The sequence below is a fragment of the Saimiri boliviensis genome, chromosome 5, assembly GCF_048565385.1.
Source record: "Saimiri boliviensis isolate mSaiBol1 chromosome 5, mSaiBol1.pri, whole genome shotgun sequence".
Classification (NCBI taxonomy): domain Eukaryota; kingdom Metazoa; phylum Chordata; class Mammalia; order Primates; family Cebidae; genus Saimiri; species Saimiri boliviensis.
In genome coordinates, this window is record NC_133453.1 from 62519595 (window position 1) to 62663773 (window position 144179).

General features: G+C 41.0%; 3 protein-coding genes and 2 long non-coding RNA genes across 11 annotated transcripts in view; 4 read left to right on the forward strand and 1 right to left on the reverse strand.

Moving 5' to 3' along the window:
• The first annotated feature begins 6091 nt into the window (after positions 1-6091).
• Positions 6092-44462, forward strand: LOC141584581 (uncharacterized). Its single transcript, XR_012517703.1, has 3 exons — positions 6092-6215; positions 18312-18587; positions 44174-44462. It is a non-coding gene; the product is annotated as an uncharacterized LOC141584581 (long non-coding RNA).
• LOC101031005 (putative uncharacterized protein FLJ44553) lies at positions 40874-43138 on the forward strand. The gene is given in 3 exon segments (XM_074399427.1): positions 40874-41949; positions 41952-42121; positions 42165-43138. Coding segments are annotated over 3 exon segments (516 nt in total). The 5' UTR covers positions 40874-41696; the 3' UTR covers positions 42258-43138.
• A 17446-nt stretch (positions 44463-61908) lies between the features above and the next one.
• NFE2L2 (NFE2 like bZIP transcription factor 2) lies at positions 61909-97386 on the forward strand. 2 transcript variants are annotated; one of them, XM_003921833.4, is made up of 5 exons: positions 61909-62137; positions 93261-93527; positions 94152-94241; positions 94917-95108; positions 95701-97386. In XM_003921833.4, exons 1-5 carry the CDS (start codon positions 62093-62095, stop codon positions 96925-96927), a joined length of 1821 nt encoding a protein of 606 aa, XP_003921882.1. In that variant the 5' UTR covers positions 61909-62092; the 3' UTR covers positions 96928-97386. The 2 variants fall into 2 exon arrangements, with proteins under 2 accessions (XP_003921882.1, XP_010350021.1); XM_010351719.3 differs by lacking the exon at positions 61909-62137 and adding an exon at positions 62536-63261.
• Positions 97387-101893: 4507 nt separating this feature from the next.
• Positions 101894-114178, reverse strand: HNRNPA3 (heterogeneous nuclear ribonucleoprotein A3). 4 transcript variants are annotated; one of them, XM_039470163.2, is made up of 11 exons: positions 114031-114178; positions 111589-111711; positions 111356-111502; positions 111064-111274; positions 110661-110750; positions 110483-110578; positions 110317-110394; positions 109465-109605; positions 108489-108611; positions 108278-108345; positions 101894-108185 (listed from the first exon to the last, which is right to left on the reverse strand). In XM_039470163.2, the coding sequence occupies exons 1-10, from the start codon at positions 114100-114102 to the stop codon at positions 108293-108295; spliced, it is 1134 nt and encodes a 377-aa protein (XP_039326097.1). In that variant the 5' UTR covers positions 114103-114178; the 3' UTR covers positions 101894-108185; positions 108278-108292. The 4 variants fall into 4 exon arrangements, with proteins under 4 accessions (XP_039326097.1, XP_039326096.1, XP_003921883.1 ...); XM_039470162.2 differs by having other exon boundaries at positions 101894-105457; positions 109462-109605; XM_003921834.4 differs by having other exon boundaries at positions 109462-109605.
• Positions 114179-114403: 225 nt separating this feature from the next.
• LOC141584582 (uncharacterized) overlaps positions 114404-144179 on the forward strand; it is a 58122-nt gene continuing 28346 nt past the window's right edge. For all 3 annotated transcript variants that reach the window (XR_012517707.1, XR_012517706.1, XR_012517705.1), the window contains exon 1: positions 114404-114792. This is a non-coding gene — a long non-coding RNA (uncharacterized LOC141584582). The remainder of the gene's footprint in view (positions 114793-144179) is intronic.

Here is a 144179-nt window from a genome sequence, read left to right on the forward strand (position 1 = left end):
CACAGTGAAGGAAAGAGAGGCAGCTGTTAGATCATCTGACTTGACCCATGGTGCTCATCCATTTGCGCCTTGGCAAGCCCTCTACTACATCTGAATCTCAAAATGGGGGACGAGCTCTTGGAAGAGTCTATGCTAGGACCCTTCTAGTAGTAAACAATCTGCAAACAAATCTTGAAGACTTATTTGCTTGATATCAGTTTGAGAGGTGGGAGGTTCCGTTTCTAAATTTAGAGTCAGGAAAGAGCATTGATCTAGGCTTGAGAAGCCTCCATTTCTTCACTCAAAGCTCTGATTAGGTTGTTGGTTGAGTGACACAAAGCAATCATCTCACTTTTCTTTTCCTGAGCTTCTCCTGCTATAGAATGTAGGCAGGAGTGTGGAGGGGGAGAATTTATTTCATTTCCTGTTTTCCAAACTTACTAAACTGTGGAAACTTTCTTTTGCAGCATTGGGCAAAACTAATGTTCTAAGGAACACTCTTTAGGAAAGGTTAGCCAGCTCAGTAGTTCTCAACAGGCGTGTGGTACACACTTAGTAATATCTGGAGATGTGTTTGATTGTCACAGCTGGGGATCCAGGGATGCTGCTAAGCATCCTGCAAAGCCTAGGATAGCCCTCCACAGCAGAGAATCATCCAACTCAAAATACCAATCAGTCTAAGGAGTTGAAAACCTCTGGACTGGATGAACTATCTCAATTCTCTTTCAACACTAACATTTAAATGTGGTGTTTCTTGTTTTTTAAACATACAAAATTTTATTTCTCTTGTCAGCTGTGAGTCTGGATGAATCTGCAGATAGTTTTCTTCCACATGTTGGCTCCATAATTCAGCTGCTTTGATTTTTTTGACATCTTCCTATTAATATGTGCTTCTATGATTTCCTTGGCAGAGAAACAGAAACCAGAGAGAATCATATTCTGAATCTTAATTGCTTCTATCTGTATGTAATAAATGTCTCTTCTGCTTTTTTTTTTAAATAAGAAGCTTTACTGAGATATAATCCATGTATCATATAACTTACTCATTTAAAGCTTAAAAGTTGGCTGGGTGTGGTGGCTCACACCTGTAATCCCAGCACTTTGGGCGGTTGAGGTGGGTCGATCTCTTGAGCCTAGGAGTTTAAGACTGGATTGGGCAACACGGCAAAACCCCATCTCTACAAAAAATACAAAACTTAGCCAGGCATGGTGGCAGCATCTGTAATCCCAGTTATTTGGGAGGCTAAGGTGGGTGGGAGTATTGCTTAAGCGTGGGAGGCAGAGGTTGCAGTGAGCCAAGATTTTGTCACTACACTCCAGCCTGGGTGACAGAGTGAGACTCTGTCTTAAAAAAAAAAAAAAAAAAAAAATTCAGTTAAAATAAGATGTAAAACTCTGTAGTTTTTAGTGTATCTACAAAATGTGTGCAATCATCTCTATACTCAGTTTTAGCACATTTGAATTACCCCCAGAAGAAACCCTGTACCTGTTAGCAGTCATTACCAATTTTCTCTCAACACCGCCACCTCAGCCCTAGGCAACCACTAACCTATTTTCTATCTCTATAGGTTGACCTATTCTGGATATTACATATAGATAGAATCATGTCCTTTGTAACTGTCTCCTTTCACTTTGCATAATGTTTTCAAGGTTCATTCATGTTGCAGCATTCTCAATATTTCCTTTCTATTGCTGAATAATATTCCACTGTATGAATATAGCACATTTTATTTATCCGTTTATCACTTGATGGACATTTGAGCCATTTCTACTTTTTAGATGTTATTAATAATACTGCTATGAACATTTTCCTGCAAGTTTTTACATGGATGTATGTCTTCATTTCTCTTGGATTATATACCTAAGAAAGGACTTGCTGGATTATATGATAACTTTATGCTTAGACTTTTGAGAAACTACCAGACTGCTTTCCAAAACAACTGTGCCATTTTACATTCCCACAAGCAACGTATAAAGTTTCTAATTTTTCCACACCCTCACCAACACCTAAATTATCTGTCTTTTTGATTCTAGCAATCCTAGTGTATGTGAAGTCGTTTCTCACTGTGATTTGGACTTGTATCTTCTTGAAGGCTAATGATAGAGAGCATCTTTTCGTGTGCTTATTTTCTCTTCTTTATATAAATATCTATTCAGTTCCTTGGCACATTTTTAAATTGGGCTATTTGTCTTTTCATTATTGAGTTGTAAGAGTTATTTTTATTTATTCTAGATACAAATCCCATGTTAGATAGGTGATTTGCAACCTATCTAATTTCCTATTCTAACCTATTTCCTCCCATTCTGTAAATTTCTTGCTGGTGTCCTTTGAAGCATAAAAGTTTTCTGTTTTGATGAAGTCAAATGTGTATGTTTTCTTTTGTTGCTTGTGCTTTTGATGTCATATCAAAAAACAATTGCACAACCCAAGGTCACAAAGAGTTATGTCTATGTTTTCTAGACTTTTATCATTTTAGCACTTACATTTAGGTCTTTGGTCGTGTGTGTGTGTGTGTGTGTGTGTGTGTGTTTTAATATTTGGTGTGAGGTAAAGGTCCAATTTCATTCTTTTGCATGTGATATCCAATTATTCAGAACCACTTATTGAAAAGGCTAGTTCTTCTTCATTGGATTATCTTGGCACCCTTGTCAAAAATAAGTTGACTGCAAATGTGAAGGAATGTTGAGTTGTTAAAATACCTCCTCTGTGATATCTATAATTTTTTTCTAAAATGATAAATTATGTCACTTCTCAAATTACAATAACTCTTTTAAATCAAAAGTTCAACATAGAAGCACTTTCACAATTTTTCGTTCCCCCAGAGCCACTTAATAAACTCTATTTGCAGATAAAAGAATGCTTTCCCTTCAAAGGTATTGCACCAACACTGGAAACCCAAATCTAAATAAGCTGGGAAACTGAGGAAACACAGAAAGTCTCCTTAATCTCTGGGCATTTGCTCTCTCTAATTTCTCCTTTTTATGCTCAGTTTTTCCCTCTTATCCAGAAATGTAACATTACCTTTTTATAAAATTCCTAGAGATTGAACATCTCTCTAATGTTTGGGTCTAGAATGTATTTCTTGGCTAAAAAGATCTCTTTACCCCACTTCCACATGTGGAAAGAAAGAAAACATGGGACTCTAATCTCACAAATGAGGCACGGGGTTGTTTGCTCAAATGAGACAAGAACTTTTGACAAGAACCTGTTTGGGCTTGAGATGATTTTTGTAAACCCAAATGATTCTAGTTCTAGTCTGTCTTTATCGCTTATTATATTTTGTTTTCGTTCCTACTGATGAATAATAGACTTGATGGTGTTCCATCATTTATGTCATTAATGTTTTTATGTTTGAGTGCTGTGCAGTTCTCCTTGAAACTTGTATGGGGATTGAACTTGGTGGTGATTTAAAGTAATTAATTCATATGTCAGTCGTTAGCAAGGTCTAGTAATTAAAATCTACTTTAGAGTAAGTTATTAACTCTCCGATTAAAAAAACACTTTATCAACTTTTAGCTATTTATTCTACTTGACAAAATGAGATATTGACTGTACATAATACCTATGTACTTTCACCACTGAATGCTAGGGTCAAATTGAAGTCTAGGTTATTAAAGTTCATAGTTTAAATCTAGAATAAACCAGTTCAGGTTGATGGGGATAGGGAGACAGTGCCCTTGGGTCTTGCTACCTTTGCAATATTGTCTCCTTAAACTTTGCAAAGTTAATTTTTGCTGTCTTCGAAATCCTCAAACTTCTAAACTAAAAACACCCTAGACCAAGGATTTCATATTGAGATCTGAGATTCAAAGTGCTTTATTATAATTTATTTTGTAGTGCTTTTTTAAAAATACAAACTTTAGATGCTATGATTTCCTTGTGAACAGGCTGGAGGAAAGAAAACAAGTTACATGTAATGCATGAGACACAAGTGCAGGCCCTTTATTAGCAGGCCTAAACTAGTCACAAGTTTCTATCTTATGATAGCAACTTTTCTTTTATTCTGCTTTGTTTCTTGTCTTGACATCTGGTTACATTTATTTAGTTTAAGGGCGTCTTATAATGGGCCCTTTGCTTCCCTCCTGTTGGCTTGTGATGAACTACTACCAAGGTCAGTACATGTGGTCAGTGTGGCTGGGGTAATGTTTCCCGAGCCAAGCTTCTCATCAGAATGACCTGAAGTGGTTTGTAAATAACTTCTAAGGCCTTATTCCAAGCCTACTTAATCTGGATCTCTGGTGTAAAGCCTGTGAATCTGTATGTTTGAAACCTTCCCAGGGGATTCTGATGTCCAGCCATGTTTGGGTCATAGTCCAGAATGCAGTCATGCATTGCTTAATGACAGGGATATGTTCTGGAAAATGTGTTGTTAGGTACTTCTTCATTGTAGGAAGATTACAGTGTGTGATGTCACAAACCTGGATGGTATAGCCTACTGTTCCCAGGCTACAAACCTGTGTAGTATGTTGCTGTACTGAACACGGTAAGTAATTGTAATACAATAGTAAGCATGTGTGTATCTAAATGTATCTAAACATAGGAAAGGTACAGTAAAAATACAGTATTCGAATCTCATGGGACCACCACTGTATAAGTGGTCTGTAGTTGAACTAAGATGTCATTTTATGGCCCATGACTTTACTTGGATTCCAGGACTTTGCAGATGCTTGGAAGTCTTATGGGTTTGACCATAGAACATTGCTGCTGAGAAACTGCCATCTGCTTGCCAGAGATTCTGAAAAAACCAGAGTTGCCTGTTTACAATCTGTCCTTCAAAACTATCTACTATGTTGACAAAAAGGCCTAGGTTTCTTCTCTGTCCACTCTCAATCCCTCGGTCTGTCCCTGTGACTTATTTGCTCCTTCAAGCTGCCCAGAAGTGGTGCTGGTGAAAATAAAATAGACTTTGGTCATATGGACCTGTCATGGACTCTCAGCTCGGCCTCTTCTATGTGTGCTGTTTGCCTCAGCTGTAAACGTAGTTAATATTGTCCTCTCAAAGACGTTAGGAAAACCAGAAGAATATATTTATGTAACACCTAGAACAAGTCTACCCTGCATTATGCATTATTTGTTTGGTTTTACCTGTCCACCTCAATGAACATGCTGGGTTAATGAAGTTTGTTCATTGATTTTCCCTAATCATAGCCATTTAGATTGCTCTGGGCAGTGTTTGTCACAGTAGGAGACACAAACAGCCCGCCTGTGGTTGGTGGCAGAGAGGACGGAAACCTGCTCTTATGTACTCTAACCTTCTGCACTTCTCAACTTTTTGTTGAAATATACATATAGAAAAGTGTATTTATTTAAGTGAACAGCTCAGTGGCTTTTCCTAAACTGAACACACCAGCACACAGATCAAGAAACATTACCAGCACCCCCAAAGCCTCCTCTGCAGGCACACTTCAAGAACCACTTGTCTAGGAAGAACCCAGCTGGAGCACTGTCCTAACCTGCTGTCCCGCCTTTCCCTAGCAGGCCAAATCTGCATGCAGTGTCAGCTATCCCCAATCTGAGAGGCTGGGCATGTAGCCTCACATACACCCTTCATAGTGATGTGACTTCATTTATAAAAGGGGTCACAAAGGGTGTTTCCATCATTTATATTCCTAGCATACACCCTAAACTGCTTAAAGCAAATGAATTCAGGTCCCAGCCAAAAAGGAGTGGAGACCAGTCATTGCCTGAAAGCATCCGCTTATTACAACACTCTAGCATTTTCTCACGGAAGGGTAAATGAGGTGGATTCTAGTGTAATTACCTTTATGTAATTGAAAACTAAATCACCGATGGCTGCAGAGTTTAAATATCCATTTAAATACTTTCAATTTATTGCACTTATTTTTGCAGGACATGCTACTACCAAATAGGCTATTAATTTTTCTAGTGGATTAAAATCTGAATGGGTACATTAAAAACTAGCACAGCTCAAATAGATGTCCTCTTTTTCCAAAGGTTATTAAAGAGAGTTTTCTTTTTCTTTAACCCAGCTATTCAAATACTCGATTAGACCAGAACCTGTAATAATACAGGCCTTGTCCAAAAGGGATCAGGTTTCTATGTAATATAATTAGGCAAGACTTAAATAGTAAAACATGCACCTGTGGTGCTTTTGTCTCTAGCTCCACAAATTTCAACATGCAAACAAATCAAGGAGGGGTGGGGGTGTTATCATGCAGATTCTGCTTCCATGGATGTTGGAGCCTGGGATTCTGCCTTTCTAACAAGCTCCCAGGTAAGTGCTGATGCTGCTGGTTTGAGGGCCACACACCTTGAGGAGCAGGAAGAATATTCATACTAGAAGAGTATTCAGCACAGACTGGAAGCCCGATTACGTATCTGAGCTCCGTTTTCTGATGTATATACAGACTTAAAAAAAAAAATTAGTAGAGATGGGGTCTCACCATGTTGGCCAGACTGGTCTCCAATGCCAGGGCTCAAGATATCCTCTCGCCTTGGCCTCCCAAAGTGCTGGGATTACTGGTATGAGCCACTACACCTGACCTATATAGACTATTTCTAAGATCCGTTCTAATTGTGCAATTCCATGATTCAGTCTCTCTTTGGCTATTAACTAATTTTTCTTTAGGCTTCTGATTCTCACTGTTTATAAGCTGCTATATTAGATAATGTTCCGTACTGGAAGGCCAGATAAAGAGTCTTACTTATGACCAGTAAGTTTTATTTTTCAATCTTCTACAAGTCTGCCTCAACCCATGGGAAACCTTGGCTAATAGTAACATGATACTGGGCTTGGACCATAAACTAAACTTGAGTCAGCAATGTAGGGCTTTGGTTAGATAAGCAAGTATGAACTTGGGAATATAACCAAAAGAAAGGGACAATTAATCCTACTAGAATAGGCAGTATTTGCGTGAATATTTTTTCAAATATCCACAACTGGGAAAAGCTGCAGAACACGTAAAGAAAAGTTAAAAGCATGGCATTATTTAGCTAGTGCAGAGAGAACAAAGAATGCCTTAAGAATAATTTTTGAATGGCAACAGAAACCAGCATATTCTCTGAAGTAAACAGCTTTTTAGAACATCAAAATAGATTTAGGTTACCTCTAAAGCAGAACTTTCCCATGATAATAATAATCCTAGGTGGCAGGATTGCCAGTGGTAATTTTCTTTCCCAAAAATTCTTACAAACAGCCATAAACCTACTACCCCGCCTATCAGTTGTGTTATAACTGACACATCGGTTGAGGTTCAGTGCAGACACTTACCTAAGTATTGAATACTAAGAATTATATGCTTGAATTTTTTATGCTCTTACCATTAGAAAGGCTGGAAAACAGCTAAGGGAGAAGCCTTCTTCCAGCCCTTCTAATGGTAAGAGCATTAAGAGGGCTGCTCTTGGGATTACACTTCAGTCCACACAGCTACAGTCTAGAGGCCAGGAAGCTACAGAGTCCACGGCTGACATTACAGTCATTTCTCACAGTGAAGTTAGTGGCAATACAGAGGCACAGAAAGTCTGGTCACTAAAAATCACATTTAATGTTGCATGCACATCAACATCTACCAGTGAAAATTAACAGGCAGCCAGGCATGTTGGTGCATGCCTGGAGTCCCAGACATTAAGGAGGCTGATTGTAGTCCCACACGTTTAGGAGGCTGAGGTGGGAGGATTGATTGAGCCCAGGAGGTCTAAGCTACAGTGAGCTATGATTGCACTACTGCACTCCAGCCTGGATAGAGCAAAATTCTTTCTTGAAATAAATAGAGAGAGAGAAAGAGGGAGGGAAGGAAGAAGGAAAAAAGAGAGAGAGAGGAAGGAAGGGAAAGAAAGGGAAGGAAGGAAGGAGGGAAGGGAGGGAGGGAAGGAGGGAGTGAGGGAAGGAAGACTAACAGATAGGGGAAATAGCCTCTCTCTTCCTTTTACCTTTCAAATTTCATATCATTATATCTGATTGGCACAGTCTAAATTGTGTAACAAATCCTGTTAGCAGCTCAGCCTAGAATTATAGTTATTCAGTTTTGTTTTCAACTCAGTGTAAGTGCACTTTTATTGAAGTATAGCATACAGACAGAAAAATGCACAAATTATAATCAGAGAGCTTGATGAATTTTCATGAACACCCCTACATATAGCTAGCACCTAGTTTGGAAGGCAGAAACTACTACCATGCCAGAAGCTCCCTTTATGATATTTTCTAGGCATTATCCTCCCTCAAATTGACTGTAATCTTGGCTTCTAATATGCTAGACCAATTTGGCCTATTTGTAAACATTAGGCAAAATGGAATAATACTGTGTGTATTATTTTATTACTGACTTTTTATATTCAACATTATATTTGTGAGATTCATTCATGTTGTGTGTGGTAATAGTACCTTCATTTTCATTGCTGTATAGTATTCCATTGTATGAATATAAAACAATTTATGCATTCTAACAAGATGGACATTGGGTTGCTTCCAGTTTGAGATTATTGCAACTAGCGCCACTATGAACATTGGTGAAACACACACACACACACACACACACACACACACACACACATTTCAGTTGGATTTATAAAAGTGGAATTTCTCTGATGCATGGGGTTTATCTTGAGTAGATACTGCCCAACAGTTTTTCATGCCTTCATCAAAACTCGATCTTTTTCATCTTTTAAATTTTAGCCATTCTTTTTAAAGACTAATTCAGTGTATTGAATCTCATTGTTGTTTTCATTTTTCTGATATCAAATAAATTAAACACCTCTTAAATTGTTTATTGGCCATTTGAGTACCCTCTTCTGTGAAATGCCTATTCATGTATTTTGTGTGATTTTCTTTTTTTTTTTTTTTTTTGCTTTCTTCAATTTTGTATTTTTCTCTTTATTTTCTTTTTATTTTATTTTTTTTTATTGTATTTTAGGTTTGGGGGTACATGTGAAGAACATGTTAGATTGTTGCATAGGTACACACATGGCTGTGTGATTTTTCTATGGGCTTGTCTGCCTTTTCTTGTTCTTTGTAATTCTTTATTCTGGATATGAGTCCTTCCTTGGGTGTATGTATTGAGAATATCTTTTGGCACTCTGTGGCTTTTTCCCCACTCTTTTATTAATATCTTTTGATGAAGACATTTGTAATTTTTATTTAGTTCAGTTTATCAGATGTTTTCCTTTATGGTTCATTTATTTTGTGTGTCTCCAGTTTAAGAAATCTTTGTGGGCTCCAAATCATAAGAGTATTCTTCTTTTTTCTTGAGAAACTGTTATTGTTTCACTTATATTTACAATTTATCTAGTATTGACTTTTATGGATGGTGAAAAGTGGGAAATATAGTTTTCAGCCTTCCAGTTTCTGTAATTCTGTAGAGATGGAGTATATAGAGAAGGTAGTAAAAATGTAGGCAAGAAACGATAACTAACAGTTAACTTAGGTGACTGTTTACACTGTAAGCAATTATATGGTTAGGCTTTGTATCCCTACCCAAATCTCATCTTGAATTGTAATCCCCAGGTGTTGAGGGAGAGATCTGGTAGGAGGTGATTGGACTGTGGGGGAGGTTTCCCCCATGCTGTTCTCATGATAGTGAGCAAGTTCTCACAGATCTGATGGTTTTATAAGGGACTCTTCCCCTTTGCTTCTCTCTCACTCTCTCCTGCTGCTTTGTAAAGAAGGTGCCTACTTCCCCTTCACCTTCCACCATGGGTAAGTTTCCTGAGGCCTCTCCAGTCATGTGGAACTGTAAGTCAATTAAATCTCTTTTCTTTATAAAGTATCCATTCTCAGGTCACATGTTTACAGAAGTATAAAACAGACTAAAACAAATGAGTAGCTCTAAATTGTGAGTTTTTCTTAGCTCCTTTTCAAGTGTGATTTTCTGTGATAATGAATTTTCACATTTCACACTTCCCTAATGCCAAAATATTCACCTCCAGCAGCTGTTTTGCCTCTTTCTTATCCTGCTCCTTGGAAGAATGTCATCATCATTGCTGCCAGAGCACTGTGTTCTTTTTCAGAAGTTACAGCAAGAATTGATCTGCTTTCTCTCTCTCTCTCTCTTTTTTTTTTTTTTTTTTGAGGCAGGGTCTCGCTCTGTCACCCAGGCTGTAGTGCAGTGCCTCAGTCTCAGCTCACTGCAACCTCCACCTCCCGGGTTCAAGCAATTCTCCTGCCTCAGACTCCAAGTAGCTGGGACTACAGGTGTGTGCCACCATGCCTGACTAATTTTTGTATTTTTAGTAGAAACGGGTTTCACCATGTTGGCCAGGATAGTCTTCATCTCCTGACCTCGTGATCCACCCACCTTGGCCTCTCGAAGTGCTGGGATTACAGGCGTGAGCCACAGCACCCAGCCAGATATGCTTTCAAATAAATGAAAAGAAGACCAGGGTTACAACTGGTGGGAAAAGGTGAATACTGGAATTCTTTTAAAGAATTGTAGTCTCACCACATAATCTAAGATCATGTGATCAAGTACAGGGCATTTTTCTAAAAGGCTTGAGGAAAAGTTGTTTCTTCTAAGGGGTTAAACAAGCTCATGACCCCACCTTTCCTCACTTGCAGGCACAACCACTCCCTGCATTTTTTTTTTTTCATGTGGAACAATTGATGTTTTCTCAATCTTATATAAGATATTATACAAGGCTGGGCATGGTGGCTCATGCCTATAATCCCAGCACTCTGGGAGACCGAGGTAGGCAGATAACCTGAAGTCAGGAGTTTGAGACCAGCCTGGCCAACATGGTGAAACCTTATCTCTACTAAAATACAAAAAAAAAAAAAAAAAAAAAGAAAGAAAAATTAGCTGGGCATTGTGGCACAAACCTGTGATCCCAGCTGCTCGGGAAGCTGAACCCAGGAAGTGAAGGTTGCAGTGAGCCGAGATAGTGCCACTGCACTCCTGCTTGGGTGACAGAGCAAGACTCTGTCTCAAAAACAAACAAACAAACAAAAAAAAAACAAAGCTGTTATACAAAAGAGGTTTCAAATGAGTACCTTACCTTTCTCAGATTTTCCCCATAGGCTTCTTTAGAAATTATGGCATGGCTATTGGGACAGTAAAATGTATCTAGAGCAAAATTCTTCTCACGCCCCTTGTGCCTTATCCCTACTCTCTCTTTTGACATTTGGATATATCATTTGGTTCCCTAATAATAATAGCTGAAGTGGGTTGTGAAATATGACTTTTTTATTATTCAACCCAATTTCTATTGCATGGCCACATGTCTCTGGGCTGTTGGGAAAAGTCATTTCAGCATATACTTTCAAGTCATACCACACAGTAGCAGGATCTTACACAGTGCCAGTTCTTCCAGAATGGGGCAGGTGTCTTAGCTGGTCCTTAATTAGTTCACAGTGATGCAGCCAAGATTCATAAACAGTGTAGGGTTCCCATGACCCCTTTATGTTTAGGACCTTCTATTGTTTCTGAGTTACCCTGGAGGTCTGCTCATCTGCATAAACGCATCTGCATAGTCATTCCCCTAATTCCGACTTGCCAGACACTCTTCTAATTACTCCATGTGCATTGTCTCATTTAATCCTCATAATAACCCTATATGATAGTTGTTGCTATTATCTACATTTTATAGATGAGGACATTGAGGTTAGGTAATATGCCCAAAGCCTTTATATCTCATTAGTGCTGAAGTTTTGCTGTGGATTGACTATCTTTACTTGTATGAGTGTTCATTAATAATCCGTTGGCACACTCTCAGTGGGCTTCTCAAATCTTAGACAAACCTTGAAGAATTCATCTTTGCAAACGCCGATTACACCAAGGCATGTCAGTCATCTTAGTTAATCGTCTTATTCAATTCATGAAGCAAGTATTTCTAGGGACTGGCCATATGCCCAACACAAGTTCTGATGACCGAAGGGGATGAGGTGCAACAGTAGTACTGGAGTTCCTTTCATACGAATCTTAAAAGTAAATTTTGTCCAAGTTATCAATCTTATTCTAATGGAATTTAACATAATTCGAAAGAAACCTAAATCTTTCAGTCACTAACTCATAGATTTAATAAATGGAACTCAGACATATGAACATCGTTGTTTTTGATGGTCACATTTTCTGGGTCATCTCCCAGAAGTAGCATAAGTTTCTTCTTATGCTGATTTGAGTGCTACTAAACCCAGAAAGGCCCACCTTCACCCACTCCTCACTCGCCATGGTTCATGGTTCAATTCAGTCTCCAGTCTCAATTTTCCAATTACCTAATAAATTGAAGACTTCCACTGGGAGTCGGTGAGGATGAAATCTTAAGGGAATTGAAAGTGCCATTTCAGAGTCAATATAGTTTTAGTAGGTTTTAGGGATAAACCTGGTACCTAACCACTAAATATAAGGCTTTCATAGGAATCTATGTCCATGTCCCTAAAAAAACAATTTGAAACCCAGTCTGGTTATATTCCTTAAGAACTATTTTATATTCCTTATATTTATTGGTATCTTAATTATTAAAAACCTGGCCACTTCAAGGTGGAATTCTTGTATTTTCTCTGCTCTTTACTCTTCTACATGGCAGTAGATGTTTCTGTCCTGATACCAGCTCTCGACTTGAGCAAAGGTGTGCTTCTAGTTACTCAAGGGTGGACAGAGCTCTCTGGAAGGGACCACTGAAGAGTTTATAACAACGTTTTACCAAGTTCAAGTCACCCTTGCTTATCTGGAATCTTTTTAAAATTAATCCCTAATTGGCTGAATGTAAGATAACTTACTGTGGGAGCTAGTTTTACTGAATGAAACATTTTGTCCTAGATTTTTGTGACCATGAGTGTCTCCTTCAGCCCTGGAGAAGGATATCTGTTCTAGGTCATTCTTGCTTCCTAGAGAGGAGAAAAATCAGAACTATTTCCTTTACACTGTCAGGCAGGTCTACTCAAACAGTCAATCATCCCGACAGCAGAATATCAGAGCTTCGTAACAAGAAACATAGAATCCCTAACCCCAGAGAGTAATCAGCTTATCTCACTGCTTCCCCTTCAGATTAAGAGCAACTTTAGTAGAATGAGTTCCCTGGGCACAGCACCTGCAGGTTATGTGAAGGTGCTTTATAAACTCTTTTGTCTGTTTTTGAGACAGAATCTCACCTGGTCACCTAGGCTATAGTGCAGTGGTGTGAACACGGCTCACTGCAGCCTCGACCTCCTGATCTTAAGTGATACTTTCTACTCAGCCTCCTGAATAGCTGGGACTACAGGCGTGCACCAGCACACCTGGCTAATTTTTGTCTTTTTTGTAGAGTCAGAGTTTCGACATGTTGCCTATGCTGGTCTCAAACTCCTGAGCTCAAGTGATCCACCCACCTTGGCTTCCCAAAGTGCTGGGATTACAGGCATGAGACACAGCACCCAGCCTTGCTTTATAAATTTTAAAGCAGCATATACCACTACAGGTTGTTGAAAATTTGTTTTATTTCCTTTGCTTTTTAGCCTAGAAAGTACTCTGACCAGCAAAAATGACCCATTACACATGTTAACACTATTGCTAGATTTCAATGGTGATGGTATGATAGTAGCAATAGTAAGAGAAACAAAAAGAAGAGTGTAAGTGTGGGGTATGTGTATGTCCATGCCCATGTGCTGGCTTTTTGTGCTGGCTTTTCTACATGCTCCAAGAAGATTTCTCAAAGTTATCGAGTGTCCAAATGGGAAGGAGCACAGATCAGACGGGGAATCTGCCCAGGTGTCAGAGAATCCATGTTAATCTTCTGACCAAAATAACTATGCATTCCAAGTTCTTGTTATTATTTTTTGAAAAAATAACAATCATTTTCATAGCTAATATTCTTCAAAGACTTGTAGAGATTTTGCCCACTTTCATAAACTGTTTAAGATTTCTGAAGTTAGCTGTTAAGAACTTACGTTAAGATAGCTCTGTCTTGTGGGCTGGGTGCAGTGGTTCATGCCTGTAATCCCAGTACTTTGGGAGGCTGAGGCAGGCGGATCATGAGGTCAAGAGATCGAGACCATCCTGGCCAACATGGCGAAATCCCGTCTCTACTAAAAAATACAAAAAAAAAAAAAATAAGCTGGGCATGGTGGCATGTGCCTGTAGTCCCAGCTACTCAGGAGGCTGAGGCAGGAGAATTGCTTGAACCCAGAAGGTGGGGATTGCAGTGAGCTGAGATTGCACCACTGCACTCCAGTCTGGTGCCTGGCGACAGAACAAGACTCTGCCTAAAAAAAAAAAAACACCTAGAACAGATGCCCTTCTTCAATTCCACATGAATGGAGACTTTAGGCTGAGTTTCACCTCCTTAAAAAAAAAAAAAAAAAAAAAAAAAAAGCAGGGATGTGTATGGACTCAGTCAAGGGTGGAGAAATAAAACTGGTAGTGACTCACTTCAGTTTTTGGAAGGAGGCAGATTAAGCTTCCACCCCCACAAGCCTGATGCTGGGAACTCCCACTTTGGAAGATGAGGCAGCTCTTGACATGAAAGCATACTGAAGTAGCGTCCCACCCTAGCAAAGAAGTTAAATTCATTGTTAGATTTGAGACTGTGCAACTAAATTGTAAGAAACACAAGTGTCCAGTATACTCAAAAGCCTTAAAAATGTACATTTTGTCCAGTGACCAACTTCAAATTTATAACTCTGTCTTTAGGAAGTTACTAAGCATGTGTGCAAAGATTAAACTACTAGGTAGATCATCCAAACTGTGTTCGTCATACAGAAATAGAAAAGCAACCTCAGTGTCCAAGACTTTAATTACACAAATACATCCATGTATTTTTCGTATTTAAAATAATGTTATAGATACATATTTATTAATGTGATAAGTTGTCTAAAATATATTAAGGACAAACACAGGTGACCAACCAATATGTACTTGATTATCCCCTTTCAGTAAAATAAAAACGTGTGAGTATATGTGTATGGTTTTAAAAGCTTTAAAAGGGTTTCTGTTTCAAGGTGGTGGATTGACTACATGCATTTAACTTCCCCTTGCTCTCTAAATCTCACTAACATGATATAAAAATACACACACATACAGTCACAAAGAACAAAGTTTGTATAAAAGAACAAAAAGAAACTCTGCCTGACTTTACCCCCATCCCAACTCTGGGTCTTGCCTCCATCTCTAGAAATGGGAAGAATGCTGACAAAAGAATGAGGAAAGGAGATTTCGACTTTTTGTTTTTATACTATCTGTACTATTTCATGTTTTTCATTAGTACTGTGTATTTTTGTAACTTTAAAATTATTGAAGGCTAGATTTTAAAGTGGTAATACAGAAGCATCACAGCATTTTGCATTTAGCTTTAATAGGGTTCACCTAAATTTGGGAAGAGTGGAGGGCAAATGAGAAAAAATAAAGGAAAGAGAAAGGGGGAGAGAGAGGAAAAAGGAAAGTGCAAGAGAGTTTTTTTTTTTTTTTTTTTTTTTTTTTTTGGAGACACAGTCTTGCTCTGTTATTGGGTCTGGAAGGTAGTGGCATGATCTCGGCTCACTGCAACCTCTGCCTCCGGGGTTCAAGCAATTCTCCTGCTTCAGCCTCCCAAAAAGCTGGGATTACAGATGTGTGCTACCACACCTGGCTAATTCTTTTGTATTTTTAGTAGAGATGGGGTTTCACCGTATTGGTCAGGTTGGTCTCAAACTCTTGAGTTCAGGTGAACCGCCTGCCTCAGCCTCCCAGAGTGCTGGGATTACAGGCGTGAGCTACCATGCCTGGCCGCAAGAGAGAATATTTTAAATAGTGTTATGATTTCTGCCTGACCTTTCTTCTCTCTCTCCCCCAGCCCCACTTTAAGAGACAGTCTCTCTCTCTGTAACTCAGGCTGAAGTGCAAATGGCATTATCAAGGCTCACTGCAGCCTCAAATTCCTGGGCTCAAGCAATCCTCCTGCCTTAGCCTCCTGAGTAGGTGGGACTACAAGCACATGCCACCACAGCTGGCTAATTTTTTTTTTTTTTTTTTTTTTTTTTTTTTTTTTTGCCGACATAGGGTCTTGCTATGTTGCCCAAGCTGGCCTTGGACTTCTGGTCTCAAGCAATCCTCCCACTTTGGCCTCCCAAGGCAGTGGGATCTGATCTTTTCAATTAGCTTGAACCTAATCTGAAATAAATCTGAAAGAGGTGATGTGAATTTGATCTAGTTCTGGTCCTGTGTGCTCTTCATACATTGAGTATCTTGTTACAGTAAGTGTGATTCTTTTGTTAACAGGTCCTTTTATTTTTATTTATTTATATATGTTTAAATAGCATGGCTTATAAATACAACTACTTCATTAGTTGCTCAACTAACAAAGCTCAGGTCATGCACATGTGTTGGGTTTTCTACATGCTCCAAGGTTCCATTCCAAACTGAATAATTTAAGGTATTTTCAGGGGGTAATCTCATTCCTTAATTCCTTAATTTAGTGGTTAATTCTCAATAAGATGAAAAGTCAGTGCAGAAGTTAGTTAATAATCCGTGATGGAATTCAGGTGTTTTTTGTTTTCTCTCTCTCTCTCTCTTTGGTTGTATTTTCAATTTGGATAATAAGGAAGTATTCCTTTTGTTATAAGAAAACTAGGCTGGGCACAGTGGCTCACACCTGTGATCCCAGCACTTTGGAAGGCCAAGGTGGGCAGATCACGACGTCAGGACTCAGCCTGGCCAACATGGTGAAACCCCATCTCTACTAAAAAGACAAAAATTAGCCTGGTGCAGTGGCAGATGCCTGTAGTCCCAGCTACTCGGGAGGCTGAGGCAGGAGAATTGCTTGAATCTGGGAGGCAGAGGTTGTAGTGAGCTGAGATAGTGCCATTGCACTCCACCTCTGGGTGACAGAGAAAGACTCCGTCTTGGGGGGAAAAAAAAGAAAGCTATACCTGTATCTATCTATCTATCTGTCTGTGTATTTATGTAGGGACATGGTCTCACTCTGTCAGCCTGGAGTGCTGTGGTGTGATCACAGCTTACTGCAGCCTGGAACTCCTGGGCTCAAGCTATCTTCCCACCTCAGCCTCCTGAGTCACTGGGACTACAGGTGTGTACCACCATGCCTGGCTAATTTTTTATTTTTATTTTTGTAGAGACAGGGTCTCACTATGTTGCTCAGGCTGGTCTTGAACTCCTGGCCTCAAGTGATCCTCTCACCTTGGCCTTCCAGTGTTGGGATTACAGGTGTTAGCCATTGCACTGGGCCAGAAAACTATGTATTTTTAAAAATTTTTTGAAATGGTAGCTGTAGCTCTTATTTCATCTTCACCTGGCTGATGGGCATCCATGGACTCTCTTTTCACGACTCAACTCTATTCTCATAGGCATCTCATTTCCTTCTGCTGCCCCAAGCGGAGCGCTCTTCAGTGATAAGAAATCATAGCATCATGATTTTGCCTTACTATCCATCCAGATAGAAAACTCACTCAGTCCCAATCTGTGTCAAATAGTATTTATAACTAGCCCCTCAATTGATTTTCTCTTTTTCCTTGTGTGAAGTGCTTCCTGAAATTATAAGAAACTTGTATTTATATTAATCAGTAAGACCTTTTCTTCATAATTTGAAATATACATAGAAAAATGTTGTTCGTAGCAAAAATATTAAATAGACTACTATTTTATGATATAAATTAAAAGTCAGCCAAGAAACCTCAGGTAGTACAGATGAAGAACTCACATACTGATGATTAATCCATGCTTCTGGCTGCAAAACTGAACAATCGAGGTTGGGCCATCTCCAAAGAGCTGGTTCAAAATCCTGGAGAGACATCAAGCCTTTATTTCAGGCTAATGGGGTAACCAAACCCTCGGGATCCTTTTGAAGTTAAGGAGGTAGGAAGCAGTTGAGGGATTTTTACTCTTTAGGGGGCCAGGTCCTGAGGAAATTTGCCCAACCTGGTAGCCTAATCAGGTTGCAGGGTTAATGGTCCTGATCAGTATAAAGTGAGACTCCAATACTGTGCATTCTCTGTGGAAGATAGACACTTGGATAGATACTTAATCACAAGTTACAGACCTAGTTTTTGTTTGGTTGGTTGGTTTTTGTTTTTGTTTTTGTTTTTGAGATGGAGTCTCCTCTTTCACCCAGGCTGGAGTGCAGTGGCGCCATCTCAGCTAACTGCAACCTCTGCCTCCTGGGTTTAAGCGATTCTCCTGCCTCAGCTTTCTGAGCAGCTGGTATTACAGGCGCCCCGCTAACATGCCCGGCTAGGGACTCACATTTAATACCTTATTATGTGATGCAGAACAATTTCTTTAATCTCACGGACTCTTATTTTTTTTATAGACTTGAAATGATAATGATATTGTTTATTCTGCAAATTAAATGAGAGGCTCCCTATAGGTATACAGTGCTGAGGTCCTAATGGATAAGAACAAGCTTTAAAACATGTATTAAGATAAAAAGGATAAAATACATTCTGTCTATAGTACCACTGTTGGGTCTTTTTTAGTGTGGAAAGTGGTAGACAAGCAGTTCCTGATGAGCCCTGTGGGAAGCCTGAAAACACCTTCGTGTTCTCCTTTAGTATTTTGCAACTTGTTTACTTATTAAACCAACACCCTGGCAACAAGAATACCATTTTTCTTGCATGGAATCCATCTCTGAGAAAACGTACACCTGGAAGCTGTCAACAACAATAAGCCGGCAAGGCAAGAGTGAGTCCATTGACAGAGTTGGCATGGATCAGCTTTAATCCTTCCTCAAGGCCCTGAAGCAAAGGACATAGGTGAGTACTTGTCAGGCGTTCTCACAGGAATCCCATTCTGCCTGGCTATCCAAAGATCACAGCCACCTCCCCTGTCACGTGACATCAGGGCTGCTAAGGATGCTTTACAGAAAGCTCTGCTGAATAAAACTCAGGAGATCTCAAATAATACAAGTGCACATATAAATTCTGAAAATCCCTCTTGAGACAAAAATCTCTTTCCCCAGATCCACCAAGCTGCCTGATAACATGCCAGCCTGCCCTCTTTGTTCATCAGCTCCAAGATCTCAGGCTGGCTACTACACCACTGCAGCAGCCGCCTAACCTGACATCCCACTTATGCCCCCAAACTCAACACAACTTCTGTCCATTGCACCATTTTACCCAAAATTCTTAGGTATACTAAAGTTTTGTTCCAGCTTGGATTATGCACAGTAACTCCAATACTATCCTCACCACTAGTCCCATGCCTCACCCCCACTAAGCCTGCTGGGTTGGGTCTGTCCTGAATCTCCGCACCAACCTCACCCACTTCACCCTTCCTCACCATCTTTGTTGGATCACTGCTCACTTGCAGAAGGCCAAGTGTGAACCCTGCTAGTCATTTCCACTGTTTTTTGGCCTTTAATCACACATGATAGACTTTTAATGTGTCCCTTAGACTCTACGATATTAGATAATACAAGAAGTATTGAAAGCATATTTTCTGCTCCTCCTGCTTTCAGATTCCTCCTTCTGTCCCTACTTCTGAGATGGAGACAAAGTAGGGAGTCACCAAATTGATCTGGAAAAGATGAACTAGATGTGCTCAGAGTATAGAGCCTGGCCTCAGTGGGGAGGAACTAGCATCCTAACCTAGCAGTCCAACTGTCATATCCAATTTTAAACTCTGGCTGGGAACCATGGCTCACACTTGTAATCTCAGCATTTTGGGAGGCCAGGCAGAAGGATGACTTGAAGTCAGAAGTTCAAGACCAGCCTGGGCAACATAGTGAGACCCTGTCTCTACAAAATAAAATTTTTTAATTAACCAAGAATGGCAGGGTATACCTATAGTTCTAGTTCCTTGAGAGGCTGAGGTGAGAGGATTGCTTGAATCCAGGAGTTAAAGGTTACAGTGAGCTGATCATGCCACTGCACTCTAATCTGTGTGACAGAACGAGATCCTGTCTCAAAAAAAGAAGAGAAAAGCAAAGCATGTAGTCTCCCACTTCTTTTCTCCTTCTTCCAGACTTCACCTCCAAAGCCCTAACACTCACTACTTTGCTCCCCTTTCCTCACTCCAGATTTCTTCATACTCTCCCTGCACCAGTGGAAACTTCTTAACTCACTGTTGATCTCATTGTCAGATTATAGGAATTCACAGTAAGACAAGAATCAGGATTAACTCTTCTGAAATGTATTTACATTTTAAAAGAGTTTGTAAAGATCTGCAGAAGTGAGGTAGTGGTGGCCACCGGAAAAGACTACTTCTGCCTGAGGAAGGGAGAGGGAAAAGTGGGAGGGACTTGGTCTTGTGGCTTTGGTGCCAGTTCAGCCACGGTCGAATAGAGCACCAAGTAGATTCCTAATGTTCCAACTCCAAGTCCTCCTGGAGGACTTGTCCAAGTCCATCCCGGCTTTCAGATGGCATTTCTGGATCCGCCTTGGGTTGGGGCAGGGGAAGGATGGAGCTTGCTGCCATGAAGGGAAAGACACAAGCCTGTCTGGATTCTGACTGAAGAGCCTTTGGGTCTTGCGAGAACATTGGCAGTAGCTAAACAGTATTTGCCAAGAGCCTTTAGCAAGACCCAGTGCTGTGCTGGCTTTGGGTCTGACCAGGCATGGTCATGATGGCGGTAGCCACAGTGGTACTTGTGTTACCTTTTCCCCAGCTCTAAGCAGCTCAGCACAGAGTAACTCCATTGTTTGGGAAAAAGTAAGAGAAGAGAACAAGGATCTCTGCCTGGTAATCCAAAGAATTCTCTCAGACCTTACCCAAGATCACCACGGCAGTGTGGGTCTGCTAGAGTCACAGTGGTACCGGGCTTGGGGTGCCCCCTAATGCAGATATGGCTGCAGGGACCAAAGTCTTAGATCACAACACTCGATTCCCTCTGAATGCTTGGAAAACCTTCCCAAAAAAGACAAGCCCCGACTGCAAAGACTATAACAAATACCTAACTCTTCAAAGCTTAGACATCAGCGAACATTCACAAGCCTCAAGACCATCCAGGAAAACGTCACCTCACCAAACAAACAAAATAAGGCACCAGTGACCAATCCTGTAGTGACAGAGATATTCCGATATTTCAGACAGAAAATTCAGAATAGCTGTTTTGAGAAGCTCAACGAAATTCAGGATAACACAGAAGAGGAATTCAGACTCCTATCAGATAAACTTAACAAAGAGATTGAAATAATTTTTAAAAACCAAGCAGAAATTTTGGAGCTGAAAAACTCAATTGATATACTGAAGACTGCATCATGGTCAACAGCAGAATTGATTAAGCAGAAGAAAGAATGAGTGAGCTTGAAGACAGACTATTTTGAAAATACAGAGAGGAGACAAAAGAAAAAAGAATTCAAAAGAATGAAGCCTGCCTGCAACATCTAGAAAATAGTCTCAAACGGGCAAATCTGAGTTATTGGCCTCAAAGAGGAAGTTAAGGGCAGAAAGTTTTTTCAAAGGGATAGTAACAGACCTTTCCAAACCTACAGAAAGATATTCATAGTCAAGTACAAGAAGATTATAAAACGCCAAGCAGATTTAACCCAAAGAAGACTAACTGAAGGCATTTAATAATCAAACTTCCAAAGGTCAAAGATAAAGAAAGGATCATAAAAACAGCAAGAGAAAAGAAATAACATACAATGGAGCTCCAGAATGTCTGGCAGCAGACATCTCAGTGGAAACCTTACAGGCCAGGAGATACTGGCAAGACATATTTAAAATGCTGAAGGAAAAAAAACAAAAAACAAAAAACTTTTATCCTAGAATAATACATCCAGGGAAAATATCTGTCAAATATGAAGGAGAAATGTCCCAACCGAACAAAAGCTGAAGGATTTCCTCAACACCAGACTTCTCCTACAAGAAATGCTAAAGGGAGGTCTTCAATATGAAAGAATATTATGTTAAGGAGCAATAAGAAAGTATCTGAAGGGGCTGGATGCAGTGGCCCATGCCTGTAATTCCAACATTTTGGGAGGCTGAGGCGGGTGGATCACTTGAGGTCAGAAGTTTGAGACCAGCCTGACCAACATGGTGAAACCCTGTCTCTACTAAAAACACAAACAAAAATTATCCCAGCGCGGTGATGTGTGCAGGCTGAGGCAGGAGAATCACTTGAACCTGGGAAGCAGAGGTTGTAGTGAGCCGAAATTGCACCACTGCCCTCCAGCCCAGGCATCAGACTGAGACTGTGTCAAAAAAGAGAAATTATCTGAAGGTATAAAACTCACTGATAATATTAAGCACAGACGAGCACAGAATATCATGACACTATAACAGTGGTGTGTAGGCTGCGCGTGGTGGCTCACGTCTGTAATCCCAGCACTTTGGGAGGCTGAAGTGGGCGGATCACAAGGTCAGGGGAAACCCATGGCCAGCATGGTGAAACCCTGTCTGTACCAAAAATATAAAAAATTATCTGGGCATAGTGGCATGTGCCTGTAGTCCCAGCTGCTCAGGAGGCTGAAGCAGGAGAGTCACTTGAACCCAGGAGGCAGAGGTTGCAGTGAGCTGAGATCACGCCACTGCCCTCCAGCCTGGTGACAAAGCAAGACTCCTTCTCAAAAAAAAAAAATAGTGGTGTGTAAAATACTCACTCATATCTTGAGCAGAAAGTCTAAAAGGTGAATCTATAAAAAATAACAACTACAACAACTTTTCAGAAAGTAGAATAAGACATAAATAGAAACAATAAAATGTTAGAAAGTGGAGGCAATGAACTTAGTGTGGAGTTTTTATTAACGTTCTCTTTGTTTTTGCAATGAGTGTTGTCATCAGTTTTAAATAATGAGTTATAAGATGTTATTTGCAAACCTTGAGATAACTTCAAATAAAAAAAAACCCTACAACAGATATGCAAAAAAATGAAAAGCAAGAAATTAAAACACACTACCATAGAAAATTACCTTCATAAAAAAGAATAAGGAAGCAAGCAAGGGAAGGAAGGAGTGAGGGAGTGAAGGAAGAAGGAAGGAAGGAAGGAAGGGTCATAAAATAACCAGAAAACAAATAACAATATGGCAGCAGTAAGTCCTTACTTATCAATAATATCATTGAATGTAAATGGACTAAATTCTCTAATCAAAAGAAATAGAGTAAATTGATTTAAAAAGAAAGACTCAGCCAGGCCTGGTGGCTCATGCCTGTAATCCCAGTACTTTAGGAGGCCAAGGAAGGCGGATCACTTGGGCCCAGCCTGGGCAACACAGTAAGACTCTGTCTCTATAAAGAAAAAAATGCTTAAAAAAAATTACTTAAAGGCCGGGCGCGGTGGCTCAAGCCTGTAATCCCAGCACTTTGGGAGGCCGAGGCGGGTGGATCACAAGGTCAAGAGATCGAGACCATCCTGGTCAACATGGTGAAACCCCGTCTCTACTAAAAATACAAAACATTAGCTGGGCATGGTGGCGCGTGCCTGTAATCCCAGCTACTTAGGAGGCTGAGGCAGGAGAATTGCCTGAACCCGGGAGGCGGAGGTTTCGGTGAGCCGAGATCGCGCCATTGCACTCCAGCCTGGGTAACAAGAGCAAAACTCTGTCTCAAAAAAAAAAAAAAAAAAATTACTTAAAAAAAAAAGAGAGAAAACAAGACCCAACAATCTGTTGCCCATAAGAAACACTCTTCACCTGTAAATACACACATAGGCCTAAAATAAAGGGATGGGAAAAGATACTCCTCACAAATGGAAACCAAAAAAGAATAGGAGTTGCTATATTTATATCAGACAAAATAGTTTTCAAGATAAAAAATATAAAAACAGACAAAGAAGGCTGTTATATAATGATAAATGGGTCAACTCAGCAAGAGGCTATAACAATTATAATTATATATGCACCCAACACTGGCATACCCAGATTTTAAAAAGCAAATGTTATTAGAGCTAAAGAGAGAGTGATAGACCCCAATACAATAACTGGAGACTTCAACACCATACTTGCCACATTGGGCACATCATCCAGACAGAAAATCAACAAACATACAACTTAGCCTGCACTATAGACCAAATAGACCCAGTAGGTATTTACAGAACATTTCCTCCAACAGCTGCAGAATACACATTCTTCTCCTCAGCGCATGGATTATTCTTGAGGACAGACCGTATGTTAGGGCACAAAACAAGTCTTTAAAAATAATTTTAAAAAATTAAAATCAGGCCAGGCATAGTGGCTCACACCTGTAATCCTAGCACTTTAGGAGGCCACAGTGAGTGGATCACCTGAGGTCAGGAGTTCGAGGCCAGTCTGGCCAACATGGTAAAAGCCTGTCTCTAATAAAAATTAGCTGGGTGTGGTGGCAGACACCTGTAATCCCAGCGGTGGCTCACATCTGTAATCCCAGCACTTTGGGAGGCTGAGGCAAATAGATCACTTGAGGTGAGGAGTTTGAGACCAGCTGACCAACATGGTGAAGCCCCGTCTACTAAAACACAGAAATTAGCTGAGTGGATCACCTGAGGTCAGGAGTTCGAGACCAGCCTGACCAACATGGTGAAACCCAGTGTCTACCAAAAATAAAAAAAATTAGCTGGGTATGGTGGCAGGTGCCTGTAATCCCAGCTACTTGGGAGGCTGAGGCAGGAGAATCACCTGAACCTGGGAGGAGGAGGTTGCAGTGAGTCAAGATCATGCCACTGTACTCCAGCGTAGGCAACAAGAGCAAAAAAAAAAAAAAAAAAAAAAAAAAAAAGTCTTGAAACAAATGAAAATAGAAACACAACATACCAAAACCTAAGGAATACAGTGAAAGCAGTACTAAGAGGGAAGTTTATAACTATCAGTGACCACATCAAAAAAGAGAAAAACTGGCACAGGGGTGTAGCTCAGTGGTAGAGCATTTGACTGCAAAAAAGAGAAAAACTTTAAATAACCTAATAGTGCATCTTAAAGAACTAGAAAAACAAGACCAAACCAAACCCAAATTAGTAGAAAAAATAATAAAGATCAGAGCAGAAGCAAATGACATTGAAATGAAGAAAACAATAAAAAAAAAATCAATGAAACAAAAAGTTGGATTTTTGAAAAGATAAACAAAATGGACAAATCTTTAGGCAGACTAATAATAAAGGAGAGAATACCCAGATAAATAAAATCAGAAACAAAAATGGTGACAACTAATACCACAGAAATTCAAAGGATCATTAGAGACAACTACAAGCAACTATATGCTAATTAATTGGAAAACTTCGAAGAAACAGATACATTACTAGATACATACGACTTACCGAGATTGAACCAGGAAGAAATCCAAGAGTTTATTAACCAAAAGTATTTCATATTTACAGAAAGATTTGTAGAAAAAAAAGAGAATTTTTTTTTTTTTTGAGATGGAGTCTTGCTGAGTCGCCCAGGCTGAAGTGCAACAGGGCGATCTCGGCTTACTGCAACCTCCGCCTTTCAGGCTCAGGCGATTCTCCTGCCTCAGCCTCCTGAGCAGCTGGAATTACAGGTGCACCCCACCATGCCCAACTAATTTTTGTGTTTTTAGTAGAGATGGGGTTTCACCATGTTGGCCAGGCTGGTCTCAAACTCCTGAACTTGTGATCTGCCCACATCAGCCTCCTAAAGTGCTGGGACTACAGGCCTGAGCCACCGTGCCTGGCTGAGAAACTTATTTTTAATGCAGTTTTTTTTTTTAAATTTTAAATCAATACATGCTCTAGTCACCAGACGTATACTCATATTTTCACCTAAAAATATATATAAAAATTGTCCTAGGTACGCTATTTGGAATAATGCTGAACTAGAAACAATCTCAATGTTCAATAGCAGAATGGATAAATTGTCATCTATTTATATAACGGAACACTACCCAACATGGGGAATGAAGGAACTAAAATTTTGCACAACCGCATGTATGAATCTGACAAACATAATGGTGAGAAAAGTAAGCCTGGCACAAATGAGAACATATATGATTCCATTTATATAAAGTTCAAAATCAGACAAAATGAATCAGTGATGTTGGAAGTCAGGATGGTGTTTACCTGTTGGAATGGTGGAGATAATAGTGACTAAGAGGGAGGCACAAGAGCAGCTTTGGGGTGGTAATATTATTCTTTTCCTTGATCATACTTAGAAAGGCTACAGAGGTGTTGATTTTGTGAAAATTCATTGAACTGTAAACGTACCTACCTTTCTGCATGCATGTTATACTTTAAAAGTTTACAAAATTACCTATACATGTTTATGGTAGGAAATTTAGAAAACAGAAACTATATAGTGTTAAAAAACAGTTTTCAAAATAAGGAAATATACAACTATCATATAAATATAAAATGAGCACATCAAAGATTTTAATTATTAATTAATGAGAAAACCAGTAAGGTGTTATAGCTGGTTCAAATGGATTTGATTTACAGAAATCTATATTACCTGCCAGACAAAATTTATTTGCATTGACACGAACAGGGTTCATTTGCATAGTATAACAGGAAACATTTACATTAATGTCAATTTTCTACATGTTAACCCCTTTCTCTACAAAGTCGTAAAATAGTCTAATGAAAGACTAGTCAAAGAGAATGAAAGCAGAAATGAATGGATGCTAATCAAGATACCCACTAAATTTCAAAGCCTTTAAATATTTTTCTTACAATAGAGTAAAATCAAAACAACCTGTAATCCTTCTATTCAGGGATAACCTATATATACACAATTTTTTGCCATATTTTTAAATATTATGTAAGAATTGTCTTATATCTAGGGCAAAATGTACTTAATAAAATTTTTAGAAAACAACTTTTTATACTGAGTACAGAGGTTTTTTTCCCTTTGTTCCAAAAAGCCTCTGTTCACATTTTTGTCTATTTCCTTAACTTTATTTATTTATTTATTTATTTATTTATTTATTTATTTATTTATTTTGAGATGGAGCGGTGGCACGATCTCAGCCCACTGCAACCTCCGCCTCCTGGGTTCAAATTATTCTCCTGTCTCAGCCTCCCCAGTAGCTGGGACTACAGGCACGTACCACCACACCCACCTAATTTTTGTATTTTTAGTAGAGACGGGGTTTCACCATGTTGGCCAGGATTGTCTCGATCTCTTGACTTCGTGATCCACCTGCCTTGGCCTTCCAAAGTGCTGGGATTACAGGCGTGAGCCACTGCGCCCAGCCAACATATTTTCTTAGAAAGAAAATTGTTGGTTCACACAATATGACCATTTTTAAGACTCTTGATACATATTGCCAAGTTTTTATTGTTGTTATTGTTGTTGTTGAGACAGAGTCTCACAGTGGTGCAATCTCAGCTCACTGTAAACCTCTTCCTCCAGGTTTCAAGTGATTCTCCTGCCTCAGCCTCCTGAGTAGCTGGGACTACAGGCATGGACCACCACACCCAGCTAATTTTTTTATTTTAGTAGAGATGGGGTTTTACTATGTTGGCCATGGTCCCGAATTCCTAACCTCAAGTGACCCTCCTGCCTCGGCCTCCCAAAGTGCTGGGATTACAAGCATGAGCCATTGTGTCCAGCCTCATATCACCAAGTGCTATAGGAATATTTTGCACCACATAGGTTGGAGGAAGGAAGCAAAAATCTTTCTAAGCTACTTTCATACTCAAGGAATTACTCCTGTCCGTGAGACTTCCAGGAGTAGAATATATTCATAGTCTTGCAACTACCCACCATCTGCCTTTTTTTCTACCTTTGCTTTTGGACTTTGAGCAAAAACCCAGTGCTTGCCTAAGGAAAAAGTGTGGGTTGGCACAGCAAACCACAAAAATCTCAAGTTGGAACCAAATTTAAGGCTACAAGATCCCCACACTGACGGCTTCATCTGTATTAGGTTATAAATCCCTTGAGGAATTTTCTAGGACATAATTCATGCCCTGCTTCTTGTGTTTACACATATTTTCTGATCTGTTTTGCCAGTCTTAATTTAAAATATTCTATAAGCCACGTATATCTTACCATGAGACCCAATTAATTCAATTATTCTTTCAATTGCCTACTAAGTGCCAGGACCTGTGCTGTACTAAACCTCGGGTAAGTGGTGAGCAAAACAGACTTTTTCCTGCTATAGGAGCAGAAAGGTACGCTTCTTGACCCATCATACAAGTCACAGTTGACACTCCTATAACAAAAGACAGATTAACATGAGAAAGGCATAGCAAATTTATTTAACCAAAGTTTTACATGACATAGGAGCCTTTAGAAACGAATACCCCCACCAAAAAAAGAAATGAATACCCAAAGATGCAAGGAAAACTGTGTTCTTCTGCTGAGGCTGAGGCTCAATGAAGAATGGAGAGCCATGTAGAAATGTGATTGGACAAGAGAGTATGATCTTATTGTAATAGGCTGGGGAGGAAAGCCAGCAAGGCTTGCTTTCTGCTTAGATTCTTCTGGGTCTCTTTATGTAGCATTCCTTCCTCCCAGGTATGGGTAAGACCCCTCTGGAATGAGAGTCTTCAAGGTAAAAGGGAGAGAGTGACCTTTCTAGGTTTTATGTCTTGCTTTGCAGAAGTGTGGTCCTAGTTTCTAGGGCCTGGCGGGGAAGAGGAATTCTGATTTCTGTCACTTGCTTTGGAGGAGAAAAGAGGGTAAGAGACAGGAGAGCAGAAGAAAGTCAGAGAAAACTTGCTTCTGAGGCCTTTCTAGTGTCCTTCAGTTTAAAGTACTCAGCCAAGAGCTGGGCACAGTGGCTCATGCCTGTAATCCCAGCACTGTGGGAGGCTAAGGCGGGCAGATCACTTGAGGTCAGGAGTTCCAGATCAGCTGACCAACATGGTGAAACCCTATCTACTAAAACATAAAAATTAGCCAGGTGTGGTGGCAGATGCCTGTAATCAATCTCAGGTACTTGGGAGGCTGAGGCAGGAGAATCACTTGAATTCAGGAGGTGGAGGTTGCAGTGAGCCAAGATGAAGCCACTGCACTCCTGCCTGGGCGACAGAGCAAGACTCCCTCTTGATAAATAAATACATACATACATACATACATACGTACATAAAGTACTCAGTCAAGTGAGGTGCCCTACTTTGGGGTAACATGTCCTAAGTCCTGACACTGTGCTGAGGATTTAGAAAGTATGATTACTATATACTCTGTATTTTATATAGAAGGAACATTATACATTTTAATGTCAGGATATTTATTATTTTGTTTTATGTCTTTATTTTGTAGAGGCAAGATCTTATTCTGTTGCCCAGGTTGGAGTGCTGTCTATTCATAGGCCCAACCATAGTGCACTGTAGCCTCAAACTCCTGGCCTCAAGGGACCCTCCCAGCCTCATCCTCCTATTTGGTTTGTTTTGTTTAGGCTGTTTATTGTTTTGTTAGAGTGGTAGGTAGGTCTCTTACTAACTGGATAAAATGCTCCTTGAAGTCAGGGACCATGCCTGTACTTCTCTGGTATCCTTCAAAGTGCTGAGCATTTAATAGGCACCCAGTGAAGAGCACCCTAGTTGAAAATATTAGTGCCTTACGTCTGCGTGAACCAAGTTTGCCTTCCAGCTCCTCAAAGAATCTCTGTGGGAATAAGCAACATGATTGGAAAACATGAAATAACTTATTATGTAAGTGATCATTTTTATACTTTATATCATAACCAATAGGGGGGACTATCAATTTTTAAATTATATTTTATATTGTTTGTAGCCCGAAATTCTAAGTATTCATGGTGTTTGTTCAACAGGTGTTTATTGGACTCCATGTATGTAGAAACTGCTCAGCTCACCACTACTAACAGAGTAAAAATGAAAGTATTACAGACATGCTTTATCATACTTTCTTTTGTAATAGTACCCTAAAAAACATTTTATTTTCTCTTTTAGATGTCATCCTCTTTTGAAAAAACCCCACCTAAATCTTGGATAACAACACAAAAACAATGGTTTCACAATTTTGTCTTTGTGTGTTTCTGTGTATTCCAGCCCAGCTTAATATCTTATTGTAAAAGAGGAAGAGGGATGCAAAAATAAATGAAAAGTAAATGTAAAAATCTGGGTTTCAGTGGGGGAAGGGGACCTCTCAGCAGAATTTAATCCAAGTTAACTTTCTAGTTAACACAACTTACCACTCCTCTCTTTCTTTCCTTTTGGAAGATAACAAAATTTGATCCAGGCACAGCAGAATCATTTCAACAGCTTCCAAGGCCGCACAATCCCATCTGGAGATAATAAATGGCCCCATTCCTTTGTGTTTATTTCAAGAGATTCATTCTTTGGAGTGACCTGAGGTTGCAAACTGTGGAACAGTTGCCAGCTAAAGAGGGCTGCAGCTTGAGAGCTACTCAGGAAGTCTCTCTGGACCTGGGAGAACTTCTCTGAGATTTCCTTAGTGTAGAAAGAGGCCCCTGTGCTCTTCCTTCTCTACAGGATGAGGGCAAAAAAGAGACAAAAGAGAAAAAGAGGCTAGAGGGAGCAGTGAGGAAATGGAACTGCAATATTTAGATCAAATACCATGTAATAGTCACTAATTTATCCACGTACTGCTGAGAGAAAAGGAAATTCTGCCCAAATATGTGCCTCTTTTTACTGAATGTTTTTAAAGCACAATGGATGGCATCAGGGAGTTGGGAAGCTGCAAAGAGGGAACATACAAGGGTTTTTTGTCATCCGGGAGTTTCCAATCTAGTAAACGTTAAGTGGTGTTTAGAAGTGTGGGCTCTGGAGGCAGGCTGCTTTATTCATTTGAACCCCAACCCCACCACTTACGCGCACACTTGTGCTCATTCCAGGCAAAGGGAAATATGGATCCACCTTTACACTCCTCCGCAAAAAAGACAAATTCCCTATCCTCCTCTGATGTGTTTAGAAATTCAAACTAAATTTTAAATGAAGTAAAGCAATGAGGCAAAGTTTTTATTTCAAACCATGAGCTATTCTCTCCCTACTAGATGAGAATCTCTGTGATACTTACTTCAATGTGATGAAAGATTGCTCAGGCTCAGACAGGGGCAAGTTATGATTGGAGACAATGACTCTGCAACATAATCAATTTATCTAATTTTGCTATTTCCTTGACAGCCTAAGCCCAGGAACGGGGGTGTGTCCCACTGTTGGATGGTGTGTCCCACTCAGAGTTGCCATTTGCTAATAGGGCAGGGTTGATGAAACCAGCATGCTGGTCAAAGCCTTTGCTAAATATCTCCCCATGGAGCCCAGGCTCAGAAAGGGCTGTCCAGCGTTTTGCACCATTTCCTAGGCTGCCATAAAAATGTGCCACATACCAGGTGGCTTCAAACAACAGAAATGTGTACTCTCACAGTTCTGGAAGCTAGGAGTCCAAGACCACGGTGTTGGCAGGATTGATTTCTTCTGAGATCTCCAAGGGAGAATCTGTTCCATGCCTCTTTGCCAGCTTCTGATGGTGGCTGGCAATCCCTGGTATTCCTTGTCCTGTATGCATCACTCGCATCTCTGGCTGGATCTTCACACGATGTTTTCACTGTTATCTCTGCAACTTCACATGGCCTTCTTCACATGGACATTATCATATTGGATTAAGGGCCCATTCTACTCTAGTATGACCTCATCTTAATTAATTACATCTGCAATGACACTATTTCCCCCAATAAGCTCACATTCTGAGGTACTGAGGGCTAGGACTTCAATGTATCTCACTGAGGGGACAAAATTCCACCTACAACAGGCCTGAGGGCAGGGAAGAGAGCTGGGTGCTGCAGGGGGAAAAGGGGGAACTGAGGACTAGTCAGAGCGGCAGGGGGTGCAAGGTGGAATTCTCAACACTCAGGAATGGTGGAGGTGGCTGTGGTTGCAAATTGGTCTGAGTTTGGGATAACTATATTGCAGATTTAATTGTGCCTCCAGTTTTAAAACTTTTTGGTTTTTGAGATAGGGTCTCGCTTTGTTGTCCAGGCTAGAGTGCAGTGCCGTGATCATAGCTCACTGTAGTGCTAACATCCTGGGCTCAGCCTTCTGGGACTACAGGCACACGGCACTATGCCCAACTTTTAATTTTTATTTTTGTAAAGATAGGGTCTCACTAGGTTTTCCAGGCTGGTCTTTAAACTCCTGGGCTCAAGCAATTCTCCAGCCTTGACCTGCCAAAGTGCTGGGATTACAGGCATGAGCCACTGCACTCAGCCTAGAACACCATTTTTTAACTATCAGGACTTGACTTGGATATGTGTTAAGTGCTTTACTAAAGCTCCAGTGTAGTTGGATTCAATCCTTTGCAGAGGCTTGGGGTGCTAATCTGGATTGAAATGAGAAATGGGGACTTGTCCTAAAGCTGTGCTTTATGGCAAGCTCATCATGTTTACACGGCTTGTTATTACTTAGGGAAACCTGGGATTAGAGGAGCTGATGAAGATGAGGGAAGCCAGACCCCCAATCAACCCTTGGACTTGCATTGGTCTCTAGCTTATCCTTTTATCTTGCTTACCTTTCAAGATCTGTTGTAACCATATAAACTCAAATCTGTTGGTTGGAAATTGGACCAAGACTACACAGTCTCCACGCTCTCAGACTCACTTACTGGCTTATGCTCATCAACAGGGAGAGAGGGAGCAGTGTGCAGTGTATGAGTTAGCTTTTGTAGTAGAGTAGTTCAAGCATTTTAGAGCAGGCTGTAGCCACAGAAGACTTGCATAGTGCAGCAACACAGGTTGTACAACTTACACAAACAAAAAGATGAACATTTAATTTAGTATGGTGAATGGTCACTTCTGGAGAGGGGGAGGAGAATAAGAGGAGAAACAAATAAAATATATGGATGGATAGATGACAGATGATTGATAGATAATCAATAGATAGAGATAAATAGAACAAGAGTGAGGCCATGAAGAGTATTATTAATTCAACCTCTGCATCTAAAGTCTGAAAAGGAAAAGAATAGCCAGAATGTCTGGGTTAAAACTGTGAATCCTCTACCCACTAGGTTTTTGTAAGTTAGCTAATCTCTCTATCCCTCAGCTCATTTAAAACAGAGGTAATATCAGTACCTACCTCATGGGATTGTTGTGAGAATGAAGTGAGTCAGAATGTGTAAAGTGCTTAGAAGAACTCCTGACACGCCGGGTGCCCTGGCTCAAGCCTGTAATCCCAGCACTTTGGGAGGCTGAGGCAGGTGGATCAAAAGGTCAAGAGATCGAGACCATCCTGGTCAACATGGTGAAACCCCGTCTCTACTAAAAATACAAAAAATTAGCTGGGCATGGTGGTACACGCCTGCGATCCCAGCTACTCAGGAGGCTGAGGCAGGAGAATTGCCTGAACCCAGGAGGCGGAGGTTGCGGTGAGCCGAGATCGTGCCATTGCACTCCAGCCTGGGTAACAAGAGCGAAACTCCGTCTCAAAAAAAAAAAAAAAAAAAAAAAAAAAGAACAACTGACATTCAACCAATAAGTATCAGTAATAAACACTCAACCATAGGGTTATGAGAATTAAGTAAAATCATCCATATAAAATGCTTAGTCAGTTAACAGTGCTTGGTCCATTGTGTTCAATAGATGCTAGTTAGCTGGCTGTTGTCATAGTCAACATTGTTGTCATTATCATCATTTCTTTAAATGGCCAACTCCATTCCCTTAGTCACTTACAGAGAGGTAGCTGGACACAGTGTTGCACAGTGGAAAGAGAATGCCTTCGCCTATACTCGTGCTACCTCTGTCTTTTCCTTTTGTGTGGTCTTAGGCAAGGCACCTCTTTCAGCATTGTTTTCTGCAGGTAAGCCTCCTATACCCATTGTCAGCATTAAACCTCACTCTGGGCACATCATTCCTTTGGAGGTCCTAATGATGAAACCCCACACTTAACTCTGTGTTAGCTATTGTAACAGGCAAGCAAAGGCAAGGGTCTAATCCTCGGGGGAGTCACATTGGTCCTCGTGAAATGGCCAGACCCCTTAGGCATACCATGCCCTGTACCTATGCAAGCCTCATCAGTGCAGTCTAAATGCGTAGCCCCAATTTGGACATTTGGAAACATTAGTGTCACATGGAAGCAGGAACCCAAACCAAGATGGGTCAATCTGGGTTATTCCCCATTGTTTCAGGAATTCTACTTGTCTTGTTTTGATTTTTGGTTTTCTGTTTTGTGTCAGAGTTACCCAGGTATTATTTTGTGTCAGGTGTTACACTTTTTCACTTGTATTCTCTCACTTAAACCTTGTAATAACCCTGTGAGGAAACAAGTGCTATTCTCCCCCATTTTATGAATGAGGAAACTGAGGTACAGCATTTTTAGAGTAATTTACCCCAGGTTACACAACTAGTAAGTGGCTAAGCCAGTAGCCAAACCCCAGCAGTCTGGCAGCAGAACCCTTGCTATTATGTAATACCACCTCTTGGAAATTCCCAGGGAGTTTGGCAGTTTGGGCCAAAATGAGAATTGGACATAATCTGTGATCCAGCAACTTCACTTTAATGAATTTATGTAACAGATCTGTTTGACTTGCTGTTTGAATTGCTTATAATGGCAAAAGAAAGAAAGGTAAACATCCACCTATAAGAGACTAGCTAAATAATTTCTGCTATATTGTTGCAATAGGGTGACACAGAGTCATGAAAGAGAATAATGCAGGCTGGGTGCACGGTGCACAGGGGCTCACACCTGTAATCCCAGCACTTTGAGAGGCTGAGGCAGGTGGATCCCCTGAGGTCAGGAGTTTGAGACCAGCCTAGCCAACATGGTGAAACCCGTCTCTACTAAAACTAAAAAAAATTAGCTGGGCATGGTGGTTGTACATGTAGTACCAACTACTTGGGAGGCTGAGGCAGGAGAATCGCTTGAACCAGGGAGGTGGAGGTTGTAGTGAACTGAATTTGTGCCACTGTACTCCAGCCTGGGTGACACAGGAAGACTCTGTCAGAAAGAAAGAAAGAGAGAAAGAGAGAGAGAGAGAAAGAAGGGAGGGAGGGAGGGAGGGAGGGAGGAAAAGAGGGAAGGAGGGAAGGAGGGAAGGAAGGGGAAAGTAATAATGCAGATTTATTTGCATTCATATGAAACTGTCCTCAGGATATATTCTGAAGTGCAAGAAACACTGCAAAACTGTGTATTTTTAATTTTCATTTTTTTAACTTGGCTCACTACTGACAGATCTTTTTTTAAAGATTGCAAAATAGTGTATATAGTGTGCTATCGTTAACACTTTTTAAAAAGAGGAGACAGACAGACACACACACAACACTTGCAGTTGTCATCCACAACAAATATTCCTGGAAACTGGAAGTAGTGATTGTCTCTGATCAGCAGAAGTGGCAGGAATGGAGATCACCTGGGGAAACAAAAGTACTTCTCACTCTCCTGTACAATTACATATATTATATTGCAAATGTTTATCAGCTTTTCAAAAGTTACTTTATTTTTATTTACTTTTCAAAATAAATTTTATGCTGAATATTTGAGGTTTACAACATAATATAGTATACATAGAGATAGTAAGATGCTATTACAGTGAAGCAAATTAACATCTCTCATTTCACATAATTACTTTTACGTGTGTGACAAGAGCAGCTAAAATGTAGTTATTTAACAAAAATCTCCAACACAATAAATTTTAAAAGTAGTCCTCCTGTTGTACATTAGCTCTCTAGACGTGCTCATCTGACATACTTGCTATTTTGTGTCCTTGACCTACATCTCTCCATCTCCCTACCCCTCAGAAATTACTTTAAAAGAGAGAAAGCAGGCTGGGTTCAGTGGCTCACACCTGTGAGTCCAGCCCTTTGGGAGACCAGCCTGGCCAACATGGCAAAACCCCATCCCTACTAAAAATACAAAAACTGGCCAGGGATGGTGGCGCATGCCGGTAATCCCAGCTATTCAGAAGACTGAGGCACAAGAGAGAATCACCTGAACCTGGGAGGCAGAGGTTCCAGTGAGCCAAGATTGTGCTACTTGCAGTCTGGCCTGGGCATCAGAGTGATACGCTGTCTTTTACAAAAAAAGAAAAAAAAAAACAGAGAGACGGAGAGAGAGGAGGGAGGAAGCAAGAAAAAACTCATTGGTGGTATTGAGGTTTTAGACCCTCTTCAAAGGTTCCAGTTCACTTTGGGTTTCTGGGGAAACTGGATTCAGTTTGAGTTCCTGAAGGATGACAACAATGTGTTTGGGTGCTTTTGAAAGTGGTCACTTCTGTGCCTCATTTCACTTAATCCTCACGCTATGTACAAAGTAGTTTTATTATATCTACATTTTACAGATTACTATCAAGTAGATGTGAGCCAAGAGTGCAACCAAAACAGATCATCCAGTGGTAATCAAAGGCTGAAATAGGCCTCCCCTCCTCTGTCCCATCTCCATTCTATTCAGTTTTTAAGGAAGCCAAGGGTTTCCTAGACCAGTGCTTCTCAAAATAAGGCCAGCAGCATCATTATCTGATAGGAACTTGTTAGAAATGCAGATTCTCAGACCCTATTCCAGACCTGCTGAATCACAACCTCTGGGGACTGAGACCAACCATCTGTGGTCTTTTTTGTTTGGTTTCGGTTTTGTTTTTTGAAACACGGTCTTGCTGTGTTGCCCAAACTGGAGTACAGTGGCACCATCATTGCTCACTGCAGCCTTGAACTCCTAGCCTCAAGCGATCCTACCACCTTGGCTTCCCTAGAAGCTAGGATGACAGGCATGTGCCACCACACCTGGCTGATTTTTTAAAAATTTTTGTAGAGATAGGGTCTCACTATGTTGTCCAGGCTGGTCTCTGACTCCTGTCTTCAAGCAATCCTCCTGCCTCAGCCTCCCAAAGTGCTGGGATGACAGGTGTGAGTTATATGCCTGGCCCATCTGTGTTTTAATGAGCCCTTCAAGCAATTCTGATACCTGTTAAAATTTGAGAACCATAGTCCTAGGCTAATGGCTTCACCTGGCAAACATTTAAAAAACACTGACGCCTGAGTCTCACCCCAACCCGAGATTATGATTAAATTGGTTTGGATGTAGCCTGGTCATTAGTTGTTTATTTGTTTGTTTGTTTTGAGATAGAGTCTTGCTCTGCCGCCAGCCTGAAGTACAGTGGTGCAATCTTAGCTTACTGCAACCTCCACCTCCCAGGTTCAGACCATTCTCCTCCCTCCACCTCCTGAATAGCTGGGACTAAAGGCGCGCACCACCACACCCAGCTAATTTTTGTATTCTTAGTAGAGACGGGGTTTCACCATGTTGGTCAGGATGGTCTCAATCTCTTGGCCTCGTGATCCACCAACCTTGGCCTCCCAAAGTGCTGGGATTACAGGCATGAGCCATGGCGCCCAGCTAGGGTCACGGGTTTTGTAAAGCTCCCCAGATAAATGGAGACCACTGCAACTTATAACTTCTAAAACAGCCACTTTCATTGGGAATGGCTAATGGCACACTTATGGCATAAAGTCAAGCTGCAGGGACTACTCATATATGTGAGGACATCACAGCTTTCCAGTTTTAAGTCTTTTCCCTTTCCCAAACCCTACATCTGGACCAAGAGGCATGGGTGAAAAATGCTCCTTGGCTAAGCAGGTGTAAGCTCATTAGTTTGATTACTTAATAATGTTTCTTACCTTAAGCCAATAAATTCAGTCTTTAGTGAGTATTGAAAAGATGCAGGAGAGAAAATATCAAGTTGCCTACAAAATAATTTAGTAGAAGAAATGAGATCTACACAAATAGCATTGTAAAGGCTTAATATTATCAGTTCACTCTTTCTTCCTGGGTTTATATATTTAGTAATGAAGGTCGTATTATATCACATAGCACATCTCCATTACAACAGAGTTTCAGTCAGCATTTGTCTAATAGATTAATCTGCTGATTAATCAATAAATGAATTGATATCACTGATGAAGAAGCTGATTCTGTCTTTGGTGTCCCGTGTCCAACTTACTACCAATGCTGCTCTTGGCATGAAAAAGTCTTGGCATGAAAGTCTATTGACAATAAATGTGCTAGGATTAGGTGCTAGAGTTGAATGTCACCAGAAAGAGACTATAAACCCAGATGAAGCCTGGGTGCAGTGGCTCATGCATGTAATCCCAGCACTTTGAGAGGTGGAGGTGGGTGAATTACTTGAGGTCAGGAGTTCAAGACCAGCCTGACCAACATGGTAAAATCTCATCTCTACTAAAATACAAAAATTAGCTGGGCATGGTGGTACGCATCTATAATCCCAGCTATTCAGGAGGTTGAGGCTGGAGAATCACTTGAATCCAATAGGCAGAGGTTGCAGTGAGCCAAGATCATGCCACTGCACTCCAGTCTGGGCAACAGAGCAAGACTCGAAACAAAAACAAAAACAAAACCAGAAGGAGGCAGGAAAGGGCAAGCAGGTATAGTGGTCATTAAAGCTGGTGACCAATTATTTCCAAGTCTTCTCCCTGGGACATAGAAGGGTCTCCCTATGTTGCCCAGGCTGGTATAGAACTCCTGGGCTCAAGCAGTCCTCCTACCTCAGCCTCCCAAAGTGTTGGAATTATAGGCATGACTCACCGCACCAAGCCACATCTCCCATTGTATTCATGACCCCTCATTTGCTCTGTATAACCAATGGCCAGGTTATAGGCCTAGTTTGCAGGCCCATTGAGCAGGATTCTCTGCCATGGATCACAGCCAGCTACTGGTCCAAAGGAGGGTAGTCATTGTTGAATGGAGGAATAAGGTACCCAGACCTCCCTAGGGATCTGTCCTATTGGTTTAAAGGAATTAGAATAAAGCCTTATCTAGAGAGGGGTGGTGACCAGGCAGGCAGCACAGGCAATTTGAAGCCCAAGAGCTCAAAGATAACTAGGCTGTTTTGCCAGTCTTAGACAAAGAGAGTGTAGTTTTTAAGGAAAGCACCACTGGTCCTGCTATCTGCACTTGGGCAGCCTCCAGGGCTGCAGTGAGGTTTCAGTCTCTGAGTATGTTCCGATGGCTTTAGCAGAAATTAGGCGGAAAACATGTACATATTCAAACTGTTTAGGGAATAGACATAGGGATAATCAAATATGCAAAACCTGCTGCTTTGAGATGTTTTGTAATAGCTGTGTTCCCTAAGGAACAGGTTTACAGGTTTCTTTTATTGCCTGGATCCAAGAGCATCTCCTGGGTCCTTCCTGTTAGAATGCTGAATGTCCATGGAGAGTTTGAGATGAGGAAGAAGAGGGCTGTCTCCAAGCTAAGACTGGTGCAGCAGATCATGCAAAGTAAAACCTCAGCAGCTGTGATGAAGTAGAGCAGAGGGCCGGGCGCGGTGGCTCAAGCCTGTAATCCCAGCACTTTGGGAGGCCGAGGCGGGTGGATCACGAGGTCAAGAGATCGAGACCATCCTGGTCAACATGGTGAAACCCCGTCTCTACTAAAAATGCAAAAAATTAGCTGGGCGTGGTGGCGCGTGCCTGTAATCCCAGCTACTCAGGAGGCTGAGGCAGGAGAATTGCCTGAACCCAGGAGGCAGAGGTTGCAGTGAGCCGAGATCGCGCCATTGCACTCCAGCCTGGGTAACAAGAGCGAAACTCCGTCTCAAAAAAAAAAAAAAAAAGTAGAGCAGAGGGCCTGGGTGTCTGTCAACTCCAGGTGGGAGATTTCCCCCAGCTTTCTAGGTAACTGTGCTTCCACTGAGCACGCCAGATACAGACTTGAGTATCATGACAACTTGTGCCTGTGACATCTTTGCCCAAGAACAGCACACATTAAACTTTATATTCTTCATAATATGGAAGGAAAGGTTTTGACCGAGCCACTCCTTCACGCCTCAAGACATCTCATATATATTTATACGGATACATACATGAATATATGTATTCTGTCATAATAACACATTTTATTATCTTTTTATTATAACACAGTATTAGGCTAGGCTACATAGGCTGCATTAAATCTCAAAATAAAAGTTTATATTACACGTCATAATCTAATGCAGGGGCTCTCCTGGGCAACATCTCTAAGTGGTGACTTGGAGATTCAGACTCCTTTCATCTTAAAATGCCATCATCTTCAGCATTTGGCCTCAACAGTTGCCAGAGAGGGAGAAGAGAGTATGTATGAGACCACACCACAGGATCTGTGGTAGGTCTCCAAGCACTGCTGTCACTTCTGCCAAGAACCCAATCACGAGGCCCCATCCTAACTGCAAGGGAAGCTGGAAAAGGTCTCCTTGTATGCCAGGAAGATAAAATGAAATTGACAAGTATCTAGCCAGTCTTTGCTACAAGTTTCAACATGTTGGAATTATTATCTAATATTTTTCTTCTGATTATGTGTAGCATTTGGTATTATGTAGACTGCCTTGTTGCCTACCACTGTATTTTGTGACATCCACATGCAGCATCCCATTCCGCACAACAGGACTAGAAGTGGTAAGGACAGGTTTTATCATCCACTTCATGGATGGAAATTCTGAGACCCAGAGCAATTACATGGCTTGTCCAAAGTTACACACTACTGTTAACTTAAACACACACACAATTTATAAATTTAGACAAAGAAAGAGGATACTTTCTTTCTTATAAAGGGTTATAGCCTTTAAGGTGGCTATCCCACAGGCTGGGAAGCACAGCCTCCAGCAGAAGCCCAGAGACAAGCGCTTTGAAGGCAGAGGGGTTGGGATAGGAGCTCTATGCTGAACAGGCTGACTAAACATACACATTCAGCAGGTTACAGGAGGAACTATGAATATTCATGAAGGTGGTCCTAACACATCTATATTGAACAAACATACGTGTAACACATGATCCATGTTTACTTTGGGAGGGAGACTTAGCATTTCAATGTATTACAGTTAGGCCCTATACATCAAAAGGTCTTTTCAGGACACAATAGCTTACAAGTACACAAACTCTGTAAATTAGTCAGAACCAGTTCATGGTGGGTGGTCTTATCAGGAAAAAGTTACTGAAATTAGTCTCTCATCCAAAAAGCTGTAGTTACGGCTGGTGGAACAGGGTTCCACTGGGCAAAGTCTATGAGCTGGATGAGTTGTAATTGTTTAAATCAGGCGTCCCCAAACTTTTTACACAGGAGGCCGGTTCACTGTCCCTCAGACCGTTGGAGGGCCGCCACATACTGTGCTCCTCTCACTGACCACCAATGAAAGAGGTGCCCCTTCCTGAAGTGTGGCGGGGGGCCAGATAAATGGCCTCAGGGGGCCGCATGCGGCCCGCAGGCCGGGCCATAGTTTGGGGATGCCTGATTTAAATATTGATTATCTTGAAGCCAGTGTTTGTTTAGCTGCTGGAGAAAAAGAAAACCCTTATGGCAGTTAGAGCATAGTTTATTCCTTAGGTGTAGGAGTACATGACTTCCCCTGGCCTGGAATGGCCTTAGGTCTTGATTATAATTTGGTATCTTATTGCCACAAAGAATATGTTCTGTGAGCCCTGTCATCTCTGTTGGAACATTAATGCTGCTCAGTTGTGTCTAAATCATAAAAGACTCGGGGAATATAATTAGGCATGTCTGACTTCCCATTATAGACGGGAACTAAGTCTTTAAATTTTTTTCTGGGGTCCCCTTGGCCAATGGGGTCTTGGGATTTATTTTTAGTTTACACTACTAAGTGATAGAGCTTTTCTTCTTTCATTCTGAGGTTAGCGGTCTCTCTGCTATGCCACATTTTCTTCCCTGGAAGCTCAAACTGGATGCCCAGCTCTCAATATACAAACTCAGTATGTAAGAAATATATATTTATTCTTTTATACCTACCTAATTTATATTTTAAGCCTCCGCTTTGCGTTGGTGTCAGCAATGAATTCCATCATTTTGGTATTTCTCTACCTTTATTATTGATTGACTGATTTTGAGACAGAATCTCTGTCTCCCAGGCTGGAATACAGTGGCATAATCTCGGCTCACTGCAAACTCCGCCTCCCAGGTTCAAGTGATTCTCCTGCCTCAGCCTCCAGAGTAGCTGGGATTACAGGTGCATACCGCCACCACACCTGGCTAATTTTTGTATTTCTAGTAGAGATGGGGTTTCACCAGATTGGTCAGGCTAGTCTAGAACTCCTGACCTTGTGATCCGCCCACCTCGGCCTCCTGAAGTGCTCGGATTACAGGCATGAGCCACTGTGCCCGGCCTTCTCTATCTTCAAAGATATGTTTACATTTGGGGTGGGATGAAGGTTCTGTGCAGGGGAGGGTGGTCAGGTTGTGCCAGGGTATTGGGAAATCCATTTGTTCCTCACATCAGCTGTTTGAGGAGGCACCAACCCAGATGTCCACAGTTGCTTCTGGCCTTCCTTTACCCATACTGATGCACCTGTGCCTCCTTCCTGTTTACATGGCCCATTTGTGCCCAGCATCTCCCTGCTACTTGGAGCCACTCCAGGGTCTGGGAAGTTTTGTAGGCTTACAACATACAGCCATTCATCTCCCCAGCTTGCTGCCTCCCTGAGACACAGAAGTAGAGAAGTAGGGAAGGACCTACCCTACCCATGCCTTTGCCCTCTCACTTTCATACATCTTTCTTCCTACCCGGTAGAGGTTTAGGAAGAGTTTCTAGTCTTCTAGGAAACTAGAAGTCTAGACTGTTTCTAGTCTTCTAGGAAAGACTCACTCACTTCAAACCATTTTCTTCCAAATAGTTTGGCTTTATTGCAAATCGTCTCTAGTCCTCTGAGATTTTTTAATACACAAAACACAACACACAGAAGTTGTGTTGTTGTTTTGCTGTTTATCCTGTCACATTATCTCCCTACCTTGAGGCAATGGGACAAAGGCCTGCTCTCCAGGGCATGGAGACAGGGAGGAAGGGGTAGGGGAATATTAAGAAAATAAACAGAAAAACATTTCTTGATCACTTGTGTATCCCATTTAACTTTATCAGGTCCTTGTGAGGTGAGTATGTGTGTGTCATTATTCTGAAACTAACAGTGAAGAGCAGAAGCATTGATGGGAGTTCTGATAATATATTTGGGAACTCACAGTGGAGGGCCTCTCCTGCCTGAATGGTCTTTAAATGTACCATCCCAACCCACCCAACTCAATCCCTGTGGCTTGATCCTGCAGTCTTGGTGATCAAGCTTTCAGTTATGAGTTAGATGATAGTGAGCTAGTTAATCCAATTAAAAAAGAAAAGAATTGAGATCTGATCTCAGAAGCCCCACGGTTATGGAAGCCTGGCCATAGATTACTAGTCTTCTAAATGTGGAAAAGATTATTCACTTTTTTGGCTATTTAAGTGTTTATCACTCACTCTGCCCCAGTTATGAGCACACGCCCTAGAGTAAATCTGTTTCCTGGGGGGGAAGTAGAAGGGGCATGTCATTGTACAGTACATCCACATTGATGAAGGGACAGGAAACATTAAAACGGCTTCAGGGCCGGGCGCGGTGACTCACGTCTGTAATCCCAGCACTTTGGGAGGCAGAGGTGGGTGGATCACAAGGTCAAGAGATCGAGACCATCTTGGTCAACAAGGTGAAACCCCGTCAGTACTAAAAATACAAAAATTAGCCGGGCGTGGTGGTGCACACCTGTAGTCCCAGCTACTCAGGAGGATGAGGCAGGAGAATTGCTTGAACCCAAAAGGCGTAGGTTGCGGTGAGCCGAGATCGTGCCGCCTGGCTAACAACAGCGAAACTCTGTCTCAAAAAAAAAAAAAAAAAAAAAAAAAGACAGCTTCAGTGAAAAGGTCACATACAGCTTGTGCTAGCTGAAGGAACTCAGACCAAGTAACAGGCAAAGAGACATCACGCTAAAGCAAAACATTGTTTAAAAAAATTCTGACTTGTATTTATGAAATTCAATACAATCCTATTTATGAAATGGATTTTTTTTTTTTTTTTTTTTTTTTTGAGATGAAGTCTTGCTCTGTGGCCCAGGCTGGAGTGCAGTGGCACTATCTCGGCTCACTGCAACCCCCACCTCCCAGATTCAAGCAATTCTCCTGCCTCAGCCTCCTGAGTAGCTGGGACTACAGGCAGGCGCCACCACACCTGGTTAATTTTTTGTTGTTGTTGTTGTTGTTGTTGTTGTTTGTATTTTTAGTAGACATGGGGTTTCACCATGTTTGCTAGGCTGGTCTTGAACTCCTGGCCTCAAATGATCCACCTGCCTCAGCCTCCCAAAGTGCTGGGATTACATGTATAAGCCACCTCAGCCGGCCATGAAGTGGATTTTAAAATCACTTCAAAGCACATTAGGCTTTCAAAAGATGTTTGTTTAAAGAATACAGTTGGCTTTTGCTCAAAAAATAAAGTTTCGGTAATGCATAGTAACAATTGTAGTGTAATTACTGGCCACAAAATACCAGGTGCCGGACCAACCCTTTTCTAACCATTTAAGAGAGCCAAGCCAAGCAAAAATGCCTGGCCTAGCCTTACCCAGAAGTTCAAAAGCTTAGCCTTTGTCACCAGGAAAAGATTAATTCAAAGAGCAAAGCCATTATTAGGCACAACCGGGTATTCTGTTGTAAACATCTTTTGTTAATACATGTCGAAAGCTGAATTTTCTCACATTTGAATGAAAGAGCCCTGCTTAAAGAGAGTTTAAACCAAGCCAGGTTGAAGGTTATTTTCTTTTCTTTCTTTTTAGATTTCTGACATCGTATCTGTGGGATCCACACAGTGGGGAAGTGCTGGCTTGGAGTCCATGGTTCCCCCAGCTATCATTTTACTTAAGAATTATAATATTCTCTGTTAGCATCAAGGGAATGAACCTGAGGAGAAAAGACCAAACATAGGACTGTTACAGGGAAGAAAAATATGAAAAGACCTAAAGATGCACTTCCTCATTACATGTAAGGGATCTGTTTTCTAGAATTCTATAAAAAGCTCAAGTGAATTTGCTTCTGTTAATAAATTTGATTTAATTATGATGATAATACCACAGCATATGTTTTATGTTTCCTCTTTTTTAACTGCTTCCTGTTAATTACTGAGGGAAGAAATTCAACATAACTTTGTTGTATTCTGATAATGATGAGGCTATCTCATGTGTTCCGTATGTGCTTCACAATGTAGGCTTATGTGTGTGTATATAGTTTAGTTGAAGAAGACGGCCTTGTGTGGTCACTACAGACAGATGTAAGGCTAAAGAAAGGGTTCCATGTTGTTAGAGCAAAACCCCATCATGAAAAGCTCTTTGCTATACTTAGGACCTGATTGTATTGGGAGGAAAAACAAACTTTCAGTCTTGGAATGACCTGAAAAACCTGTGGTATGAACCTGTTTTCCTTTCCTCACCCTGAGATTAGAATGAAGTTCTGCAGTTCAGCTAAGGTCCAGTTCAGCTTGGTTCATTCATGTTGCATGTCTCAGGAAGACAAGAAGAGTCAGGACTACCCTAGGTTCACCTGATGGAGTCTAATGGCCCTGTAAGCCTCTTGACCAGTAGGATGGTGGTGGCTGACATCACTGACATGGACTGCAGGGCAGTAACTGTTCTGACCACCTTATATCTCCTTCTCATTTGGTCTTCACAGTGTCCTGAAAATGCTGGTGGCTATCTCCGTTTCACACACGAGGAAACCAACGAAAAGGGAGAGTAGCTTTTAGGTTGAACCATGTGGAATTCCTATTTGTGTAGATCAGAAAAGGTCAAATATCAGCAAATGCGTATTACTCAAACTACAGCTTTTCCAATATCACAGAGTTGGTAGGTGGTGACTCCGGAGTTTGAACCCTTAACTACTCGGATCATAGCTGTATATCTGCATATCTGTATTGACTGGGCTCAAAGCAAATGCACAAATGCATATTTTATATATATATATATATATATATATATATATATATATATATATATATATTCTGGATCATTTTATATGATCCAGATCCACTTTCACACTATGACCTGAATAAAATCAGCAGTTGAAGCCAGAGACTAGAGAAAAAAGGATGTAGTCTACTGATAGCAATATTTTATATATATATATTATATAATATATATAACTACTATATATAATATATATACTGTGTGTATATATAATATATATACTGTGTGTATATATATATGTACTGATAGACTACTGTATATATATTCTCCTATCAGACTACTATATATAATATATATATTGTATGTGTGTGTATATATATATATTCTCCTATCAGACTACTATATATAATATATATATACCGTGTGTGTGTGTGTGTGTGCATATATATATATATATATATACTGATAGACTACTATATATATATTGCTATCAGTAGACTACGTCCTTTCTTCTCCAGTCTCTGGTTTCAACTGCTGATTTTATTCAGGTCATAATGTAAAAGTTGGCTCAAGTCAGACAAGACTGCCCTGCCTGTGGCCTGTTCCTGCTGTGCAGCTAAAACCAGCCCATCACACCAATTCTCTCAGGCTGGCTGCCTCAAAACCTGCCTGTCTAAAAATATTTCCTCTCAGATGGCACAGAGCCACACACTTCATCTCCCTAGCTGAACTTCCCACCATTAGAACTCAGCTACCCACATGCCTTCCAGAACCATTGTTAAAATTCAACTGTGAACCCTATAATCCTCTCCTGTTAACACATAATGATTAGTTTATCAGGTAACATGAACTCAATCTTGGATCAAGTGAAGTTTGTTTGGGACTTGGGCTGCAGATGGCTAAGATCGGGAGCATGAGAGTGAATCATGAACTATTAGATGTTGCAGTAACATTAGAAGCTATACTGGCCAGTCCCCAAATTTTACAGATGCAGAAACTGATGTTTAGGTACCAAAGCCTAGGTGTCGACTTTAGGGTGACCAGCCATCCCAGTTTGCCTGGGACTGAGGGATTTCCTGGCTGTAGAACTTTCAGTTTTCAAACCAGGAAAGTCCCAGACAAACTGGAACAGACTGACCACCCTCCTCGACTGGGAGCCCAGAACTCTTCTGCTTGTCTGGACAGGTCAGGCTTGAGCAGACCCTTGCAGCAAGGACCCCAGGTCTGCTTGGTACACATCAAAAATCCCAGGTGGCGAAATGACCACAAACCTGGTGTACCAAGGCTGGGTCCCCTTCAGTCTCTAAGCATGGACGTGGATGCCACGTGGGAACAGCCATATTGCCCCACGATTGACCAGTGTTAGCCTCTCCAGCCACAGCATTTAGGGAAGCTGGTTACATAGAGATGGTCTCAGAAAATAAGGCTGTGGGTGTGGTTTGTGTACTTACTTCATAGAGAGGGGGACACTGTATCAGCCACAGCTCTGTGGTTCTCAAAGCCTGTGGGTGGAGTGCTGTTGTCTGTCTCTGCTGCATATGGCTGCACAGATGTTGGGAATGGAGAAGTATTTGGGCAGGGAGATGGATCAGCAGGGTGCCCCGTGCTATCATCATTTCCTTTTTTAGAAGTTTTGTCATTTAGAGGTTTTGAATCTTGCAAAAAGCGGTCATCCTTGATTAACTTTGGACTTTTTCCCTTAAATGTCAGGCACCTAATTTTAAACTTTTTCCTGGTTTTACTTCTCCTCCTAGGCTATTTTGCCCCCAGTCCTTGGTTGCTTGGCAGTTGTTTCCAATATAGCCCCTCCTGCTTTCCTTTCAGCTGGAATCCAGCTCTAGCTCCCACCGTATACATGGGGCTGATTTGTGTTGACTAAAGAAGGGAAGGAAATCAGGAGGCAAGGAAGGAATAATGCAAGAATCCCAGCCGGGCAAAAAGGCAAGTTCTCTTCAATATTCTCTTTCCTGCATGCATTGCCTTAACATACCCCTAAGCCCACTTCCACTCCCATCTCTTCCTCAACACACATCTTCGAGAATCTAAACTTTTCATGGTCCACCCTTACTCTCGACCATCACTAAAATGTCCTTAGTGCCCAAATAACAAATTTACTGATCTGATAAACAAATCCCTGATGATGGGGGTTAAAGTTAGAGGTGCAGCCCTCAGAAGTGAATCATAACTTTGACCTTTATAGTCAATATCCTGCCTAGGCTATCTTAACACCTTAATAAATGTAGTTCTTATAGAAGAACTGTGGAGCTGGGAGAGCAGGCAGTGGCAGGAAGCATAGTGGAGGATTATTTTGGGAAGAGCTCTGTGATCAGGGTTGCCAAATTTAACAAAGAAAAATACAGGACGCTCAGTTGGATTTGAATCTTACATAAACAACAAATAATTTTTTGGTAAAAGTGTATTCCATGCAATATTTGGGATATACATATACCAAAAATTATTCCTTATCTGAAATCAGATTTAACTGGGCATCCTGTATTTTACCTGGCAACTCTATCTGTGACCCGTGATGGCTCCCAAATATGCAGCCTGTGCAGTAGAGGGGCAGGATTGCTGTGGAGTTTGGAAGTTTCCAAATTCTGGCAGAAGGCAATCAGCCCTTCAGGGAGGGTACCACACGATATAGTCAGGCAAAATTGCTGCCCCCAAAGCCAGGCCTACTGATGGCCTGGGGGCATCTAAGGAAGGCCTGAATGGAGCATGCTCAGAGACCAGCCAAGGTGCCAGTAAAATGGGCGTGTTCTGCCAGATCCTTCCAAGAAGATAAAGTGTCTAGTTCTGGAGCTGACGATTGACCTGTCTGATATTCACCACATTAGAACACTATTTTTAGGTCTGAGGAAAGAGTGTCAAGGTTTTAAAAATAAGGTAATAGATATAGGGGAAATTACATTCAAGAAGCTCAATCCTGAATGTGAGTGTAAGACCAGGAAACACAATATATTAGATCTAGAAAAGGTTAGTACAAGTAGCTTTCCATATATAAATACCTAACACTGGCCGTCTGTGGTGGCTCACGTCTGTAATCCCAGCGCTTTGGGAGCCCGAGGTGTGTGGAATCACTTGAGGCCAGGAGTTCAAGACCAGCCTGCCAATACAGTGAAACACCAACTCTACCAAAAAAATACAAAAAATTAGCCAAGCATGGTGGTACACATCTATAGTCCCAGCTACTTGGGAAGCTGAGGCATGAGAATTGACTAAACCCAGGAGGTGGAAGTTTCAGTGAGCCGAGATTGCACCACTGCACTCCAGCCTGGGCAACAGAGCAAGACTCTGTCTCAAAAATAAATAAATAAATAAATAAATAAATAAATAAAATATCTAAGACTAAGACCTCACACTTTTCTTTTACTTTTTTTGATGAACAAAGGTAATGCTACTAGCTTCAGGAAAATTGCTTTTGCCACCCATAATGTTTTGTTTTCAACTAATAAAGAGAGAGCCTGTTTTGTTGTCTGCTACCAGCTTCCATATAGCCAACAGATATACCCTGTCTACTCTTCCAGATCTACTCTCTACCCTTGTCTATCCTGCTCGGTGCTCTGGGAAGCTGACACATTATGGACTCCACTCCCTTCTGGATTCTGATTAGGGCCAGCCAGTGGGAAACAACGAGATCAGAAGGTGGGAAGACAGAAAGATCAGAAGAGTAGCTTTATTCTTGTTAGTGTTTATTAAAATGCTCATGGTTTCAACAACCTGGTAAAAGGCACTCAGTAAAGTAGAAACAGATGCATACTTCTTTAGCGTGATACAACCTATCTAGCCAGCAGTCTGCTTGATGGAGAAAGGCTAGAGGTAGCCCCAATAAAGTTAGGAATAGATGGGGTGCTCACTATTATAATTATTATGTAAAATTTTACTGAAGGGACTAGCAATCATGACTTGGCATTATAAAAATTTTAAGTATAAAAATAGGAAAGTGAGAAAAATATTTTCATTATTTGTAGATGATGTGACTCTGATTTTAAACCCAAGAGACTCAACTGAAAAATTATTATAAACAGTAAGACAACTCAGTAAGGTATAAATGTGGAAAATTAATATACAGAAACAATCAATCTTATACATGCAAACAACCTGTTGAAGGATATAAGGATGAAGGACCTTATTTAAAGTAGCAATAGAAAAGATAAAGTACTTAGGAACAAATTTAACAAGAAATGTGCATGCCCTATATGTACAGAACTTTAAAATAAAACCAAAGAACCCAAACAAACTTTGAATAAATAGAAAGATATACATGGGTGGGAAAAATAAAAATAGTTCAAATGTCGTATCTTCCTGAGTTAATTTAATATTTTAACACAATTCTAATAAAAAATACCATTTTTTTCCTCTTTCAAATTTGACAAGAGAGTTCTCAAATGTTTATGTTTGAGGGAGAATGTCGAATGGTTAGCTCTACCAGATATTAAAACAGTTTATAAAGCCTCAGTAGTTAAAACAATGTGGGACTGGTTCATACATAAACATACAGATCAATAGAACAAATGAAAATGTTCTGATATAAGCCCAGATACACATAGGAATTAGTATACAATAAAGGTGACATTGCAAATCACTAGGGAAAAGAGAGACTGATTATTCAATATATGGTATTGAACTAGTTGTAACAAGTCAGCCTAGTTCTAGGCAGGCTGTAACTAGGTAGCCATCTGGAAAAAAACTGGATCTATACTTTACACTATACCCTAAACTACAAAGACAACATATATTTAAATGTGAAAAACCAAACTGAAATTACTAGAGGAAAACTATGAGAAAATGTCTTTATAACCTTGGAAGGTCTTTGTAAATGTGACTTAAAATATATAAGCCATTAAAGAACTGATCAATTATGTAAAAATAAAAAAAAATCTGTGTGGCAAAGAAACAAAATCACCATAATCAAAGTTAAAAGATGAATGGCAAACTGGGAAGAGTATTTTCAACTCATATCACAAAGTACTAATATCACTTATATACAAAGCACTACTAGAAATAAGTAAGATTTTAAAAATCAACAACCCAATAGAAAAATAGGCAGTAATATGAATATGTTTGTCAGATTTTCAAAAATCTAAAAGTATGACAATCTAACTTATGGTATTATAAATTGGCACAGCTCCGCAAAGGGTAATTTGGCAAGATCTGTCAGTCTTATAAGTGCACATGTCCTTGACCCAAGAGCCACTTTTAAATAACTTTATCCTGTGAATATACTTGACACATAAAATGACCTATTATCAATAATTAAGTTTATCTAATCATTTCATTATATATATATCATAACATCACATTGTATCCCATAAATATATATATATAATTATCATTTGTCAGTTAAAATAAAATTTTTAAAATCATTTAAAAAACGGCCGGGCACAGTGGCTCACACCTGTAATCTCAGCATTTTGGGAGGCCAGTGTGAGCAGATCACCTGAGATCAGGAGTTCAAGACCAGCCCGGCCAACATGGCAAAACCCCATCTCTATTAATAATACAAAAATTAGCCAGGTGTGGTGGCGCACGCCTGTATTCCCGGCTACTCAGGAGGCTGAGGCATGAGAATCACTTAAATTGAGGAGGTGGAGGTTGTGGTGAGCCGAGATCACACCACTGCACTCCAGCCTGGGTGACAGGGTGAAACTGTGTCTCCAAAAAATAATAATAATAAAATAAAAATAAACCTTAAAAAATAACCTAGGTCAGGGTTACTTATTGCAGCATTACTTGTAATAACAAGATTAGAAACAATCCAGTATTCATCAATATGAAACCAGTTAAATAAATTATGATGCATCCATGTAATTGAATATTATTCAGCGGTTAGAAAGAAATACATAGAGAATGAGAATGCACCACATAGTATATTATTAATAAAAGTGCAGACCTTCAAGACATTTTTAATGAAAACCACAAGATGTAGAACCATATGCATTATTTGTTACCTTTTGTGTAAAAAATGAAAAAATAGAGCATATATTTGCTTATGTATATATATACACGAGTATATATATACAGAGTATATATTACAGTATTATACGATAATATTTAGTATATAGAGAGTATATATTTGCTTACATATGCATATATATAAATAGTATACATTATAGTATATAAATACAATAGTATTTAGTATATAGAAAGTATATATTTGTTTATATAGATATATGTTTTGGGGGTGAAAAAGTGAGGAGATTTAGTGAATGGGAGATAGAGTAGGAAAATTAACTTTTTACTTTTCTATTTTTTAAATATTCAAATCGTAAGGATTAAATTTTAGATATATAAAAATTGCTTATTAAAAAAAATCAAACAATACAGAAACATGTAAGGTAAGAAGTAATGTTCCCCTATCCTTAAACCAGCCACTCAGAGAAAACCAGTACGAATAGTCTTTTATATAACTTACAGGATTTAGTCATTGAGAAACAGGAGACTTCAAAAAATTATTTATTAGGTAAGGAAAGCATTAGTTTCTGGCTTGTGGCAGTCATGTTGTCCTGGCACTGCCAAATCCACTTAGACCACATATAAGCAGCTGAGATCAGTGTTGATCTCCTGCTGCAGGCCCACAGTGAGCAGCTGGGTTTACATAGCACACCCAATCCTCTGGGAGTTCAGTTATATGTAAAATAAGAAGTTAGAAAATAATTCTGAATTTTAAAAGTGAATGGAATTTTAAAAGTGAATGGTAGAGGTCATAACTCTACTGAATTAAGTATTATGGTAGATTTCAAATTAAGACATTAACATTTTAGTAAATGAAAATGCTCGTGCAATCTGCAAATTTTTGGCAATAGTACCACAGAATTCAGCCAGTAAGGGCTCCTAAGTTACAAACATAGAGTCCCAAAGAACACTAAGAATTATTCTTGATTTTCCACTGCTCTTATTAAAAATATATTCTAGATGGAGACTGCTAGTCCACTAGGGCAATAAAGCAAGTCTCACATTACTGAGACCTCCTCACAATCCTGTTCCTTTGCCTCAGAAAATTCCTTGATAAGTAGAATATAAATGTTATAAATATTTATTAACAGAATATATACAAAATGAAACATACAGCCTTCCCATTCTAATATAAATCTCTTGCCAAAACAGCAGTTGATATTTTAATACATGTGCCCTAACACAACAAAACAGTGTTTATACAACACACTCTTTCCTGTCATCTTACAAAAACAGTCTGCTGATGTTAGAACAAACCTTAGAAATCAACAAGTTTACTCATGCAATTGTTCATTCAATTAAGGAGCATTTACCGAGTATCTCCATATAGTAGGTAAAGTAAAAAGGAACAGAGATAAGAAGATGAATAGCTCCATCTCTGGCTCTTGAATTTAAGTCTAAGCCAATTCCTTTATTTTAATATTGAAGAATCTCTAGGTTTCTCAAGTTCAGATAGGAACTTTACATTATGTCAAATATCATACATTTATAAAAATAAATATTTTATATTCGTGGATTGGCAGTGGTCTATTATTCCATCAATGTTGTTTCACATAGTCATTTTTTGTTTTCAGATGATTATTTTGGAGGATCTAACTGCTCTTCATCTTCATGAGTAAATACATTATGCCAGCTGGCCTCACAACAACCCTCATTTTACAGACTGGGAAACTTTTGGGTCAGTGACTTTCTCAGGCTCTCACAGCTAGTATCTAAACTCAGATCTGCCTGTCTCGCACTCACATTCTCTACACAATAGTAAACAGCAGGATTTGTAGAAATGTAGGCTAGAGAAATTGTAATTTGTATTAATTACATGATTGTCATTCGTTAAAACCTCAGCTGCTTCTCAAATAATTTCTTAGAGAAAAGCCTACTATAACTGTATACACAATGTGCTACTGAGGTTCATAAGACCATGAAATGATACTGGGTTACTGTTAGTTTCCATCATTACAATACTGTACATTAAAATGATCAATATATGAAGTTACTGCTATTTTGATTGTATTTCTTTACCTTTCATTATCAAACCTTCCCATAGACTTATCTTTTGTTCATTTGAACTGCTTTGCTATACATCTTTTGACTATCCATATCGAGTCTATTACATCTTTAAAGATACCATCATATTTTTATAGTATATTATTATGTTTTTTTAAAAGATACTTGATCTTTCTTCTTCAGGAGAGTCACATTGGTGTGACATTGGTGTGACTCTCCTCCTAACACACTCTTTCTACATAAACCTTCTGAAAAACAAGGCATTCACTCTGTAGTGAATGATAACACATAGCTCACTCAGAGCAGGGTACACATATTTGAAATTATGAAGGTGATCTGTAGTAAAAGAGATAATTTGAGTTGAATATGATAATTTGATAGAATCTAGTACATTGTCAGCTTTGAAGACCTTGGGCTACAGAATCAGACTACCAAATCTAAGAGTAATATTCTTCCAACGGGTCACTAGCAATCAGACAGAGGTTTCTAGGGGCCCTCACACTTTCTGTTTTATGTATTTACAGATTGGATCAAGGGCAGAGGGTTAGTAAGCCTCAATCAAGAAAGAAAAAACAAATACATGTAAATATTAAATTGAATTCCAACATGAAAAATATGGCACAGTTTATACAGCTTTATGATATCCCAGTTGCACAAAAATTATACTTCACCCTTCAAATAATGTCATACAATTAAATGAGGTATATGGCAAATATCATATAGATCACGATCCCTGCAACGTTTAATTATTCACAAAGCATTGGGAGAAATCCTGGGGCCTAGCCCAGTGAAAAGAGCAAAGGTTTTGAAACAGCCAAATCTAGAATTTCACAAGAGCTCTATCATGGAATCTTGGCCAAGTTACTGAATCAGACTGAACTCAGCTTTATCACCTGTAAAATGATTATTGCAAGTATTAGTAATGACACATAGAAGGTGTTTGGAAGGAGAGCTTTGTACATAGTGTTCAATAAACTCAAGTTTTACCTGAGGCACTTCACACAGTACACAACAGTGTTTTTAAATTAAATTGAATTGATTATAAAGAGATCAAGTGTTGGTATTATCTGATCTTCCAACCAGAGTGGGCAACTGAAAAGATGTATTTCCTGTTAATACAGTACTTACTTTCCCAGGAGTCTGGACTGGGCAAACTTTAGCAAGGACTGTCTCCATATATAGTATACAAAAAAAACCTCCCTCTAGCTTATGAATCCATATTGTCACAAAACATCTATTTATTCAGTGTTTAGAGCTTTTTTTAAATAAATAAACTACAGTGACCTTATTAGGATAGATAATAGATATTTTAACCAGTTTGATTTAAATTGTTTACAGTGTCATCTAGGATTTTAAGGGGAGAATCGTCAAGAAAAAGAAGGAAACAGGTAATGGTTGATCTCAATGCAGTTCAGAAAACACAAGTAGGTCCACCTAATACGTGGTAGCAGAGGAAATTCTGAGGGACCAGTGGAAAGTAAAATCTTGGTATTTTATAGTTTCCTTTTGTAAGAACTCGTTTGTATTAAGTTGCGTATTTTATATTTTCTGGAATTTTGTGTCATTGTGTCAATAGTTAATAAGAGTTTTACCATAACTCCTCTTTGATCATGTAACCAGCAAAGTTTCTAACAACAAAGCATATTTTAGGGATGCACACCTTCCTTTCAGTCAATGTATACAAAATAGTACTTTATATATTAAAACCACAGTGCCATGACAAGGTAGTCAACATCTTTAGTCATCAGGAAAATGCAAATTATAACTACAATTGCATGTATGTACTTATCAAATTGTGTACTTTATATATATATGTAATTTATTTCATATCAATTAAACCTCATTAAAGCTATTTTAAAAATATTATGTGGATTTTGCAGAAAATGAAAAGAGAAACCCCTGACCTCAGCCAATAGGTTGGATACATCAACCACTGCCTCCTTTGCATCATCAGCTACTTCCTGCCTATGGGCAAGTGTGATGTTTTATTACTGGACTGTAAGGACCTTCAGGGTAGAATCCACATTTAACTCGACTGGGTCTTCCCTCAAACTCTCTCACTAAGTATTTAACTGTTGTTTTTTAAATGAAAAACAAATTGCTTGGATAGTTTATGGTGAAACACTTCAGAAAACATTTCTACCCATATTGCCTAATGAACCCTTAGAATTTTTTGAACTATGCATGAGAGGCAGCATGTCTTCATGCTTAAGAACTTTAGAGTCAGTGACTTATTCAGCTACTTACTAACTGCTTGACTGTAGATAAAATTAGCTTGCCTCTCCAGACCTCAGTTTCCTCATTTCTTTTTTCTTTTCTTTTTTTTTTTTGAGACGGAGTTTCGCTCTTGTTACCCAGGCTAGAGTGCAATGGCGCGATCTCGGCTCACCGCAAACTCCGCCTCCTGGGTTCAGGCAATTCTCCTGCCTCAGCCTCCTGAGTAGCTGGGATTACAGGCACGCACCACCATGCCCAGCTAATTTTTGTATTTTTAGTAGAGACGGGGTTTCACCATCTTGGTCAGGCTGGTCTTGAATTCCTAATCTCATGATCCACCCGCTTCGGCCTCCCAAAGTGCTGGGATTACAGGCTTGAGCCACTGCCCCTGGCCCAGTTTCCTCATTTCTGAAGTGGGACAGTAAAGGACCTATGTCTTTGGTTTTCTGAGAGGATTAAATAATATAACCCATATAAAGAACATGGCCCATATTTAGCACTCAATAAATATTTGTTGTTTTTGTTGTGTTGTTATTGCTTTCCATATCCTTAATATGTTGTAAAGAAACCAAGAATCTAAACATTCAGGTTATTATGCATAGTAAGCGCATAAGAACTGTTAGCAGGAGAAAAGGCAAGTGAATTCATACATTCGCCATTACAAATTGTTGAAAGTTTATGATCTCCAAAGACTGAAATATTCCATGTTTCATCAGGAGAAAGAAAACATGACGAACAAGTTACCTGAATCTTACAGAAGGGATAGTCCTAAAGTGACATTAAAGTTACCCGCATGTTAGCCCTTTTAGAAGCATACAATGAGAGGAATTTAATTTACTGGAAGAAGCACAAGGGTTTCAATACTGTACCTTATAGTGTTGTCAGTACACTTTGATTCTTGCTCTTAGATCTTTTCATTTAAAAAAGACAAATGAAAAACATGCCAGTAGGTAGAGAGGCTAAAGTTGCAAACAGCCCATTTACTTTCTCCTATCCTTCACACTGAAGTTCTTAAATGTAGAAATCCTGTTCTCCTATTTGTTTGCAAGTTTTCTGTCTAGTGAAAAATATTTATCATTTTGTCTATGGGGAATTAATTAAACAGAATTGTGGAAAAATGTAATCTTTAGGGAGCGTTGCTGTGAGTACTCTCAGTAAATACAGCACAAGCCAAGAGACTCTACAGAGACCTGAGCTAGAATAGATGAAGCCTGGGCCACTGTCAGATAATCATTTCCTTGAGTTTTGAGCAAGTCGCTTAATTGTTTTGTCACCTCTGATTTATAATATTGGGCCTAATCGCATTTTCCTGATTTGTAGTGAGTGTTTATAAAAGATATGCAATGATTATTATCATTAATAAACTGTATTATTAATCTCCTCCAAAAATAATGTACTAACATGTCAATTAAATTTACAACTTACCCTTTAGTCTGGCCCAGTTCTAGATTTGCCTTTAAAAGTCCAGGTCAATTTGTTACATGTGAAGAACATAATACCAGGAGTCAGGAAATGTTAATCTATTTCTTGTTCTGCCAGTCATTACCTCTGTGGTCATTAGTAACCATTTCATTCTTCAGTTTTCTCAAATGTAAAAATAGGAGTTTGGACTATATCAGAAAAGAAACATAATATGTGCCACCACTCTCATAATTCTGTGCCCATGGCAGACGTTGTTAATCAGTCATTGAACTTTTTCTACCAAATTGGGAAGCTGTTTCTGAACACCTTTCAGGAAAGCATTGCAGGCAGCCACTACCGATGGATCAGGATTGGCAATCAAAGTGAAATTTACTTCCCATCTCCGGGCCAGAAGATGTCTAAGATTTCTTTTAATTGTAATACTACTCAAAGGGCAAAAGGAGAGTCCATGGAATAGATAGTCCCAGAAGACAAATCTCATTTCCATTTTTTATTTTCCAACCTCCAAGAATGTTATAGACTGTCTGTAAGGCTTGTTTATGACGATGCTCTGCTCTTCCATTCACTGTAGTCTGCTTTTTGTTTGTTCAATGTGGAAATAGTTTGCTTTTATCCCTTAATTCTAAAAATGCTTTCTGTAAAGATTTAAAAATACAGAAAAATACAAAGATGGAAATGAAAGTTATCTGATATTCTACCCCCCCATTATTAGTATTTGAGAACTGGCCTTGAAGGCATAGCTTCAGGCATAATGTTTTTCTGCATTTTATTTTCCTCTCAAAGCAATGTTATATATGGGCCACTTTGCATGCTACTGAGAGGCTGCAGTTCTTAACCTCTATTCATAAAATTGTATCTTTGGTAACTCCTGTTCTGCTGAGTTACACTTTGCAAATATAGCAGTAAATTGAAAGAGAAAGGATCTTTAGAACCTTACCACAACAACACTTAAAGATGTGGTCAAATTCTCCAGGCTCCACTCAAATAAATAAAAAATGGAAAGATTACAAAGCTTGTGGCTAAAATTCAATTTGAAAAGAAAACACATCCAGTGGCATGGAGAAAAGCAGGTGTTCTTTCCTCACTTCCACCCCCGACTCCCACCCTTTTTCTTCTTGTTATAAAAGTAATGTATGTTGGCCAGTCACCGTAGCTCATGCCTATAATCCTGGCATTTGGGGAGGGAGAGGCAGGAGGACTGCTTGAGGCCAGGAGTTTGAGACCAGCCTGGGCAACACAGTGACACCGCCCCCTCCACAAGAAAAATTGTTAAAATTAGCTGGGCATGGTGGAGCATGCTTGTTGTACCAGCTACTCAACAGGCTTTGGAGATGTATAGTTTATTGTACCAGGAGTTTGAACAGTGAGGTGTACACTCCAGGGAACCAAGGATATGGGTCTGCTTTGCAATTATTACACCAATTATTTTGAACACTGCTATACTGGAGTTTATTTTTTGTTTTTTAATTTTTTTGAGATGGAGTTTCACTCTTGTTGCCCAGGCTGGAGTGCAATGGCTCGATCTCTGCTCACCGCAACCTCTGTCTTCTAGTGATACTCCTACCTCAGCCTCCTGAGTAGCTAGGATTACAGGCATGCGCCATCATGCCCAGCTAATTTTGTTCTTTTAGTAGAGATGGGGTTTCTCCTTGTTGATCAGGCTGCTTTCAAACTCCCAACCTCAGGTGATCCAAAGTGTTGGGATTACAGGCATGAGCCACCGCACCCAGCATACACTGGAGTTTAGTTTATTCACTGGGCAGGTTGTTCCTCAAGTTCAAACTCCCTAAGCAGATATTCAGTAAGTATCTTACATAGCTGGTACAAATGAGGTCATATCAAGGTCAGAACCTCTGAATGCATTTATACCTCCATCTACTTCATTGATGAAATATCTGTGTTCCTGAAGTGTATTTTGATAAGGAGACTATTTCACCATTGTCTATCTAATCAAACGAAACTGATGTATAGAGTAATGAGGTCTTTTACTTTGTATGTAACAATAAGCATATATTATGGGAAAGACAGCTTCCTCATTCCCAAGAAGTCAATTTCCTTCTGAGAGTCTGAGTCTTTATTAAATCACAAAGTACCATCTCCCTGTTTGTGTTCTCAATGTTGGTTAACAAACAAAAAGCAGCCAGCAGAACCCTGCCTTTGATAGTCAACATATAGTATGCTGTTTTGGTTATCAATTGCTGTGAAACAAACCACCCCCAAATTTAGGGCTGAAAGCAATTTAATACAATTTCTCACAGTTCTTCGTGTTGATTTGGCTAGTAAGGCAGTCTTCTGCTGGTCTTGCTTACAGTCTCCTGTATGTGACTGCAGTCATATAGCAGCTGGGACTGGAGTTTTCTGGGGGCCTGACTAGGTGGGCTTGAAGGTCCAAGATGGCTTCTTCATTCACCCTGGTGTGCTGGTTCACATAGTCTCTCTCTCTCTCTCTCTCTCTCTTTCTCTCTCCATTTAGAGTTTCATCTCTATCACTTCTCTCTCTCTCTCTCTCTCCATTTAGAGTTTCATCTTCTATCACTTTTCCCATGGCCTCTCTTTCCATCAAGGTAGTCAGACCTCTTAGCGTGATGGCTGACTACCAAGAGTATGTAATTAAAAGCTATCAGGACTTTTTCAAGCTTAGGTGAAGACCTGACATAAAGTCACTACTGGCCTCCTTCCATAACAAAGCAAGATGCAGGGCCAGCCTTGCTTGGTTCCATATGGGGGGCTAGACAAATGCCTCAGTATCAGAGGGGTGATTTACTGGGTGCCATCTTTAGAAGCTTTCTATACTTGACACTGGACAAAGTAGAATTTCAACTACAATTCTAAAAGATTCTGAATATTTTCTGGCTCCAACATGGAGAACAATTGAGAAAAAGGATCCCATGGCAACAAGACAGGAGAGAAAAACCAGCACCTCCTTGTTCTTGCTCCTCTGGAGCATCTCAACATGCAGTATCTGTACTCTCCTAACACAATAGGCAGATTTGGAGGGCAAAGCAAGGGCTCAGGCTCTCATATGAAGACAGTCACATTCCAGAGTCTGCCAAGACTTGGCACCTCCTTGACATGGGTGGTCTTGAGAATGGGATTCCCTTTATTTGTCTGAACCCCCACGGTGCAATACCTAACAGCTTTTCCTTAGTGTTTGCTTTTCTTAAACATGTTCCAACTCTTATCATATTGCTCCCCTCCCTTTGAAAATATGTGCTCTGCAGGTGCCTGAAATAACATACTCTCAGCAAATTGTAGAACTGGAAAAGTAAAGGTTATTTCATTCAGTCTAAACTCAATGGAAATTTTGTGGCTTAACAAGGAAGTACCAAATACTTTATAAACTCCTTCAGAGCAGTAACCATGTCATATGACTTTGCTGTCTCCTACCTACTAGACTCATTGTCTACCTTCTCTGATGTCGTAATTTTAATAAGTAACTTGAATTGTTAACAATTTACAAGAGTAAATTGTTATTGGACTCAGAAATGTTTTATTATATCTCTGCATCTTTCATGTGGAGGTCCTTTGCAAACAATTTCTCCTAACTTGTTTTCATTGTGCAGATAATATTGCAGTTTTCGAATAACAGCTGAAAGGCATTAATAGGAGTTGAAGAAACTTGCTTCAATTACAAGTAATTAATTTAGGCTTCACTTATCTTAAGGAATATCTGAACATACAAATTTACACATAAATTCTGGGAGTGTCAAATTATGCAACCTAGGGAAAGTAAGCTCTGCAGTTTTTTGGGCGTTGATCGCTATAGACAGGGGTGTGTGTGTGTGGTTTTTGAATGAAATAGTAAAACCACTGCCAGTATTATCTACTTCACCTGGTTTTGAATAATTCCAGGAAGCTAGAAACTGGAAACTAGTCTGTTAGAAAGACTGTAAATGCATAAGAGGAAAGAAAAAAACAAAACAAAACCATTTATCTATCTTCTTTGAACCCTTATAAGAGTTCACAATTTTCCTAATTTCAAATACTTGAAGTTTTCTTTGGGCATTTAAAAAAAATAATTGTTTTAACATAAGACAATACATACGCATTGCAGATTTAAAGCATACTTGGTAGTACCAAGGAGAAAGATAAAAATCGTTGATTCCACAACATTTAATATATTGGTAACTATTCAATTTTTTTCTAGGCACATGTTTTTATAAAACGAGTCAGTACTATGCAGACCTTTTTGTAACTTTTTAAAATTTGTACTATTTTGTGAGTACGTGAAAAAGAAATTTGTAAAGATTAAACGATTATAGCATGTTGAAGGGCACCATCTGTGGCGTGGTGGCTGCGCTTTGGTGGGAAGAGTTTCTCTTGGGGTTCTCGTTTTTCTCCCAGCTCTGGGTGGCAAAATTGACCACTCTCCAACCTAAAGGGACTTCTGCGTTTGCCCTTGACGACTTGGGCTTAGGAGAATGGAGACACATGGGAGTACAGAGGAGCGCGTTCAGGGTGACCGCGAACGGGAGCTCCCGGCGCTGTCCACATTACAGACCCACTGGCCCTAGACCGGGAGGGGAGCAAGGGCGGGGGGGGGGGCAGCTGGCGGTGGCACGGCCTGGATCCAAAGCTTTAGCCCCAACCCCGGCTGGCGCCATTCTCGGGCGGTGGAGTGAGATAAAGCGGGGCAAGGTTCTGCAACTCCAAATCAGGGAGGCGCAGCTCCTACACCAACGCCTTTCCGGGGCTCCGAGTGTGTTTGTTCCAACTGTTTAAACTGTTTGAAAGCGCCCGAACTCTAGCGACCTTCGCAAACAACTCTTAATCTCCCCGGCGAGAGCGCTGCCCTTATTTGCGCGGGAGGGCAAACTGAACGCCGACACCGGGGCGCTAACGGAGGCCTCCTCTCGGTCCCCCGCCTGCTGGGACCCCAGCTGCCAGTCCCTTCCCACCCCCGGACCGCGAGCTTCTTGCGTCAGCCCCGGCGCGGGTGGGGGATTTTCGGAAGTGCAGCCCGCGCGGCCGGCAGGGGAAGGAAGGGCCCAGGCTCTTGCCCCGCCCTTGTGGGGCGGGAGGCGGAGCGGGGCAGAGGCCCGCCGGCAACTCGGGCCGCGTCGCCGAGCAGCGAGTGCCGCGGAGCCCGGAGGAGCCGCCGCCGCTGCCACCACCAGAGCCGCCCTGTCCGCGCCGCACCTCGGCAGCCGGAACAGGGCAGCCGTCGGGGAGCCCCCAACGCACGGTCCCCAGCTCAGCATGATGGACTTGGAGCTGCCGCCGCCGGGACTCCCGTCCCAGCAGGTGCTGCCTCGGTCCTCTGGGCCCTGCGGTGGTGCCAGGACGGGGGCGGGGGACCTAGGGAGCCGCGGCCCGGGGGAGACAGCCGCAGCCGGCTTCCCCCACGTCTGGCCAGAGCCAGGACCGCAGCGCTGGCTGAAGCCGCCGCGCTTGCGCTGGGGCGGGGCGGGGAGGAGCAGCGGGGGCGCGGCCGGGTGGTCTGACCGACCACTAGTCCGAGGAAGGCTGGGTGGGGAGTTGCGGGAAGGTCTGGGGATTGAGCCCGTGCGCGTGGGCCTTGGGGGCGAATCCAGCCGCGTCCCGGGTCCCCAGAGCTGGGACTCCGAAGCCCTGAAGTTTAAGCGGCCCCGCGGGCGGCGGGTAGGAGGGGGCGGACGCTGGCGGTCTGAGCCGGCGCGGCCCGGCCCTTCCGGGGCTGCGCGGCTCCCCCGCCTCGGAGCCGGCAAAAATGTGCCTAGTCACGGGGCCGCTCTCGGGGGAGCTGAGGTCGCCTTTAGGCTGGGACCCGGAGCCCCTTCACCGCGCCCAAGGCCTCCGTGTGTGCGGGCTGCGGCGCGCTCACCCAGTTGGGCCGTCTGTGGGCGCTGCTTTGCGAAGTCATCCATCGGTCGGATCACTCTCTGGCAGCCTTGAGCTTTCCTGAAAGCTCAGTCCCCGGGACGAGGGAGGAGCGCTTGAAGTGCCCAGCGGGCTCAGAAGCCCCGACGGGCGGCGACTGAGCCCGGCCCCGCGCACTTTCTTGGCCGGGGAGGGGTTCGAGCTCGGGCACCCGGAGCTGGCCCCTCGCAACGCCGCGAGAAGTGCGGGCGAGGGCAGCGGACTCTGAAGCCGGAGTCGGCGGCGCCCGGGGCTTCGAATTCGGACGCGGTGCCCCCTGGTGGCGCGCACCTGCGTGGCCTTGGCCTCCGTGACAGCGGCCGGTTGGCCGTCACGGCAGCCCTCGGTTGGCCCTTTCCTGCTTTATAGCGTGCAAACCTCGCCGCGCCAGGGCCAAGGGACAAGTTGGAGCTGTTGATCTGTTGCGCAATTGTTATTTTCCCCAGAGCAGCTTTGTCTTTGGATTTAGCGTTTCAGAATTGCAATTCCAAAATGTGTAAGACAGGATATTCTCTTCTGTGCTGTCAAGGGTAAGAGTTTCGAGTGTAGATTAGAATTTTTATTGCTTTTAATCTGTTACTAAGTTTTTTGCTTTCAGCTATTATTTTTCCCCTGAGTGCTTTATATCTTTTTCCTTTTCAGTTGAGAATTTGCTTCAATTTCTTAACATGTTCCCCCTCTTCTGCAGGGGCAGAGAGTGGAACACTTGCGTTTCATGATACTTGCTAGTTACTGTAAATTGTTATAAAAGTGAAAAAAGTTTCAGCTCATCCTTTGTAGAAGCTTTAAAAGTAGATATTTATATTTCTAATTTCCTTTGTGAATAAATTATAGGAAAGAAAAACATTGGCATTCAAGGAAATGTGTACTTGATGTACAGTAAATACGTTTATGATGTTAAACGTAAAGTTTTAGACTAATTCCAAAGATTACTGTTAAGTATTAAGTTATTGACAATGTATTAATTGTGCTTTTTTTTTCTTTTAAAGTTGTTTGTCTTGAACTTTTCCCCAGTCTTGATTGGAATTGTATTCTCCTGGTTCCAACTAGTGAAGAAGTGAATTGTACTTTCGGATTTATTTAATAACTGCTGTTCAAGAGTTATGTATAGGAATGCTTGTTTGACTGAAGGATATATGATAAAAGTGAACTTTGGTTTTTTAATTTCTGGAATTATACTCTAAAGCCCTCTATTTTTAAATTTTTTTTCTTTGCTGTGTAATATAACACTCCATATACAAAAATGCGTAAAACATGTACTGCTTTAAGTGTGTAATTTTCAATTATGTTTGATAAAAATAACTGCTTTCCTACTTTTGTAATCAGACATTGACTTGCATTTTTTAAAACTGAGAAGAACAAGAAAATTTAGAATTGATTTTATGATTCATATTAGGTCATTGTCGTCCACTAAGATTTGAACAGAGTCAAACATTTTCTTGACCTTTTGTCAAAGATATTCTCCAGGTGTGAAGTGGTAGTAGGATATAGTTTTTCACCTTCTGTGCAGAGGATGTGTTGATAATCAGGCCAGTAAGGAACCCTAGATTCAGTATCTCCATTAGGTGGAAGGAACCATCCATTACTCTTTGGAAGGATGTCTTGGAGAAATAAAGCACTTTCCTAGATGAGGGATGAAGTTGATATTGAACTAGACCAATAAGATTATTTTTAAGTCAAACAAAAGAAAAATAGGACAACCTCTCATCTCCTGACTGAATGTTAAGCAAAGAACAGCTTGACTTTTTAGATATGTGAAAAATCTCTAGAGAGATTGTGGAAGCAGCATGTAGAAGGATAAATGCATAACTCCTATCACGCTTTTCTGCATTAAAAATAACTTGGGCCATTTTGAAATCTTTCTTTCTTGCCCTGGGTCCTTAAAAGCAATGCGGAGGGGAAAACCGACTCTGTCTTTAGGATTACTAGAAAAAGTTGAAAGTGAAATATATCATTTTTCTTAATATTTCTTTTTATTGAGGATAAATCATGTTTAACAAAGTGCATGAAAAAAAGGAACCCAACAAGTATGTTTTTTCTTCTGGGAGTTTCCTTTGTCCTGACTGAAGACATTTAAAGGGGGTTTTGCGTCAGTATTTCCTCCTTAACTGTTCCTTGAACCTGGGTTAACTTTTCAGTATGCAGGAAGAATTTGGCACTAAGTTAATAACAATAAGTTACTGGGCACTTCCCTGGGTGCCATACATAATTGCTTCACATGCGTAATTTTACAGTAACCTTATGGGAAATACTATTAGCCCTGATTTCCAGGTTGGGAAAACCAGGGAGAATAGTTAGATCAGGCATTAGGTTAGGAAAGAGGCATAGAGAAAGGCCAAGACCTGCTATGGTGACCAGACTGTTGAGTGGCCAAGGTAGCATTCAAACAGGTTTGACTTCTGGAGGCTCCTAATGACCACTTCCAGACTGTACCAAAACTCCTTAAACTTTAGGAAGAAAAGCTCACACTTTCAAAAGTGGTTAAGTTGAGATTTGCCTATTCTGGGGGAAGGAGAGGGTGGAATGTAAAAGATTGATGTCTGTAGCTTTTCCATTTAGCAAGACAATCACTGTATGTGAGGTAGGAGGTGGACCTTGTTAAGTATAGGGAGAGTGAATACAACCCATCAACGGAATTACCCTCTGTGGTCCTTTTAAGGAAGACATAGAGGCCTTGGTGAGTTCAATTTAGAGGGGCAGGACTGTTTCTGTCTTTTTTTTCTTTTTGAGATGGAGCCTTGCTCTGTTGCCCAGGCTGGAGTGCAGTGGCCTGATCTTGGCTCACTGCAACCTCCACTTACCGGGTTCAAGTGATTCTCCTGCCTCAGCCTCCCAAGTAGTTGGGATTATAGGCACCCACCACAATGCCTGGCTAATTTTTGTTTTAGTAGAGATGGGGTTTCACCATGTTGGCCACCCTGGGCTGGCCTTGAACCCCTGACCTGAGGTGATCCATTGGGCTCTGCCTCCCAAAGAACTGGGATTGCAGGCAAGAGCCACCACGCCCAGCCTGTTTCTTAATAATAGCTTTTTAAAAAAACTACTGGAGCTTTGGCAATGTCCAGGATTCTGCCTCACATTTTTCAGGAATTGTTTCCCTTTTTTCTTAATTAAATCTCTTAGCTACTGAAGTTTTTGGCTTTGTTTGCCTTGCTAGTTGCTACATTTCTTCTGTTCCATTGGCTCTTTTTGTTTTGAAGTAGTGCTCAAAGATAAGTTTGGTAGTAAGAATATGGTGGAGAGTGTGACAGGGTTAAATCAGGTTGAAGGAAAGAGAGCAGAATGCAGAGAATTTGTGTTGGAAACAGCTAGCAGAAACCTGATGGTGCAAATTCAACCCTAATCTCATGTTTCGGCAGTTCTGTACTATAGCAAGCGTAAGGGCCCAAGTCTTATCTAGTTGAAGTTTACTTGAGTCTTTGAGAATAGTACCTCTCAAAATTAAACGCTTTCTTAGTCTTTATTGTTAAACAAGTTGGTTTTGGAATTATTGTCTTCTTTGTCAGAATTAAGTGTGCTGTAGGACTTAAAAGATCTGATAGATGATTTGCCAAAAAGTTGGTCCAGGGTAGCCTCAGGGTATTTAAGTGCCTGGTCTAGCCACTTTCTGAAAATTGACTGAAATCTGTTGCACACCAGGGTAGAGGAGGACAAGTTTACTGTATGTAATTTTTAACCTGATTGTCTTCGTCGCTGACTGTAGAAATGTGTATTCATTGGAAGTTTACCATAAATAGAGAATAGAGCTTGTTTATTTATTTATTTTTAGAGGTGGAGTCTGGTTCCATTGCCAGGCTGGAGTGCAGTGGCATGATCTTGGCTCATTGCAACCTCCACCTCTGGGGTTCAAGCCATTCTCCTGCCTCCGCCTCCCGAGTAGCTGAGACTATAGACATGCGCCGCCACGCCCAGCTAATTTCTGCATTTTTAGTAGAGACAGTCTTTCACCATGTTGGCCTGGATGGTCTTGATCTCTTGACCTCATGATCCGCCCGCCTCAGCCTTCCAAAGTGCTGGGATTACAGGCGTGAGCTACTGCGCCTGGCCAAGAGTTTATTTTTTGATAATCTGATTTCTAGGAGCTATTGACATGTCACTGCTACCTGCTTTTAAATAAGCACCAACAAACATTTATTAAGAGGGCTTTAGGGTATAGGCCAAGGTTTATTCAATTGATAATGTTTTCTGAAATGAAAGCAAAAATATGTTCAAGTATATAATATTAAATACTAACATTCAGAAACAGTGTTGGAGAAATACAGATGGTTTTCTTATTCCAAACTCTACCTCAGATCTCAAAACAAGACTGTTAAGCAAAATCTTGTGCTATCTAGTTTGAGCCTTCTATGTGTCAGCCCCTGCCATAATAAATACCTTTTAACTGTTACTATGAAGTATATTAAGAACTTTGAGTAGGGGAGGCAAATCATTTGTTTTTATGGCATATGTACTCTAATACCGGTGTGTTGCAAATCCTGGTGTTTAAAAGTTTTTGTGTATGTGAGCTTGTTCATTTGGTCCAAACTGTTGGTACTAGTAAAGACAAGTCCAGTGCATAAGTAGGACTTACAGCACCTAGTTCATCTTTTTCTTTCTTTCTTTCTTTCTTTTTTTTTTTGAGATGAAGTCTCGCTTGGTCACCGAGGCTGGAATACATTGATTGGTACAATCTGGGCTTACTGCAACCTCCGCCTCCCGAGTTCAAGCGATTCACCTGCCTCAGTCCTCCTGAGTAGCTGGGATTACAGGTGTGGGCCACCACACCCAGCTAATTTTTGTATTTTTAGTAGAGGGGTTTTATTATGTTGGCCAGGCTGATCTCGAACTCATGACCTCAGGTGATCCGCTTGCCTTGGCCTCCCAAAGTGCTGGGATTACAGTCGCGAGCCACCATGCTCAGCCTCCAAGTCCATCTTTCAAAGGCCCTGTTGATAATTGACTCTTGAGAGTTATTACAGACCATCAACAGCCTGTATTCTGAATAATTTTTTTTTTTTAATTCTAAGGCAATGCTAAATAGCCATTACAAATGGCCTCCAAGTCCATCTTTCAAAGGCCCTGTTCATAGTTGACTCTTGAGAGTCATTATAGTCCGTCAACAGCCTGTTTTCTGACTAATTTTTTTTTTAAAATTCTAAGACAATGCTAAATAGCCATTCCAAATAAGGTTAGAACTGACCCTTTAGGGCAGGCGTCCCCAGACTTTTTACACAGGGGGCCAGTTCACTGTCCCTCAAACTGTTGGAGGGCCGCCACAGTCCCTCAAACTGTTGGAGGGCCGCCACATACTGTGCTCCTCTCACTGACCACCAATGAAAGAGGTGCCCCTTCCTGAAGTGCGGTGGGGGCCGGATAAATGGCCCCGTGGGCCGTAGTTTGGGGGATGCCTGCTTTAGGGCTTGTATTATCAGCTGTAACTGATGGGATCCAAACTCTATTGCTTTTTCAAATCCGAGAAGAAGAATGAGTAAGAAAAGAAAAATAGGGATTACTTTGGCTTTGATGCCTCCTCTGAGTTTAGTTTGTACTTTCTGTATTAGTTGATTCTCTTTAGTAGCATTTTAAATCTTTGATACTTGTCTTACCTCTGTATCTTTGTTTTTTTTTTTTTTCTCTCTATAGTAGATGGTAAGCTCCTTGAAATCTCTGCGTAGAATTTATAGTCATAGCCGGTTGCAGTGACTCACGCCTGTAATCCTAGCACTTTGGGAGGCCAAGGTGGGTGGATCACCTGAGATCAGGAGTTCAAGATGAGCCTGGCCAACATGGTGAAACCCCATCTTTAAAAAAAAAAAAGAAGAAGAATTTATAGACATATATGTATTTTAAAGTAATATATAATTTACATACTATACAATTCACCCATTTAAACCAATTCAGGGTTATGCAACCCTATGAACGTAGTGGTTTATGCATAGGGTTATGCAACCATCACTGTAATAAATTTTCATCACCCTAAAAAAAAATCTGTATCCATTAGCAGTCACTTCCCATTTCCCCTCAACTCTCCTGGCCCCTGGTAACTACTCAGTTACTTTCTGTACCTATGGATTTGCCTATTATGGACATGTCATTTGCCTAACCTATAGAATGTGAATGGAATCATACAACATTTATACTTTTGTTGCTGGCTTCTTTTACAGCATTATGTTTTCAAGGTTTAAACATGTTGCAACATATAGCAATAGCTTCATTCCTTTTTGTGACTGCATACTATTCCATTGCGTGGTTGTTATTCCACATTTTATTTATCCAGTTGATGATCATTTGTGTTGTTTCTACTTTTTGTATTTCCATTTGTTTCTTACAGCAGTGGTTTTCAAACTGTTGTATGTTAGACTCACCATAAGTATTTTAAAAACTAATGCCCAGGCCATATCCCTCATGAAATCAAAATTTCTGGGGCTGGGATCCAGGCATCACTTTTTTTTTTTTTTTTTTTTTTTTGAGACGGAGTCTTGCTCTGTCGCTAGGCTTGATCTCTTGACTTCATGATCCACCTGCCTCAGCCTTCCAAAGTGCTGGGATTACAGGCGTGACCCACCGCGCCCAGCCAACATCACTGTTTTTTAAAGCTTCTGAGGGGATTCCAATGTGCAGTCAGGTTTGAGAGCCAGTGCCCTTGGGCAGCGGTCTGCAACCTTTTTGGCACCAGGGACTGGTTTTGTGGAAGACAGTTTTCCATAGAAGCAGGTAGAGGATGGTTTTGGGATGAAACTGTTCCACCTCAGATCATCAGGTATTAGATTCCCATAAGGAGCTGGCGACCTAGATCCCTTACATGCTCAGCCCACAACAGGGTTCGGGCTTCTCTGAGAATCTAACACGGCTGCTGCTGCTGATCTGACCGAGCTCTGGCAGGAATGCTGGCCTGCTGCTCACCTCCTGCGGTGCAGCCCGGTTCCTAATAGGCCACTGGCTGGTCCACAGCCTGCAGGTGGGGACCCCTGCCCTAGGGAACCCATCTCAATGCTTGGTACCCATTGAAGTATATAGTGATTTAGAAAATCTGATTAGGATGTCTTATTTAAATCATGAAAGCAAGTGCTTTTGTCTTTGATCACTGCCCTTCACAGCCTTCAGTTAACACCTAAATTTGGGAACTGTGTTTCAAGGTGCCTGACAGGTGTTTGAAACTCACTAAATATATGTAACTTGAGCTCATTAAACCCCTCTGGAATATTTGGGTAACTTTCTTATGAAAGGGCTTCCCTGAAGTGGGTCAGTAGGATTGTTAGGTGTTTTTTCAGGAATGTGGCCTGTGATAACTTGCAATCTAGATGATTTGGAAATAGTGGTGAGAGCAGGCGGTGAGGACAGAATGCTCAGAAGCTTGGGATAGGTGTTGGAGATCCTGGAGGCCAGGAGTGAACACTGTCTTACTCTAGGAAGCTGTGTTCCTGGGCCATGTTATCTTGGTTAAAACTTTTCAATCTCTATGGCAACTTTTAGCAACTTCATTTTTTGGTTCTCTGTATCTGCCTGATAAAGTCCCAGTATATAGTGGCTCCCACTTATGCTTACCTGAATGGCTTTTTGGTTGACGTATTTGGAAACTGGGGCTAACTTCCAAACTGTTGGCAAGTTGTATGTGGGTGCGCACACCACAGCACAGCAGTCCCACTTGAGAGACTTGATGGTATGGTGGTTGGAAGGCTTCTGAAGCTGGCTTAGCCCTAGCCCTATACACCCACCTCACAGACAGGGTGGGGATAGGTCCAGAGGGAGTGGGTAACTGTCCACTATGGCCTTCCCACACAAGGTTGCCAGGCAGAGCTCTCAAGGCCCAATTCCAGTCTTGTCTTTGACCATTGCCCCTTGGGTGAGGTGTATTTAGTCACCTTGTTGGAAGCATGCTTTTCTAATTCTAGTCATCAGTGGTTTGTTGCTTTAAGATTTAAAAAGTGGTATGCTGCTATTTTACTTGTTCTTAGGAGTTTTGTATTGAATGATGTACATAATATGATTAAAGTACCTCAAATCAGAAGGACGTTAGTTAAGATTTAGGCCATATGCAACATACACTTCTTGTATTTTCTTAAAGCATTTCTTTCATTAAATGTCCTTTCCTTATTTATTTATTTTTGCAAGAATGTAGCTGACATTCAGAGTAGATTAGTGCCTTCAGCGTCTGTATGAAAGAAATGATCGTAATATGAGGACAGTATTGACTGTGTATGTGGGGGGCCCACTGATGAAGCACATAGAATTTTGCTTTGTTTCAGGCCTGACAATCTCTTGTCTGCTCTGCTTCAGCTTCAAACTGTAATACTGTACATGGATGTAGAACCCAACCTATTCCCTGCCTAAGGGATTAGAAGAGAGGGAAGAGTGACTGTGGTTCTTGTTGCCTCTTGCGAAGGTAACAGGCACAGAGGTATGCTACGTGATGGAATTACATGCCTTCAGGTGCTTGAGGGCTGACTAAGGACCTGTACTTGTTTTTTGTTTGTTTTGTAGTACTGGAGCCAGGGAGTCTTGCTGTTTTGTCTAGAGAGTGTTGAAGAACCATGAGTATTTAGCAAAAATAAAAAATAAAATAAAAATTTTCTTTTTAGCCATTAAAATCCTAGTAATGACTTCCTCTTGCAAGTAAAAAACTCTCATTTTTCTTAAAATTTTATTCGTTCTTAGGAGTTTTGTATTGAAATGAGAGTTTTTTACTTGCAATAGGAAAACTTGCCAATTTTTGGAGTCATCGATTCTCAATGAGATATAACTAAAATATACATAGAAAAAACAACCCTAGGCTGAGTGCAGTGGCTGACACCTGTAATCCCAACGCTTTGGGAAGTTGAGGTGGGAGGATCACTAGAGACCAGGAGTTTGAGGTGAACCTGGGCAACGTATTGAGATGCTGTCTCCTCAGAAAGTTAAAAAATTATCCAGGTCTGTTTGTGCACACCTATGGTTGTAGGTACTTGGGAGGCTAAGATGGAAGAATTGCTTGAGCCCAGGAGTTTGGAGGTGCAGTGAGCCATGATCACGCCACTCTACTCTAGCCTCAGCAACAGAGCAAGATCCTGTCTCAATAAGAAAAGAAAAGAAAAAACAACCCTAATGGACTGGAACACGACCTGTTTACTTGTGCCAGCAGCAGTTCTCCCACTCACCAACCCACATGTTCTTTTGCTGGTTCCCAAGTGAAGACCAGGACCAAGAATAAGAATCATCCTGTGGGTGCAGGTTGTACCTTATCCTCCAGAGACAGCACTTCACCCTCTACTAGAAACTTCTTTACCATGCTGCCTGTTCAGTGAAATCCTTAGGGCAGTGACTTCCAAACTGTGATCCAGGGGCCACCTCTTGGTGGTAGGGTCAGGAAGGAGGGGAATGCATTTTAAGAACAGTTGGGGGAACCTCATTATCTCTTTTCATTGATCCTGAAAAGTAAAGTCTTTCATCCTCAAAGAGATACGAGTAGAAGTAGACATGATGCCCTTAGATAGAAACTTGTTCATCTCCCTCCCTACTGCTCCTGCAGGACTCTTGGAAATCTGGGGCCCTGGGAGCATGCTCTTGCTCTGTGCTACAGGTTTGCAAAGTTCACTTGATAACAGTACAGTTATGTTGTAAATTGTGCAATAATGGAGACTGAGGAAACAGTTCGTCTTTCACCTTGATTCATGTTAACAGTTCACTTCCTACAGTGTGAAAAGAACCAGCCTTTGGAGTTAGGAGACACCTGAATACAGACAGAACTGGCAATATCATGGGGAAGAAAAGGAAGAGAATTGAACATTTTCTGAAAAGCTGCTGGCACTATCATCAACCCTAAATACGTTCTCTTACTTGATCCTAACAATAAATCTGTGGAGATGGAGGTATTCTCTCCATTTAATGGACAAAGAAACCTGTTCAAAGAAGTTAAGTCATTTGGCCAAGGACACACTGCTTGCAGGCAGCAGAACTGGGATTTTGACTGTCCATAATCCCTATTCTCTGCTTGTTTTACTTCCCTCCCTTCTTTTTTCTTTGTCTAAGTACCAGTGGGGGTGCTGTTGGCACATGGGCTGGACTTCTCTTTGGAGTGGAGTGCTGTTCCACATTACAGGATTGTTGTGACAACCAGAAAGCCCCCACCTCACCTCCATACAATTCCAAATGCTCCTGGGTGATGTACCCACCCCGGTTGGACCACGGTGGTACATGGACTTCTAGAGACCATTTGAAGCCAGGGCATTACTGCTTGTTCTCAGGAAATCTCAGAATGTTACTTCCTTGTTTTTTGTAGGGAAGCCTGCCATCTCTCCAGGTGGCAGCCTGTTTATACCTTTTATCCTCACCTAAAGCGGGTGATGGGACAGAACTCAGGGAATGTAATGAAAGGTCCAGAAAGGTAGAGTCTGGGTACATTTTATTTACTCAAGTAGAGTGACTTGTCCAGGTCCCTTCACACAGAGCAACATTTGATATGGTAATTGTTACTGCTGAAATTTGCCATTTCTCAGACCTATAGCTGCAAGGAATTGGTTCCAAAAGGATAATCTAAATGTTATTTTAATCTTTAAGGAGATGAAGTTAAAGTCATATATGTCATATCTCTCTGGGGCTTAACCACCTTTTCTGCTGGGCACTTTTTGAAGAGGTCTGAACACTGAGGTAAGAGGATAAAGTTCAGCTGTGGAATAGCTGAATAGGTTGTGATCATATAATAGTGTAAGGCTTTAGAAAAATCCTAGGATGTGGGGCGGAAAGTAAGTTTGCCCACTTGTCCTTTTTCTGACTGTCAGCTTGAGGGAAGTGGCTAGTATCCTCTAAGAAAATTCACTTGCCGGGCGCGGTGGCTCAAGCCTGTAATCCCAGCACTTTGGGAGGCCGAGGCGGGTGGATCACGAGGTCGAGAGATCGAGACCATCCTGGTCAACATGGTGAAACCCCGTCTCTACTAAAAGTGCAAAAAATTAGCTGGGCATGGTGGCATGTGCCTGTAATCCCAGCTACTCAAGAGGCTGAGGCAGGAGAATTGCCTGAGCCCAGGAGGCGGAGGTTGTAGTGAGCCGAGATCGCACCATTGCACTCCAGCCTGGGTAACAAGGGCGAAACTCCGTCTCAAAAAAAAAAAAAAAAAAAAGAAAATTCACTTAATCAGCAATTGAATGATTGATTATTATATTGTCCATATTGCCAAATTCTTTAAAGGATATTTGAATATGATCATATTTGTTCTCTTACAATCTATTTTATTGTTTATTTGAAGGCGTGTTAATAGTTCTTAAGATATACTTTATTTCCAGTAGATATTCAAAAAATAATTTTGAAGTATTGTTAATGGGAATGATGTTAAATAACTTTTTATGACTAATAGTTGAGTCATATATGATATCTTTGTTACTTAAGTAATTTGAATTCTAACCCCATATATCTTAGGTAGACAGTGAAAATACTGAATTGTGAGTCTAAATAATATAGACTTACTCATTCCACAAATCTTTATCAGGTATCTACACACCCTAGGAAACTTTCAGGGCATGAAGATTTAATTTTCTAAGATAATGCAGCACGTATCCCTCTTGAGGGACATTTGTTTTTCAATTTCCTCCTCTGTCTCGGATATGAATTCCTCTAAGTAGTGACTGTATTTTCATCTTTTGTGTAATTCTGATGTCTAGTTGCTCAGTTAATGTGAGGGTAAGTCCATTAACTGCCCTCTAGGAGCTTGCTGTTGAATATAAACTAGTCTGTGATACGTAGCAAGGCCGTGACAATGAAGATGAGAAAATGTGACTTCCAACTGGGGTTCTCAAAGAGGATATCCCGGAGGAATTGGCATTTTAATTAGACTTTCCTTTTAAGCTGGTAGATTTTGTTTGGTTCAGGCTTCAGCTGGAAGTCTGAACAATGGTACAGGTATGAGCTGGACTATGGCAGAATATTGGTCCAACGGGGCTGACAAGGTTAACTCGGGGGTTTCCGTAGAGGGCCTTCAGTGCTCACGTGCACTGTTTTAAGTTTGTACAGGGCATCTGGAAACTGGAAGAAGGTTCTGGAAAGGGCGAGGCACATAAGTTGGATGTGGATAGGAAGTTATTGTGGCAGATGAATTGGAAGATGGACAGGTTGACGGCAGGGAGATGGTGAGCGGGCTCCTGCCAAGTTATGAGCATTGTTGTGACGGCTTAGTTGGCTTGGCATCAACACACATATTGAGGATCTGTCATTGTAACTCTAAATTGTATGCTTGCTAGATAATGTAAGAACTTTTTAGAGCCTCCTTTTTAAAGGAGGGAAGTGGATTGTGCTCAAGCTTGCATGCTCTGCTGTTCGTATGCTTTAGCAGAAACTCATCCACCGGTGTGTTAATGGAGGAAAGGAGAGGAAAACCCAGCCAGAAGTTGCCATTTTGCTTAAATAATGGATTCTCTTCTTCCTCAAGGTGGCACAGAGAGAGTGTCTTTTTGCCCTTCTCTAAGATGGATTTACTGTTTCCAATAAATTATAACAGTCTGGTCCTTGGCTTCCAGTTACAATGATTAGCAGTATTTGCCTAAGGAAAGAAAAACAGTTTCCTCTTTCTGCTCTCCTATGGGCTTTGCTTGTGAGCCCCAAGCAGACAGATGTGGACAGCTAGCAATGTTGGTAACAACAGTGGCAGTCTGTTGCACTCTGCAGCACTGGGCATGGTACAAAGTGTTCGGACAAACCCTTCTGCCCTTTGCAATCCTTACTACAGCTGTGAGGTGAGGAGTGTTCTCCCTGTTTTATAGGTGAAGAACTGAGGCCAAGAGAGGTTATGTCATTAGATTTTACAATGGGGTGTGCTTCCATTTCATCACCTTTAGATTGATATTACTGTGACATAGTCTTCCTAGAATGAGCTAAGTGAACTGGGCACAGGAAATAGCACATGGCATGCCTTCAGCGAATGATAGTTATGATCATTATCATTCCATTTCTTCTTAAAAAAAAAAAAAGCCCTCCTTGAATTCCAGCGTAAATACTCATGCCCTTTTTTGCTGTTAACTATAAACCTCTCTCTAGGCCGGGCGCGGTGGCTCAAGCCTGTAATCCCAGCACTTTGGGAGGCCGAGGCGGGTGGATCATGAGGTCGAGAGATCGAGACCATCCTGGTCAACATGGTGAAACCCCGTCTCTACTAAAAATACAAAAAATTAGCTGGGCATGGTGGCGTGTGCCTGTAATCCCAGCTACTCAGGAGGCTGAGGCAGGAGAATTGCTTGAACCCAGGAGGCGGAGGTTGCGGTGAGCCGAGATCGCGCCATTGCACTCCAGCCTGGGTAACAAGAGCGAAACTCCGTCTCAAAAAAAACCAAAAAAACAAAACAAAACAAAAAAACTATAAACCTCTCATTCTCCTTAGTCTTCTTGGCCTTGCCTGAGAGCCTGGTTGTTGTGGAGACTGATGTCTTCTGAGACAGAAAAACAAGCCATAGCAAGGCCTGGTATGTGCCCTAGAACAGCACGGGCCCCACACGCTGCCCAGGCTTCTCTGGAAGATCCCCTAGCCTGTCCGCTGGATTTCTTGTACTTAGGAGGATTGTTAAACCATCTCATAGGGTTCCTTTCCAGACTCAGCCCTTCACTTGCGGCAGCATTTCTTACTCTGAGGTTCTGGGCCTAGAAACCCAGTGTCCACAGGCAAGGTCTATGGACAGAGGGAGTTTATAGAGAGTGGGAGCGCGTCAGTGGAAGGTTAACTCCAAACATGAACTGAGCTGGCCCGGGTGGCCTTGTCCTCTTGCCATCCTCTTAACCCTTTAAAGGCTTTAAGATACTTCTTTTGTGATAACTACCCCTAAGTAAATTTGGCCGTAAACAAATGGCAGAGCATGAAGGAAAAGAAAATCTAAGATCCTTGAGGGAGATGACAGTCAAATGTTTTACATTTTTACTCCCTTGGTTGTTATCACGCACGGCTGATACATAAACAAGTAATGGCCTTATCTTCTATTTTTTTTTTATCTACTGGTTAGACCCAGAACCCTAAAACGTGGATGCTTCTCATGATCATTTGGCATCTGCAACAGGAGTTGAATTTATTAATGGTATTAATACCTCATCCTTGGGTTGTCCGATAATTTTTTTTTTTTTTTGAGACAGAGTTTTGCTCTTGTTACCCAGGCTGGAGTACAATGGCGCGATCTCGGCTCACCGCAACCTCCACCTCCTGGGTTCAGGCAATTCTCCTGCCTCAGCCTCCTGAGTAGCTGGGATTACAGGCACGCACCACCATGCCCAGCTAATTTTTTGTATTTTTAGTAGAGACCGGGTTTTCACCATGTTGACCAGGATGGTCTCAATCTCTTGACCTCGTGATCCACCCACCTCGGCCTCCCAAAGTGCTGGGATTACAGGCTTGAGCCACCGCGCCCGGCCAGGTTGTCCGATATTTTTAAGGGGCATTTACTTCCTTTGCTTTTCATGTGGAAAACTTTCTGTAAAGGCTGGTATTGTCTTGGCCTTTTATTGCAGGAACAACACAGGGAAGTTAGGGGACTAGGCCACAGTTACCCCATACAGCTAGGTAGCAGCAGAGGCCCCACCTGGCACCCGCCTTTCTTCCTAGGCTGCAGTGCTTCCCACCGCACTGTGCAGCCTCTTCGAGGAAGCCTGGAGTGGAGAGGAACTCTGGTTCTTTAAGATAAACCTGAGTTGGATGTCACTGTCACCATTTATCAGATGAGGAGAGGCAAAAGTACTTAACCTCTGTTTCCTTACTCGAAAATGGCAGCGATCGTAGTACTTACTACCTACCTGGGTGGATAGGTGTGCCTATGAAGGAGGTCACAGGACAAGTGCTTGGAAGAGTGTTGAGCACATAGAAAGTACAAGTTAAATGGTGGCCGTTATGTTACTAGTTAGACTATATCATACTTGTCTTTATCTGGGCTTAGAATCTTGACACTGTGATCTTTCATTCTCAGATCTTAATACGAAGGCTTACCAGGTAACCACTGCCCCAACGTAATTATTTAGTGGTTTCATACATGTGAAAGCAGTTGAGATACAATTTCCGAACTCAGGGTTAATTTATGTCCTTAGTTGGAACAGGTGGTACTCTCCCAGCACCTAAGGCCCCTTAATTCCATCCATTCTTCAGGTGACCTTTGCAATAATCATGGTAATTGAGTAGCATCTGTACTATAACATTGTTGAATTTTAAATTTAAGAGGACAAAGTGATACATTTAGCCATATGAGCTCTCCTAGTAATTCCGACTCACACCAGCTCTTTCAGGTTATTGAAGTAGTTTCTACAAATGATTGCTAACAGTACAAATACTGTCTCAGGTAGTTTGGAAGGGCGAATTTTCCCTTGGTATTCAGTATATCCTTAGGAAGTAATTTGCAAAACAGAAGAGTTCGGTTCAATGGAATTCACCCCTAAGGAGTGTGGAGGGCGCACTTCGTAGGCTTATCCTGCACTGTCCCTCAAGCTTGAAATTTGGCTCATGCAGCCAAGGAACTGAATTTTTAATTTTGTTAAATTTTCATTTAAATTTTAAAACAAGTAGTATAGAATGTTCTGTTAAATGTACGTTTCTTGTTTCGGTAAGACTACATTTCATGTTACCATGTTGTTGTAGTGTGTATTGTGTTTTGTCACCTCATTAATAATTTTCTTATTTTGGTTGCATGTTAAAATAATTTGGGATATACTGGGTTAAATAAATATCTTGTTAAAATTAAATTCACTGGTTTCTTTTTTGCTGGTGAGGCTAGGCTGCTAAAAAATTCAAACTTACTCATGTGTATTGTATTATATTTCTGTTAGTGCTACCTTATGTGAAAATGGCCTATTTTTTTCATCATTATATTCAGAGTTACATTTGTACTTCATAGAATCAGCCATTTGGAGGAAGAGATTTGGGGGTCACCTAGCCCAACTCCAGCCTTTTGCAAGTGATAAGACCAAGGCCAAAAGCTACTACTATAAAATGACCGATCTTCTCCCAGAAGGGGACTTGGTGGCTTTATAGCCTTTGCTTTGATCCTGGTTTCACTTGGCATTGGAAACATAGCAGACATCAGAGCCTCAAAGAACTTAAACTTCTACCAGACCCAGACTGAAGAAAATGCCTTATTTATTTTACTTATGGAAACTGGGTCCTGCTCTGTTGCCTAGGCTGTAGTGTAGTGGCAGAAACATCCAGCCCCAACCTCCTGGGCTCCAGGATCCTTGTGCCTCAGCCTCTTGAGTAGCTGGGGCCACAGGTGCATGCCACCATGCCTGGATAATTTTTTTTTTTCTTTTTTGTAGATACTGTGTCTTCCAGGTTGCCCAGGCTGATTTCAAAACTCCTGGGCTCAAGTAGTGGCCCAACCTTGGTACCCCAAAGTGCTGGGATAACAGATGTGAGCCACCATGCCTGTTTTGGCAGTTTTTAGGGGCACACACTACTTTTGAGCCAATTTTGCTCCTGATAGTGTAATGCTGGGGGTTGGGCGGGGGAGATGATCTGCCTGAAGGGGCTGAGAACTAGGAGGCTCTTATTCCTGTAGCATTGAGCGAAGGCACAGTCTTAGAGATCCACACAGTATTCAGAGCTTTCGGGTAGGAGAAGGAAAGTCCTTAAAAAAAAAAAAAAAAAAAAGAGTACAGGGGCTGGGTGCGATGGCTCAAGCCTATAATCCCAGCACTTTGGGAGGCCAAGGCAGGCGGATCATCTGAGGTTGGGAGTTCGAGACCAGCCTGGCCGACCAACATGGAGAAACCCCCGTCTCTAATAAAAATACAAAATTAGCCAGGCGTGGTGGTGTATGCCTGTAATCCAAGCTACTCAGGAGGCTGAGGCAGGAGAAACCCTTGAACCCGGGAGGCGGAGGTTGCTGTGAGCTGAGATTATGCCATTGCACACCAGCCTGGGCAACAAAAGCAAAACTGTCTCAAAAAACAAAACAAAACAAAACAAAAAAACGAGTACAGTTCAGACATTGGGCAATTTTCTCATAACAGAATTTCATATGCCATTAATTTGGTTAAAGACTTGAATAGCACAGAACAATTCTGTAAGGGTCAGTTTTCAGAGTAATTCCTAATATTTAATGAATTTTTAAGCAATAGAAATTGCAATAGTAAAGTCTAGCTTGAAATCTAATTTGTGTTAGGTTGAGCAGGTGACAACCACCACCCCCTGGATTCTGCTCCATCAGATGAGACCTAGGGCCAATTGCCCATTTGGCATTTCAGGCCTCAGGATCCTCATTTATAAACTTGGTTTGGACTGGGGTCTCCGTGATCACTGTCTGCTCTCCTTAGTCAGCTGGATGTTCTATATGTAGTTTAATGGCCAGTAAACACCTGTTCCTGAGTGATACATCCTTGGCAAGAAAGCCTTTTCCTGCTCTTTAATTAAGGAGCCGATAGATGGGTCAGCCTGGCTGGACTATTTTTACAAGTCTGCCTTGTCTATTAGAAAGGCTGAGCTTGCTGATTGTGCCTGTCATGCTTGAGTGTTCCTGAGACTTTGCCCAACCTCAGTCTTATCTGCAGGTACCCTAGCCTCTGCATTCCTTGCCCCTACAAAATGTGCTGCCAGTTCCAAAGGCACAAATGAAAATTATCTTGGCTGGAGCATGGCTAGGCACACACCAGTGGTTAAAGAAATGCTGTTTGCTGCCTGACACTTCTGGAGGGAAGTTTCTTTGGCCTCAATTTTATTGTTAAAAGTTAGTGGAAAAGGCCTGATTTTGAAATGATCCTGGAATTAATGTAGGAGGCCTTGTATAAGCAGTTAATGTGTATTTATTGAGTGGGTACCATGTGCCAATATGATACAAGGTGTGAAGGACACAGGAGTTGGGAAAGGCATGGAGAAATACGAGAAATACACGTGCACACTGCTGGTGCAAGTGTAAAAGTTACCTCTATGTAGGGCTATTTGGCAGTATATACTCTTTGACTCAGCAATTAAGTATTTATCTCACGGATACCTTCACGCATTTGTGAAATGATTTACATACAAGGATATTCATTATAGCATTATTTGTAATGGCAAAAAGAAAAGTCAGACGGGGGCTGATTAAATAATTATGTTATTAAGTAATGTTTTAGTACATCTGTGTAATGAAGTAATGTCCAGTCATTAAAAATAGTGAGACAAAGGCTGGGTGCAGTGGCTCACACCTATAAATTCCAGTTGCGGCTGGAGGATTGCTTGAGACCAGTCTGGGCAACGTTGTGAGACCCTGTCTCTACCAAAAAAAAAAAAAAATATATATATATATAAAATACACATATATATTTATATATATAATATAATATATATTAGCCAGGAATAGTAGCACATGCCTGTAGTCTCAGCTCTTCAGGTGGCTGAGGTGGGAAGATCGCTTGAGCCCAGGAGGTTGAGGCTGCAGTGAGCTGTGATTGCGCCACTGCACTCCAGCCTGGGCAACAGAACAAGACCCTATCTTAGAAAAACAAAAAAGGACAACTCACAACTTTATGCCCTGATGTAGAACCATCTCCAAGATATATTAAATGAGTGTGGGACACTGTGATTATATATGATTATGTATATAAATGGTTTCCTAAGAAAACAGAAAAAAAACGATACTAGTGATTGCCTTGGAGGAGCGTAATTGGAAGATTACTTTTGCAGCTTTTAAATTTTATACCATGTACACCTGGTATCTATTTTTAAAAAGTCATTGTTAGGCCCTAAAGTAGTTTAGTCAGACCATAGTAAGAAAACCCTATAAGACATACAAAATAGGGCCGGGCACGGTGGCTCACGCCTGTAATCTCAGCACTTTGGGAGGCCGAGGCGGGTGGATCACAAGGTCAAGAGATTGAGACTATCCTGGTCAACATGGTGAAACCCCGTCTCTACTAAAAATACAAAAAATTAGCTGGGCGTGATTGCGCGTGCCTGTAATCCCAGCTACTCAGGAGGCTGAGGCAGGAGAATTGCCTGAACCCAGGAGGCGGAGGTTGCGGTGAGCCAAGATCGTGCCATTGCACTCCAGCCTGGGTAATAAGAGCGAAACTCCGTCTAAAAAAACAAACAAAAAAAGACATACAAAATATGGGGTAATTACTGGCTTTATGGGAGGATTGATTTCAATGTGAAACTCTCCTTATGCAAGTGAGTTGTCCTGATTTCAATGCTAAGCTCTCTTCATGCAAGTAAGTTGGCCCTATTTGCCTGTTAAATTGTCTGGGGCAGACAGGTCTGAGTGTCCAGAGGGCAGACCTCAACTTTTCGCTTCCCACCTGGGGAGAAGGCATGGGGCTTAAGTGGTTTTCGGACTGTGTCTGTTGTGGTGTGAACACCAAGGAGCTGTGGATGAGCTTCCCAGGCTCAAGGTCAGAAGGTCTGGGTTGGAGTCCTGTCTCTGCTACTTGACAAATATGTGATTTGGGGTAGGTTGCTTAATCCCCAAAGACTCAATGTGTTCATCTAGAAATGAAGATTACAGGCCGGGCATAGTGGCTCACACCTATAATCCCAGCATTTTGGGAGGCCGAGGCAGGCAGATCACCTGAGGTCAGGAGTTCGAGATCAGCCTGGCCAATATGGCAAAACTCTATCTCTACTAAAAATACAAAAATCAGCTGTACGTGGTGGCAAGCACCTTTAATCCCAGCTACTTGGGAGGCCATGGCAGAAGAATCGCTTGAACCCAGGAGGCGGAGGTTGCAGTGAACTGCGATGGCACCACTGCATGCACTCCAGCCTAGGCAACAGAGTGAGACTCTCTCAAAAAAAAAAAAAAGATTATAATACCTGGCCCACCTTCCTCATGCTACTGTAGTGAAACTCAGATAGTGCCCGTGAACACTCCTATAAACCCCTATAAACACTTCTATTACAGCTGCAAACACCAGTTGTAATAGCTGTTAGGTACCTGTGAGGCCAGCAGGCTACAGCAAGAGATGCTAATTAAAAAAGAATTGAGGTGAAGCAAAGATCTTTTCCCTCTTCCAAATAACTTGGCAAGAGTTGTAAAATTAGAAAAGTAGACCCCACGTAGTTTGATAATCCCTTGACCTCTGACCCTGCACAAATGCTCTCACCCTCTAGACCTGTTTCCTTATTTGCAAAATGAGAGGGGCTGTCTGGGTAACTCCTGTGGACCCTTCCAATCGTAGCATTCCGTGACAGTGTGGCATTAACAGTAATTCCCATCTTGGCTGAGATGGATGAGTCATACTAACTGAAAAGTCAAAATATGAGGAGGAAGTCTCTTTACGTATGAGAATTTTCCTTGAGCTCGAGACTCAGAGCCTCTGGGGGGAAATGAGGGAAAACATTGCCACCACCAAGAGGGGAGACGAAGAATGCATAAAGAGAATGGAGATGTATTTGCTTCTTGTGTGTTCTTGCCACTTCCATAGCCTCCTTTGCTTTCAAATGCCCAGTTGGGCTGCGCCTTTGGAAAATAGGCTTAACCATTGTTTATTGGAAGGATATTGACACAGTAGGCCAGTTATACACTTTATGGCAGTGGTTAACTCCTCTGTGACGTCTTTCTGTGCAGATTTAGTGGCACCTTCTCCTTGCTGCCTGAGCTTCTCATCACTTTGTCTTATAACTCAGATCAGAGACTGTCTTATCTTTGTATCCCTGGCACATGAGGGGTGGTATTAGATGGCTAGATGGATTAATGATCCACTTAGGATATTTATTTACACTAATCTTGTTGAACTTGACCACTACCTTTATAACTACCACCATTCTGTTAGAAGGAAGTTTTAACTTTTTTTTTTTTTTTTTTTTTAGACAGTTTTCACTCATCACCCAGGCTGGAGTGCAATGGCACAATCTTGGCTCACTGCAACCTCCGCCTCCTGGGTTCAAGCAATTCTCCTGCCTCAGCCTCCCAAGTAGCTGGATTACAGGCGCCTGCCACCACATCCAGCTAATTTTTGTATTTTTAATAGAGACGGGATTTTACTGTGTTGGCCATGCTGGTCTCAAACTCCTAATCTCAGGCGATTCACCCACCTCAGCCTCCCGAAGTGATGGGATTATAGGCGTGAGCCATGGCACCCGGGGGAAGTTTTAACTATTAATAGGTTATTATTTCAAAAGTTATTTCATACTCAAAAAAATCCACACTTAAAAAAATTAAACAGATCCCTTGGTCTATTGGGGATCTTTTTTTTTTTTTTAAGCTAAGTGTTTTATATATAATAATAATAATAATAATATAGTTAATAAAATCTATCTAAAATTCATACCACCAGCACCCAGGGTCTCTGGCTAGCAGCAATAAATGGTGTTTAGTACTTACTTAGCCCCCAAGCCTGGATGACTGACTGTACAGACTTATTATTACTTTTAGCTATTTGTAAGTAACATGAAAATTGGCCAGGCATGGTGGTTCATGCCTGTAATCTCAGCACTTTGGGAGACCAAGGCAGAAGGATCAGTTGGAGCCAGGAATTTGAGACTAGCATTAGCAACATAGCAAGAACCATTTCTACAAAAAATAAAAAGAATTAACCAGGCATGGTGTTGCATGCTACTTGGGAGGCCAAGGTGGGAGGATCACTTGAGCCTAGGAGTTAGAAGCTGCAGCGAGCTAAGAAGGTGCCGCCGCACTCCAACCTGAGCACCACAGGGCAAGACTCCAACTCTTTTTAAAAAATCTGAAAAGGACCTCAAAGATTGAACTAACAATTTATCTTTACAAATGCAGGACCAAAAGAGAGGGTAAAGGATCACTTGGGGAGTTTAGAAGTGGCAGAAGTATCTGTAGAGAGCCCTATGGTGTGAATGTGCTGGAGTATGTGTGCCCATCCTCATAGGGGACTCCCTTGGAGGAGGAGGGCACCCCAGCATGGGCAGCAAAGCTGTTTGACTTCAAGGTGGAGATGTGAGCCACCTGGTTAGTCCATGCTCAGTTAATTTCTATGGAGGTTAGGTAAGGTAGGTTAGGGAGTTGGATCCAATGTTCCTGAAGGTTCTGTTGGTAATATGGCAAGGGTCGGGTTGCAAGCGGGGAGGATTGGATCATTCTAAGAGCAGTAGAAGACCTAATTCCAAAGGTGAGGACAGCATTTAGAACTCCATACATACATGGCTTGTTCAAAAATGGAGAAGAGATTAAAAAAACTATCCTAATGTTCGCTTGTCAAACCAAGCCATTCTCTCAGCAAAGTAGTGAAACCCTTGCATAAGTCCTTTAAAGCTTAGCAGCAGTATCCTAACACAACCACACACACACACACACACACACACACACACAAAACCACCACCACCAACTCCTTGGGGATCCAGATGTGAAACCTCTCATGGAAAATTCAGCACCAGGTGCTTTTTGTAGCAGGTAGGATCACCTGCTGTTTTGGAAATTAACTGGTTTTCTCTGACATCTTTTTGACTGAACTCTGTATGTGCCTCTTGAGAAAATCCAAATTCTTGCTGTCTCCACTTTCCAGTTTTGCTTTATCTTTGCATCATGCTCCGCAGTTTCCAGGCAAGCATAACGAGTGAGAGTTCCAGTAAACTGGCTTGATCATATTTCTTAGATTGAGTCATGACTGAGAAACTTGTTTTGGAACAGGAAGCAGCCCATGAAAACGTCTGCACATGGTAACCTGCCAGATTGAAGAAACTGGACCACTTTCTAGTGGAAGGATAAAAGGGTGGAAAAATGGTTCTATAACTCAGGGTATGGTAAACTTGTGAACTAGAGTTTTAACTTGTTGAATAATATGTCTTTGTGTGTATTTGGGCTTTTTTATGCTGTTAAAAGTCTAGTTTTTTGGCCGGGCGCGGTGGCTCAAGCCTGTAATCCCAGCACTTTGGGAGGCCGAGGCGGGTGGATCACAAGGTCGAGAGATCGAGACCAACCTGGTCAACATGGTGAAACCCCGTCTCTACTAAAAATATAAAAAAATTAGCTGGGCATGGTGGCGCGTGCCTGTAATCCCAGCTACTCAGGAGGCTGAGGCAGGAGAATTGCCTGAACCCAGGAGGTGGAGGTTGCGGTAAGCCGAGATCGCGCCATTGCACTCCAGCCTCGGTGACAAGAGCAAAACTCCGTCTCAAAAAAAAAAAAAAAAAAAAAAAAGTCTAGTTTTTTAAGATTAGGGAAAGGAAAATGTGGATTCCTGTTAACTGTTACTGCCTCTTTAATGTCTCTGCTATGTATACAACATGTTGCTAGGCCAGTTATTTACATAGAAATAAACCTGGCAACATTTACACTTGGCCTAGAGGAGTGGAAGGCCCCTTTTGTCTCCAGTGTTCTTCGATTCTGTATTTTAAATACTTACTTTGCAATTACTGTAGCAACACAATCAAGACAGCAAATCAGTCTGGTAAAACCAGAAGTACTAGAATGTGGGCAAATAGAATGGCCTAGAATTCTTGCTGAGAAAACAATTGGCTTTGCTATATTCTTGTAATGCAGTGTGAGAGAAGCCAGAGAAGTAAATAGGCAGGTAAATATTTATGAACCGTAATAGTCATCAGCACAATGTATTTTAAAAGCACATCTGCTTGGGGTCATTTTGCTTTAAGGGTTATGACTGCAGGGTAGAGATTTGTAAATGAAGGAGCTCTCTGTTGCTGTGTTTTTGTTGTTTTGGTTTTGGTTTGAGACAGGGCTGGAGGGCAGTATGTGATCATGGCGCACTGTAACCTTCATCTCCTGGGTTCAGCTGATCCTCCCACATCAGTCTCTCAAGTAGCTGAGACTACAGGAGAGTCCCCCCATGCCTGGCTAATTTTTTAATTTGTTTGTAGAGTTGAGGTCTCACTATGTTGCCCAGGCTGGTCTCAAACTCCTGGACTCAAGCGATTCTCCCGCCTCAGCCTCCCAGAGAGCTGAGATTACAGGTGGGAGCCACCATGCCTGGCTGTTATTTTATCAATTTTTCAAAATTCAAGGATGCTCTCAAATGTTTTTGCAGCCTCATATAGCTCTTAATTTGGTTTATATTCATCCAGATGGTAGGATATGATTCATGTTCCACCAGGTTTTGTTCAGAAATACTTGGGCAGTGTCTATGGAAAAAAAAACACTGATTCAGATTTAGCTTTTAGGTAAATAATATCACCTGGGCATAATATGAAGAATGAAATATATGAAAGAAAAATATAATCAAGTGTAACTTAGACTTTGAATGGGGGTAACTAAGATTTTGAATGAAGGAGGGATCTCGGGAAATAATGTTAAAATAAGATTTATTTTTTTAATGGAAATACATGATTTTAAAAAGGAATAACTTAAGACAGTCCCACTTTATACTACATTAAAGTATAAAGAGCAAGGATCAGTTTCACTTTCTGTTTAGAGTTAGTAGTATGTATAATTAATTTTTTAACAGTTTATTGATAGAATTTATTTTTAGAAGGAAATCTCCCACCACCTTCCTGTCATTCTCAGGGCAAGGTAGAGGGAAGGGACCCTCGCGGGTAGTGGGAGGTGCAAGCCTTAATTACCCATTTGAGTGTATAAAGAAACCATTTTATCTTTCATTTCAAATACTTTTTCTCAGTTTACTGAATAGCGTTAATTTAGGACAAGCATTGTATTATCTTTGCCTTACTTCTGCCTTTTTGGATCATCTAAGCATGATAAATGCTGGTTTATTCAAGGCGCTAAAATTGACTTGCAAAAGACATATTTAGTATGGATTCTGCATTCAAGTCCTTTCTTTGTTTATCCGGTACAGAGATGTTTGTTTTAAAGTGGTATGAGTTAATTGTCCAACTTCAGATTTTCCCTGAAATGTATAACAGATTACCCAGCTGGCAAATGATGATATATATTTTTTAAACATGAATATTTCCCTTAGGCCAGATGGTGATTTAACATGAATTGTCCAACATTTGTGTTTCTTATCAAATGGTCTTCTTTTGTCTAAGCCAAGCTAGCAACATAATTTGGAACACACTCAGGAATCACCAAGGACAACAGCAAAAAAAAAAAAAAATTCAGACGCGAAGTGGCAGACGACATTTGCTCCATACGCCTTGCAGAGGCTCATGGGCAGTGCTCACACAGCCCTTAGAAAGCTTTCTCGCCCGTTATAAGGAAGTACCTGTGGAGTGCTGTGCAAACCATCTACCTGCTTTCCTCTCTCTCCCCAAACCCTACTTATCTGACACTTACACTGTGGCCTTCCTCCTGGGGGGACTTGCACTTCCTCAAAGCCCTGGATTTATGTGCAGAAGAGCAGTTTTAGTTCTTCCTTAGGCACTTCCCTTTCCTCCTTCCAGTGTCACGTTCTTGTTTGGGCTCCATCCGGATGATTATGTCCTCTTAGATGATATGTGAGCCTTGCAGAGAGCTGGGTCATTTGTGGAATAAATCATGTGCCCAGTCACACGGTTCTTTACAGGAAATGGTCGCTGCATATTAGCTTAGCACAAAACACAGTAGTGAGCTTATGGGCCCCTCAAACAGTAAGTCTTCAGTTTTAACTTCTGCTGGTTTGTTGTTGTCGTTGTTGTTTTTCAACATAAAACTTTGAAAGCTTCGTACAACATCAAATTTCTGCAGCACTTTGTCTGCTGAAACGTGAAAATCTGAGTAGCACAGAGTATGACATTAAGGCCATAACAAGAAACCTATTGTTGCTGCATTCTAAATTTGATCAAGATGTCTGTGTTTGGGAATCCAAAATAGTTGTTTCAAACTCAGCTCTTTTCTTTTATGAAGCAGGGTCTTTTTGTTTGTTTTAAAGATCTCTCATAGCAAGAAAAAATACTACATAAACTTTTTTTTTGAAACAAGGTCTCACTTTGTTACTCAGGCTGCAGTGGCACGATCTTGGCTCACTGCAGCCTTGACCTCCAGGGCTCGAGCAGTCCTCCCACCTTAAACCCCACCCCCCAATGTAGGTTCTAATTTGCCTATTAATTTGCTTTATTATTTGCAAATAATTCAGAATCTCTCTGAAATAAAAATCCTTTTTTATTTACAACATGTTAATAGTAGTCTAATTCAGACCTGCCCTGAGGAAGAACCAAGCAATGAAGTCGTCCATGATTTTGGAAGTTAATTGGTTCATTCTTTCTGACCATCTGGATAGTCCCAATGTTATTTTAGGCTCCCCTAGTTAGGTCCACAACCTCATTGTTATCCATTGGCTTGGACTTTGGTCTCGCTTATACAGCAAGCAGTAGAGCCTATATCACTGTTGACTTGTAAACATTTGCATATTTTACATTTATAGAGAGATCTCTTTCACATGTCTCAGTTGATCCACTAACATCTGTATGCTTGGGTAGGATGGAATAATTAAGCAATGTATAGCTAAAACCATCCAAACCCTTCAAATATCATCTGATGGGAAGAAAAAGGGGGGAAAAGGAAATTGAATGTAGTTATTTCAACTCCTGGCATGACTGACACTGACAATTTTAGAGTAAATTCCATTAGGGATTTTATTCCAGTTCATGAGGTTCTAAGGATACTTTGCAATTCAGATTTGTGAGATGTTTGCAACCTAAATTGCTTCAGTTGCATGAAGTAATTATCCTGGGATCTTAACAAGGAGAAACCTCAGGCCCAGGAACTCTGGGGTAAGTGAGGCAGGGATGAGCCAAAGTGCACTTTTTCCAGATGCAGGGACAAGTATTTTAGTTTCTTTTACTGACCTTGCAAAGAGCTTTGCACACTTTGCACATCAGTTCTTGAGATGGGTGGGAACATGGACTGCCTATTTTATAGAGAGAAACAAGTTCAATTAAGATTGCAGGATCATGCATTCCTTTAATTTTTGGTGCTAGTACTTAGTAGATGGGAATGTATTGAACACTTAATACCTTGCTTGGGCAGATAGCTCCAGTTTGCACAAAGTCTAGATACGATACTCTGCTATATAGCTAGATTTACTGAGAAGAAATGGCCCAAGCTAATTAAAATTTCAAAGCAGGTTTCTCAGCCGGGCGCAGTGGCTCACGCCTGTAATCCCAGCACTTTGGGAGGCTGAGGCAGGCAGATCAGTTGAGGTCAGGAGTTTGAGACCAGCCTGGCCAACATGGCAAAGCCCTGTCTCTACTAAAAATACAAAAATTAGCCAGGTGTGGTGGCATACACCTGTAATCCCAGCTATTTGGGAGGCTGAGGTGAGAACCGCTTGAACCCAGGAGGCAGAAGTTGCAGTGAGCTGAGATTGTGCCACTGTACTCCAGCCTGGGCAACAGAGTGAGACCCCATCTCAAAAAAAATAAAGTAGGTTTCTCAATACCTTGGAACATTGTGTCTCCATGATGACCTCTGTGTAAACATGTCCATCAAAATGGAAACAAATCATTTTTAAAACAGAAATTATTCTCATGCCTATTTCAGTGGGGATGCCCTGTATGACTGAATGCTCTGTGGTTACTATTTTGCTGCTCCTGGCCAGAAAACTGATCTAGGTGCCATGCCTAATCCACCCTGCAGACTGGCTGCTCCATACTACCAAGATTCCAAAGCAAAGTGTATATACAGTTGGCCCTATGTAGCCTCGGGTTCAATGATGCAACCAATGGCAGATGGGTTCAAAAATATTTGGAAAAAGGCCAAGCGCAGTGGAGTGATTCACACCTGTAATCCTAGCACTTTTGAGAGGTCAACGCAGGCAGATCACTGGAGCCCAGAATTCGAGACCAGCCTAGGCAAAATGGCGAGACCCCATCTCTACAAAAAATAATTAGTGGGGCTTGGTGGCATGTGCCTTAGTCCCAGCTGCTTGAGAGGCTGAGGTGGGAGGATCATTTGAGCCAGGTGAAGGCTGCAGTGGGTCATGACTGCATCACCACACTCCAGCTTGGGTGACAGAGCGAGATCCTATCTCAAAGTGAGTAAATAAATACATTTCAAAAAAAAATTGGGAAAAAAAATTTTAAAAACATAATATACAAATAAAATACAGTATAACACATACATAGCATTTATACTTTATTAGGTATTGTAATCCAGAGACGATTTAATGTAAGGGGATGTGCATAGGTTATATGCAAATACTATGCCATTTTATATTAGTGTAGGCTCATGGCTAATAAAGCATGAACCCGAGTGAAGCTGCCAGGCTGTGTGTCTTGTTCAGCCGCTTTCTGGTAGTATCTCTTCTTTCTAAACCTCAGTATTCTTATACCATAAAACAGGGATGTTTTATCTGTATAAGGCTGTTTTGAGAAATAGTTTTTATATTAAAGTACTTAGAATAGTGCATGGCATATAGGAAGCCCTTAATAGATACTGGCTTAAAAATAATTAGGTATATCCTAGCAAGGTACACCTAACTACGGGTGCTGTTTTAACTATGCCTACTCTGTGTGCTTTACACTATATATTGTTGAAGGCTAGAATAATGAGGAGCCCCATGAACAGGTTTTCACAGCATTTAAGATTTCAACACTGGCCGGGCGCGGTGGCTCAAGCCTGTAATCCCAGCACTTTGGGAGGCTGAGGCGGGTGGATCACGAGGTCAAGAGATCGAGACCATCCTGGTCAGCATGGTGAAACCCCGTCTCCACTAAAAATACAAAAAATTAGCTGGGCATGGTGGCGCATGCCTGTAATCCCAGCTACTCAGGAGGCTGAGGCAGAAGAATTGCCTGAACCCAGGAGGTGGAGGTTGCGGTGAGCCGAGACCGCGCCATTGCACCCCAGCCTGGGTAACGAGCGAAACTCTGTCTCAAAAAAAAAAAAAGATTCAAACACCAACCTTCAGTCATGGGTACAGGTGGCCTGTGCCATCCAGCTAGCTGTGCTGCCTCCAGGCTGGGTGGCCTGCTCCTCCTCTGTTGGATAAAAATAGCCTGACTCCTCACTGAAACAACCACGTTATTTGTGTCCTTGGGAAGATGAAAGTAATAGAGCTGTAAGCCTGACGTTGCCAGCTGTCAGCAGAACTGAAATACAAAGTGTGACATGTATCCACACTGTGCCCACTGGCCTTCAGGTCCCAACTGCCATTGACACATACGTGGTTAGGAAATTCTGGATATGGTTCCCATGCCTAACCTAGTCATATGAATTCTCTCCCCGTGTATCTTTTTTTGTATGTGCAACAGGGTCTGTCTTGTCACCCAGGCTGCTGGAGTGCAATGGTGCAATCATAGCTCACCATGGCCTTGACTTCCTGGGCTCAAGCGATCCTCTCACTTCAGCCTCCCTGGTATTTGGGAGTATAGGTGCACACTACGATGTGCAACTAATTTGTTTTGTTTTTTAGTAGACACAGGTGTCACTATGGTGCCAGGCCAAGGTCAAACTCCTGGGCTCCAGCAATCCTCCTGCCTTGGCCTCCCAAACTCCTGGGAGGAGGAGGAATAAGTCACCAAGCCCAGACTCTCCTCATGTATCTTTTACTAAATCAAAACCTTCACTCTTTGTAAGAGTCTTCCTGTATCTTAATACTTTTGATCCTTCCCTGGAGCCAGGGTTTTATTTATTTTTGAGACAGGGTCTCACTTTATTGCCCAGGTTGGAGTGCAGTGGGTGATCATGACTCACTGCAGCCTCAACCTCCTGGACTCAAGTGATCCTCCCAGCTCAGCCTCATGAGTAGCTGGGACTACAGGTGTGCGCCACCACACTTGTTTCTCCTCTTCCCCCACATTGGTAGAAATAGGGTCTCTTTATATTACCCAGGCTGGTCTCGAACTCCTTAGATATGAAGTGATCCATTCCCCCTCAGCCTCCCAAAGTGCTGGGCTTGCAGGGCGTGAGCCACCGCAACTGTCCCCCCCGCCCTTTTTTTTTTTTTTCCATCTTTGAGATGGAGTCTTGCTCTGTCACCCAGACTGGAGCACAGTGGTGCGATCTCGGCTCACTGAAACCTCCACCTCCTGGGTTCAAGCTATTCTCCTGCCTCAGCTTCCTGAGTAGCTGGGACTACAGGCGTGCACCACCATGCCCAGCTAATTTTTGTAAAGAGGATTATTGATAATTTTTCAGGAAGGAAGCTGGTGGGTTCTCATCCCTTTCTCAACTTGTTAAGCAGTAGACAAGCCTCGTCTTAAGCTTTTTCATGTCTCAACTAAAACTGAAGTCAAAAGGAAGTTATTTAATAGGTGAGCCACAGAGATAAGAGTAACAAGCAATGATGGGAGAAGATAATCTAGTGTAGGAAAGATGGAAAGAATGGTGATATTTCACAACTGCTAGATTGATACATTAACTTGGGAGTTATCCCCTATAAACTGGATATTTTCTGAGCAAAGTTTAAAGAAAACTCCATGAGGAGTTTTACTCAGTAAACATTTACTCAGTAGTGTTTTCCAAACCCTACTTCTCATAAGCCAGTGGCTTAGAGTGCTTGCTCTAATTTCTATTTTCCATTAAACAAGAGCGGAATTTCTTTTAATTCAAACCATTTGTGACTTTGCCCTTTAGTGACCTCTACCATCACCCAGTCATTAATGATCCAAGTGATTAGAATGGATGGCTATGTGTTTGTAGGTTGTTTGTTGTCTTTAATGAATAGATTCATTGAATGGAATTAACTGTGCTCTTCTAGAACACTGGACCTGTGTTCTCATGTAGATTGTATCTGTAATCTCCCCACTCCCCACCATCAACAGTGGCATAATGTGAATTAATTTATGTGGTATCTGCCATCTTAACCATGGTCTTTCTTCTTCCTTTTTTTTTTGTTTTAAACATAGGACATGGATTTGATTGATATACTTTGGAGGCAAGATATAGATCTTGGGGTAAGTCGAGAAGTATTTGACTTCAGTCAGCGACGGAAAGAGTATGAGCTGGAAAAACAGAAAAAACTTGAAAAGGAAAGACAAGAACAACTCCAAAAGGAGCAAGAGAAAGCCTTTTTCGCTCAGTTACAACTAGATGAAGAGACAGGTGAATTTCTCCCAATTCAGCCAGCCCAGCACATCCAGTCAGAAACCAGTGGATCTGCCAACTACTCCCAGGTACAGAGTACTCAGTTCTTGGGAAAGTTATGGCAGGGTTTAAGTAAACACTGACCAAGGATTTAAAATATCTGGATTTGCATTCCAGCTTTGCCTTTCACTGTGTCTTTTACTTACTTTGTCAAAGCTACTTTTGAGTTCACTACCCCACGTACTAATCTTACAAAGTTATTGTGAGGATTAGGAGGACATAAGTTACACGGAAGAGTTTTGTAAAGTTCGGAAACCTCCTATAAGAATCAAGTAGCAGCAACAGAAGCAGTGGCAGTAGAACCAAGTAATAGGGATTACTTGCAGTACTGTGGCAAGCACTGTTTTAAGAACTTAACATATACTGACTGATTTAATCAACACAACTGTATGAATTAGGTACCATTATCCCTGTTTTATCTACGATGAGCAACTGAAGCTCAAAAACGTTAATTTGCCCAGATCACTCAGAAAACTGGAGGAGCTAAGATTTGAACCCAGGTGGTCTGGTTCAAATTGTGCCCTGAGGTGATCTCTGAAATAAGATATTTACTTAACTTGATTGTAAACATTTTATGAACATCAGTTTTGAATATTTAGCTTGGCAATGGAATAATCATTTTTGTCTTCTTTTGTGTCATTCCCTTTTATCAGGTTGCCCACATTCCCAAATCAGATGCTTTGTACTTTGATGACTGCATGCAGCTTTTGGCGCAGACATTCCCGTTTGTAGATGACAATGAGGTGAGGTATAAAACAACTGATTAATAGCAAAACTTAACTATATAATAACAATCATATTCTATGTAAGTTCCTTCAATAAGTCTCCATTTAAAAGAGTAAACATATTTTTAGGAGGAAATTTTTTAACCAAGATAATACTGTCAAGGAAACCTTAGTCTATAGATAACTTTACAATTAAGAAAAAACAAAAAACAACAAAAAAAATCTTCACATAATATAAAACCAAAACCATTTACTATCGCATAGCCAGAAACATGGACAGTATAACCATGGAAACAAATAACTCATTTGTTACAAGTATCTAAGAGGTTTTGGTGAGTAGATAAGAAGCTGGGCAATGAATGAAGACTTGTTAACAATTTCAATAAATCTGTTTTATCTAATACTACACTGTGCTAGATATTACATAAACTAAATCCTAAAGATTATACTTAAACATTTTAAAGTTTACTTCCAAATGCTTAGGCTGAAACTATTAGGCCAGCAAATAGTAAATGTGAGTCAGTAGGGTAGGAAAAAAAGACTTGTTTTCATTATTTACAAACAGGAGTCATGATTGGTTAGTAAGTAGACACGCGGAACTGCAGCTGATTCCACTTTGTATTGTGACGGTGCCTTAGAGCTTACTCATCTTGTTGGTGGAAGACTCGTTAATCAATGACTTATCAATTTTAGGTTTCTTCGGCTACGTTTCAGTCGCTTGTTCCTGATATTCCTAGCCACATCGAGAGCCCAGTCTTCATTGGTACTAATCAGGCTCAGTCACGTGAAACTTCTGTTGCTCAGGCAGCCCCTGTTGATTTAGACGGTATGCAACAGGACATTGAACAAGTTTGGGAGGAGCTATTATCCATTCCTGAGTTACAGGTAACTAAAATAGAATGTAATACTGAAGATACTATTTTATATTTAGTGCTTTTAGTCATTCTGATTATTTATATGCCACCTATTTATAGGAAGGATTGGAGGGCAGCATGAGTGCTGCCCATGCTAGTTAAGTGGGTTGGATATCCTGAGGAATTTTTTTTTTTTGGAGACAGACTCTCAGTCTGTCACCCAGGTTGGAGTGCAGTGGCGCTATAACTGGGACTACAGGTGCTCACCACCATGCCCAGCTAATTTTTTTATTTTTAGTAGAGATGAGGTTTCACCATATTGGCCAGGCTGATCTCGAACTTCTGACCTTGTGATCCACCCACCTCGGCCTCCCAAAGTGCTGGGACTACAGGCATGAGCCACCTCGCCCAGCCAAGGATAGAATGTTATAACATGTGGGAACTCTGAAAATAATCCATATACTTAGGCATAAATACGTATTAGAAATGAGAATTATCTCTGAATTACAGAGGTAATAAATTATAGAGATAAGCCTGGAGAGAATGTGGATAGGAAGTTTATCTAAATTTATTGCGTGTGGATTAACTTTGATTTATATAGTATAAACTTCTTTCTCATGCAGTGTCTTAACATTGAAAATGACAAGCTGGTTGAGACTACCATGGTTCCAAGTCCAGAAGCCAAAGCGACAGAAGTTGACAATTACCATTTTTACTCATCTATCTCTTCAATGGAAAAAGAAGTAGGTAACTGCAGTCCACATTTTCTTAATGCTTTTGAGGATTCCTTCAGCGGCATCCTCTCCACAGAAGACCCCAACCAGTTGACAGTGAACTCATTAAATTCAGATGCCACAGTCAACACAGATTTTGGTGATGAATTTTATTCTACTTTCATAGCCGAGCCTGGTATCAGCAACAGCATGCCTTCACCTGCTACTTTAAGCCATTCACTCTCTGAACTTCTAAATGGGCCCATTGATGTTGCTGATCTATCACTTTGCAAAGCTTTCAACCAAAACCACCCTGAAAGCACAGCAGAATTCAATGATTCTGATTCTGGCATTTCACTGAACACAAGTGCCAGTGTGGCATCACCAGAACACTCAGTGGAATCTTCCAGCTATGGAGACACACTGCTTGGCCTCAGTGATTCTGAAGTGGAAGAGCTAGATAGTGCCCCTGGAAGTGTCAAACAGAATGGTCCTAAAACACAACCAGTACATTCTTCTGGGGATGTGGTACAACCCCTGTCACCATCTCAGGGGCATAGCACTCCCATGCATGATGCCCAGTGTGAGAACACACCAGAGAAAGAACTGCCTGTAAGTCCTGGTCATCAAAAAACCCCATTCACAAAAGACAAACATTCAAGCCGCTTGGATGCTCATCTCACAAGAGATGAACTTAGGGCAAAAGCTCTCCATATCCCATTTCCTGTAGAAAAAATCATTAACCTCCCTGTTGTTGACTTCAACGAAATGATGTCCAAAGAGCAATTCAATGAAGCTCAACTTGCATTAATTCGAGATATACGTAGGAGGGGTAAGAATAAAGTGGCTGCTCAGAATTGCAGAAAAAGAAAACTGGAAAATATAGTAGAACTAGAGCAAGATTTAGATCATTTGAAAGATGAAAAAGAAAAATTGCTCAAAGAGAAAGGAGAAAATGACAAAAGCCTTCATCTGCTGAAGAAACAACTCAGCACTTTGTATCTCGAAGTCTTCAGCATGCTACGTGATGAGCACGGAAAACCTTATTCTCCTAGTGAATACTCCCTGCAGCAAACAAGAGATGGCAATGTTTTCCTTGTTCCCAAAAGTAAGAAGCCAGATGTTAAGAAAAACTAGATTTAGGAGGATTTGATCTTTTTTGAGCTATTTTTTTGTACTATATACTAAAAGCTCCTACTGTGATGTGAAATGCTCGTACTTTATAATTCTATGCAAAATTATAGCCAAAACTAGTATAGAAAATAATATGAAACTTTAAAAAGCATTGGAGTGTATGTTGAATCAGTAGTTTCACTTTAACTGTAAACAATTTCTTAGGACACCATTTGGGCTAGTTTCTATGTAAGTGTAAATACTACGAAAACTTATTTATACTGTTATGTCATTTGTTATATTCATAGATTTATATGATGATATGACATCCAGCTAAAAGCAAATTATTGCAAAACTAACCACTATGTACTTTTTTATAAATACTGTATGGACAAAAAAATGACATTTTTTATATTGTTTAGCTCTGGCAAAACAAAAATTTAAGAGCTGGTACTAATAAAAGGAATATTACGACTGTTAAAATTATTTCTTTGGGATTCCTTTGAGTTTATTCATACAGTAGTGTTTTCCATAATCATCTATTTAATACATTTAGATGTTTTGCATCTTCAGAATGTTTTCTTTGAAAATATAAAAAATTTTATGCTAAATTTCTAGTAACAGGGTTATGGAGAAATATGTATCAAGAGGATACTTTGCCTCTTCTTCAACAGCAGGTACATCTAAACCCAAGAAAATGTTATACCCTGACATGAAAGCAAATTCATTTATTCCCATAAGTAAATAATACACCCACTATACCCTAGGCAGAGTTTGAAGTAGAAAGGAAAAAATCAATACCCCTACCCTGGAATTTGCATTCTAGTGAAGAGGAGGTAACAAGTGTACTCCACTGTTAGAATTGGATGGGGAAAAACAGTAAAAAGCATCACAACACAAAAATAAGGCCGTAAATGGGAAGAACCTTACTGAGGTGGCAATATTTGAAGGTATGGGAGAAGCCCTTCTAAGAGCACTGCAGACAGGATACAGCAGGTCCAAAGGCTGCACATTTGAGAAATGGACAATGTGACTGAAGAAAGGGATGGGGGTGGAATATGGTAAAGTTCTTAAGTCTACATAAGTGAGGTAGGGAGCTACTGGTGCTGTTCAGGAGTAACATTCAGCTGGTTTTTAAAAGTTCCTTTTGGGGTTTGTGACTGCTGGCAGTGGCAGCCTAGCTTTCTGATAAAGGAGTGTCGTTAGTGGCAGGTGACTGTACCACTCTGGATGGAGGCTAAAGAGGTTGAGCTGGAGCCATGATCGGTGCAGTGGTGGCAGCTGGACTGGCCACTTCTGCTGCAGGTTTTGCAAGCCAGGAAGCACATGCAGCAAGTAAAACAGGTTTTTCAAAGTCTACAAAAATCTGTCTTCAGTGGTGGCTGTTAAGAGAGGTGGGTTTGAACTCAGAATGACAAAATAGGAAGCAGCCTGTAAGCCTTACTCCCAATAAGGGAAAAATAAGAGATGCTCAGTAACAAATATGATCTTAAATCGCCGAAAGAAGGATCTCCTATAGCAACCAAATTCACTAAAGCTAAAGATGTTCTAGGTCAAACTCAAAAATTAGACATACGAATTTTAGGTTCCTACTTTTTATGTATATGGGTATCAACTTTCTATAAAATGCCTCAGAGCTACAACTTTTCAAGCTCCCTCTGGCTTGTGTGTTGAGAACAGTATGGTGGGTTAACGATGGGGGTAGGGAAACCAATTGGAAGGTTCATCCATTATGATATTGGCTTGGTCCAGGGAGACAGAAGAGAGGTAGTTAGGGACACTGGATTCTGCCATGTCTCAAAGAACTAAAAGGATTTTCTGTAAAATGGATATGAGACAAGGAGTTGAACATCTTTAAAAACTGAGTTGTCCAAAAATGAAGATTGGATAGAGGAGAGGGATCCAGATGGGAAAATCAGTTCCTTTTTGGACATACTGAGAGATCTATTAGACAACTAAGTGTACAAAAACAAGCCCCCTCAAAAACCTTTGAAAATCTGCATGCTCATGGTAGTTGGTGCCTGTAATCCCAGCTACTGAGGAGGCCGAGGCAGAGAATTGCTTGAATCCGGGAGGCAGAAGTTGCAGTGAGCTGAGATCGCCCCCTGCACTCTAGCCTGGGTGGCAAATCGAGACCCCCATCTAAAAAAAAAAAAAAAATCTGCATGCTTTCCAATGAACCAGTTATCGATTTCTTCCCCCAAGCAGACTTCATTTGTTCATATTATTTTGCCTTTTTAAAGTGAGGAAATGGAGCTTCATTTAAGTATGTTTAAAATAAGTATTACATGTGTAACTATTCAGTGAAGACTCCCAGCAACCCATTAGGAGCAGTGCAGTGTTAGAAATCCTGTCCCTGGGACCAGACTGCATTGGCTTGCTGCTAATTCCTAGAATGATCTTTGGCAACTCACTTTAGCACTCAAGCATATATTCTCATCTACAAAGCACAGTGAAGCACTGTTCACAGTAGCAGACTTGGAACCAACCTAAATACCCATCAGATACAGAAAATGTGGCACACATATACCATGGAATACTAGGCAGACACAAAAAAGAGTGAGTTCATGTCCTGTGCAGGGACATGAATGAATCTGGAAACCATCCTTCTCAGTACACACACAGGAACAGAAAACCAAACACTGCATGTTCTCACCCATAAGTGGGAGCTGAACAATGAGAGCACAGGGACACAGGGAGGGGAACATCACACACTGAGGCCTATCAGGGGGCTGGGGGGCTAGAGGAGGGGATAGCATTAGGAGAAATACCTAATGTAGATGATGGGTTGATGGGTACAGCAAACCACCATGGCACGTGTACACCTGTGTAACAAGCCTGCACATTCTGCACGTCAGAACTTAAAAAAGCAGAGTGGTACTCAATGTCACCCACAAAAAGCACTGTGCCTAGCTCACACTAAACACCGTATCAATGATGGGTGTTTTGTCATTTTCCTTTAGCCTTCTATGATGATGGTTTTTGGCTACAAGTAAATCCAGTCAAATTAGCTTACAAGAGAATATAACTGTTAAAGCTTAGGATTGAAAATGACTTGAAGGACTAATGGATCTGAGAATTCAAATGTAAAGACCTTAGTTTTCTTTGTCTTGAGATGGAGTCTCTGTTGTCCAGGATGGAAAGCAGCAGCACAATCTCGGCTCACTGCAACCTCCACCGTTAAAACGATTCTCCTGCCTCAACCTTTGGAGTAGCTGAGATGACGGGCACCTGCCACCTTTTTCCACTGAAAATACAAAAAAGATTAACCGGGCCTGGCATTACAGGCCCGGTTAATCAATTCTGTATTTTCAGTGGAGACAGGGTCCCACCATGTTGGCCAGGCTGGTATGGAACTCCTGACCTCAAGTGATCCATCTACCTCAGACTCCTAAAGTGCTAAGATTTCACGCGAGCCACCATGCCCAGCCAAATGTGAAGATTTTGTGTCCTGAGTATTTTTCACATGCTATCAAGGACCTTCCTCTGGTGGTGTGGTGACAGGGCATCTTGGGAGGAGACATCACTTTTCCAAACTCAGAACATAATCCCAGGTCTCGAATAAACTGTCTATTCTTAGATCAAATTTTGAGTGGGAGAGGGTGGCAAGAATTTCAGCAGCAGCCCTATCTGGAGCACCTAACATTGACTGATACTTGAAGGAGGAAGAGCACTGCTGGGCAGACAAAAACATTCTTCATTCATCTGCATCCTTTGGTAGCAAACTGATTCAAAGTATTCTGTCCAATTCACACAAGATAACTGGCCACAGAAACTTACAGTACCTAAAAATATTACAGTGAAATACAAAACATTATTGTGAGAAATTATAAATTTCAAGTAACAAATCCCAACTATGCCATGACTAATAAAACCAAGTGTTCATTTCTATTGATCTGTGTTTGAACTGAGAGCTTTATACCTGACTGTCCTCAGTAAAATTTGGCTATTAAACTGTAATTGCACAACACTGTCTATATAAAAGTCTATCTTCTTGCCAAGATCCCCCAAGTTCCTGTTTTTGAGGGGGACACTGCTCAACTATGCTTGCCATATCCGTATTTGTGACTAAGCCTCAGAAGATATGCAAGATAATTCTCATTCCCATTTTAAAGGTAGTTATTAGGATGCTTTCAGTTGATGTCTAACACTTGAGAACTGGAAGACGACTAGAAAACTTCAATCCTATGTGGGAGGGAAAAATGCTTAAGACACTGGCATAACTTTTATTATCACCCATTAAAATGTTAGGTATGTTTCAGTATATCCTTGTAAGACAGTATCCAGCATTACCAGACGCTATCTTTAGGGTACGTAAGGAAGGTTCTAGCTTAAGTTCTTTAAGCTACCAAATTTAACCTTGTGATTTATTGACGGAGGAAATTGTAAATCCATTTTACCAATTTAAAAAAAATGGGGGGGGGGGGATTAGGTTAAAGCAGAAACTCTTAACCTGGATAGAACTTAGGTCTGAGAATTTTGATTGGAAGAAAGTTTCATCTTCATTTTCACTAACATTTAACATTCTCTTTGGTATTCCAGGTAACAACCACTGATATTTCACAGTACTTGTCTTAAAGTACAATTTAAACCACATTTTCACTTATGCATCACAACTTCAAAATGTTACAAATCAGACCCACCATTAGACCTAATTTAGTGTTTCAAGTACATTAAGTCACAAACTTAGTATTTTGGTAATACTTTCATGTAATGTTTAAGTAATACCACCTGTATCTCATACATGGAAAAATCAACATTCTAAGAGGCCTGCTGGCATACCAATCTGCCAGAGCATGACATTAAAAAGAAACCAAGTAACCTGCCCAAGCTCACAAAGCTGCTTTTACATTCTGTATTTTTATTTCTTCCCAATAAGCAAAACCTGACACAGGAATCAAAGTAACAAAAACCTACGAAATACAGCAGACAGTCCATTGACTTCAAATAGACAACCCATCAGAATTCTTTTGATATATTTTAAAGGATGTAAGTTTACTCAGCATTTATTGAACAGTATAGTAATACAATTAAATTAAAAATTACCTGGAGCCTCCAGATAAAAACATTTTACACAATTCCTTTGAGTATTACAAGGCCCTTAAGTATTAATATCTATACACATATATGTAACGAATATAACTTAACCATTTAATATCTTTTAAGGTATTTTAAAGCTGCCACCATCCTTGCGTATATGTATCATTTACTCAATTACTATTTCCATACCAATAAATTCCTATTTCCTAGCTAACTTTCAGAACGGTGATCATACAACCCCTATGTACATCAATGTACACTTCAATGCACCCTTGCTATTACCTGGTGTTAGTCTTTGAAAATGTATTCAGTTTAAAATAGCTTATTTTACCTATTACCAGCTTACATCCCCCTAAACCTTGGCACTGTAGTATATTCAATCCAACATTAAAACCAACCCAATGTGTAACCATTCCATTTTTTGCAAAGAAAAACAATGTTTAGAACGTTTACTACCAGTCTGTGATGTGCACATGAAGACTCAAATTTTATCTCATTTCCTGAATATTTTGAAGTTTATAACAATGCTTTTATTGTGAGAAAACAAGGGCAAATATACTTATTTTGTTGGAAATAAGTCCATACTCATCCTTTATTATTCCAGGACCTAAGTATGCAACTGAAATTATAAGACACATTAAGATTACTTAACTGCACAAAATATGACACAAGTGTTTGAATACAAGCAAAATGAGTTTGCATTAAGTCTAACAGCTAGCCAAGAATCCTTAACTGGCTTCCACTTACCAAGTATTTCACTTGAAAAAACTACACTGGGAAAATATGCTTAACAGCTATTAAGGCTAGAAATCCAAATGTAAGTTGTAATTTTAAAAGACTTTATCAAAGCCCTACCCCCCCCCCAATAAAAGAACTGATCCAACAAAAGAGAGGGCCATTGTACACAACAGATTTTCCTGTGTTAAACAGCAGCGTAGTTTAAGACTACTTAATATCATGAAAGGTTTTCCCCAACTTACTCTGACCATACAATACTGAACCACTCCACTGCCTCTCAAGATTTAACAAACTAGTTACTTTCAGCCAGATGCAGTAACTCACACAATCTCAGCACTTTGGGAGACCAAGGGGGGTGGATCACGAGGTCAAGATATCAAGGCCATCCTGGCCAACGTGGTGAAACCCCATCTACTAAAAACACAGAAAATCAGCTGGCATGGTGGTGTACAACTGTAGTCCCAGCTATTTGGAAGGCTGAGGCAAGAATCGCTTGAACCCAGTTGAGCAGTGAGCTCAGATGCGACTGCACTCCAGCCTGGCAACAGAGTGAGACTCTCAAAATAAACTAGATACTTTCAACATCTGCAATACGCCCCTCCTTTCCCTCCTAGCAACCACCTTTACTTTTCTCTTAGTTTCTATTTACTAATTCACTTCCTTATTTTGGTTGTTTTCCCCCTCAAAGATTCAGATTCTTCGTATGTATCACCCAAATATCTCATTCACTGTCTTTCAAGACCCAAGTTCTTTCTTATAGGCAACAAGTGCTGGTAACTTTAAAAAATATTTTTCTTCCATGCCTATTTCCCATGGCTTGTTTTCCATATAATAGAATCCACATCTTTTAAAGTAACTCATAAAGGCTCACTCCAAGTTTCCTGTTGTTTTTTTATTTACTGGTAAAATAACTCAAAATATTCACCTATTGTGTTTAAGTCACATGAACACTGTGAAGTGACAAAACAACACACACATTTCTAAAAATATTTTAATGAAAAAGTTATCTTTCTGTAAACATTTCATTATACTACAAATGAAACATCTGAATCCATTACAGAACACTTTTGAATTCTTAAAAATTAGAAAACATACTGTAATTTTGAATATTTAGATAGGCTAACAATCCTTACATTACCTTTGCACACTGGCATGCTTTATTCACTATTTTGTGACATCAATTACTGGAACTCCAAGAGATACTGTCATTAATTAGGTTTCAAATTTTTGACTATTATGTACTGCAACTCTTAAAATCAAGCCTATTTCAATTATTTAGTTACTTAACAAATACACTTTATTACCACATATTCTCCTTTAGAACATGAATATAAAATCAGCTTTTTAGAAGTGTAGTATTAGAAGCATTAACCTACAAATTGGTTTAACAAAATCAGTTAAATCTGCCTCAACCACTGACATAACAAGTATTTTTTTTTTTTTTACTGCTGCTACAACTTTTATACTGTATTTTTCAGAAACGACAATGGAACTATGTTTAAATAAAACAATTTTATTTCATAAAGAAATGAACTAGAAGGAACAATGCACTTAAATAAAAACATTTCCTTTCTTAGGAAATTTGCTTCACTCAAACCATGTTGTAAAGGAAATTCAAAGGCAGTTACCTTACTCAATACATGTAGAAATTGTGTTCTCATTTAGATAGAGCCAACAGCCATTTTCTAAGAACACTGGCAAACTGACTGCTCTTCAAGTAGGATACTGGTAATTTGGAAATTAGTTTGCATTTTCAGTTATTTTGTCTCCGAAGGTTGCTTTTTAAGGTAAACTAACCACCTAAATTGTTAAGTCCTTTTGGGGCAGCAAAAACAGCCCTTATTAACCATCAACCACTTTGAACAGTAAATTCAGTATTCTTTGGAAAAATGTCCTCTTACAAAGGAGCACTAATTAGGCCCCCACTATTTCTGGTTAACAGATAAACCTAAAAGGAACGAAAATGTAACCTATTGGTCCAATGAATTCCCTGAATTTATACGTGAGAGAACTTACGAGGCCACTTGAAGACCAACTTTTATCTGTGACATCTGATAACTTTTCTGAGATGCGGTCTGTCAACCAGGCTGAAACACAGTGGGGCAGTCAGCTCACTGCAGCCTCGACCTCCTAGGATCAAGGGATCCTCCCATCTCAGCCTCCCAAGCTGCTGGGACTACAGATGTATAACACCAACCCTGGTTAATTTGTCTGTTTTTGTCACCCAGGCTAGTCTCAAACTCCTGGACTTGGGATCCATCTGCCTTGGCCTCCTAAAGTGCTGAGATTACAACAGGCATGACCTACTGTGCCGGCCCTGGTAACTTTCACTGTACCTTTGAAGGTGTTTTTCCTAGTAAGAGGATTGCCAGCCTACTGAGTCTGTGTGTAATGCTTATTAAAACACGGGTTTTCACCAAAGCTGAAGCTACCTTCTCTTACCAAAAATTAAGTTTACCCTAAAGACACTAATAAAAAATGGTATACACGCAAGGGGTCACAACTGATTCCAGTTGAATACCTATGACTATTACAGGGGAATTTTTTAACTAAGGTTTAAATGTGTTGGACATGGTACCAAGGTAGTTTTCAGCTGAATAATTTTACCAATGTGCCTACTAGAAAAGGACAAAGTTGTGAAATATGTACTTGTAGGGAAACAAATGGTGTCATCAGGTTTTACTGTCAACTACAAACCTTACCCAGCCAGAAACCTTCGTATTTTAGATGGTAGGAAAGACATTCCGCATTTAGGCAAGTAGGGTTCTCATTCAACCTGCAAATCAAAAAGATTACTCTTACCTTGCTTTACAAAAAATTACTCTTTAATTAGTGAAAAAATTCAAATTCAAGCCTTACCTAATGCTTATTGCCCTTCCTTGCAGGTCTAAATGCTAGACCTAGTGACTGTGGCAACTATCTCTCATTGATGTTCCAAAAGGCGAAGAGCTCCTTCCTGCTAGACTTTCTTCGATATTTCAGTTGTAATAAGCAGATTTAACTAGCTTTTGAAAAGTTGCTCACTATCATCATAGTATCTTATGCCTTCACTTCTCTGTAGTTGAAGCTCTTGCTGCTGCCTTGTCATTCTTTATTTATGCTGACTTGTCCATACACAAAAGGCTGCTGAAGTCCTGTCTTAGTGAGTTTCCTTTGATCCACACTGTGCTTAAAAAGCACATCTTAGGTCCTTTAAAGCTGGTTAAATCGCTCTCCTCATGGCTTACTTTTCCACACTGTTCACAAGAGCTAAGCTAATACAACTTATAAACAGGTCACATACACAGATTTCACCTGCTTATAGGTTGTAAGCATCAACTTACTTTAAATGTTTTCACTATAATACTAGTTCCAGAACATAGAAAGTTGGTTAACAGTACAATTAACCTTATATGCCATTAAAGGATACTGTCAAGGTTATGTCAAACAATTTCACAAACATAAAACAGGAAATGTCAATCTCCCCCATTCCTTTAATCTTTATTTATATGAATAAAAGAACTTGAGACAATTTAGCTCAATTTTAATGTTTCCCAAGCATTATTTTGACCAGGTACCCAGGTTTAAGTTATGAACATTGACAGTGTCCAGTATATAACCACACTTGAAGTTATTAAGGACTTAACCATTTTCTAATATTAGCCTATTTTCTACACTGCTTTTTCACATATATGCCCATTAACAAATGGAATTATCTGTTACATTTATTGTTTTGTGAGTGTTTCTGGAAAACTGCAGTATGTGTGAAGACCAATTTCCATGCTGGCATTGCATGCATCCAAATATTAATGCACAGAGGCACAGAATTAGAGCAACAAGAGAGCATATTCAAACACTAGCACGCCCCATTCCCCTTTTTATTGCTTGTTTTGCTTAGTACTTCTTAAAACAAAGAATCTCGAATTCAACGTTCAACTACCAAGAAAGAATAACAGCAGGGCACATACTCAGGGATCAAATCAAACTGTAAGCACTAGCTGGCGCAAAACAGTAGACATTGGTTTATATTAATATATATATATATATGACCTTATTATCTAAAACTCTTCTCAACCAGGGCCTTCCAAACGAATTGGTAACAGTATGATTTATGCTGAAATATACACAAGAAGTTACAGTGTGTTCTTTGGGAATTTAAGAACTCAGACTATCCAAATTTGAATTCAGGTCTGTAGGAAGTGGGAAGCTTGTACTAAGCAACTGTGCTACATTTCTGCTGCAGTTAGGTTATTTTCGACAGTTATACCTAAACTATCCTTAGTTTCATCCAGCAAAATGTATAGGGTACAAACAGGAAAGCATGCCAGCCAGTTAGGGGTTTAATAATGCATGATTTTTATTCTCTTACTCTGAAAACTTACATATATATATACACACACATACACACACACATATACATATATGTGTGTGTATATATATATATATAAGAATTTAAACCACGGAAAGTAACTGATGATTTATGGGCCTCTTGTGCTTTAAAAAAGAAAAAAAAAAAGGTACCCACTAATTTGCTCAGATACAGCAAGCTTAATGGTCCTGTATTTTGAAGTTTTTAAGAGTGGTTTCTAATGTAGGAGAGGGAAAACATCCACTACCCCTTTTCTGAATTTAAATGGAGGGCAGTAAACATTCTTTACACCCAAAACCTATGGCAGCAGTTCAAATTTGACCAAGGTAAACGTAGAATGGAGATGTTCTAAACACAGCTAGGACTCAGCAAGTCTAACACACTAAAATCATATGATTACATTTTAAAAGAAAATGCACAAAAACCAAATAGAAATTTTGAGATTTTTTTTTTCATTTGAAGGTAATCTTAATGCTATTAAATTCACAAATGCTAATTTAATTACCCAATCCTATTTACCTAAAACACACATTGCAAACACACATATATCTATTCTCTCCACATGTCAGTGCCCATTCATATTATGGTTTGGAAATGGGGAGAATAGAGTCCCCTTAAATTGCAAGTCAGCAGGTGTTTCTTTACAGTTAACTTTAGCAAAATTCATACAAAATAGTAATTAACAATGATCTTCTTTACTTGTTAACTCACAAGGAAACACCTTCAAAACTGCATTTTGTTAAAGTTTCTGTACTAAAATGTAGAAAAACTGAACTACACAAATATTGAAAAGTTAAAAATTCCTTAATTTTTTATTCCTGGTACCACTACCACAATTTACAGGGCAATATACCTGATGTAATGAAAAGAAAAAGAAAAAGACAAAGCTACAACAGATAAAAGACCTCAGGAATGTACATCTAATTGACACTACATTGCATTAATCAATAGCTGCACTTTTTGCAAACTGTGGCTATGACAGTCCTGAACAAGAAGGGTTTCCTGTTTAAGCTGCAGTAACTTTTCTGACTATGGATCATCGCTCCTTCTGTGGCAGATTTTTACAGTTCCTCTAATGCATTTGGGACGACTGTCTCAAAGTAACCTGCAGCTTTCCTGACAACTCCTCGCTCTCTCTCCTGCTAAGAACTGTAGCCTGTTGAATAATACAGGATAAAAAAATTATTACACTCAGTGAACAGTTCCACATATTCTTTATCATCATGACAAAAATTTAAAGATACCTACCCTTTTTTGCTGCTTTTAGAACCTTCTGCTACCATATCCACCACTTCCACCACCAGATCCATAACCACCTAAAAATATACACAATAGATTCATAACCACCTAAAAATATACATAATAGATCCATAACCACCTAAAAATATACGTATTTTTAAAGAAGTATGAATTTTTTTTTTAAATTAAAAAGGCTCTAAATAATTAGGAAAGTACTTACCACCATAGGGACTGCCCGAGCTTCTTCCACCAAAACTGCCCCCTTTCATGGGTCCATAATTTGATTGCTGTTGTCCACTATAATTTCCAAAATCATTATAGTTCCCACCACCACCATAGTTACCTGAAATCAGAAAGGGTTTATGTGTACTTTACCCACACAATCATCATTTTCCCCTTTTGATGTAACTATTGTCTTCTGACAACTATGGTAGCTTTACACATACCACTTTGGTAGCACCACTTGGAATAACTGATGTCAGCATATTGAAAGACCATCAACATTTTGTTTACATTAGATGGTATTCTCCAGGCACATGGTCTCTCTACCATTAACATCATTAAAACTGTCAGTATTCCACTCACTATGCTGCTGCTGCAGTACAACATTTAAAACAACGCGAAGGCATTCTAACTTGTTAAAACTTCACTCATCTGTCACTGACATGTTAATTAGGTCCAACCAAACAGTACATTCATAAGGAAGCTCTTAACAGTAACCTGGAGTAATGACTTACATTAAAGTCTGCAACGTACCTGTGACGTATTAAGACACAAAGTACTTTTTGTCTTACACCTAGATGGCAACCCGCTCACTTCAACATGTCTCAGTATTCAAACAATTTATTCCCATTTGTCCGTGTAAAAGTACTAAAGAGTTCAGTTTAAAGGTACCTTAAGAGTCAAGGTAAAATACTGGCAATATATAAACTCCCTATCTTTTACATGTAATACATGTACTACATACTGGTAAATGCCCACTTTTAACTTCTCAACTAAGAGTTGAATACATTTTACTAAACAACCAGCAAAGTCAAGAAAATTTGGTTTGAATTACCCACCATTTTAGTATTTTCTAAAATTATAGAACATACAATTTTACCCACTAACTTTTAACACTTTCAAACTTATGTCATGGGAACTGTTAGCAACACTGAATATTTCACATTTAAATGAAAAAAGTGAATGCTCACCACCTCCAAAATTTCCTCCTTCATTGTAACCATCGTAGCCTCCACCACCGCCACCATATCCACCACCTTGGTTTCCATATCCTGGTCCACCACCACCATAGCCCCCTCTACTACTATAACCAGGACCACCGCCATAGTTGCCACCTAAAAAAAAAAAAACAACAAAAAATAAGACATTAAAAACATAAATGTATAAAGAGTCAAGTTATTCAATTCTGGTGACACGTATTTAAGAAACCAGATCTTGCTCTGTTGCCAGTCTCGAGTACAGTGGCGTGACCACAACAATGCAGCACTGAACTACTGGGTTCATGCCTCTCTTCCACCTCAGCCTCCTGAGTAGCTATACTATGGGCATGTGCCACCATATTCCCCTATTTTATTTTTCTAGCAACATGGTCTCCTGGTGTTGCTCAGACTGGTCTCAAAATCCTCACCTCAAGTGATCCTTCTGCTTCAGCCTCCTGAATAGTTAGCATTACTCAATTCTGGTTTTATATTACATTTAAGCACTCTGAAACCTGGTAATACCTAATAACAATAGAATAGCAAGTATCTGAGCTAGTAAGAATGAAAATAAATGCTTTAGTTTTCATTTTATCAATCTTCACTAAGAAAAATATGGTCCTAGACTTCAATTCTAGCTAAACTCCTACTACTCACTGAAAAAGACAGGCTAATGATAAATCTCCAGGGGAAAAAGAGTCTCTACTCTTCTATGGCATTAGTTTGAAAATATGTCTTAATCATTAAGTCATTCAAGTTTTGATTAAAATTAGAAAGGTGTAATACTTAAATTTTCCATAAGGTAAAGAAAGTTAAAAAAAAAAAAATCAATGAAAATAAACCACCTACCATCACCAAATCCATTATATCCACCATCACCTCCTCCATAACTACCTCTGCTGCCACCACCTCCACCACCATAACCTCCTGAGGAAAAACAAGATATGAATTAAAATCATATATTTAACTTACCAAAACATTAGGTATGCATGTACTTAGAAGATAAACATCCTACCTCTTCCACCAAAGTTTCCACCACGGCCAAAATTACCTCCACCACCTCCAAAGTTTCCTCCGCGACCCATAAAATTGCCAGATCCACCTCCACGACCTTTAACATAGGCAAGGGAGATTTTAAGAACCTTACAGCCACGACTAAAATCTTTTGTGTACACGTGTATGGTACTACTCACCTCTCTGTGATCCAGCAGACTGCATCTCTTGTTTAGAAAGGGCCTTTTTCACTTCACAATTATGCCCATTAATAGTATGGTATTTCTGAACTAAATTTTTTTTTAATCAAAGAAAACAAAAAGTTATTTTGTGTTTCGAAAAGCGCATATGATACCCTCTGTCATTATGTAACCCATTAAGACATAATCAGGTAGTGACTCTGGGAATGAAGGAGCATTCTGAGATGTTAATGTTTATTCCTTTACCTGGATACTGATTACAGAGGTACAGACACTATGAAAATTGACCATACACTATAAACGCTGTTACATGCAACAGAAAATTACAAGTAATTCAGCAAATTTAGTTCAAAACACAGAAACCACTTCTTTCTCATTCAAGTTCCCATAAATTGCTACTTACCAACAATTTTATCAACTGTATCATGATCATCGAAAGTTACAAAAGCAAATCCTCTCTTTTTTCCACTCTGCCTGTCTTCCATAACTTCTATGGTTTCGATCTTGCCATACTTTTCAAAGTAGTCTCTCAAATTATACTCTTCCGTATCTTCTTTAATACCACCAACAAAAATTTTCTTCACTGTTAGATGGGCACCAGGCTTTACAGAATCCTACAAATTAAGTAATGTATTAAGTCAAGACATAAACTTTCACAACAATTTCACATATTATACAACACATTATTAAAATACCTCTCTAGAAACAGCTCTCTTTGGTTCCACTACACGCCCATCAACCTTGTGTGGTCGAGCACACATTGCTGCATCCACCTCTTCAACACAAGAATAAGTCACAAAACCAAAGCCCCTGGAACGTTTGGTTTGGGGATCTCTCATTACCTACAAAATAAAAGTTTTATAACATTGAAACACCTCCGCTGGTTCTCTACACCCCTAAAAACCATTCCATTCCCTTAGTAACTTACCACACAGTCTGTAAGTGTGCCCCATTTCTCAAAATGTTCTCTTAAACTATCATCTGTAGTTTCAAAGCTCAGACCACCAATAAACAGTTTTCTCAACTGCTCTGGTTCCTTTGGATCATGGCCCTGAGACAAAGAACCAATATGCTTAAATTATCTCTTATAATAGATGAATCGTTAAGATGTACAAAGAGCCTTTAACCTATCATAGATAATAAAATCAACATCAACTTCCTGTGACAGTTAACGCTTTGTCCAGTTAAAACTTTGACCAGAGGCAGGAAGCCATGGCTCACGCCTGTAATCCCAGCATTTTGGAAGGCCAACGCGGGTGGATCACCTGAAGTCAGGAGTTCCAGACTAGCCTGGACAACATGGCAAAACGCCGTCTCTACTAAAACACAAAAATTAGCTGGGCATGGTGGCGGGCACCTGTAATCCCAGCTACTCGGGAGGCTGAGGCAGGAAAATTGCTTGAACCCAGGAGGGGGAGGTTGCAGTAAGCCAAGATTGTGCCACTGCACTCCAGCCTGGGCAACAACAGGGAACCCTCATCTCAAAACAAACAAACAAAAAAATCCAACAGCTTTGACCAGAAATACAAACTTCCACTGTTAAAGGGGCTAACTCATGCCAAGGAAACCTACAACCTGCCTTTCAAACGCCAACATCACTTCAACTAAATTGAAATCCAAGGCAATTCCAGAACCAAAAATCCCTCCATTTTTTAAAAGCTACAACTCTCTACTTTAGAAGCTGCTAATGAGAAGTCATTCCCTAGGGCACTAAAGTGTTGGAGAAGCAGTGCTGCATTTATCCCAAGTCTTCTCAGCCTACATCCTATCACACATTTAATTTTAAACACAAAACTGTGATGATCAAACTAAAGAAACTCACTGCTTTCAAGCAAAATTTTAAAACAGTCATTCCTAAGCTAAACTAGCATTTCCTGCCCACCCCCAAAAAAATTAGGGGAAAAAAAAGCCCACCAAATATATCCCATGCTTGTTATATGCTGCAAAAATCTGCACTTTACAACTCAATTTTAAGAGTCACAACAAAGTGGCAAGTTGGACTTACATTAGTAGTAGTATGTATTGTTTGACTAGAAGAATGGAGCACAGTAAAACAAAAATTGAGATTTTTAAGAATTAAGATGTTCTGAAATTGTTTTATACGTTAGTCAGAGTTTTCAACATATTGCATTAACTGTCATTTAATGCATGCATTAAGGTTTCCGTCATCCGAAGTCCTTAAATAAAGGGGCTCACATTTACATTCTAATGTCTTCCTGTGTCTTCTAGAGGTAGAGATGTTAAGGCATTTAATGTGAAGCGAGTCACATACTAGAAAAAAATGTTAAAAAATTAATAGCCTAAAGCATTAATTCATGTAGTCCCATCTTTTCAAGTTTTGAATAATTGTATTCGATTGGCAATAACAAAATCGACCAAAAAAAAACACATTTGGGATCCACATACTGCCAACACATGTAAAAATTTCAACTCTGGCTGCAGTCCTCTAAACAAAATTCCAGGAAACTACAATCAGAGCCGACTCAAAAAATGGGAAACCATGAAGATCAAAAACATTTTAAATTCTTACTTAACATCTACGCTCAAATTCTCCACTCCTCGACCCTGGCAGGGGCCGGGAAGGAGCAGACTGGATTGTTTTCCGCATCTACACTCAAATACTAAGTTCTTCACCCACATGGCGGTTTCAGAGGTGTAAAAATAGGTTAACAAGTCTTTTAAAGCAGCAAAGTTTTTAGCAATCTCGTATTTCCGACAGGATGCTGCGAAGAAAAGAACAGGCTAGACAATTAAAGACTCTCCTCGCGGAGAGGGTCCGTAAGAGGCCTGGAAAAGCGCCGGCAGAACTTCAGCGTAAGCGCTACCTTCCGCGGTTCCAGGCCACTTGAGGCATTTTCCGCTGGGCCGCCTCCGCCCTCTTCCCTCCAATCCCAGGCTCTCTTTCCCGGCGGCAGAGCGAGGCGGCGGCCATTGCGGGCCAATGCGCCATTTCGTAACGCGGCGGCGGATCAATGTCAATGTGGCCGCCGCCCGCCAGCTCGCTCGCCCGGATGTGCCTGCTCGTCCCTTCCCCTCCCCCACCGCCGCCTCCCAACCGCTCCCGCCCGGGCCCGCCATGCCGCCCGCAGTCTCGCTTGGAGGCCGCGCAACCGGCGGGCCGGCTTCCCTCCCCAGGCCACCCTCGCTACGCCGCGCCTCCAAGGGGCCGCCAGTGCAGCCGAAGGTGAAGACGAGGCGAGTGAGGCGCCCCGCGGAGGCCTCCAAAGCCCGCTCCCCTCCCCCTCCCACCGCTCGTCTCAACGCAAGAGCGCGGGACGGCCGACCCAGTCCACCCGGCCTCCCCGCTCCCACCAGGCCAGGCCCCCCACGCTGGCCATTCCCCATCAACCCCCCGCTCTCCCCCTAATACCTCCTCCCCCCGGCGGCGACGGCGACGGCCGGAGTCAGGCTGGGGGCGACCGGGCGGCGGTTTTACCTCCATTTTGAGACCGGACTCGCCTCTTCCAACTCGAGTTCAATATGGGACCGAGAGGAAGAGGCGGGGCTAGTCGTCACGTGACGCGTTTTCCGCGCGCCGCCAGTCTGGTGGGGGAGGAGCGAGCTGAGAAGGGGGCGGAGCCAAGCGGGCGCGAAGGGGGACTGGACCAGCGGGTTGGCGGGCGGAGGGCGGAGGCGCGGTGTGCCGCGGGAGCGCGCGCGCCTAGCCAACTTCCAGGGCAGGACCGTCTTTGCTGCGGTTTGCGTCCGGACGTTGGCCCGGACGTCAGCCCGGGCTCAGCCAATAGTGAGTGCCCACGTATGGCGAATGCCTCGTGACTGCGTGTCACCAGAGAGAAAGGCCTTTCCCTTTCTTCTTGCGCCTGTCCCACTTCCCCCACGCAGGCCTCTCGTTCTGTTTTAGAATTCATTCCATTCCTGTGCCCGAAATAAAACGCACGTTTTTCTTGCTTGTAATTTAAAAGTGGCAAGAAAAACCCCTCGGCCTCCCGGACCACCTCTGCTGTCTCCAAATGCCGGGGACCAATGTCTGACTGCGGCGCCTACCTGAGGGCATGTACCGAAAATCCCTGCGACTCCGACATGTGGGCATCACAGGCACCTTGGACAGGCCTCAAAACGCGGCTGACTTACAGAATTTTTACCCTTAGCACTTGAGGCGGGACTGGTGGAGGTCAGTTATTAGTTACTCGCTGATATCAAGAAACAAGTCAGGACTATTTTCTAATGTGTTGCTTTCAAGTGAGTGTGGAAAGAGCTGAAGCATCTTTTCGAGCTGACGGAATTTACGAAACTGAGTAATTTACAAGATTTCCAAAAAAGCAAAGTCGCCAGATAATGCTTCCTGTTTGCGAATGATTGTTACCATAATGCTCTAGAGATCTAATCCTTTCTCGGCCAAGATCATTTGACTTTACAGAACTTTAGTTTTAATTTTTTTTATGAAAGTGGGGACGGGATTAGGTCATCTCCTAACACCCACGACAGCCATAAATTAATAATCTATGGATCTATATTTAAAGTTGCTGACAAAAATAACCATCATTGACTAGCTTTCCTTTTCATTAGGAAATGCTTTGTATTTTAACTTAGCAACCCATGTGACTTACTCTTTTAGAATTGAACGGCTCTCCCTAGGAAAGATTAGAAATTAATCACTCTCCCTAGGAAAGATTAGAAATTAATCAGTTATATTAAAAGTTGGGCCAGGCGCGGTGGCTCAAGCCTGTAATCCCAGCACTTTGGGAGGCCGAGGCGGGTGGATCACGAGGTCAGAGATCGAGACCATCCTGGTCAACATGGTGAAACTCCGTCTCTACTAAAAATACAAAAAATTAGCTGGGCATGGTGGCGCATTCCTGTAATCCCAGCTACTCAGGAGGCTGAGGCAGGAGAATTGCCTGAACCCAGGAGGCGGAGGTTGCGGTCAACCGAGATCGCGCCATTGCACTCCAGCCTGGGTACAAGAGCGAAACTGTCTCAAAAAAAAAAAAAAAAAAAAAAAAAAATTTCTGTTAACAAACGCGGAGTGGTCTGCTTGAAGTTTGGAAAAGGGGAGCGCAAAATCTAAGAATTTGTTAATTTATCTAGGCATTGCCCAGGGAGGACCTGCGTTATAGTTTGGAAACATCAACAAAGGGTACTTTCGTGGGGGCAGAAACCATTTAGCAGTCCTTAATGTAATTTGGATGAAATAACCGTTCAAACCAGACTCCTGTTGCTTTGATTCCTTTTTCGCAAACTTTTATGTATTCTGCGTATTCAGGTACTCCTGATGGCTAGCAATAGACTTGAGACATTGGAAGAATGTACAGCCTTAGCGCCTGGTTAAGTCTGATTACTGTGAAGTAGTCTTGGTAACTTTATCAATTCTGAATGCGAAGAAAAATGCAAAGTGAAAGACTTTGGAAAGTGGTATTCATACCAGTATACCCTATGAGACACTGCATAGGTGATTAAGAAGAGTGATCACCTGGCTACACTTTAGGGTATACTTTGTCCAGGTGTATTCTAACCAAGTTAATTCTAATCGACGACTTTTGTTCTAATCACTAACTTTTGTCTAAATGTTAATGTTAAATCTCGAAATGATGTGGGATGGGGTGTTAATTTATCTCCAGGAACATGAAATGTCAGTCCATTTATTTACATCTTTTTGCCCTCCCCTTGTATTGGTCCAGATTTGCTGTTTATACTACGTGTGTGTTGTTTTTGGACATTAGTTATTTTATTTTATTTTTGAGGCGGAGTCTCGCTCTTGCTGCCCAGGCTGAAGTGCCAGGGCACGATCTCAGCTCACGGTATCCTCCCCTTCCTGAGTTCAAGTGATTCTCGTGCCTCAGCCTCCCAAGTAGCTGGGATTACAGACGTGTACCTCCAAGCCTGGCTAATTTTTTGTATTTTAAGTAGAGAAGGGGTACCATGTTGGCCAGGCTGGTCTCAAACTCCCGACCTCCCAAAGTGCTGGGATTACAGGCATGAGCCATGCACCCAGCCTAACATTAGTTATTTTTTTATGCTTTTGTCTAAACTTAAGCTCTGGTCGGGCATGGTGGCTCACGCCTCTAATCCCAGCACTTTAGGAGGCCAAGGCAGGACGATCACCTGAGGTTCCGAGTTTGAGACCAGCCTGGCCAACATGGTAAAAACCTGTCTCTACTTTTTAAAAAATACAAAGATTTGCTAGGCATGGAGGTGCACGTCTGTAATCCCAGCTACTTGGGAGGCTGAGGCACGAGAATCACTTGAATTTGGGAGCCCGAAATTGCCCTACTGGACTCCAGCCTGGGGGGCAGAGTGAGACTCTATCTCAAAAAAAAAGAAAAGAAATGGGCGGATGCAGTGGCTCACGCTTATAATCACAGCACTTTGGGAGGCTGAGTCTGGCAGATCACCTGCGATCAGGAGTTCGAAACCAGACTGGACAACACGGTGAAACTCTGTCTTTACTAAAAATACAAAATTAGCCAGGCACAGTGGTGTGCACCTGTATTCCCAGCTTCTCAGGAGGCTGAGGCAGGAGAAAGCTTTGAACCTGGGAAGCAGGAGTTGCATTAAGCTGAGATCGTGCCACTGTACTCCAGCCTAGGTGACAGAGCGAGACTCCATTTCAAAAAATAAAATCAATAAAATAAAGGAATAAATAAATAAGCTCCAATTGTATCTCAGGTACAAAATCCCCTTTTCCAGTCTTTGACCCTGTAGGGCACACACTTGAACCTTGGCTAAGATCTACACTTGCAGCCCTGACTCTTTGAAACGAGCAAGGGAGTATATGGGATGGGAGGAGGGAGTGAAGGTACTAGGGTGAGATGAGTGGCAGACAAACTTTATAATCTGTATCAGGCCTTCTCCTTTCTTTTGTGACATACAGAAAATGATCATTTTTGTGCAGCATGCTAGGGTAAACTAGAAGATATTTAGAGGCATCTAAATGGTAGTAATATTTTCTTTTAAGTGTCTAATTTTGATAAATACAAAGTAGTAGGAATGCAAATATTGAATTTGCATAACACTTTCAAGTTAAAATTTTCCATGTTTTTTAATGATCAACTTGAACTTGTTCTTGTGAATACATTTTGATACTAGATTTTTATGGTTGAAGTGGCTTTATGCAGTTTCTGATTTAGACTTTTTTTTTTGAGACAGAGTCCCGCTCTGTCACCCAGGCTGGAGTGCAGTGGCACAATTTCAGCTTACTGCAACCTCCGATTCCTAGATTTAAGCAATTCTCTTGCCTCAGCCTCCCAAGTAACTGGGATTACAGGTGACCGCCAGAACACCTGGCTAATTTTTTTGCATTTTTAGTAGAGATGGGGTTTCTCCATTTGGCCAGGCTGGTCTCGAACTCCTGACTTCAGGTGATCTGCCCGCCTTGGCCTCCCAACGTGCTAGGATTACAGGCATGAGCCACCATGCCCAGCTTTTTTTTTTTTTTTTTTTTTTTTTTGAGACAGAGTCTCATTCCGTTCCCAGGCTAGAGTGCAGTGGCATGATCTCAGCTCACTGCAACCTCCCACTCCTGGGTCCAAGCAATTTTCATGCCTCAGACACCCGTGTAGCTGGGATTACATGCCTGTGCTGTCATGCTTAGCTAATTTTTTTTGTTTTTGTTTTGAGACAGTCTTATTCTGTTGCCCAGGCTGGAGTGCAGCGGCATGATCTCGGCTCACTGCAACCACTGCCTCCTGGGTTCAAGCAATTCTCTTGCCTTAGCCTCCCAAGTAGCTGGGACTACAAGTGGGCACCACCACACCTGGCTAATTTTTGTATTTTTAGTGGAGATGGGGTTTCACTTTATTGGCCAGGCTGGTCTAGAATTCCTGACCTTTAGTGATCTGCCCGCCTCAGCCTTCCGAGGTGCTGGGATTATAGGCATGAACCACTGTGCCCAGCCTGATCTAGAGTTTTTAATGATGAACTCCTCATATTCTAAATAGTCATTGTCATTGAGGGACTGATTCACATAAGTGGGTGATAAAATATTTTGAACCATTTTTATACAACCATTCAAAATTTACAATTGTAATTTTTTTTTTATTTTTGATTTTTGGACGGAGTTTCGTTCTTGTTACCCAGGCTGGAGTGCAATGGCGCGATCTCGGCTCACCGCAACCTCCGCCTCCTGGGTTCAAGCAATTCTTCTGCCTCAGCCTCCTGAGTAGCTGGGATTACAGGCATGCACCACCAGGCCCAGCTAATTTTTGCATTTTTAGTAGAGACGGGGTTTCACCATGTTGACCAGGATGGTCTCGATCTCTTGACCTCGTGATCCACCTGCCTCGGCTTCCTAAAGTGCTGGGATTACAGGCATGAGCCACCGCGCCCAGCCCTAATTGTAATTATTTTTAAAGAATCTAACAACTTGGCTAGGCACAGTGGCACACACCTGTAATCCCAGCACTTTGGGAAGCCAAGGTGGGCGAATCACGAGATCAGGATTTCGAGACCAGCCTGACCAACATGGTGAAACTCCATCTCTCCTAAAAATACAAAAATTAACCAGGTGTGGTGACAGGTGCCTGTAATCCCAGCTACTCAGGAGGCTGAGGCAGGAGAATCACTTGAACCTGGGAGGCAGAGGTTGAAGTGAGCCAAGATCACACCACTGCACTCCATCCTGCCCGCAGAGCAAGACTCTGTCTCAAAAAAAAAAAAAAAAAAAAAAAAAGAATCTAAGAACTCTTATTGAAAAATGCTGTAATTTCATGTGATCATGCAAGTGCATTTCAAACCCAATAGTACATTTTTATATGAAGATTTCTAAATTGAAACCCCAGCTTTCAGAATGTGTGCATTGTTAACAGCTAGCCTGGTTGCCATTAAAATAGCATTTGCTTCAATAGAATAGTAAGAGCCATTGTATGTTAAGACAAATATTAGAGCATTGCTTACTGCTGAACTCACCAGGAACCCCACTCTGCTCCTGTGTTACTCCCAAACAAACTACCTCTGGAGATGTATGTTGTATTCCTTGGGCACCAAGATCACGAACTTGTGCATTGGCCTGAATCTCTTTCATGATAGGCAGTGGGATGGTTTTCATGTAATTGCCATGTGCCAGGAATCTCCTTGGCCATGCACAGACAGCAGGACTGCAAGTGCTGGTTGTTGTCCACAGTGCTTCCTACTTGCTTGGCGTGCACTCCAGGCCACAGGCTGCCCAGAGAAGTCCTAATATGGCTGCTCATGACCAGAGGTACTGTCCCAAGGCGCTCTGGCTGGCGCAACCTCTCCTAACTGTCCCATTGGAGGAGGGGTCAATTTCTCACTGCCATTCAGGACACTGGCATGCTAAGGTCTGCCATTTTGGGAAACATTATTTGGATTGTATGTGTCATTTTAGGAATGATGAAGCTGTTATGCAGAGTAAGGAGCTGATTTTCCCAAGATTAATAGCAAATTAATACAGAGTCAAAACAGAAAATGGAAATTGAATAAATATATTTTGGACAGAAAAAAGGAATTTTTTTTTTTTTTTTTTTAGACAAGCTCTTGCTCTGTCCTCCAAGCTGGAGTATAGTGGCGAGATCTTGGCTCACTGCAACCTCCACCTCCAGAGTTCAAGAGATTCTCCTGCCTCAGTCTTTGAAGTAGCTGGAATTACAGGCGCCTGCCACTACATCTGGCTAATTTTTTTGTGTTTTTCGTAAGGATGGGGTTTCACCATGTTGGCCAGGCTGGTCTCCAACTCCTGACCTCAGGTGATCTTCCAGACTTGGCCTCCCAAAGTGCGGCGATTATAGACATGAGCCACTGCATCCGCCCATTTCTTTTCTTTTCTTTCTTTTTTTTTTTTTTTGAGACGGAGTCTAGCTCTGCCACCCAGGCTGGAGTCCAGTGGGGCAATCTTGGCTCACTGCAAACTCCACCTCCCAAATTCGAGTGATTCTTATGCCTCAGCCTCCCAAGTAGCTGGGATTACAGACGTGCACCTCCATGGCCGGCTTATGTTTCCAGAGACCACTACAGTGATTGGCTCTGTAGTAGGTAATTCATTTATTTATTGAATAAATATTAAACAATAGATAAATGAATAATGAATGGTATAGTTTGGGTCCCCCTTCAGTGCCCTCTTAGACCTTGATATGGTTTGGCTCTGTGTTCCCACCCAAATCTCACCTTGAATTATAATCCCCATATTCCCCATACATCAAGGGTGTTTCCAGGTAGAGGTAATTGAATCATTGGGGTGGTTTCCCCCCCATGCTGTTCTCATGATAATTAGTGAGTCTCAGGAGATCTGATGATTTTATAAGCATCTGGCACTTCCCCTGCTTGCATTCATTCTCTCTCCTGCTACCTTGTGAAGTGGTGTCTTCTGCCATGATTGTAAGTTTTCTGAGGCCTCCCCTGCCATGTGGAACTGTGAATCAATTAAACCTTTTTCATTATAAGTTTCCTAGTCTTGGGTATTCATAGCAGGATGAGAATGGACTAATACTGACCTACTGCATAATTTGTAGGGCCTTGTGCAAAATGAAAATGCAGGGTACCATCTTCAAAAATTTTTAAGAATTTTAAGATATGACATCAAAGTATTAAGCCAAGCCAGGACCCTTATGAGTACTGGACTTTGTGTGACTACAAAGGTCATATGCCCATGAAGTCTGCCCAGTGCCCAGTATAGTGCTTTGTCTAAAGCAGGTACCTGGTTTCTTTTCAGAAATTTATTCGCTTGCCATCTTTTATTTACTTCTATTTTCTCATCAGCCACTCATCTTTTAAGTGTTCTTAATCTAGTTTCTGCCATAGGCTATAGAAATTCTTTTTCCAAGGTCACAAATGATTATCTAACTGTCAAATTAATTTCCCTATTCCTAAATATTAATCCTCCCTGACCTAGGGATTACAATCACTGCCTGTTTGTCTTTTTTTTTTTTTTTTTTGAGGCGGAGTCTTGCTCTGTCTCCCAGGCTGGAGTTTAGTGGCACAATCTTGGCTCCCTTCAACCTCTGCCTCCCCGGTTCAAGCAATTCTCCAGCCTCAGCCTGCGAATAGCTGTGATTACAGGCATGTACCACCACACCTGGCTAATTGTTATATTTTCAGTAGAGACAGGGTTTCATCATATTGGCCAGGCTGGTCTCAAACTCCTGACCTCAAGTGATCCGCTTGCCTTGGCCTCCCAAAGTGCTGGGATTACAGTTGTGAGCCACTGTGCCTGGCCCTGTTTCTTCTTTTTGATGTTTTTCTTTTTTGTCCTTTAGGACATTGATTCTTCCCTTTAGTTCGTCTCTGCTTCCTTCTGGATCCTTCCCTCTTTCATTTCTTCTCTCCTCTTGTTTCCATAAGGTTTTGTCACACTGAAGTATGGAACTTCCTGAGAAACTTTGTAAAATGTACGCATTGTTCTCCTAGGAATGACCACTTTGCCTGGGAAAAGTAGGAGGTGGTGTAAGTACATGGGAACTCTCAGGGAATTTGTACATGCCTCCCAGGAAGCTAAAGAAGAAGTTAGGTCTGATTAGTGTGTTTGTTAAGATGATAAGATATAAACAGTATGTGGTGGCTCACACCTGTAATCCTAGCATTTTGGGAGGCCAGGGCAGGTGGATCATGAGGTCAGGAGTTTGAGACCAGCCTGGCCAACATGGTGAAACCCTGTCTTTACAAAAGACACAAAAAATTAGCCAGGAGGTTGCAGTGAGCTGAGATAGCACCACTGCACTCCAGCATGGGTGAAAGAGCAAGACTCCGTCTCAAAAAAAAAAAAAAGAAAGATATAAGATATATCACTTCCTTCTCCCGACACACACACACACACACACACATACCCACCCATCCACACACACACACACACACACAGCACGAGTGAGTAATTTAGAAACTGAGGAGGTAATTTGATATAAAAAGTATTGAGGAGTCATTCACAATGACTATACTCTCTTTCAGACAGATCCCAACTTGGAAGTCTGAAAAGGCTAAAATCTTTTTATTAGGTGCTTTACAAATGACTTCCACATAAAACTTTTATTAAACAAATCAGTTATACTTTTCTTTTATTAACTTGTCTTTTGTGTTGGCTGCCGGGTGCGTTGGCTCACACCTGTTATCCCAGCACTTTGGGAGGCGGAGGCGGGTGGATCACAAGCTCAGAAGTTGGAGACCAGCCTGGCCAACATAGTAAAACCCTGTCTCTACTAAAATAGAGAAAAAAAAAACAAAAACAACAAAAAACAAAAACAAAAACAAAACCCTGTCTCTATTAAAAATACAAAAATTAGCCGGGCATGGTGGCACGCACCTGTAGTCCCAGCTACTCTGGAGGATGAGGTAGAATTGCTTGAACCTGGAAGGCGGGTTCTTGGCCTGGTGAGCCAAGATTGTGCCACTGCACTCCAGCCTGGGCAACAGAGCGAGACTCTATTTCCAAAAAAAAAAAAAAAAATGGTGTTGGCCATGACCCTTACAATGGGTAAGGAAAGGTATCACACTTTGCTGCTCCTGCATAAGGAAGAAAGTAGTCTGATTGAAATAAATGAGACCAACATCTGAATTGACTGACAGACAATGCTATTAGGGGTAATTTTTCCCATATTTTTATTATATTTTTTTAATATAGAAGTATTGGAAGAATTGTACAAAAGTCATATTTATGCCCACCAACTAGATTTATCAATTGACAATTTTCTACATATGCCTACATTGTGACATTTAGCTGGGTGCGATGGCTTCTGTCTGTAATCCCAGTACTTTGGGAGGCTGAGGCTGGGGGATCATGAGTTTAGGAGATGGAGACCATCCTGGCTGACACATTGAAACCCCATCTCTACTAAATACAAAAAAAAAATAGCTGGGCATGGTGGCACATGCCTGTAATCCCAGCTACTTGGGAGGCTGAGGCAGGAGAATTGCTTGAACCAGGAGGCGGAGGTTGCAGTAAGCCGAGATTGTGCCACTGCACTCCAGCCTGGGCAACAGAGCGAGCAGACTCCATCTCAAAAAAGCAAAAACAAAAACAAAAACAAACCATTATGACACATTTACCCTAGTACTTTAGCCTGAATAACCTAAAAATAACATTCTCTTGTATAATTACATTAGCATTATTGCACCTGAGAAAATATTTTTCTAATATTATCTAATGTGTAGTACACACTGAAAGTTACCCAATTTTACCTTTTATAACTGGTCAGTCCATGGTCAAAACAAGGGTTACACATAGAACTTGTTATCTCTTTAGTTTCTTTTAATTTAGAGTAGTCCTCCACTTTTTCTTTTCTCTTCTTTTCTTTTCTTGAGATGGAGTTTTGCTCTTGTTACCCAGGCTGGAGTACAATGGTGCTATCTCGGTTTACCACAACCTCTCCCTCCTATGTTCAAGCGATTTTCCTGCCTCAGCCTCCTGAGTAGCTGGGATTACAAGCATGTACCACCATGCCTGGCTAATTCTTTCTGTTTTTAGTAGAGATGGGATTTCTCCCTGGTGGTCAGGCTGGTCTCAAACTCCCTACCTCAGGTGATCTGCCAGCCTCAGCCTTCAAAAGTGATGGGATTATAGGTGTGAGCCACTCCGCCTGGCCAGTCCTCCACTTTTTTTCCCATAAAATTGACCTTTTGAAGAGAGCAGGACAAATGAATTTGTAGGATTTGGGGTTTATTTGATTGTTTTCTCCACATACGATTTAACTTGATTCTCTATCTCCTTCATTTCCTATAAATTGGAAGATTAAATCCAAAGCCTTATTAATTTCAAATTAATCAGGTTTAGCAAGAATGTATCAGAAGTGATGATGTGTACTTTAAATTGTTGTGTCACATTAGGCAGCACACAGTATCAGATTGTCCCACTATTTGTGATGTTAAATTTCATCAGTTAAATTGGTAAAGTCCTCCTTTGTAATTACAAGGTCATCTGTGAGGTGGTACTTTGGTCCCATGCAAATATCGGACTCCAAAACAACCTTTCCCATTATGTGTTAGTATTCTTGATCATCCTTGACTGAATTATTATTTCACTGGGGATGACAGAATGATAACTTTTCTAATTATATCATTTCTTCTACATTTATTAGCTAGCATTTATAAACACACACACACACACACACACACACACACACACACACACACACTTTTCTTCACCAACTGGGAATGAACTACAATTTCTCCTTAAAAGAAGGGTAGGGCCGGGCGAGGTGGCTCGAGCCTGTAATCCCAGCACTTTGGGAGGCTGAGGCGGGTGGATCACGAGGTCAAGAGATCGAGACCATCCTGGTCAACATGGTGAAACCCCATCTCTACTAAAAATACAAAAAAAATTAGTTGGGCATATTGGCACGTGCCTGTAATCCCAGCTGCTCAGGAGGCTGAGGCAGGAGAATTGCCTGAACCCAGGAGGCGGAGGTTGTGGTGAGCCGAGATCGCGCCACTGCACTCCAGCCTGGGTAACAAGAGTGGCACTCCAGCCTGGGTAACAAGAGCAAAACTCCATCTCGGGAAAAAAAAAAAAAAAAAAAAAAAGACTGGGTAGGTGCTTTAATTGCCAATTTTCAGAATAAGAAGTTCAGTCACCTTCAAAGGTGGCAATTTATCTTTTTCCTCTTTCTTTTTCTGTTTATCACTTTAGATTCATGGGTTTTTATTTATTCACTGATTTATAATCAATTGAAGTTATTCCTTTTGACATTTAAATTGCCCCAAATTTGACCTCTATATCCATTTGAATTCTCTCTCAGGTGCATTTGAATTTTATTCATCAAAACAAACTCTATATGGTGGAATTTAGGCAATATTTGGAAGAGATTTGGGGATGAGGAGAGGGAGAGAGTGGCCTCTACATAGGTAGGCTATGACTGCCAGCAAGATTGTCCTTGGAGTCAGCTAGCGTGGGCCCATCTCGACCTGGCGAGTCTTCTCTACCTTCATATTTAAGCCCCAGATTTACAAAAGCTCCATCATTTCCCATAATTAATTGTCAATGGGAGACCAAAATTACTGTATGAATGTTTGGCTCAGTTGTAAATTAAGAACTGCCTGCTTACCTATGTAGAAATGATGAAGATAACTATAACCCAAATGTAATTAATTAAAGGGAAATACTCATCATTAGCAATATGGGATATTAAATGAAAATATGTTAGTATGTAGTGAAATGAGACTTCTAACTGAGGTGTGAGAGAGAAAACAGATCCACAGGACCTTCCACAAACAGAAACTCAGCTGTCCTGTTCCTTCATGTCCTGCTGAGTTCATATTAACAAATGAATCCCAGAGCTTTGGGTTATTTTAGTACTCCCTGGGAGATCTATGTCTTAAGAAAATTTCTTGTGACAATAATACCTTAACCCAAAGCAGACATTTTCAAATGGTGGGAATCAGTCAGTGAAGCAAGTCAGTGGAATAATTTGATTTTGGACAGAAACTCTTTCAACAAGTCACACCATAATAGCTACTTCCAATTCTGCTGTGCAGATCTCTGGTCCAGCCTACAGTCTTATAGCCATACGGCTGTAAACAATGTAGAATGTAGAGATTAAATTATCTGAGTGATAGTGAAGAAATCTCCTTTCATGTGGAAGCAAGGACAAATGTTCTCATATTGCTGTGAGTATAGTAATGCTCAAGAGTTATTTAATGTGGGAAGTTTAAATAACACTCTGGGCCAAGTGCAGTGGCTCACACCTGTAATCACAGCACTTTTAGAGGCCGAAGGGAGTGGATCACCTGAGGTCAAGAGTTTGAGACCAGCCTGGCCAACATAGTGAAACCCTGTCTCTACTAAAAATACAAAAATTAGCTGGGTGTAATGGCACACACCTGTAGTCCCAGCTACCTGGGAGGCTGAGGAAGGAAAATTGCTTGAACCTGGGAGGCAGAGGTTGCAGTGAGCTGAGATCCTACCACTGCACTCCAGCCTGGGTGACAGAGCAAGACTCCATCTCAAAAAATAATCATAAAATAAAATAATAATAACACTGTAAAGGCTTAAAGAATACAAGACACTTAAGATTGCCTGTCTTTTCAATAACCTCTCAACCCCTTTTTGTTCTGTTTGCTTAAATTCCTGTTTCGATTTTAGAATACTTTTGCTTTGTTTGCTGATTTTAATTTCTTTGTATTTTCCTTTCTTCTGGTTCATCTGGTCCTCTTGCTATTATTGCCTTAGTTAATTTCCTGGGTATAGGATCATTTTTCTTCCCACCAACCACTTTTTTTAGTATATACTTCAGTTTTTGTAATCAAGGAACTTTTGGTTTTCTTTACTAAGTCTTTCCTGTAGACAAAAATATGAAGGGGACTCTACCCTGCTAACTCTATATCTTATAAAAAATTATGCACAATCTCAGATGACAAATAATTTGGAAATTAATCAAGGATTTAGATTTGCCACACTTAAGTGTGATTCAGGTATTCCTTCTCCCCTGCGTTATTCTAAGCAGAGTCCTTCTCCAGCTGAGATTCTTTTTGTTACTGTTGTTTACCTTGGAGCTCTGTTCAAGTAAATGGTCTCCCTTTGTTAAAGGAATCTGGGTACTTCTGCCCCCATATCATTAAGTGGAAAAAAAAAAACATGTACCAAGTAAAGTGCTGTCTATCTGTCTGTCTGTCTGTCTGTCTGTCTGTCTATTTTTGAGATGGAGTCCTGCTCTGTCACCCAGGCTGGAGTGCAGTGTCACGATCTTGGCTCACTGCAAACTCTGCCTCTCAGGTTCAAGTGCTTCTTATGCCTCAGCCTCCCAAGTAGCTGGGATTACAAATGCCCACCACCATGCCCAGTTAATTTTTGCATTTTTAGTAGAGAATGGGGTTTCACCATGTTGCCCAGGCTGGTCCCAACCTCCTAGCCTCAAGTGATCCTCCTTCCTCAGCCTCCCAAAGTGCTGAGATTTCAGGAGTGAGCCACCATGCCCAGTCTACAAGTAAAGTGCTTTTATTTACAATTATTCAGCTAAGTAAACAAATATGATGGTAACTATTGCAGCATATATTAGACACATTCTCCAGGCTCCAAAAGCTTTCATAAAAATTAGAAAATAGAATAAGAAGTAGGTATAGGAATAGATAGAGATGATTAAAAGGTTTTGGGGTAGGCATCTTTTCTTCTTTTTTTTTTTTGAGTCTTGCTCTGTCGCCAGGCTGGAGTGCGGTGGTACAATCTTGGCTCACTGCAACCTCCGCCTCCTGGGTTCAAGCGCTTCTTCCGAGTAGCTGGGACTACAGGCGCATGCCACCACACCCAGCTAATTTTTGTATTTTTAGTAGAGACGGGGTTTCATCACGGTGAGGATGGTCTTGATCTTTTGACCTCGTGATCTGCCTGCCTCGGCCTCCTAAACTGCTGGGATTACAGGCGTGAGCCACTGAGGCCGGCCCTTTTTTTTTTTTTTTTAAATATACAGATGGGGTTTCACCATGATGGCCAGGCTGGTCTTGAACTCCTGACCTCAGGTGATCCACCCACGTGGGCCTCCCAAAGTGCTAGGATTACAGGTGCGAGCCACTGCGCCTGGCTCTTCTATTCTTTTAAGAGATATTTTTGTCTAGCTTTATTTATTTTGTAGTAAAAATATATAACATTAAGTGTGCCATTTTAAGGATTTTTAGAATTACAATTAAGTGGCATTAATTGTATTCACAATGTTGTGTAATATCAATACTCTCTATTTCCAAAACCTTTCCATCACTGCAAACAGAAACTCTGCACTCACTAAGCAATAATTCTCCATTCGTTTTCTCCCAGCTCCAGTAACCTCTAATCTGCTTTCTGTTTCTGTAAATTTGTCACCATTTTTAAAAGATGAGCTGTCTGGGGTGGTGGCTCACACCTGTAATCCTAGCACTTTGGGAGGCCAAAGTGGGCAGATCACCTGAGGCCGGGAGTTTGAGACCAGTCTGACCAACATGGAGAAACCCCATCTCTACTAAAAATGCAAATTTAGCCAGGCATGGTGGCGCATACCTGTAATCCCAGCTACTTGGAGGCTGAGGCAGGAGAATTGCTTGAACCCAGGAGGCAGACGTAGCAGTGAACAGAGATAGCACCATTGCACTCTAGCCTGGGCAAGAAGAAAGAAACTTCATCTCAAAACAACAACGACAACAAAAAAGGATGAGCTTTGGCAGCTATGAAGATGGGAAATGGCCTAAGGCAGGGTCCCCTACCCCTAGGGCATGAACCAGCATTGGTCCATGGCACGTTAGGAACCAAGCCACACAGCAGGAGGTTCATCTGTATTTGACTGAATTATTTTAGAGAGAGAGAAGGCAGAGCTTCAGCTGTATTCACAGCTGCTCCCATCACTTGCATTACCGCCTGAGCTCCACCTCCTGTCAGATCATCATTAGCAGCAGCAGTGGTATTAGATTTTCATAGGATCCTGAACGTTATTGTGAACTGCACATGCAAGGGACCTAGGTCACATGCTCCCTATGAGAATCTAATGCCTGATGATCTGTCACTGTCTCCCTTCACCCCCAGATGGGACTATCTAGTTGCAGGAAAACAGACTTAGGGCTCCCGCTGATTCTACATTAATGTGAGTTATATAATTATTTCGTTATATGTTGCTATTTAGTAGTAATAGAAATAAAGTACACAACAAATGTAATGTCCTTGAATCATCCTGAAAACCATCTACCCTTCTACTTGCCCCGATCCATGGAAAGATTATCTTTCATGAAACCCATCCCTGGTGACATGATTACTGGGGACTGTTAGCTTAAGGAATGCAAAGGAATAAGATTTAGCTCTTTTCCTTCAGGGAACTGTAGGAACGTAATGTTTTGAAAACCATCCTTGTGAGTTTCTTTTTTGCTTTTCTCAGAACCCAATCTTTGCTGTAGTTGGTAGAGATGTTGATCAGGCTGGCAGAACTGGGATATGGAAAGAATGCAAAAATAAAAACTACATATTATTCAACTTCTGAAAGCAAAATAGTATTATACAAGTCAGCAGCCTTGCAAGCAAGCTGAGTTTTCCTTTTTTCTTTTCTTTTTTTTGAGATCTCACCATGCTGCCCAGGCTGCAGCCCAGTGGCCCAATCACAGCTCACTGCACCCTTGACCTCCTGGGCTCAAGCTATTCCCCCACCTCAGCCTCCTAAGTAGCTGGGACTACAGGTATGCACCACCACACCCAGCTAATTTTTAAAAATTATTTGCAGAGATGAGGTCTCACTAGCAATAGCCCAGGCTGATCTGGAATCCCTGGGCTCAAGTAGTTCTCTCTCTTCAGCCTCCCAAAGTGCTGGAATTACAGGCATGAGCCTCCTCGCCTGGCCACAAGCTGAGTTTTTATCTTAAGAGATAATTTTACTAAATTCCTTTTATCCCTTTAATATATAACTTGCTGAATCAGGAGGGACCAACTCAAAGTTTTGTGTTATTGAGAGGATATTCTTCTGTTTATGTTAGCATAGCCACAAGTCTTGCTGATCAATATTAGAAAGAGGCCTGGCATGGTGGCTTATACCTGTAATCAAAGCACTTTGGGAGGTGAGGCAGGAGGACTGCTTGAGCCCAGGAATTCAAGACCAGCCTGGGCAACATGATGAAATCCCCTCTCTACAAAAAATATAAAAATTAACTGGGCATGGTGCTGTACGCCTGTAGTTCCAGCCACTCTGGAGGCTGAGGTGGGGGATCCCTTGAGCCCAGGGGGTCAAGGTTGCAGTAAGCTGTTACGGCACCACTGTACTCCAGCCTGAGTGACAGAGTGAGACCCTGTCACATACACACATGCACACAAAGTAGAGGGCAAATAGGGTAAGTTTGCCTGCAAGTAACAAAAATACTGCAGATAATAGCAGCCTCAAGGTAAGAATTTGTTTCTTGACATATTCCAGATTTTTTTTTTTTTTTTAAAGACGGGGTTTCACCATATTGGTCAGGCTGGTCTCGAACTCCTAACCTCAGGTAATCCCCCTGCCTTAGCCTCCCAAAGTGCTGAGATTACAGGCATGAGCCACCACGCCCAGCTCCATATTCCAGAATTTATTAAAATAACTGAAGTCGGCCAGGCAAGGTGGCTCATGCCTATAATCCTAACACTTTGGGAGGAGACTAGCCTTGCCAACATGGTGAAACCCTGTCTCTACTACAAATACAAAATTTAGCCAGGTGTGGTGGTATGTGCCTGTAATCCCAACTACCTGGGAGGCTGAGGCAGGAGAATCTCTGGAACCTGGGAGGCAGAGGCTGCAGTGAGCGGAGATTGTGTCACTGAACTTCAGCCTGGGTGACAGAGCAAGACTGTCTTAAAAAAAATAAAATAACTGAAGTCTACGAGGTTGTCAGACCAAGTCTGGTATGGCATTTCCTTTGTGTTATGGACTTAGGTTCCTTCTATCTTGCTATTTGCTGTGCCTCGCAGATTAAATCTATATTCCAGCCAGCAGGGAGAAAGAAGAGGATATCACCTTTCTTTAAGGATACTTCCAGTAAGTATCATATACAATGTATTGTAAGCGAGAAGTTATTTATTTATTTATTTATTTATTTATTTATTTATTTATTTCGAGACAGTGTCTTGCTCAATCATCCAAGCTGGAGTGCAGCTGGTGTGACCTTGGCTTATGGTAACCTCCATCTTCTGGGTTCAAGCAATTCTCCTGCCTCAGCCTCCTGAGTAGCTGATACTATAGGCAGGCACACCATGCCAGGCTAATTATTTTGCATTTTTAGTAGAGATTGGTTTTCACCATGTTGGCCAGGCTGGTCTTGAACTCCTGACTTTAAGTGATCCTCCTGCTTTGGCCTCCCAAAGTGCTGGGATTACAGGTGTGAGCTACCTTGCTCAGCTGGGGGGAAGATATTTTTTTCCTAACTCATTGCTAGGATCATGGCTGAATCTCCTATAACAAAAGATAAATTAACAAAAGAAAAACATACAAATTTATTTGGTAAAAGTTTATGTGACATAGGAGACTTCCTGAGGAAATGATGACCAAAGAAACAGATAAGCTTGTGTTTTTTTATGCTTAGGTTTGATGAAGAAGTGGATAATTGTAGAGAAGTATGATTGAACAGAGAGGGTAGGATATAATGGTGATGACCTGGTGGGAATTTGGCAAGGCCTGTTTGTTCAGATTCATCTCCGAATCTTCAGAGATAATAAATGTGTTCCCTTTCCTTCAGGTATAGGAAGGGTATCTCTCAAATGGGGGTCTTATGACCTGCTTCAGGGGAGACAGGGCAGAGAAGATGAGTGACTTCCTGCTCTGCTGTTTTCTCAAATGCCAACATGCCATATTTTGGGGTAGCATATCCTGAACCTCATCAGTATGTTTATATCTCATTGGGTAAAACTTAGTCATATGGTCATAACTAACTGCAAGGAAGCCAGACAACAGGTGCTCTATTATTATTATTTTTTTAAAAGACGGGATTTCACCATGTTGGCCAGGATGGTCTTGATCTTCTGACCTTGTGATCCGCCCGCCTGGGCCTCCCAAAGTGCTGGGATTACAGGCATGAGCCAATGTGCCCAGCCCCGGTGATCTATTATGATTGAAGAATGGGCATACAGATATTAGAGATTAACTGGCACTTTCTTACACAGGAGGGGAGGTAGTTTGAAGAATGAGACTGCAAGATAGAGGGCACTGCCGAGTGGAGAGCTATAATGAAGGCTTTTGAACAGCTCAAAGGCAGTCAATGTGAGGGCAGTCAGTATCAAGAGTAGGTTAGACGCCAGACACAGTGGCTCTCACCTGTAATCCTAGGACTCTGGGAGGCCGAGGTGGGCAGATCATCTGAAGTCACCATCCTGGCCAACATGGTGAAACCCCATCTCTACTGAAAATATGAAAATTAGCCAGGCATGGTGGTGCATGCCTGTAATCCCAGCTACTCGGGAGGCTGAAACAGGAAAATTGCTGGAACCCAGGAGGACAAAGCTACGGAGAGGTGAGGTTGCACTGTTGCACTCCAGTCTGGGCAACAGAGTGAGACTCTGTCTCAAAAAAAAAAAAAAAAAAAAAGGCCAGGCATGGTGGCTCACACCTATAATCCCAGCACTTTGGGAGGCTGAGGTAGGTGGATCTCCTGAGGTTTGGAGTTCAAGACCAGCCTGACCAACATGGAGAAACCCCATCTCTACTAAAAATACAAAATTAGCCAGGCGTGGTGGCACATGCCTGTAATCCCAGCTACTCAGGAGGTTGAGGTAGGAGAATCGCTTGAACCTGGGAGGCAGAGGGTGCGTGCGGTGAGCTGAGATCATGCCATTGCACTCCAGCCTGGGCAACAAGAGTAAAACTCTGTCTCCAAAAAAAAAAAAAAAAAAAAAAAAAAAAGAGTAGGTTAGGTTCTGAGTACATCAAGAGGCTGGGAAATGGGTTTTGTTAGCTAAGAAAGTAACAATTTTTCTCTTTTCTATAATTGTGGCTAAGACTAGTCCTGTCCTGTCCTGTCTTTGCCATAAACTGTGTGGGAAATGACTTTCCTTCAGAAAATGAGTCCCAAAAGAGAAGGGAGCCTGATAGCTATCTCTCTCCATGTTGCCTGAAGAGTTAGGAGGTAGGGATAAGGGGAGTGCAGCAAGGCCTTAAGCAGACTCTAATATGCAAGCTGGCCCTGTTACCTGTGGAAGAACGTGGCTCGGTTGAGTAGCAGCAGGTAGAGGTATATACTCTGGGATATGTATGGCTCTGGTGCTTTCCATTTTAGAAGGGACTCTGCTTTGCTCTGGCCTTTAATTTATGCTGCACAGGGGCTACGTAACCTAGTGTTTTACAGCAAGAATTTGGGAAACAGACTGGCCAGATTTGAACTCCAGCACTATTCCTTGATACCTCTGAAACTTGGGACAAGAGACTTGGTTACTATATATGGAAAGAGATAATAATACTAGTATTTTCTTTATATTACAAGACTACAAGATGTAGACAAGACCAGTGAAACTGGGTGACGAGAGCAAGGCTGCAGGGGTGTTCCAAAGATGCTCACTGTTCCCCGATCGGATGTGTTTTCCCAGGTCGTAGGGCCTCATTCACCCAAGAATGGGGAGAGGGCCCTGGTGGCGCGGTGAGCTTAAATATCAGACCCAGAGAGTTTTGCAGAAAAGCGATTTATTAGGCAGAGAAAGAGAAATAGAGAGCGATGGAGCTCCCCCGCTGTCATGGGAAGGGATCCGGACCTGGAGTCCATAAAGGTAAGGGAGCAAGGGAGATTTTAACCCCGTAGTTACTCCCACGCCATTCAAGTTCTTGTCCAGTGAGAGGAGCTTTTCCAAACTTCCTCTGGAGTGTCTGATCTTTGTCTCTGATATAGGATTGGTTGCCTGACCCATAATCAAAGCCCCCTCCCTCGGAGCTTGTTGTGGACCTTCTAAACAAAGGAAGCTCACCTAGGCTTTCTACTGTTACCTCCGGCAGGAAAGTCAGACAAAGAACTCTAGGTTCCCGGATCAGGAGGTGGATAAAACCACGACATTTGTGGACCCAGGAAGAGAAGTTAACATAGTCCCTCACCAATAATATATAAGCACTGTAAAAAAAATGCAAAACCAAATGAAAATTGTTTACTTGTATCTTCCAAAAATAAAAAAAAGCTATTTGGGATTCTATCTACTTTGTCCCTGTAGTTCTGCATATTGTTTCTCTTATGTCAGATTTCTAACTAGTGGTTCTGTTTTGTTTTGCTTTTTTTTTTTTACAAAATTTTTATAAGGTTCTTATAAGTATTAATTACAACAAAATATGTAGTGAAAATTCAAAGTTAGTCATTATATATTAATATTATAATTATATTAAGGCTCATCAACAAAATAAAGAAAATGGCTCAAAAATGAAACTATAAGGAGTCTAATAAGGCTCAGAAAATAGATGGTGATGACCTATAATCCATTTAGAAGTTAATAGTTGAAGGACGGGCGCTGTGGCTCATGCCTGTAATCCCAGCACTTTGGGAGGCTGAGGTGGGTGGATCATGAGGTCAGGAGTTCAAGACCAGCCTGGACAAGATGGTGAAACCACATCTCTACTAAAAATTAGCCAGGTGTGGTGGCAGGAGCCTGTAATCCCAGCTCTTCGGGAAGCTGAGGCAGAGAATTGCTTGAACCCTCGAGGCAGATGTTACAGTGAGCCAAGATCATGTCACTGCACTCCAGCCTGGGTGACAGGGCGAGATTGTGTCTCAAAAAAGATAAAAAGAAGAAAATAGAGAATAAATATGCCTGACTTTCAGTTATCAGTTCATGCAATGGAAATAACCTTAAACCTATAGGAAATGACAGACACAAATGGGTTAAAGGCTGAGTTAATGAATTATTTTTACAGTTGAGCAACATTAAATCCAAACAATGTTATTCTGTTGTTTATATAACAGATCTATGCTTTTGGTTAATCCCTTGCAGCAATTATGACAATTAAAATTGCAAGTAAAAAGCAAGGTGCAATTCAGATTTTCTTGGGAGGGAACATCTGTGAAAAAAGCAGGACCACTGCATCAAAGATAAATAATATAAAGGGTTACAGGGACAAAACAGATAAAACTCTAAGTGTCTTTTGTTTTTTTTTTTTTTTTTTTTTTTTTTTTTGATACAGGGTCTTGCTCTGTTGCCCAGGCTGGAGTGCAGTGGTGATAGCTCAGCTCACCACAGCCTCCACTCACAGGTTCAAGTGATTTGCTTGCCTCAGCCTCCTGAGTAGCTGTGATTACAGGCACCTGCCACGACACCTGACTTTTTTTTTTTTTTTTGGATACAGAGTCTTGCTCTGTTGGGGGCTGGAGTGCAGTGGCATAATCTTGGCTCACTGCAACCTCCAACCTCCTAGGTTCAAGCAATTCTCCTGTCTCAGCCTCCTGAGTAGCTAGGATTGCAGGCACATGCCTGCCACCACACCCAGCTAATTTTTTATATTTTTAGTAGAGGTGGGTTTTCGCCATGTTGGCCAGGCTGGTCTCTAACTCCTGACTTCAGGTGATCCACCCACCTCGGCCTCCAAGTTCTGTAAAGTACTGGGATTACAGACTTGAGCAGGCGTCCCCAAACTTTTTACACAGGGGGCCAGTTCACTGTCCCTCAGACTGTTGGAGGGCCGCCACATACTGTGCTCCTTTAACTGACCACCAATGAAAGAGGTCCCCCTTCCTGAAGTGCAGCGGGGGGGCCGGATAAATGGCCTCAGGGGGCCGCATGTGGCCCGTGGGCCGTAGTTTGGGGATGCCTGGACTTGAGCCACCATGCCCAGCTTGTTTTCTTTTTTGAAAAATACAGGCAAACTTCATTTGGTAGGATTAACCATGCTGAACTTACAGTGATAACACATTTCTGCCCTTGTTTACATCCTGTAGCTTATTTGCAGATCATACTAACTAGCATATGTTGTGTATTTACTTCAAGCTTATAATAATCAACTGTGAGTTTTGTTCAGTTCAATACTATCATAGTCTTTTAAAGATATAAATATATATTATCTTAAACATTTTTGGGTATACAAGTAAAACCAGAATAATACTTTTCAGTAAATATTCCAACTTTCTTCATTTTTTTTTTTTTTTTGAGACGGGGGATGGAGTCTCTCTGTGGCCCAGGCTGGAGTGCAGTGGCATAATCTCAGCTCACTGCAACTGCTGCCTCCTGGGTTCAGGCAATTCTCATGCCTCAGCCTCCCAAGTAGCTGGGACTACAGGCACCCACCACCACATCGGCTAATTTTTTTTTTTTTTTTTTGTATTTTAGTGGAGATGGGGTTTTACAATTTTGTCCAAGCTGGTCTTGAACTCCTGAGCTCAGGCAATTTGCTTGCCTTGGCTTCCCAAAGTGCTGGGATTAATTTTTATTATTTTAATTGTCTACATGTTATAACTATATTCCTACTACTTTTTCCAGCCGATTCATTATTTCTTGGTGAAATGTCCCTTCAATCAAATGGTATCATATGAACCATGTGAAAATAATAATTATAAATATTATAATATGCAGTTATTTATTTAAAAAATGTGGGTACATAGTAGGTGTACTGATTTAGATTTAAAGCAGTTTTAATTACTTCTGAAAATATGTATTACTCCAGTCATATTATTTTAAATTTGAATTTATCATAAGCATTAACTATTATTAGGTACAAGACAATTGCAAAAGCTGAAAATATTATTATTAAATAATAAAGCCATAAAAATGTTTTTGTTGTGGAGAGAGGAGAAGGAAGGTTCAAATACACCTACGCAGAGACTCAAGCATCCTAATAAAAAAATCATTTAGCATCAAGTCTCTCAGAGTGTGCTCACAGGTTCATAACATTCAAAACACTTGATTGCATGTATCTGAGGGAGAGTTATCACACATTTTGATTTCCCAAATTGAAATAATTGGGTTTTGGTTTTTTTTTTTGAGATGGAGTCTCACTCTGTCACCTAGGCTGGAGTGCAGTGGCACAATTTTGGCTCACTGCAACCTCCGCCTCCCAGGTTCAAGCAATTCTCCTGCCTCAGACTGTTGAAGTAGCTGGTATTACAGGTGCATTCCACCATGCCCAGCTAATTTTTGTATTTTTAGTAGAGACAGGGTTTCACCATGTTGGTCACGCTCCTTTTGGATGCCTGACTTAAAGTGATCTACCTACCTCAGCCTCCCAAATAGCTGGGATTACAGGTGTGAGCCACTGTGCCGACCTCAGATTGAAACTTGAGTTTTTACTCCATTTGGCTGAAAAATGACTTTGATTTCTTAGTTTTGAAATTAGACATTCCTTAATCTAGAGGTAATAAGTAACAAACTGACCACCTGGTGTAACTGTTGAAATTAGGACTGTATCATATAAAAGATATCATGTATCAGTTAATCTAAATTTCTAAAATGTAGAAAACTGACTCTCTTTCAATTAGTACTACTATTTACTGAAGATTAAAATAAGTTACGTGGTGTAGTTGATGGAGTGGATTAGCACACCTCCAGCAGCTGGGTGCCTACTGCTGGACTGAATCAGAGCTTCCCGTGCCCCTGGGTTTCCCATTTGCCTCTAAGGAAGCATTTTAGGTTGATTAATTCCAGTGTAGGCACTAATCGCATTGTCCCCAGTAATCTAGCAACATAGAGCCTTGTAAACCAAGACCTTAGACCAGGCGTCCCCAAACTACAGCCCGCAAGCCGCATGCGAGCCGCATGCGGCCCCCTGAGGCCATTTATCCGGCCCCTCCGCCGCACTTCAGGAAGGGGCACCTCTTTCATTGGTGGTCAGTGAGAGGAGCACAGTATGTGGCGGCCCTCCAATGGTCTGAGGGACAGTGAAATGGCCCCCTGTGTAAAAAGTTTGGGGACGCCTGCCTTAGACATTTCCTTGAAGTATTTTCAAGTGCTACTTTCTACTCACTGGCTGTCATAGATCATTGCAGCTCTACAGGTAATCTTTGGAGTATATTTCCAGTCATTTTAGTTTCAGCTCTTTTTTTTTTTTTCTTTAAGACTAGTCAAATGTAATAGTGAGATGAGGGGAGAGAGTAGAACAAGGAGTTCAATCTGTAACTGACTGTGACCAATCAATTGAGATAACGCACTTCTTTTGCACCAGCCTCAGCTCTTTTTGTGAGTAAGGAATAGAAATTTACCCATATTAGTTCAAATAAAGAAGGTGGGGATATGCAATGATTTTGATAAATAAAATCAAACATTTTCAGCCTTCATGAGAAATAAGGCTGTACACGGAAACTGTCAGGGACCAAGGAATCTACATTCTCCATGTTTTGGTCTTCCAGGGGCTAACTAGTGTCTCTTCTTCCTTTTTCTTAGCACATTTACTCCATTTTCCTCTTTAATTTAGTTGGCAGATTGATGCACTGGTTTTACAATGGCAGACAGACTGCAGGTCTATATGACCCTTTAGCATAACTACCTTCACGCTTTAGGTATCTGTTTAAAATCTTTAGAAAGAAGGAGAAGGGAAGAAGGAGTCCAGGAGAGTGGAGGAGGAGGGAGAGAATATTATTTGATGTGGGAAAGCCAATGGTGGAATTTGTTTTACTTCAGGTATCTATCTTTGATTCAGTCAACCTTGGATGTAGGACTGTTAAATGTTAAAGATCAATCTTGTTCATCAACAACAAAGAAATGGAAGATAAAAACAATCATTACATTTTTATACTCCTTGACATTTTCTCTTCGAAGGTTAGCTGGATTTTATGATATTCAGTTGGCAAGAGTGTAAAATAAACAATTTGGAGGAGCAATATTGCAGTGTGGGCGTTGGAGTTGGGGAATTGACTATCACTTTCTCATACAATGTACCTGTTTCCATGTGTATCTTTTTCTTTATTTTCACTAATCAAATGTAAGTACTGAATTTCTAATTATAGTCCTAGATCTGCTAGAGAGGTATTTGATAAAGCCACACTTTTGAAAATATTTAGAATTTTCAAAAGAATCAAAACCTCATTAGTAGTGATGAGAGTATTTTAAAGCTCACAGGGGCTTTATAATCCATATAGTTCAATTCCATAATTTTACAGACAAATAAATGGAAGGACAGACAAGGGAAATAAGTGATGAAAGGCCACACAGCTCACTGGAGATGGAGCTGGACTCCACTTTGTCATTATGTTTCTAAATTCACCATACATTATGCTTCTAATTAAAAAATACTACTTAGCAAATAACTCACATTAATAGAAGGGATAAATAAAATTTAATAAGGTTATTAAAGGTTTTTCTCTCCTGATATGTGATTATTTTAACAAATTAGTACTAGATTGACATGTTTAACCTTGAGTTTGTTGCTTATTCTCTAGGGATCTCAGTTCTTTTGATTTACTAGAATTCCCTTTACAATAATGAAGTCCCATGCCTAATTGGATTACCAGGAAGGATTCTACCCCTCAGGTGTTTTAGTTAGTTTATTGTTGCTATGATTATATTTTTCTCCTCTCTCTATAAATTTTTTATGAAATTTTATTATAGTAGAATTTAAAATATTAGACCTGGAGGAAACCTTAGGAATTACATAGTCCAAAACTCCCTCATTAACTTATACCATATTTTATTTTATTTTCTAATTATTGATGTACTATTGAGGTAGCAAAAAGGAATAAGAAGAATTTGGGACTATGAATGTGAAACACTTTCTGAATGACTACTTTTGACCTCTGAAGAGAAAATGAAACTCATATGAGGCCTCATCTTTGTCAATGAAGCTTTATTTACTTACACCATAATTATTTCTGTATTATTTGTACAGAATAGATTTTTGTTTTAATTTGTATTACCCAAATCATAATATTCACATATATAAAATAAGAAAGTGACCATGTTTATGGTTTTTATTGCAGCAAATAAAACCAAGTTCTAGGTGATTCTCCTATATTGATAATTAGTAGAGCATAAAATATACATAGACATTGAATATGTCATTGATGTTAAGATTTTTTTCTACAAGAGAAAATCCCTCTTGTAGAAAAAGCACCATCTCAGATGTAAGGAACAGGTGTTCAGGAGTCCTCAAGCCTAAAGTTCTCTGTCAAACATTTTGGTTTTGTTTATGTTTTAGTGATGACACACCTTTAAGAACTGAGAGGAGCTTTTCAGCATAATGATGGAAAGGACAGAAACAAGTCTATGTTTACTTGCCAAGAAATCGCATTCTAGCCAATACATTTTCTAACCAATATAGTTTGAGACAAGTCTCAGGTGTCATTAAAGTATCTGTTAATGTGTGGAGCAAAGATTGTTTCTAAAAAGTGTTCAAAGAGCCAAATTCCTAAATAGTAAAAAATTTTAAAAGTAGATATCTAAAAATAAAAAAAAATTCTTCCTCATTCCTTTAAAAACCTATTTCTATTTCTCAGGTAAGTGCAGCCTTCTTCCCATTCCTGCCTCTCTGTCAATTCCAGTACAGGTATTGATCGACTTACGACCTATGCAACTTACGACCATTCGACTTTACGACCACGATCGCTAGCCCCAACTGCTCTGCGTCTGGCAGCGCAAACGTTGCCCAGCTGGGCATAGAACAGTGCGGACCAGCTTCTGGCAGCACTACCATCTCCACGTGCACCATTTCAACTGTACATATAGCCTACTCAACTTACGACCAAATCGTGTTACGACCGTTCCGTGGACCATGGTTGTAAGTCGAGCACTAGCTGTGTTAGATTCTGTGCTCTTTCCTGTGCTACGAGTTTGAATTTCTAAGCAACAAAGATAACTAGGTAGAAACAGTATGTCTTTCCATTTTCATCTAAATTTAAAAGGTAGGAGGTGAGGCCGGGCGTGGTGGCCCATGCCTGTAATCCCAGCACTTTGGGAGGCTGAGGCAGGTAGATTACCTGAGGTTGGGAGTTTGAGGCCAGCCTGGCCAACATGGTGAAATTCCATCTACTAAAAATACAAAATTTAGTCAGGCATGGTGGTGGGCGCCTGTAATCCTAGCACTCAGGAGGCTAAGGCAGGAGCATCGCTTGAACCTGGGAGGCAGAGCTTGCAGTGAGCTGAGTGAGATTGTGCACTCCAGCATGAATGACAAGAGTGAAACTCTGTCTCAAAAAAAAGGTAGGAGGTGGTGTGGAAACTTAGATAGATTAAGAGTCCACTAGTTGCCAGAAGTGTTTACATACAATATTTCAATTAATTATTTTGTAGACCATAGGTAGGCTTATTCCACTAAGAGACCAGGATATTCTGGATCAGTGAAGCTAAGTAATTTGCCTAAGGTCATATGGCTAATAAAAGACTGGAAGAGAATGCTAGGTGTGGCCAGAGACAGAGATTGTGGGAGATAAACATCTCACTCTGTAAGCAACTCACCTGTGGTATTATTTATTTATTTCTGATACATATTAAGTATACATATTTATGATGTACAATATGTTTTGATCCATGTATATTTCGTATAATGATCAAATCAGGATAATTAAGATACCTTTCACCTCAAACATTTACCTTTTTTTGTGCATGTGTGATGAGAACATTCAAAAAAACCTCTCTTCTAGCTATCCTGAAATATTTTATTATTATTGAAATATTACTGTTAACACTAGTCATCCTACAATGCAGTAGATTACCAGAACTTATTCCTCCTATCTAACTGCTGCTTTGTCTTCCATTTCTGCCCTTGTTTGTCTACTTCTTTTTCTTCTTTTTTTTATAGAGAGATATGGGGTCTTACTATGTTGCCCTGGCTGGAGTACAGTGATGTGATCATAGCTCATGGCAGCCTTGAACTCCTGGGCTCAGGGATCCTCCTACCTCAGCCTCAGCTGAGACTGTAGGTGCCTGCCACCACACCTGGTCTTCTTTTATTTTCTATTTGATTTTTAGTAACATTCTCCAAATGGAGTTGCCACTGCTTAAGGTGACAGAGCTGGGCACCTGTACAAGAGCTACTTTCTCTCCTGGTGACCTGGAATAAGTCTTATAGGTTTATTATTTGCCCTTTCCCTGTTTGGTTCTTTCAATTAATGGACAATTATTTTGTTAAGACTCAGAACTGAAAGCCAGGTGCCAGCTCAGGCCTGTAATCACAGCACCTTGGGAGGCTGAGGTGGGTGGGTTGCTTGAGCTCAGAAGTTTGAGACCAGCCTGGGCAACATGGCAAAATCCCATCTCTACTAAAAATTAAAAAATTAGCCAGGTGTGGTGGCGGTCACCTGTAATCCAACTACTCGGAAGGCTGAGGCATGGGAATTGCTTGAACCCAGGAAGCGGAGGTTGCAGTGAACCAAGATCATGCCACTGCACTGCAGCCTGGGCAACAGAGCAAGACTCAGACTGGGTTTCAGCAAAGATTTTTTTTCTTTCCAAATTGATGTGAAATTTAGACGTGTGAGTTAAAGGGTATAAAATAAGCCACCAGCTACTTTTTCACAAGATACAGTAAATCTATCAAATCGAAGAGCAAAATAGCATCAATTATAACCAAAATAATATAGGCTATCATGTCATGATGCCAGAAGAGTACATTATTTCCAAGGGCTCTCCTGATAAATTGGATTTGGAAATTGACTAAAACCTCAGATCTTCCCTACCTGTCCCTCCACAAGAGAAGTAAAGCAGATATCTTACGATACACAATTTAAGGTGAAGCCATAATGATTACCTAGTAATCTCTCACTGTATAATTCCTAACATCTTTATGCCATCCAATTTTGTCTTTTCTCTGCTCAAAATAAGCACTGCAGTATAAGCTGTTGAATGTCAATAATCAATTCCTTTGCAAGATTACATGATAGAATAACAAAACAAAACTTGCTGTACAACAAACGACTAAAGCCTTTGACCTCTCGTAAGAAATATATGCAACCAAATGTCAGTACGTCATCAGCGAACAACAAGCAATACTGACAATGTCTCTAGAAACTCGTGGAAAGGCCTCTAGGCCTAGTGTATAGTCAGTCCATTGACCTCAACTACCTACAGCAACATATGCAATTCTGTGATTTTTCTTAGGATAATCCCCCTGTAGACATTTTTGTGGCTTTGGGGGACTCCTGAATTCTTTGCCCAAACACCCTGGATCTTGCATGATGACCTTCAGTATCCCTTCCCTGTATCTGGCCTCCCTAAGGTACACCACTCCCGTGGTGTGTGCCCCTTAGATGGATGTGCTGGAGTATCCACAAAAATACTTCAGAGGCCCCTTCTGCTGTGTATGAGCAGGTGGTCAAAAGAGAAAGTGGAGCCAGCCTGTAGGCAGTAAGTTCCTTTTGTACTCATTCCCCAGGTCCTGCAAATATTACCGTTTCCTTGGATGGAACTAGAGCAGGGCTTATGCCATCCCACAAGGGGCTAGGCCTAGAATACAAAGTTGTCACTGCATAGAGAACTGAAATGCGTTGTTCTTTTCTAGGATTCATGTAAGGATCAATTTGCCACTAGCCTACTTCCTTGTAGAAGCTGCATAGTTGAACCTTCTGATAAATTTATACAATTGCATAGAATAAATTTTTATTTAAACTATAGGTTATTTATATATCGTGTCTTACACAGAATTTAGAAAAGCTGTTTCCAACTGTTATCCCTGTATGATATAGATGGACAGACTGAATGCCTGTCTATCTCATACAATAATGTAATTCCATTTTAGTGAGCAAAGATTCTTGTTATATGCACACAGAATGAAAGCTAGGGTGTTCCAGTTGATTACTATAGTTAACATGTCACACTGCTTTTGAGAATTCAAGGAAAGCATTCTCCTCAGAAAAATGGGAGTTGATCTTTCTGTCCTCTGAACTTTACGACAGGCATATATTTATCAGAGACATCTTACATATTTCTTGAGATTCCCTCTGCCCCCCACAGGACTTGCTGCTGTCTCAATCATGTGCTCGGTTATCTGACCACTTTGGGACCTGCATGGTTTTGCTGTGAGGGGCTGACCAGTTGCTTATCCAGGATATTGTCTCTTCTTGCCTGCTGCTGTGCCAGTCAGACATTTCGAGTTTCTGGCTCCTTCCATCACTTGAGACTTGGATAAAACACCGCACTAAAGAGTATAGTGGCCCAGCATGATGGCTCACGCCTGTAATCCCTGAACTTTGGGAGGCCGAGTTGAGTGGATCACCAGGTCAGGAGTTCAAGAACATCCTGGCCAAGATGGTGAAACCCCATATCTACTTAAAAAAAAAAACAACTACAAAAATTAGCTGGGAACAGGGATGGGCACCTGTAATCCCAGCTACTCAGGAGGC

Coding starts and splice junctions, on each gene's coding strand:
- HNRNPA3 (XM_039470162.2), bottom strand. CDS start 114,102: ATGGAGGTAAAACCGCCGCCCGGTCGCCCCCAGCCTGACTCCGGCCGT. Junction 110,751..111,063: donor TACAGTTGATAAAATTGTTG/GTAAGTAGCAAT, acceptor AAAAAAATTTAG/TTCAGAAATACCATACTATT. Junction 110,579..110,660: donor GTCTGCTGGATCACAGAGAG/GTGAGTAGTACC, acceptor CCTATGTTAAAG/GTCGTGGAGGTGGATCTGGC.
- NFE2L2 (XM_003921833.4), top strand. CDS start 62,093: ATGATGGACTTGGAGCTGCCGCCGCCGGGACTCCCGTCCCAGCAG. Junction 62,138..93,260: donor CGGGACTCCCGTCCCAGCAG/GTGCTGCCTCGG, acceptor TTTTAAACATAG/GACATGGATTTGATTGATAT. Junction 95,109..95,700: donor TATCCATTCCTGAGTTACAG/GTAACTAAAATA, acceptor TTTCTCATGCAG/TGTCTTAACATTGAAAATGA.